The 142,641-nt window shown below is 45.6% G+C and overlaps 5 protein-coding genes and 2 long non-coding RNA genes across 10 annotated transcripts in view; 4 read left to right on the forward strand and 3 right to left on the reverse strand.

Moving 5' to 3' along the window:
• Nucleotides 1-635: 635 nt before the first annotated feature.
• On the reverse strand, nucleotides 636-24,244 carry sppl2 (signal peptide peptidase-like 2). 2 transcript variants are annotated; one of them, XM_052476151.1, is made up of 15 exons: nucleotides 24,088-24,244; nucleotides 23,445-23,561; nucleotides 23,093-23,275; nucleotides 21,877-21,966; nucleotides 21,271-21,410; nucleotides 17,300-17,442; nucleotides 15,923-16,019; nucleotides 15,531-15,647; nucleotides 8,361-8,442; nucleotides 6,247-6,321; nucleotides 5,163-5,225; nucleotides 4,932-5,031; nucleotides 4,327-4,404; nucleotides 3,189-3,349; nucleotides 636-2,186 (listed from the first exon to the last, which is right to left on the reverse strand). In XM_052476151.1, the coding sequence occupies exons 1-15, from the start codon at nucleotides 24,133-24,135 to the stop codon at nucleotides 2,034-2,036; spliced, it is 1,647 nt and encodes a 548-aa protein (XP_052332111.1). In that variant the 5' UTR covers nucleotides 24,136-24,244; the 3' UTR covers nucleotides 636-2,033. The 2 variants fall into 2 exon arrangements, 1 of the variants encoding a protein (XP_052332111.1); XR_008076860.1 differs by having other exon boundaries at nucleotides 2,037-2,186; nucleotides 3,099-3,349.
• Nucleotides 24,245-33,324: 9,080 nt separating this feature from the next.
• Nucleotides 33,325-40,341, forward strand: lsm7 (LSM7 homolog, U6 small nuclear RNA and mRNA degradation associated). Its single transcript, XM_035799340.2, has 4 exons — nucleotides 33,325-33,429; nucleotides 38,997-39,099; nucleotides 39,312-39,383; nucleotides 39,663-40,341. Exons 1-4 carry the CDS (start codon nucleotides 33,424-33,426, stop codon nucleotides 39,803-39,805), a joined length of 324 nt encoding a protein of 107 aa, XP_035655233.1. The 5' UTR covers nucleotides 33,325-33,423; the 3' UTR covers nucleotides 39,806-40,341.
• A 160-nt stretch (nucleotides 40,342-40,501) lies between these two features.
• On the forward strand, nucleotides 40,502-52,372 carry dapk3 (death-associated protein kinase 3). Its single transcript, XM_052476152.1, has 12 exons — nucleotides 40,502-40,659; nucleotides 41,617-41,723; nucleotides 44,371-44,500; nucleotides 44,639-44,730; nucleotides 44,947-45,085; nucleotides 45,365-45,494; nucleotides 46,244-46,292; nucleotides 46,418-46,444; nucleotides 46,723-46,875; nucleotides 47,141-47,186; nucleotides 50,056-50,267; nucleotides 50,405-52,372. Exons 2-12 carry the CDS (start codon nucleotides 41,662-41,664, stop codon nucleotides 50,718-50,720), a joined length of 1,356 nt encoding a protein of 451 aa, XP_052332112.1. The 5' UTR covers nucleotides 40,502-40,659; nucleotides 41,617-41,661; the 3' UTR covers nucleotides 50,721-52,372.
• Nucleotides 52,373-56,009: 3,637 nt separating this feature from the next.
• On the reverse strand, nucleotides 56,010-59,955 carry LOC118401653 (uncharacterized). The gene is made up of 5 exons (XR_004829311.2): nucleotides 59,152-59,955; nucleotides 58,452-58,549; nucleotides 57,965-58,243; nucleotides 57,752-57,821; nucleotides 56,010-57,624 (listed from the first exon to the last, which is right to left on the reverse strand). It is a non-coding gene; the product is annotated as an uncharacterized LOC118401653 (long non-coding RNA).
• A 4,617-nt stretch (nucleotides 59,956-64,572) lies between these two features.
• LOC118401760 (uncharacterized) lies at nucleotides 64,573-78,044 on the forward strand. The gene is made up of 12 exons (XM_052476153.1): nucleotides 64,573-64,831; nucleotides 65,473-68,163; nucleotides 68,340-69,549; nucleotides 71,108-71,178; nucleotides 71,268-71,353; nucleotides 71,461-71,521; nucleotides 71,657-71,732; nucleotides 71,851-71,898; nucleotides 76,150-76,406; nucleotides 76,785-76,994; nucleotides 77,142-77,230; nucleotides 77,358-78,044. Exons 2-12 carry the CDS (start codon nucleotides 65,536-65,538, stop codon nucleotides 77,434-77,436), a joined length of 4,815 nt encoding a protein of 1,604 aa, XP_052332113.1. The 5' UTR covers nucleotides 64,573-64,831; nucleotides 65,473-65,535; the 3' UTR covers nucleotides 77,437-78,044.
• A 1,723-nt stretch (nucleotides 78,045-79,767) lies between these two features.
• On the reverse strand, nucleotides 79,768-81,383 carry LOC118380101 (uncharacterized). Its single transcript, XR_004824773.2, has 3 exons — nucleotides 81,274-81,383; nucleotides 80,712-80,853; nucleotides 79,768-80,452 (listed from the first exon to the last, which is right to left on the reverse strand). It is a non-coding gene; the product is annotated as an uncharacterized LOC118380101 (long non-coding RNA).
• A 13,148-nt stretch (nucleotides 81,384-94,531) lies between these two features.
• The window catches only part of LOC118376406 (protein kinase C iota type-like), a 50,734-nt gene continuing 2,624 nt past the window's right edge, over nucleotides 94,532-142,641 (forward strand). The window contains exons 1-16 of one of the 3 annotated variants that reach the window (XM_052476155.1): nucleotides 94,532-94,606; nucleotides 94,746-94,905; nucleotides 116,124-116,245; nucleotides 117,569-117,658; nucleotides 127,261-127,311; nucleotides 127,423-127,508; nucleotides 128,990-129,124; nucleotides 130,256-130,319; nucleotides 132,010-132,065; nucleotides 134,095-134,271; nucleotides 135,127-135,311; nucleotides 135,924-136,059; nucleotides 136,557-136,770; nucleotides 138,420-138,499; nucleotides 138,765-138,854; nucleotides 141,740-141,855. In XM_052476155.1, coding sequence (XP_052332115.1) covers nucleotides 94,823-94,905; nucleotides 116,124-116,245; nucleotides 117,569-117,658; nucleotides 127,261-127,311; nucleotides 127,423-127,508; nucleotides 128,990-129,124; nucleotides 130,256-130,319; nucleotides 132,010-132,065; nucleotides 134,095-134,271; nucleotides 135,127-135,311; nucleotides 135,924-136,059; nucleotides 136,557-136,770; nucleotides 138,420-138,499; nucleotides 138,765-138,854; nucleotides 141,740-141,855 — 1,685 coding nt within the window. In that variant the 5' untranslated portion in view covers nucleotides 94,532-94,606; nucleotides 94,746-94,822. The other 2 variants (XM_052476154.1, XM_052476156.1) reach the window with 2 other exon arrangements.

Below are 142,641 nucleotides of genomic sequence, written 5' to 3' on the forward strand. Positions count from 1 at the left end.
ATCGCTTTGGAGGTGGAGGGTCCATTGTGGTCTGTGGCGGTGTGTCACAACATCATCGGACTGAGCTTGTTGTCATTGCAGGCAATCTCAACGCTGTGCGTTACAGGGAAGACATTCTCCTCCCTCATATGGTACCCTCCCTGCAGGTTCATCCTGACATGTCCCTCCAGCATGACAATACCACCAGCCATACTGCTCGTTCTATGCGTGATTTCCTGCAAGACAGGAATGTCAGTGTTCTGCCATGGCCAGCGAAGATCTCATTCCCATTGAGCACGTTTGGGAACTGTTGGATCGGAGGGTGAGTGCTAGGGCCATGCCCCCCAGAAATGTCCGGGAACTTGCAGGTGCCTTGGTGGAAAAGTGGGGTAACATTTCACAGCAAGAACTGGCAAATCTGGTGCAGTTCATGAGGAGATGCACCGCAGTACTTAATTCTGTTGGTGGCCACACCAGATACAGACTGTTACTTTTGATTTTGATCCCCCCCCACTTTGTTCAGGGACACATTATTCCATTTCTGTTAGTCACATGTCTGTGGAAGTTGTTCAGTTTGTCTCAGTTGTTGAATCTTGTTATGTTCATACAGATATTTACACTGAAAATAAACACAGTTGACAGTGAGAGGACTTTTTTTTTTTTGCTGAGTTTATTATCATGAGACAACCTCCCCCCCTCCCCCCAAACAACATAAAGTATCACTTATCAGTTTAAGAAACATAATAAACTAACACATGAATACAGAACTCTGTCTTCATAAAGCACTATGCACAGAGACATTCCAATTGTAACCATGGACACCAGTAAGGCCAAAACCCATTAAGACAATATGAATTATATAACCAAAATTGGTCGCTCTACATTAGGTCTCCTTATAACCCATGTGTTCACATGGTAGCTACATACCAGTAAGTAGTTAGTGTAATTAGTTACAACTTTAAAAACTGTTAAACATGTTTAAGTACTATTTGAACCTAGCTGCCTACAATGTAATTACACCTATATACTACTGTATGTATCTACCACATAAATACATGGGTTTTACACCTAATGGAAAATGGGACCACAAAATCTACTAGAGAAACGGTGTGGACAACATTAACTGTTGCACCCTTAGTATTATATAAACACAGTGTGTAAGCTACTATATAAACCACACACTATTGTTGACAGCCTGGTTTAAACCAAACCCATAGCATGCAAAAACAATAAAAAGGTCAAAAGGTCAGATTTAAACCAAATCAAAAAAACTATTGGAGAAGGTTTCCCGGGCACGGATTAAGCCTTATCCAGGATTTATAACAATTTACAAGGAGATTCTCCATTAAGCTTGTTTTTTTAGTTCACTAGGAAACCGCCCTTTGACCCCCTGCCCTTTGACCCCCTAAATCAATAATTATTCTATACCGTTTAGGTCGTTGAGAGTCCATGATAGCACCACATGATATAGGGTATGTAGTACGGTAGATACTACATCTGTCATAAACATAGAGACAAGCAGTAGTGTGCTTCTTCTTCAAGGTACTGAATAAAGGAGATTGGGAACAAGCTAACCGACAGAGCTTCTGATGGTAGGACTGCAAACACATTGACCTTCTAGGTTGTGGAGATTGTTGACTGCTATTTTGCATAGGACTGGTGGGATAAATGATGAACTGGAGGACAGGAGAGTTTGGAGACAAAACGTCTATTTTATGTGACAGGATGATAAAACTCATGAGAGGGGCGTTAAGTCAGCGTAGGTCGCAGTCGGGGCTGTGTATGTTGTGCTCTTTGACCTGGGTCTACAGAGCATCATCCAGGACTCTCAGCCAGTGCTGATCCCTGCTGACCCCAAGGTGTTTCACACCTTACAGAACTGCCACTGTAGGTTGAGTGCCCTCCCTCTCTCACGTCTGTCCTTTTCTTACCCTTTTTCACACCAAGTGCACTGAAATGTTTATCATTTGTTTAAGAACTTATAGTGTTCCATTGAGATCCTATGTGTCAAAAATACAATGAAATGAATAAGAAATTGGCATCCTAGAAGTCCTTTACTCTGATTTGCTGGCCTCTTTCTCTGGAAGGGGAGTGTCCTCACTCTGATTGGTTGCATCAGGACCTTGTGGCTCAGGATTGGTGAGGGGGTCATCTGTGGGTGGTCCTGGGGTTTGCATACAGTTGATTGGTTGCAGAACTATGGGAGGCTGAGAGGGATATACAGAGTGGAGACATCAGACCACTGTGGAGCAAGTCTGGGAGACAGACTATTGCCAACAATACGCACACAGATAAGATTGTTGGCATCCTGCATAAACAAAATATACAGCCATTCCTCTCAACAAGTGGATCAATCGGCTTGATGGCTTTTCTACCATGAGGTTGTTGTCCTTCACTAGAATCACCACTGACTGGAGGAGTGTGTTAGCCAGCCTGGTAGACCGTTAGCAGAGGTATGGCTATACATTGAGCTTGAAAACACCTCAGATAAAACTGGTACCCTGGGTTGGCCTTACAGCACAAACATATTTGGGGGCCAGGCTACCTCAGACACACAGAGGGGAAAAGCATTCTCAGGAAGGAAAGTTGCTTCAGAGCACCTCGTTTCACACCACATTCAAACCCAGTAGCTTATAGAAGCATCTTCACAATTTGCAGTTCAGAGAAAATGGGTGAGAGACAGTTCAGAACACTCCCCTTCTCATCGTCAGATACAATTCATGTTGTCAATGTGTGAATTCATCACGTCTCTACCTACCAATAGTGTTTAATGACCCTCGAAGTATCTATTCTAACACCACAGGACAATCTATTAAGACAATATGACACTTATCTAGGAGCAGAGGAATAAAATGGGAGAATCCAGGCGGGTGGCAGACACAGACCCTGGAGCCCTCAGCAGCAAAGCAGAGAACCCACAGTAAAATGACAGTAGAAGACAGGAAGGGGCGGAGCACAGACCCTGGAGCCCTCAGCAGCAAAGCAGAGAACCCACAGTAAAATGACAGTAGAAGACAGGAAGGGGCGGAGCACAGCAGGGGGAACAGCAAACAGAAACAGCATGTTGGAACGAAGAAGTGATTTATATCTAGTTTGTTTTCGGGGTTACGGTACTCAACTTTAAATTCTAGGTTTACTTTGTGGTACAAAACACTAGAAATGTTTCTTTCCGTAGAAGAAGAAGGCACTCAAATCAAACTGGTAATCACCACAAATCCACTTCCTGTCCAGAATAATGGCAGCTCTTTGCGCCACAGCGCCACCGCCAGGCTGGAGAGGAGGGTGCAAGGCACCAGGTATAACAGGGCCGGCTGACCCATCTGCATCAGGGCCAGAGCTACGAAGGTGATGAGCAGCCCGATACCATAACCTTCATGGGGGAGAGAGAGGAGGGAGAGGAGAGTGGGTGGAGGGGGAGAGAGAGGAGAGTGGGTGGAGGGGGAGAGAGAGGAGAATGGGTGGAGGGGGAGAGAGAGGAGGGAGAGGAGAGTGGGTGGAGTGGGTGGGGGGAGAGAGAGGATTGTGGGTGGAGGGGAAGAGAGGAGAGTGGGTGGAGGGGGAAGAGAGAGGAGTGTGGGTGGAGGGGAGTGGGTGGAGAGGGAGGGTGGAGGGGGAGAGGAGAGTGGGTGGAGGGGGAGAGAGAGGAGAGTGGGTGGAGGGGGAGAGAGAGAGAGTGGGTGGAGGGGGAGAGGAGAGGAGGGAGGAGGGAGAGTGGGTGGAGGGGGGGAGAGAGGAGTGAGAGGGGAGTGGGTGGAGGGGGGGGGAGAGGAGAGTGGGTGGAGGGGAAGAGAGGAGGGAGAGGAGAGTGGGTGGAGGGGGAGAGAGAGGAGGGAGAGGAGAGTGGGTGGAGGGGAAGAGAGGGAGGGAGAGTGGGTGGAGGGGAGAGGAGTGGAGAGGGAGAGTGGGTGGAGGGGGGGGAGAGTGGGTGGAGGGGGAGAGAGAGGAGTGGGTGGAGGGGGAGAGAGAGGAGTGAGAGGAGAGTGGGTGGAGGGGGAGAGAGAGGAGGGAGGAGAGTGGGTGGAGGGGGAGAGAGAGGAGTGAGAGGAGAGTGGGTGGAGGGGGAGAGAGAGGAGGGAGAGGAGAGTGGGTGGAGGGGGAGAGAGAGGAGGGAGAGGAGAGTGGGTGGAGGGGGAGAGAGAGGAGGGAGAGGAGAGTGGGTGGAGGGGGAGAGAGAGGAGAGTGGGTGGAGGGGGAGAGAGAGGAGGGAGAGGAGAGTGGGTGGAGGGGGAGGGAGGGAGAATGAAGCAGGTATGTTACTGCTTGTTTGGAACAAATACTAGTTGTTATAAAAGACTCTACACACAAATGACGTTTTTGACTATCAAAATGGAAATGTGTCGGTCTTACCGATAGTGCAGGCCAGGAAATAGAACCGTGAGGACTGCATTAGGATGTCAAACCTGTGACAGTAGGCTATCAGCAGACCTGAGAAAGAAAGAACATGGTCAGCTCAACAGGGACGAGTACAGATATCTCGCCACAGAAAGATACGATAACAAGAGTTAGATATTGTACAGATAACAGAGACTAGAGTACAGTACAGTAGGAGAGTAGTAGTAGAGTACAGTAGTAGACTATAGTACAGTAGTAGAGTACAGTAGTAGAGTATAGTACAGTAGTAGAGTACAGTAGTATACTACAGTAGTAGTAGTAGACTATAGTACAGTAGTAGAGTACAGTACAGTAGAGACTACAGTACAGTAGTAAAATACAGTACAGTAGTAGACTATAGTACAGTAGTATAGTAGAGTACAGTAGTAGACTATAGTACAGTAGTAGAGTACAGTAGTAGACTATAGTACAGTAGTAAAATACAGTACAGTAGTAGACTATAGTACAGTAGTAGACTATAGTACAGTAGTAGACTACAGTACAGTAGTAGAATACAGTACAGTAGTAGACTATAGTACAGTAGTAAAATACAGTACAGTAGTATAGTAGAGTAGTATTACCTGGGACTAAGATGTCTCCAAATCCCAGCAGAGAAAAGGGCCTGTCACACAGAGCCAGAGGGGAGGAGTTGAGGCGGGGCACTTTGAGCACCATAGGAAGCTGGAGGAAGGCCAGCAAGGACAGGGAGCATCCTTTATTAGTTACATTATCACAGCTTTCTACTGTTACATCACTTCAAGAGAACGAACAACTGTCATAATGAGACCAAATCAAATCAAAGCCTACTGTACCTTTTCATGTGTGGAGGAGTCAGAGGGCCCAGCCGCCACCTCCACCATAATACTATGGCCACTCTGAGGAGACAAACACAGGACAACAACATGGTAGTGGCTTAATGCAGGGTTTCCCAAACTTGGTCCCGGGGCCCCCACTAGGTGCACGTGTTGTTTTTTGCCCTAGCACTACACAGCCGATTCAAACAAACAAAAGCTTGATGATGAGTTGGTTATTTGAATCAGCTGTGTAGTACTAGGGCAACAAAAAAAAAACATGTTCACCCAAGGGGGGGCCCCGGGACTGAGTTTGGGAAACACTGATAATGTAGTCCATTTATTTAGCCAGTTAGTTACTGCTTCATGTATAGCACATACAGTGCGTTCAGAAGGTATTCTCACCCTTTTGTTATGGCAAACCTAAATAAATAAGTTCAGGAGTAAAATGTAAAATGTGCTTTACAAGTCACATAATAAGTTGCTTGGACTCACTCTGTGTCCAATAATAGTGTTTAACATGATTTTTGAATGACTATCTAATCTCTGTACTCCACACATACAATTATCTGTAAGGTCCCTCAGTCGAGCAGTGAATTTCAAAGACATATTCAAGCACAATGACCAGGGAGGTTTTCCAATACCTCGCAAAGAAGGGCACCTATTGGTAGATGGCTAAAAATAAATTGACATTGAATATCCCTTCGAGCATGGTGAAGTTATTAATCATCTATACAACCCAGTCACGACAAAGATAAAGGCATCCTTCCTAACTCAGTTGCCGAAGAGGAAGGAAACCACTCAGGGATTTCATCATAAGGCCAATGGTGACTTTAAAACCGTTTCAGAGTTTATTGGCTGTGATATGAGAAAACTGAGGATGGATCAACAACATTGTAGTTACTCCACAATACTGTATAGCACCGCCTGTATAGCACCGCCTGTATAGCACCGCCTAAGTCTTATCTTTTTTCACTAATTCAGATCAGCTTTTTGCCAATAATTGGTGAAAATATCAGAAATTTGTCCTGTAACAAAAAGCGCTTTAGGATTAAATAGGTATCAATATTTCCTATTCAAAAGGAGGGGCTCCACTGTGACGTACCTTGGTGAAGAGAGGAGTGATAAAAACAAAGAAAACATCGTAGACAAACAGGGTCACCAGCAGCATGGTGCAGGCCTGGAGCAGAACACATGCAAGAACAAGAAGACATTAATACGACTTCTCCAGCTTATGGATGTTGTTCAAAGAGGTTAGATACAGAGGTCACTGCATGTCATAGGGGGTCGGGGGAAAAACTCCTGGTCATTAAACACGCACATGCATGATCATCAGTATAACTCCTGGCCCTACGTAGTTAATGTGGTCGGTAACACTTTAAAATGACAGACAAATCCACTGACTTGAATGGGATATTCCAGTTCTAGTGATTCTACTTGTATTATATAATCATTTAGTTAGTGCTTGTATTTGTCCTATTTCACACATGTACAAGTGTGTACTAATACGCATGTGTGAAATGGAAATGTTTTTGTTGTGTTTGTAAATATCACAACTTGGAGAGTGGGGTCACAGCCAGGAACTGCCATTATCAATGGAGATCCGGGAGCAATTAGGGATAAGTGCCTTGCTCAAGGGCACATAAAGATTTTGTTCTACCTTGTCGGCTCTCTGGGATTCGAACAAGCGAGATTTTGGTTGCCGGCCCACCGCTCGGCTACCTTCCTGTTACGCTATGATCCATCTACGTGTATCCATTGAATTACAGTTGAAGTCGGAAGGAAGTTTACATACACTAAGTTGACTGTGCCTTTAAACAGCTTGGGAAATTCCAGAAAAGTATGTTATGGCATTAGAAGCTTCTGATAGGCTAATTGACATAATTTGAGTCAATTGGAGGTGTACCTGTGGATGTATTTCAAGGCCTACCTTCAAGGCCTAAACTTAGATCCTAGAGATGAACGTACTTTGGTGCGAAAAGTGAAAATCAATCCCAGAACAGCTGCAAAGGACCTTGTGAAAATGCTGGAGGAAACAGGTACAAAAGTATCTATATCCACAGCTAAACGAGTCCTATATTGACATAACCTGAAAGGACGCTCAGCAAGGAAGAAGCCACAGCTCCAAAACCGCCATAAAAAAGCCAGACTACGGTTTGCAACTGCACATGGGGACAAAGATCGTACTTTTTGGAGAAATGTCCTCTGGTCTGATGAAACAAAAATAGAACTGCTTGGCCATAATGACCATTGTTATGTTTGGAGGAAAAAGGGGAAGGCTTGCAAGCGGAAGAACACCATCCCAACTGTGAAGCACAGGGGTGGCAGCATCATGTTGTGGGGGTGCTTTTCTGCAGGAGGGACTGGTGCACTTCACAAAATAGATGGCATCATGAGGAGGGGAAATTATGTGGATATATTGAAGCAACATCTCAAGACATCAGTCAGGAAGTTAAAGCTTGGTCACAAATGAGTCTTCCAAATGGACAATGGCCCCAAGCATACTTCCAAAGTTGTGGCAAAATGGCTTAAGGACAACAAAGTCAAGGTATTGGAGTGGCCATCACAAAGCCCTGAACTCAATCCTATAGAACATGTGTGGGCAGAACTGAAAAGGCGTGTGCGAGCAAGGAGGCCTACAAACCTGACTCAGTTACACCAGCTCACCCAACTTATTTTGGGAAGCTTGTGGAAGGCTACCCGAAACGTTTGACCCAAGTTAAACAATAAAAAAAAATTAAAGGCAATGCTACCAAATACTAATTGAGTGTATGTAAACTTCTGACCCACTGAGAATGTGATAGAAGAAATCATTATCTCTACTATTATTCTGACATTTCACATTCTTAAAATAAAGTTGTGATCCTGACTGACCTAAGACAGTGAATTTTTACTAAGATTTGTGAAAAACTGAGTTTGCATATGTATTTGGCTAAAGTGTATGTAAACTTTAGACTTCAACTGTACATATAGAATCATACTGACTATACAATACTGACTACACTGCATCTCGGTGCTAGAGGCGTCATTACAGACAACCTGATTCGAATCCAGGCTCTATCACAACCGGCCGTGATTGGGAGTCCCATATAGAGGTACACAATTGGCCCAGCGTCGTCCGGGTTTGGCAGGTGTAGGCTGTCATTGTACATAAGAATTTGTTTTTAACTGACTTGCGAATAGGGGCGAATAGGGCTGGCATTAAAACGGTGTATGCACCTTAAACGTGGGCAGTCTGATAGTCTTGAGCATGTAGAGACAGAAGGCTATGCCCAGGGCGTCTTGTAACACCCACGCCCACCTAGGAGAGGACACAGCAGATGGCAGGAACAACAGTTAGCCAGCACAAACAAAACACCTCAAGTAGCAATGCAAATATCACAGTACAGCTATATGGACACTCAGTCACTATGGTACTTTTTAATGGTGAGTTTACAAAACATAGATTTGAAACTTGTATCTCATTATGGTGAAATAAGTATAGCCAGTTGTAACTGTAATGGCTTAGCAGATAATAAGAAAAGACGATCAGTATTTACCTAACTAAAAGAGAAGGAATATATCTATTGTTTACAGGAAACTCATTCAGCAATGTTAGATGAAGCTGTGTGGAAAAAGGCCTGGGAGTGAAATATACTTCTCCCAATGGGCAAAGAAATTTAAAAAGGGGTGATATTAATTAACAGTAATTTTGATCTGAATGTGCAAATTGTCCAAACAGATCCTCAAGGTAGATGGATGATTTTAAATAGGTTACCTATACAGTCCAAATAATGATGATCCACACTTCTTTGAAAATATATATATTCTGTTAAAGGTCCCCAAAGCCCACACATCCCTGGGTCGCTTGTCTTTTCAGTTCGCTGCAGCTAGCGACTGGAACGAGCTGCAGCAAACACATCTCTTCATTCAAAGACTCAATCATGGACACTCTTACTGACAGTTGTGGCTGTTTTCTGTGATGTATTGTTTTCTCTGCCTTCTTGCCCTTTGTGTTGTTGTCTGAGCCCAATAATGTTTGTACCCTGTTTTATGCTGCTACCATGTTGTGATGCTACCATGTTGTTGTCATGTGGTTTTGCTACCATGCTGTGTTGCCATGTGTTGCTGCTTTGCTATGTTGTTGTCTTAGGTCTGTCTTTATGTAGTGTTGTCTCTCTTGTCATGATGTGTGTTTTGTCCTATATTTATATTTTGTTACATTTGTTTTGTATTTTGAATCCCCCGTCCCCCTCAGGAGGCCTTTTGCCTTTTGGTAAGCCGTCGTTGTAAATAAGAATTGGTTCTTAACTGACTTGCCTAGTTAAATAAAAGGTTCAATAAAATTAAAATAAAAAATTTAATAAATGATTATGGTGGGAGATTATAATATAGTTTTAAATATCTCTATGGACCGTAAAGGAAATCACACTACATCCTATCAACCTCATGCACTTAAGGAAATCACACTACATCCTATCAACCTCATGCACTTAAGGAAATCACACTACATCCTATCAACCTCATGCTCTTAAGGAAATCACACTACATCCTATCAACCTCATGCACTTAAGGAAATCACACTACATCCTATCAACCTCATGCACTTAAGGAAATCACACTACATCCTATCAACCTCATGCACTTAAGGAAATCACACTACATCCTATCAACCTCATGCACTTAAGGAAATCACACTACATCCTATCAACCTCATGCTCTTAAGGAAATCACGAATGTCATGGATATATTAGAACTAGTGGATACATGGAGGTTAAATATCCTGACCTAGTGAGATATACATGGAGGAGGTTTAATATCCTGACCTAGTGAGATATACATGGAGGTTTAATATCCTGACCTAGTGAGATATACATGGAGGTTTAATATCCTGACCTAGTGAGATATACATGGAGGTTTAATATCCTGACCTAGTGAGATATACATGGAGGAGGTTTAATATCCTGACCTAGTGAGATATACATGGAGGTTTAATATCCTGACCTAGTGAGATATACATGGAGGAGGTTTAATATCCTGACCTAGTGAGATATACATGGAGGAGGTTTAATATCCTGACCTAGTGAGATATACATGGCGGAGGCTCAATCAAGCTAGTCGTCTTGACTACTTTCTTATTATTTCATTCTCTCTGGCACCAAAAGTTTAAAAAAATAAAAAAGGTGATCGGGGACAAAATGTGGTCGGACCATCAAATAATTGTCGTATACATTCTGAAGGTATTCAGACCCCTTGACTTTCCACCAAGTTACGTTGAAGCCTTATTCGAAAATTGATTTTTTAAATGTTTTTTTTTAATTGAACTGAAATATTACATTTGCATTAGTATTCAGAACCTTTAATCACTACTTTGTTGAAACACCTTTGGCAGCGATTACAGCCTTGATTCTTCTTGGGTATGACGGCACAAGCTTGGCACACCTGTATTTAGCGAGTTTCTCACATTCATTTCAGAAGATCCTCTCAAGCTCTGTCAGGTTGGAAGAGGGGAGTTGCAGCACAGCTATTTTCAGGTCTCTCCAGAGGTGTTAAATTGGGTTCAAGTCCAGCTGGGCCACTCAAGGATATTCAGAGACTTGTCCCGAAGCCACTCCTGCGTTGTCTTAGCTGTGTGATTAGGGTCGTTGTCCTGTTGGAAGGTGAACCTTCGCCCCAGTCTGAGGTTCTAAGCGCTCTGGAGCAGGTTTTCATCAAGGGTCTATGTACATTGCTTTGTTCATCTTTCCCTCGATCCTGACTAGTCTCCCAGTCCCTGCTGATGAAAAACATCCCCAAAGCATGATGCTGCCGCCACCATGCTTCACCGTAGGGATGGTGCCAGGTTTCCTCCAGGCGTGACGCTTGGCATTCAGGTCAAAGAGTTCAATCTTGGTTTCATCAGACCAGAGAATCTTGTTTCTCATGGTCTGAAAGTCCTTTAGGTGCCTTTTGGTAAACTCCAAGCAGGCTGTTATGTGCCTTTTGCTGAGGAGTGGCTTCCGTCTCGCCACTCTACCATAAAGGCCTGATTGGTGGAGTGCTGTAGAGATGGTTGTCCATCTGGAAGGTTCTCCCATCTCCACAGAGGAACTCAATTGCTCAGTTTGGCCGGGCGGACAGCTCTAGGAAGTCTTGGTGGTTCCAGACTTCTTCCATTTAAGAATGATGGAGGCCACTGTGTTCTTGGGGACCTTCAAATGATTCCTCTTCCCTAGATCTGTGCCTCAAAACAATCCTCTCTGAGCTCCAAGGACAATTATTTTGTCATCTTAAAATACAGAAATGCTACCAAAAATAATTTACTGAAACTTGTTACAAATGAGTCACCCATGATTCACCAAATTACATTTTGAAAGAGGAAGTGAAGGACTTTAAGCATATGTTTTTGTTTCAGTCTCCTCCATCTCCACTAACCAAAGCGAAGTATGTAGATTTGTTTTATATTAATATATTAAAAGAAAAAAAATTATCGGGCCTCTCGTGTGGCGCAGTAGTCTAAGGTACTGCATCGGAGTGCTAGCTGTGCCATCAGAGATTCTGGGTTCGAGCCCAGGCTCTGTTGCAGCCAGCCGCGACCGGGAGGTCCATGGGGAAAAGCACAATTGGCCCAACGCTGTCCGGGTTAGGGATGGTTTGGCTAGCAGGGATATCCTTGTCTGTTTCTCAAACTAGACACTCTAATGTACTTTCCTCTTGCTCAGATGTGCACCGGGGCCTCCCACTCCTCTTTCTATTCTGGTTGGAGCCAGTTTGAGCTGTTCTGTGAAGGGAGTAGTACACAGCGTTGTACAAGATCTTCAGTTTCTTGGCAATTTCTCACATGGAATAATAGCCTTCATTTCTCAGAACTAGAATAGACTGATGAGCTTTAGAAAAAAGTTATTTGCTTCTGGCCATTTTGAGCCTGTAATCGCACCCACAAATGCTGATGCTCCAGATACTCAACTAGTCTAAAGAAGGCCAGTTTTATTGCTTCTTTAATCAGGACAACAGTTTTCAGCTGTGCTAACATAATTGCAAAAGGGTTTTCTAATGATCAATTAGCCTTTTAAAATTATAAACCTGGATTAGCAAACACAACGTGCCATTGGAACACAGGAGTGATGGTTGCTGATAAATGGGCCTCTGTACACCTATGTAGATATTCCATTTAAAAAAAAACTGCCGTTTCCAGCTACAATAGTATTTCTGATCAATTTGATGTTATTTTAATGGACAAAAAAAAATGTGCCTTCCTTTCAAAAACAAGGACAATTCTAAGTGACCCCAAACTTTTGAACGGTAGTGTACATGTGATATGAGTAATGTAAGACATGTAAACATTATTAAAGTGCCGTTATTTAGAGTGGCTTTGTATAAAGTGACGAGTGAGCCATTTATTACAGTGGCCAGTGATTGGATCTCAATGTAGGCAGCAGCATCTCTGAGTTAGTGATTGCTGCTTAGCAGTCTGATGGCCTTGAATATAAGGTGATTTCAGTCTCTCGGTCCCAGCTTTAATGCACCTGTACTGACCTCGCCTTCTGGATTGTAGCGGTATGAACAGGCAGTGGCGCAGGTGGTTATTGTCCTTGATGATCTTTTTGGCCTTCCTGTGACATTGGGTGCTGTAGGTGTCATGGAAGGCAGGTAGTTTGCCCCAGGTGATGCTTTGTGCAGACCACATCACCCTCTGGAGAGCCTTGCGGTTGAGGGCGGAGCAGTTGCCGTACCAGGCTGTGATACAGCCCGACAGGATGCTCTCGATTGTGCATCTGTAAAAGTTTGTCAGGGTTTTGGGTGACAAGCCACATTTTTTCAGCCTCCTGCGGTTGAAGAGAAAACGTGTTGCGCCTTCTTCACCACACTGTCTGTGTGGGTGGACCATTTCAGTGTGTGATGTGTATGCCCAGGAACTTAAAACTTTCCACCTTCTACACTGCTATCCCTTCGATGTGGATAGGGGGGTGCTCCCTCTGCTGTTTCCTGAAGTCCACAATCACCTCCTTTGTTTTGTTGATGTTGAGTGAGAGGTTGTTTTCCTGACACCACACTCCGAGTGCCCTCACATCCTCCCTGTATCGTTGTCCTCCCTGTATCGTTGTCGTTATCGTTGTTGGTAATCAAGCCCACTACTGGTGTGTCGTCTGCAAACGTGATGATTGAGTTGGAGGCATGCATGGCCACGTAGTCGTGGGTGAACAGGGGGTACAGGAGGGGGCTGAGCATGAACCCTTGTGGGGCCCCAGTGTTGAGGGTCAGTGAAGTGGAGATGTTGTTTCCTACCTTCACCACCTGGGGGCGGCCAATCAGAAAGTCTAGGACCCAGTTGCACAGGGCAGGGTTAAGACCCAGGGCCTCCACCTCGATGATGAGCTTGGAGGGTACTATGGTGTTGAATGGTGAGCTGTAGTCAATGAACAGCATTCTTACATAGGTATTCCTTTTGTCCAGATGGGATAGGGCAGTGTGCAGTGGGATGGCGATTGCATCGTCTGTGGACCTGTTGGGGCGGTATGCAAGTGGGTCTAGGCCGAAGGTGGGTCTAGGCTGGCTCAAAGCACTTCATGATGAAGGTGAGGAGGTGTCATATTACCTTTGCCTTCTTACAGGAACAATGGTAGCCATCTAAAACCTCAATCCCGCAGCACTTCATGATGACAGAAAATTGCAAATGAAATGAAATAAATAGTGCTTATCCTTTTCTACAATCCTGGTCTCAGATTTTCTAAATATGCTTTAGAACCAGAGAAAATCATTTAGTAGCTCTTAGCATTTACCATTTGCCTTCTTGGGATCAAATAAAATAATTTACCTTTGAAGAACTTCAGATGTTTCAATGAGGAGAACAATGGTAGCCATCTTAAAGCATGTGGGGACAACCGACTGGGATAGGGAGCGATTGAATATGTCTGCAAACACACAAGCCGGCTGGTCTGTGCTCTGAGGACACGGCTAGGGATGGCATCTGGGCCAGCAGGGTTAACACGTTTAAATGTTTTATTCACGTCACCCACGGAGAAGGAGAGGCGCAGTCCTTGTTAGCGGGCCGCGACGGTGACACTGTGTTATCCTCAAAACGGGCAAAGAAGGTGTTTAGCTTGTCTGGAAGCTTGACGTTGGTGTCCGTGACGTGGCTGGTTTTCTTTTTGTATTCCGTGATTTCCTGTAGACCCTGCCACATACGTCTCGTGTCTGAGCCGTTTAATTTCAACTCCACCTTGTCCCTGTACTAGTATTTCACTTGTTTGATTGCCTTGCGGAGGGAATAACTATAACGACATTCAGAGGTGGAAGAAGGATCGGACCAAAGCGCAGCGTGGTAAGTGTTCATTATGTAATATTTAATTAAACGAACTGAACACTGAAATACAAAACAATAAAGTGAACGAACGAAAACCGAAAAAGTACTGTGTGGACCAAACACTCACACGGAAAAGAAACACCCACAACTCAAAAGTGAAACCCAGGCTACCTGTTTGAGGTTGTGGACAGGTGTCTTTTATACTGATAACAAGTTCAAGCAGGTGCCATTAATACAGGTAACAAGTGGAGGACAGAGGAGCCTCTTAAAGAAGACGTTACAGGTCTGTGAGAGCCAGAAATCTTGCTTGTTTGTAGGTGACCAAATACTTATTTTCCACCATAATTTGCAAATAAATACATTAAAAATCCTACAATGTGATTTTCTGGATTTTGTTTTCTGTCATAGTTGAAGTGTACCTACCTATGACGGAAATTACAGGCCTCTCATCTTTTTAAGTGGGAGAACTTACACATTTGGTGGCTGACTAAATACTTTTTTTGCCCCACTGTACATATTCTAAAAGAAATAAATGATCTCACTCCAATAAATTTGTATAGAAATTTAGCAAAAATAGATAAGATCTTGCTACCTTGGAAAGGAAAATACCGGTCTATTTTTTTAGAAATCACCCTGATTAACTCTTCAGTCATATCTCAGTTTAATGTTGTTGTTCATTAGTTTACTCGGGTGGTAGGGTTAGTTGAAAATGATAAAGGAAAATATATTTTAAAAATATAAAAATGTATATACATAAAAAAATGTATATGGGGGATTGAAAATTATGCAGACAATTACATTGATGGAGGCTACAATGTATCTGCAATATTAAATCTGATCTACCACCTAACAATAAAATAAACGCCTCAGGAAGACTATGTTGGCCACGGAGCTGAAACCTGATGCCTAAGCATTCATTAGATCTGGGAGCTAAAGGCTCAAGCCAGTCTTCAGGTCTCAGGCAACATTACTCATCCCTCCAGCGTAGACAACCAGTAAGACGGTTGGAAGATTCCAGGAATAAGCAGGAAATCCGGGAATCCTCTAACTGGGATTTATGGAAAACCTGGGAATTTTATAGAAGTTACTTTCCGAATATTCCGGAATTTTGCCACCCTAATACTCACTGGTCTTCGTTGCGGAACACACCCCAGGTGATGCTGACTCCGATGCAGAAGGCTGACAACAGCAGCATGCGGACCTGAGGCCTCTTGTGGCAGTAAGGCAAGTTGTTCTCTGGTATCCTGCACACACACACACACACATCAGGAAGAAGTTGGAAAAAGTAAATAAATGTAAAAAATACAACAATAGATGGAGAAGAGTCAACTATTTGCTTTGATTCAATTTCTGTTTTATTTTTTGGGGTTGATTGTGTAATCCTCTTGTGATTTGTGTTGTTGTTAGGTTGATTGTTGGCTACTTCCTGGTGATTATAAACAGATCTTTGTTAGCTTGATTGTGGACTACTTCCTGGTGATTATGAACAGATATTTGTTAGGTTGATGGTAAGTCTCACCTGCACTTCCCGAAGGGGAGTCTCCTAACAAAGGGCCAGAGACAGCTGTACAGGCCAACAGACGAGGCCAGGCAGAATATCCCAATGATCATATAAACTACACAGACAGAGAGGATAGAATACAACAATGATCATAGACACTACACAGACAGAGAGGATAGAATGTAACAATGATCATAGACACTACACAGACAGAGGATAGAATGTAACAATGATCATAGACACTACACAGACAGAGAGGATAGAATGTAACAATGATCATAGACACTACACAGACAGAGAGGATAGAATGTAACAATGATCATAGACACTACACAGACAGAGAGGATAGAATGTAACAATGATCATAGACACTACACAGACAGAGAGGATAGAATGTAACAATGATCATAGACACTACACAGACAGAGATAAGTGAATGTTGACCAGTGAGAAAGGCAGAGAGACAGGTAAAGGCAGAGAGACGGGTATAGACAGGTATAGATGGGTACACGTTTGTATACAGGTGGTCATAGACTAGATTAAGAGACAGGTAGAGACAGGTATAGACAGGTAGAGATGTATATACAGGTGGTCATAGACTAGATTAAGAGACAAGTATAGACAGGTAGAGACAGGTATAGAGAGGTAGAGATGGGTATAGACAGGTAGAGATGTATATACAGGTGGTCATAGACTAGATTAAGAGACAGGTATAGACAGGTATAGATGGGTACAGGTGTATATACAGGTAGTCAGACTAGATTAAGAGACAGGTATAGACAGGTATAGACAGGTAGAGGCAGAGAGACAGGTAAAGGCAGAGAGACAGGTAAAGGCAGAGAGACAGGTAAAGACAGAGAGACAAGTAAAGACAGAGAGACAGGTAAAGGCAGAGAGACAGGTAGAGACAGGTAGAGAGAGGTAGAGACAGGTAGAGATGTATATACAGGTGGTCATAGACTAGATTAAGAGACAAGTATAGACAGGTAGTGACAGGTATAGATGGGTACAGGTGTATATACAGGTGGTCATAGACTAGATTAAGAGACAAGTATAGACAGGTAGTGACAGGTATAGATGGGTACAGGTGTATATACAGGTGGTCATAGACTAGATTAAGAGACCGGTATAGACAAGTAGAGACAGGTAGAGACAGGTAGAGGCAGGTAGAGACCGGTATAGACAGGTAGAGGCAGGTAGAGACCGGTATAGACAAGTAGAGACAGGTAGAGGCAGGTAGAGACCGGTATAGACAAGTAGAGACAGGTAGAGGCAGGTAGAGACCGGTATAGACAAGTAGAGACAGGTAGAGACAGGTAGAGACAGGTAGAGACAGGTAGAGGCAGGTAGAGACCGGTATAGACAAGTAGAGACAGGTATAGATCCAGGTCGTACCCAGTTGGTCGTAGAAGAAGTAGAGCAGCACCAGCATGGAGCAGCACATGACAACGAACACAGAGATCATGATGGGCGTCACGTCCACCGTCTCCTCGTCCTGCTTCTCCACGCTGTCATCACGCTTGTGCTTCAGGTAACGCCTGCAGACAGAGGGACACGTGAGGGAGGCCCCTGGGGACTGTCGTCAGTAACAGACCCCTCTCCATCCTGAGGCAACTGGTCTTCACCCTTCATCCTAAAGCTAGAGCCTCCCCCTCCAGGTAGAAGATCTAAGATCAGCTGTAATACCCTCCCCAAATCGTGGAGAGGCTTTAACTGTAGGATGAAGGGGGGTCTGTTACTGACAGTGGGAGGGTAAAGGGGGGTTGATGCACGAACCGGTTTGTGTTGTTTTATTTACCTTGTATTTCAACGTTTGGTTTGTTAAAATGTGTTACACTTCTCCGCCATGTTTAGTAATGTCAGTTTTTATGGTTTACTCCACTCGCTATGTGTCGTCACTCTCCCTCTCTCTTCCACACACCCCAATCCCCACCCCCACATGTCTACTCTGGTCTGGACACGTGCTCTCTAGCCAAACGCTCTCTAGCTCTCTAGCCAAACGCTCAAAGATGCCAAACGCTCAACAATGCGGGTAGTCTAGTATATTATAATGAGACTTTTATGGATAAGATAAAAAATATTTGTATTTGTCAAACGGCAGTCAAGCATCGATCATCATATCACTCAGACCCTTTATACAGTGCCTTGCGAAAGTATTCGGCCCCCTTGAACTTTGCGACCTTTTGCCACATTTCAGGCTTCAAACATAAAGATATAAAACTGTAATTTTTTGTGAAGAATCTACAACAAGTGGGACACAATCATGAAGTGGAACGACATTTATTGGATATTTCAAACTTTTTTAACAAATCAAAAACTGAAAAATTGGGCGTGCAAAATTATTCAGCCCCCTTAAGTTAATACTTTGTAGCGCCACCTTTTGCTGCGATTACAGCTGTAAGTCGCTTGGGGTATGTCTCTATCAGTTTTGCACATCGAGAGACTGACATTTTTTCCCATTCCTCCTTGCAAAACAGCTCGAGCTCAGTGAGGTTGGATGGAGAGCATTTGTCGCAAAGTTCAAGGGGGCCGAATACTTTCGCAAGGCACTGTAAATGTACTTATTTCAGAGCAGCTAGCTAGCTAATACAGCCTGATACCAGTAGTGTTGTCGGCCTAGATCAGCATGTTGTTTGTGCAATGGTGCGGTATATTCTAAATCAGAGAGGAATAGGCGAAGCATGAATATTTTCGCTACATCAAAGCTACAGTAAGAGAACACTTTTAATGTAACATGATTTAGGGTCCACTGGAAAACTCTGACCAACACTTTGGTTCCTACAGTGCCACAAGAGCCCCTCCCTGGCTTTTTCAGTCGTTGTCATGTCAAACATTGTATTCAAAGTGCCCACTAAATTCCAACTTTTGGTTGAAGTTTCATTGAACCGTATAAAACAATCAGAATGGACAAAGCCCCATTGAAATCACTTATAATGTATGTGTTGCCACCCTTAAGGTCATGAGCTACTCATAAAGCATATTTAGAACTTTTTAAATTCAAAAACATTTAAAAAACATCAAACATATTGTGATATGATATTTTGCCCATATCGCCCAGCCCCTGCAGAACTGACCTCTGCTCAGTATCTAGACTAGAGGCAACTTCACTCTTCCCCTCTCTCTCTACCCTGCCCAAAGCACTCTCTTTTCCCCAGAGATAACCCTTGATAATTTAACCCACGGTCTAAATTAAGCCACTACTATGTGGCCTTGCAAGACTCTCCCTCCCACACTAGCTTTCATTGTAGTCTCAGACCACGCTGCGATCCACAAATGTCTGTTGGAGTGGCCTATGGTTGTCTAGCTGTCTAAGCCGTTGCCTCCGGATCACATATTCCACTGCAGCCTGAATTTGAATCTGGCCCCTCTGCCATTTCAGCAAACTCTCTCCTGTGTCTACCGCTGTCCTACCAAACAAATCAAAAAGTCAGGTGTCCTTTTGTGAGGGAATACTTTTTACTGTCTGTCAGACTTCTTGATGTCCTTACTACTACCACCACTACTAGTACTACTACTACCACCACTACCACAGCCACTACTACTACTACTACCACCACCACTACTACTACTACTACTACCACCACTACTAGTACTACTACCACTACCAGTACTACTATTACCACCACTACTAGTACCACCACTACTAGTACCACCACTACTAGTACTACTATTACCACCACTACTAGTACTACTATTACCACCACTACTAGTACCACTATTACCACCACTACTAGTACTACTATTACCACCACTACTAGTACTACTATTACCACCACTACTACTACCACCACTACTACTACCACTACCAGTAGTACTACTACTACTACCACCACTACTATTACTACTACTACCACCACCACCACTACTACTACCACCACTACTACTACTACTACTACCACCACTACTACTACTACCACCACTACTACTACTACTACTACTACTACCACCACCACTACTACTACCACCACTACTACTACTACCACTACTACTACTACCACCACTACTATTACTACTACTACCACCACTACTACTACTACCACCACCACGACTAGTACTATTTGTCATGACGTTGCCCTCTTTGGGTACAGCGAGCACCATCCCCCTCTCTCTGTCTCATACAACCAGGCTACTGTGGTCAGAGAGGTCGTAAATCCCTCGAGGAGATTATCTCCTCATGGCCACAGTATAGAGAGAGAGTGAGTTTTCGTAGAGAGCACAAAGGCATTTCTTCCACCTCACAGAACTTGAGGTCTGAACAATATTTATGTTCTGGAGAAGGTATAACAGATTGGTGAAGAATCCAGCTACGAACTGGTCCGTTTAGTACAATTCTGTGAAACTCATGGGAGACAATACATTACCATAACGCTGTTTATACAATAGCCTCAGATATGAGGCTTACAACTGATTGTTGTATAAGATGAATGAGTGAGGATGATACTGTTTGTGAAATTGTGTAATGTGATTTTGGACTGTTTAATGAACCCTTTGGAGTTGAACTAAATCAGAGGACCGCCCATGAGCACAGTTATGGTCTGGTGTCCTGGGACAGACCCTATTCTGCTCTTCCGAATAAAACCCCTACCCGGGTTTTCTATCACCAGACCGAGCTCACCTCAATTACGAGATGGCTAAAGGTTGCAGACCAGCTTACCTCGATAACGAGAGGACCAAGGTTTAAAATACTAGTAGTGGTGGTAGTCGTTTGATACTACTACCACCACTACTAGTACTACCACTAGTACTACGACTACTACTAGTACTACTACCATCACTACTACTACCACTACTAGTACTACTACTACCACTACTAGTACTACTACTACCACTACTAGTACTACTACTACCACTAGTACTACGACTACTACTACTACTACTACTATCACCACTACCATTACTAGTACTACTAATAGTACTATTACTACCATCACTACTAGTACTACTACCACTACTAGTACTACGATCACCACCATCACTACTACCACCACTAGTACTACCACCACCACTACTTCTACCACTAGTACTACTACTACCACCGCCACTACTACTACCACCACTACTACTACTACCACGACTAGTACTACTACTACCACTAGTACTACTACCACCACCACCACTACTACTACCACCACCACTAGTATTACCACTAATACTACTACCACCACCACTACTACCACCACCACTACTAGTATTACCACTACTACTACTACTACTACTAGTAGTGCTACTACTTCTAACACCACCACCAGTACTACTACCACCACCAGTACTGCTACTACTACTACTACTACTACTACTACCACCAGTACTGCTACTACTACTACTACTACCCCCACCACCACCACCACCACTACCACCAGACTTACTTCTTGATGTCCTTGCTACCGGCCCAGTAGCCTCCGACGGCCACCGTCCCGACAGCCATGAGGAAGATGATAACCATGTTGTAGTCCAGGACGGGCTCCTTGGGCGCGTACATGGCCACCTCTCTGCCCTGTCCAAACATCTGCAGGGAACAGGAAACACAGCATTTGGGTAAATTGACTAATTAACCGATTTGTTGATCTTTGTTAGTAATGTTACAAACATCAATTTTCTTTGAACAGGGTCTCGTTTCATCAGGGTGGCAGATATAAAATGTCACGAATAGAGATGCTGACATGATTCCTATAGCCTCAATACTTACACTACACGTCAGAGAGGCATCTCTGTTCTATATGATATAGTTCTGAATGTTCCACAGCGTATCCTGTGTCCTACTGAACAGTGTGGTTGTAAGGGTTGCAAAATCCCAGTAACGTTTCCCAAAAACTCCCAGGTAGTCCAGAAATCCTCTTGGAAGTTTCTGGAATTCCTGCTTATTCATTATTTTTTCCCCGGATAATCTTCTAGCCAGGGATTTCAGGAAAAGCTGGGAATTTGGGGAAAGTTACCAGAATTTTACAAGATGTTGGTCTCTCCTCTGCTCTCACCTTCCTAATGTCCAGCATGTCAGTGTAGCTGAGCAATGCCACAGGGATGTCAATCTCCTCATACTGACTCTTGTTTCCTGCCGGTGGGGTCTGTGATAGGAAAAACAGAAATGACAAAATTACAATTGGCAAACTCTGACTGTACAGAAATTATTTAGAAAATCTATATTCAATCTATTATTTATACACTACAGCTGTAGGATCTTAATTTGATCACCCTGTTGCAGGAGAACTATCCTACAATGCAGTAAATGTAAAACATTTGAGTTTTAAAAACGCTTCTGAAGTTTCAGACTTGATTTTCCTTTATTAAACATTTATTAATACCTTCAAAAATGTCCATAAATTATAATCCACATAATAATTCACATTTCCTGTTGCTGCAGGATAATTTTCCTGTTGTAGCAAACTGGCTCAAATTAAGATCCTACACACGATGACCTACACTGTGTATACCAAACATTAGGAACACCTTCCTAATATTGAGTTTGCCCTCAGAACTAGTGGAGGCTGCTGAGGGAACCATTGCTGAGGGAACCATTTCACTCATTCTGCTCCAGCCATCACCACGAGCCCATCCTCCCCAATTTTGGTGCCACCAACCTCCTGTGCCCAGAACAGACTCAATTCGTTGGGGCGTGGACTCTACAAGGTGTCGAAAGCGTTCCACAGGGATGCTGACCCATGTTGACTCCAATGCTTCCCAATGTTGTCACAAGTTGTCTGGATGTCCTTTGGGTGGTGGACCATTCATGCTACTACCATATGACGTTCAAAGACACTTAAATATTTTTCACCCTCTGAATGGCACACATACATAAACCATGTCTCAATTGTCTCAAAGCTTAACAATCCTTCTTTAACCCATCTCCTCCCCTTCTTCTAAGCTGGTTGAACTGGATTTAACAAGTAACATCAATAAGGGATCATAGCCTTCATCTGGATTCACCTGGTCAGTCTATGTCATGGAAAGAGCAGGTGTCCTTAATGTTTTCTACACTCAGTGTATATAACCTGTTTACGACAGGTGTGTTCCAATGCTCTTAGTCTGCGTCTTTCCCTCCGAGCCTTTTACAACAGCACTAGTTAAGATAAGAGGGAACAGGAGATGGCTAAAGTACATAGACAGGTGTGGGACCACCAGGCTAATATGATAGGACATAGGCTGGTAAGAGTCAAGTTGTCTTTGATATGAATTATATGGGTTGACTCTTACCAGTCTGTCTTTGCTGACGATGAGCAGGCCTTTAGCTCCATTGAGCTGAGCCAGGCGGACCTTCTCATAGAAGGTGCAGTTCCCCCGCATCACCATGGGGATACGATTGGGGAAGCCACCCTCGGGGACGTCTGATGGGAAACACAGGACTGACGGTGTCAGGTCATAGGTCTCCAGACGAGACTAGTGGAGGCATAAAGGACGATTGGTTAATAATGGGTTTCATCGTGCGCACACACCACACCACACACCAGCATTCTGATGAACTTGTCAGGGCAGAGAGCACACACACCACACACCTTTGTTAGACATCTCTCAAGAGGTGACAATGACAGCCGTTTACTCCACTTACTGCTTTGTTGAGGTCCCGAGGTAGACGAGCCCACTGGGAGTTGAAGAAGATGCAGTAATCCTTTCCTTTGCCTTGGCCCTTGTCACTGAAATGGGCCATCCCATATTCCCCAACAACCTGGCAAGAGAGAATTAACGTGTATAATAGATAAAAGCCTAAGTGCCTCGAAGAGGGGTGAGAGCAATAGACAGAGATGTAACAGTGGCCAGAATAACTTGAGATATTTAATAGACTGGTCAACTGACTTTATGAGAGTGTGCAGTACTACATCTTTCCACCAGCTAGTCAGCTTTACACTGATGCACAAGCTTTAACTAGACATTTCCAAAATGGACAATACCAGGGAGCACGATATTAATCTTAAACCGCATTGATACATCAAAAATGATCAAAGCCATGTTACAGAATGATGTACAGAGGATATTACTTGTAGATGGGCCCTAATAGCTACGACTATTCTCAGCGCCCTGATAGGTTGTGTTCTCCGCAAGCTAACATCAATGTAGCATGCAGGCTAACTGTTAATTATCTCGACAACAAAATACAACAAGTACTGTTAAACGTTGGATCGGACACATGCGACTTGTTTTACAGATGAATGCCACGTTATTTTTTTGGGTAAATAGACATGCGACCGTCTCACCTGTTTTAAGAGAAAATATGCCCAAACCAGGTTTAGCAAAGCCTTCATGATGCTTGCTTGCTTGTTGTCTTCCCATCAACCGCACTGCTCTGCTCTCACCGTGCGGTCACCAGCTGTTTTCCCAGCTCTCGCCCACATTCTATAGTGCATTTGCCATTGGTTTATTTTTTAACCAGCACTGAAGTACACGAATTATGATTGGTTTACATGATGCCAATCAAACATATCAATGAATTCCAGAGGTTTTCTGTCAGCTTCTATAATTTAGTGGTCAGCATACTAGATAACATAATTAGGCGGGTGCTTACATTTGTCCTATTTCACTCATGTACATGTGTGAATTGGAAATATATTTTTTTTGTATATCCCACTCCCCCTGAGACTCACTTGGATATTTGGGGTCAGAGCCAGGGATTAGCCATTATTGACCACGACCATGAAGCAATTAGTGCCTTGCTCATGGGCACATCAGACTAGGTGAAAAAAACCGCTTGGGGATTTGAACCAGCGACTTTTCGGTTACTGGACCAACGCTTAGGGTTGCCAACTGTCCCGTATTTGCCAGGATGTCCCTTATATCGGGCTAAATTGGTTTGTCCCATACGGGACCGCCCTTGTCCGGTATATTCATCCAATCACAGTGTAGCGTAAACGCGCCAAATTCCTACCAAATTAATGTCTGTTGTTGTTCGGTCGGTTTGGCATATCAAGTAAATATGGATAAACTTACCAACAAAAAAAGACTGTGCAGCTACAACAAACAATGAGAAGCAAAAAAATAGAAGTGGGTTAAGGCTATCAGTGGTGACTCGACGAAAGCTTTCTGTACTTTATGCGGTCGGGAATTCTCAATAGGCAATGGTGGGGAGAAGGACCTAACTCAGCATGCATCCACAGAAATGCACAAGGCCATGCAAGCTGAAGGTGCCAATAATATCGGTGCATTCTTCGTAACGTCGACTGCGGAAAATAACAACATCGCGGAAAGTGAAGCCTCGTATGTGTACCAGACGGTTAAACACGGACTCAGCTACAACAGCCCCGACTGTCTTGTTAAGCTCAAAGGTGCTTTGTTTCATGACTCAAATGTTGCGAAGAAGATGCACTTGGGAAGAAAAAAAGCGGAGATGATTACAATGAATGTTTTTGGACCAAATACTGTGCGGGATATTTTGGATGATCTGTCCCCGACCGAAGGTGCGACCGTGTATTTCTCAGTTGCCAGTGATGCCTCAAACAAGGGAAATATAAAAATGTTTCCATTGTGTGTGAGATATTTCTCTGCTGGAGTGCAAGTTACTTGACTTTTATGAAGACAATGATGAAACTGCAAACGGCATCCATCAAGCTCTGATGAACTGTCTGGAAAAGCATGACCTGGATATTAGACACATCACAGCCCTATGCAGCAGATAATGCAATGTCAACTTTGGAAAACACCTCTCCGTTTACCAGTTATTGAGCAGTGACCACAATCGCATTCTGAAAGCTAATTGCCCAGCTCACATAGCTCATAATGCCTGCGAGCCACTAAGTTGCCTTGCTAGCTAAACTTGTGATTTAATATTTTTATTTATTATTAACACAACAAATACAAAACAACTGAAATATACAAACAAGAGTACATAAACCTAACAGACAGGGGTGTTACATAATCCAGATTCATTTTCAATTTGTTATACTTTTATGGTGCTTATTGCTTTTTAGTTTTTACATTTACTGATCATTTCAAAATAATATTTAAATTCTATCTTAAATAATGTGAAAATTGGTTTGTTCTCTGCCCACTTCATTTTGTGGACAAAGAATCTTCCATGAAAGATAAACAAATAAACAATGAAAGTTAAATCAGGGTCCATATCATTTAGATCGCAATAAAACATAATATCAGAGTCTTTCAAATTAACATTAATACTTGTTTCTTTCAAAATATAATCTTCTAACTCACTCCAAAATCTTCTGACAAGAACAGTCCCAAAATAAATGGTCAAGAGTCTCTGGGTCACAACCACAAAATACACATTTGTTAACAATAGCTATTTTAAATCTGTGTATAATAAATGTCTTTACAGGGTGGATTCTATGAATGAGTTTGTATGATACTTTTCACCTTATTAGATATACAATATTTACCAGACAACAACTAAACTTTGTTCCAGTTCACTTGTCCTAGTTCTGCATTCCAGTACATTTTAGCAGAGGGAATAGTAACATATTGACATAGTGTCCCTATATACATGTTATTACATTTATAGTTTAAAATGTCAATTCCTTCTAGTTGCATTGAGGCTACAAAATCCTCAACAGTTGCACTTGGAGTATTGTTATAGCTCTAACAACAATTTGATACTCCTCAGGGGTGAATGTAACATTGTGTTGGTCTCATAAATTCTGGATAATCATATAGTTGTCCATCATTATTCAACAATTGTTTAACCCAAATAATGTTTTTGTCAAAGCAGTTCTGGAGAAAATAAAGACTTGTTTTTGTATTTTATGTCTTTATTATTCCAGATTGTATACCTATGAGGGGAAAAGTGTGTTTGTACATGAGGTTCCAAGTTAGAAGTACTTGTTTATGAAAGTTCGCAGCTTAATAGGGATTTTACCCAAATCAAAGTTACATTTGAGTAAGCATTCTAGACCACCAATCTGTTGGAAAATTAAATTAGGGATTATATTCCAAATGCAATCCTCATTTCTTAAATAGTATCCATTTAATATTAAATATTATATTAGAGGTTTTAATATCCAGAGCATTCAACCCTCCCTCACCTTGGGTGCTACATATGACCGCTTTTCTTAAATAATGAGCTTTATTCCGCCATATGAAGTTAAATGATTTAGTATCAACCATTTTAGTTACTGACAGAGGAACATCCAAGTCAAGGGAGGTATAAACTCATCTGGACATTCAGATTGTGATAAAAGTACACATCCAGATGAAGATCTCTTAATAACCAGGAGTTAAATCTCTTTCCAATCTTCTCTACAATAGGAGAGGTATTTAAGTTGGCCCTTTCTTTCTAATCTTCTCTACAATAGGAGATGTATTTAAGTTGGCCCTTTCTTTCCAATCTTCTCTACAATAGGAGAGGTATTTAAGTTGGCCCTTTCTTTCCAATCTTCTCTACAATAGGAGAGGTATTTAAGTTGGCCCTTTCTTTCCAATCTTCTCTACAATAGGAGAGGTATTTAAGTTGGCCCTTTCTTTCTGATCTGTGCTAACTTTAATAAGATATGTGATCACATCTTTTACAGGGATATTAGATACTGAGTTTAAGTCACATCTTTTCAACGCAAATAATTTAAATGTCCTAATATTCAGAGATAAACCTGATACACGTGAGAATGCATTAATACACTCAATAGCTTTCCTGACTTCATTATGATCTTAAAAAAAAGGTGTCGTCAGCCAATTCTGAACATTTGATCTCTTTGTCTTGTATCTGAATACCCCTAAAATTATTCTTATTTATATGAAGTGCCATAACTTGTGTGACCAATAAAAATAAGAAATGAGAAATTGGGCATCCTTGTTTAATTCAATGTCTTATGTAAAATCTTTGTGAAGTTCCGTGGGATAATTTAACAGAGCTGTTACTATTATTGTAAAGAATCTTAATTACACTTTGGAAATATTGACCAAAACCAACATTTCTCTCTAAAATAATGTTCAACTGTATCAAATTCCTTGTAAAAGTTTACAAATAAAATAAAGCTATCTTAGATACAGAATTAAAATGATCCACCTCAGATAATTTTGATATCCTGAAATACACCTATAACTCTATTAATCTCTTCTTCAAATTCTTCAAATTCTTGAAAGAATATCATGTTGTTTTGTTTGTTGTTGGATGCATAAATATTCCCTAATAAAAACATTTCACTTTTAAAATGAACCAACGTGGTGAGTCTTACGACTGATGACCTTATTAAATCTCTTAAAACTTCAAAGTGGTGAGTCTTCAATGACCTTCCCTTTAAATGCAAAAATACACCTGCAGAGTGGTGAGTCTTACTTTGTTTGTTGTTGGATGAGTCATAAATGAATCCCTTTAAAATAAAAAACATTTCTTACTACTGATGACCTTCCCTTTAAATGCACCTCTTAAAACTGCTACACCTGCAGAGTGGTGAGTCTTACTACTGATGACCTTCCCTTTAAATGCACCTCTTAAAACTGCTACACCTGCAGAGTGGTGAGTCTTACGACTGATGACCTTCCCTTTAAATGCACCTCTTAAAACTGCTACACCTGCAGAGTGGTGAGTCTTACTACTGATGACCTTCCCTTTAAATGCACCTCTTAAAACTGCTACACCTGCAGAGTGGTGAGTCTTACTACTGATGACCTTCCCTTTAAATGCACCTCTTAAAACTGCTACACCTGCAGAGTGGTGAGTCTTACTACTGATGACCTTCCCTTTAAATGCACCTCTTAAAACTGCTACACCTGCAGAGTGGTGAGTCTTACTACTGATGACCTTCCCTTTAAATGCACCTCTTAAAACTGCTACATCTGCAGAGTGGTTGTTGCCATATGATAACCAGATATCGTTACCCCATTGATTTTTCCAAAAAGATAGATTGGAAGAACAAGCATGGATCTCTTGTAAAAAGTAAAAGTCTGCATTAAACTGTTTGCAATACAGGAAAATAACCTTACACTTGAGTCAATTACGAATACCCCGAACATTAATTGAACAAAGAAAATAAAGACAAATTTCAACAACAACCTTGTTATGCTAATATAAGCTTTTCCTAAGGATATGTAACTCAAAAGGATTTCCATCCCATTATTAACCTCTAACAACAACAACAACAAAAAATATATATATATTGGTCATAAAGTTAAAGTATTCTTACTCCCACAAGGGGGAGACATTGTGTAGACTTTACAATAAGCAGTTATTCACCTATAGTTAGTGTTTAGTTTACCAGTTCTCAGGTCAGCCTTTTCTCATTCAAGTGTTTGTGTAAATATTTTATAATAAAAGGCTGCTTTTCACCTGGAAATTCGTTTTTTTGGCCTGACAGTTCTGTCTGAGTTAGACTCTGGCTCTCACTCAAATGTTCTGATTTGGCCGCATTTCGTTCCCAACTATGATCACTCTTTGCACCGATAAAAAAATGCAGTTTTCCCTGCCTTTCTAGCTGCAGCCACAGTTTCTCTCTTGTCACTTTGTCTGCTGAGGTCAGATCCTCCGTGAAACTCAATTTTTGCTTGATGAGGAATTCAAAATTCTTCGCTCGCCTCCAGAGAAGATCCCGTGTAGATCTGTTGGTGAACCGGATGATGGTTGTCCTCGGTCTCTTGTCTTGATCATTGACTCTTTCCAAACGATGGACGATGTCTACATTTTCCTGAAGTTTGGCTTTTGATTCGGGAATGACAGCTCCACAGATGTCAACAACTCTGCATTTGATGTCCTCATCCGCCTGCTCTGAAATTCCGTGGAGCCTCAGGTTCCACCTGAGCTGGTATCTCTCCGCCTCATTCACCTTTTGCTTGAGTTCAGCCACCTTCTTTTCATATTCCTGGCAGATAACTTCCACTTTATTCATGTCACTTTTGAGGGTTTTCACTTCTCTAATGATAAAGTCAACAGATTTTTTAATGGCCTCAACTTTCATTGTATTCTCCCTAACCATGACCTCCAAGCCATTTACCCTTTCATCCATCTTTGCTGTCAAAAGCATTACTATATTTTTTTGCATTTCAAGAAGTGACATACTCTCTTGGCCTCTCATCTTTTCACCCTGGGGCTTGACTGGAGTGCCGGGGTCGTAAGGTAACAGCCTGAACTGGGGACTGGAGGGGCTCAAGTTGTGAGGATTGTTGTCCATGCTCACCACATTGTCATCACCCATTGCAGTATTTCCCCCCACAGTTACATCCTGAAGAGGAGTACCCAAAATCACACCATCTTTTGTGGTTAATTGTCCATCTGACGATCTCTCCATTTCTTTCCTTTTGGTTCTGGTCGTAGAAGTTTCCATGTACGTTCGACAAGCTAGTTTTTGAGCTAGCTAGCTTATCTGGCTATCTAGTGTTGTCGAGCTAGCTGGCTTATCTGGCTATCTAGTGTTGTCGAGCTAGCTGGCTTATTATTTTGGGCTTTTCAGCAGTCAAAGGTTGTAGTTGAGGAGAAAAGGGCAAGTACCTCTGGAAAAGGTTCTATCAAGGCCATAAACTGTGCGTGTGTGTTAAATAATAGCACTGGTGTGGCCATGAGGTGAGGGTAAGATGGTGGACAGGAAAACAAGGAGAAAAGTGTTACATACAGTTGAGATCCGCCAATTTGAGCCCCACATTTTTAGCAAAAAAAATCAAATATATGTATTTTTTGGTGCTTGCCTGTTTTGCATGTTATTTTGGCATTAATACATGTCACATATCAGTTTGCAAACAATGTAAAAAATAATATATATCATTGAGTTAATAAAGCCGCATACAAACATGGTCTCTTTTTTTTGTTTTCTTGAATAAGGAAGCTCCAAAATGCAGGTGTTTCAGCCTAGCTCAGTGCTTTCTGTGGTGGTGGGGCAAGCCAGCAGAAAATACGGAGCATTAGCCGTGATTGGCTCAGTGTTCTGTCACTCATGGGGACACTACTTCACCACAAAGTCTAAGAGGAGACCTCAAAAATTTGAGCCCTTTGGGTGCTGCCATAGAGTTACATTAGAAGTGCTCATCCAATAAGGCTCAAGGTCATTGGCCACAGATAAAATGTACAGTAGCTTTGATTGGACTGATCATGTCAACTTCATACTTTCAAAATCTTAGCTAGCAGTCATCATCAAGAATCAAGTCGACAATCTACTGGCAAATCCTTTTTAATCCTTGTCATATGAAGATAAATTATGAAAATAAATTATGGCTGTGTGGTCCCAAATCTGGGATTAAGGGGATGAACTTTTCCAAGTTTAAAATGATAAACATTCAAAATTGGCCATTCTGTCAATGAAGCATGATTTGTGCAGAACTGCAAAAACTTGACATCAGTGAGTTCCAGAAAACTTGAAAGTTAGGAATAAATAAGCTCCGACTGGGAAAATAAGTTTTGAACATCCAACTCGGAATTGTAAATCTGACCTCCAGTTGTTTTGAAAGCACCATAAATCCATAGAATGCCAGACTTTGCCAACGAAGGACCTCCACGCCAGCTTCCTGTTCAAGTCAGCACAGCATAACAAGGTGAGTGCAAAAATGTATTTTTTGCTGCTGCATAAATTATGTAATATGCCAGGGAGATATGCATACTGTAGCTAAGAAAGTAATACTAAGTGTATGTTGTGCAGTAAGATGTTAGTAGCCCATGTGCCTCACTCTAATAATTTGGTCTATTTACCCCGCGTAATTTCACCTACTTTACTGACTTGGTGATGCACATGTAGCATATAACCTGTTTTGGAGAAATGTAATCGTTGAATATTGTAAGAGCTTTTTTGTCTGTTTATATGCCCCCTTTATTTATCATACGGTTCTGACTTGGTGTACAGGGAGAACACAGCAAGAACACCCATGTTCTGAATTCTGTCGCTGTACATTTAAAAAGTGTTAAACAAATAATTATACAGCTCGCTCATGAATGTCTTAATCGAAAGATTACAGATAACCTCTTGTCCTCCCCTTATTCCATAGTTTGTACATCTCAATTGTCATTAGAAACCACATTTGTTTAAGCAAGTCAGACATATCAGCTGTGTTTTTTAAAGGGCAGTAAATGAGGATGAATGAACTGTTTCGCTGCCAGACAAGGCTCCGCTGATAGCCAGGAGTAGCAGTGGTAAAATGTTGGGACAGCTTTATGTAGGCCGTAACAGTTTGTGGGCACCGTTTGTCACCATTATAGTGCAATTCATGTATTGTTTAGTGTTGTGGCTTTACTGGCATGCACCCCACTTCAAGATTTACAGGCTAAAATCGCCACTGGTTACATATAAGTCAATATGGAACGCACAAGCCTTCTGGAAGATCTGATGAAAGAGAAGATTGCAGACATGGGGGGAAAAAAGAGAAGTGGAACATGTTTTGAGTGAATATGGAGTGGTGGAGCACAGAGACATTTGGAAGAGCTACAGAAGGAAATTAAACATGACAAGAGTGAGGATTAATTAACTGCGGTGGCAAGTGCGGTGAAGACCGCCGTGTTTGAGCCTAGTCCTGATGATGACAAAGATGATTCGGGTCCAGTGGGAGTGAGATGGCAGGTTCATATGTGGTGTCAGGTTGTGTGGAGAAGAGGTTGGGGAATGTGGAATCGTTTTTTTTTTTTTTTGCGTTTCTGCTGTCCAGAGGGAGCATGAGCCCCACACCACGCGACTGGGGACAAGAACTGTGACTTGCTTTCCTCTCCAGAGCACGGAGTGATAACTGGAGTGGCATTAAGTGTACTTAATCCCGGTGTCTGTGATGCACATTGTTTGGTGCGGCAGACTCGGTGGAGAGTGTGATGAAACAGAAGACACCGTCTGTACTACAGAGTTTTAAAAATATATATAAAAATAAATGCAGAGTCAGATAAAGTCAAGTCAGGATGCGTTAGTTATCCCGAGAGAACTTCTGTCCTGAGTCCATTACAGTGTTTTAGGTATCAAGCTTATGGTCACGTGCAGCAGTGTGCAGGAGGGAGCTTCCTAGATGTGAGAAGTGTGCAAGAGGACATGAGACAAAGGAATGTGTAGTGTCTGTGGGAAAAGTTGTGTGTGTAAACTTTAAGGGTACCCATGATGCTGGAGATCAGAGGTGTACAGTGAGAGAAAGGCAGGTTGAGGTTGCCAGGATCAGTTAATAGTGCAGAAAGTGACGTATGCGGAGGCAGTGAAGAGAGGAGTAGAAGAAGATGGGTCCAGGGTGAGGGATCCCAAGAGGATCCCTGTGAGTAGGCTGAGGCCAATAAAGAGTGATAGATGTGCTTCGGGAAGGTTGGTATTCTGCCGTACATGTTCTGCAGGAATGGAATTTAAATCACAGAGGACAGATGTGGTGGCAACAGAGGAGAAGTACTTGGGTGTACAAGATTTTATAGCAGATGAGTTACAATAGGTTTTTAACAATAGTGTCCTGTCCTCCCAGGCTGCTGGCCTGGAGTAGGTTCAGATGGGGCCAAAGTAGTGGAATAGTGGTGAGGTTTTAATGGGTGCAGGGTTAGATGGTAGGGCAAATTTTTTAAAGTGTAATTAATTCATACTATATAATAGTAGGCTGATACACAGCTAATACACTAGGTGGCGGCATGCACGTATAAATGTGTTTGAGGACCGCCATAACACGAACAAAGTAGAAGAAAAAGGTTGGAGTTCGAGAGGCGTGGCTGGAACAGTTTCAAAATGGCGGTGAGTCGATCATATCTTCCATGAACGTATCTAAAACGTCGTTATTTATATTTTATATTAGCAATTGCGTGCCTCAACCTAGCTACAGTAGTGTTATCTAGCAAATGCAAGAGAGCAGAGTAGGGACATTTGCGAGCGTGCTTTTCAGACAGCATCATGTTAATGAAAAAGAAAAGTAATGTCAAACAAAGACAAAAATGACAGAATGTCGCTTGAGAAAAGAGCCAATACCCGATTGGGACGATCGTTGCGGATGACAATATTCTGCCAGACCTGCAACATTACGTTAGACTACATAGTGCATGGGCGCTAGATCAGCATTCCCGGTAATAAACTCGTGTCCGCCGTGGACCTGTTCGTACATAAAGCATCATCCATTCAGGCTGCAAAGTCATTTACCTCATTTTTAATTGCAAGAAGAAATGCGTACTTTAACAATTTCCACGACCGTTTGAAGTATTTTCAGCCAATTTAGGATGTTGCATACCGCGTTCATCCAAGGGTGTGCAACGTTCCTAATCTAATATTCATAAAATGGTGGTAAATGAACACGCAGTTCATTTTAGTGGCCAACTCAGGAGACTATAACAGGTAGCCGCAAAAAAATGGCGCCGAGTCGATATCTTATAATAATAATAATAATATATGCCATTTAGCAGACGCTTTTATCCAAAGCGACTTACAGTCATGTGTGCATACATTCTACGTATGGGTGGTCCCGGGGATCGAACCCACTACCCTGGCGTTACAAGCGCCATGCTCTACCAACTGAGCTACAGGACCACTTAACTTCATTTAAAACCTAATTTACTCACCATTTGTTTTCTAGCTCAAAAAAATTGAAGGGGTATTTCAATTGAACTACAGTATTCTGACCACTGTTAGCGAGATGGAGTGGGTTGAGAAATTTGCTCGCGTTAAGGGCAGACTCGACTGTATTAAGTTGTCAACATCAGCGTGCTAAATATCATGCCATGTTCGTACCCCAGTTTCCCTCCCCATAATCGTTAGACTACATTCTAGAAACTGGGTTCTATTAAATCACTTCAATCCTCGTTTTCCCTTAATCTGCTTCTTCTATTGGGTTTAACGGCCGTTGGCATCCAATGTTAACGGTGCATTACCGCCACCAGCTGGAGGAGGTATTTTAACGAGAAAATAAGAAGCAGCACATGAAAGGGAGAAAACGAAAACCAAACCCCATCTCACTTCAATCACAGTCCATTCCAAAATACATCCCTGCTCAGGGGCCTCAGAAGGTGGGAACATTCAGCGACAGGATTTCTTGCAAGGCATCCTGAAACATTTAGCTGCATTCAATGATGAATTTTCTCTGCTTGTGCTATACAGTTTATGACCATTGCAATAAATTATACAAAGTCCACCTTTAACATGTAACATTTCACAATCCCTCTGTTGATGTGAAACAGTCATGGGGGCTCTACTACCCATTGTTTCTTCCCTGCCACTCTGTCGACGTGCAGCAACCACTCCATCTGTCTTCAGTTATCATACTTCTTGTGCCACTTTTTCCACCCTAGAAATAACCCCCTTTGATTGGTTCAAAAATCTATACAGGAATCATTCCACTCCAATATCTTGAGTCTTAAAAACACAACAAATAAAACTAAGACTGCTTCTTGTGATGTTCAGACTCCACCCATTCCAAGACATTCCAGATTTTCAACAGTTTTGCAACAGTATTGGTTTAATAATACACTCTGGGTTTTATTTTCTATCTGATAATTGCACCCACCTGGTGTCCCAGGTCTAAATCAGTCCTTGATTAGAGGGGATTCACCCACCTGGTGTCCCAGGTCTAAATCAGTCCTTGATTAGAGGGGAATCACCCACCTGGTGTCCCAGGTCTAAATCAGTCCTTGATTAGAGGGGAATCACCCACCTGGTGTCCCAGGTCTAAATCAGTCCTTGATTAGAGGGGAACAATGACAATCAGCAGTGGAACTGGCTTCAAGGATCAGATTTGAATTTGCCTGGCCTATACTGTCGCTTTAAATTTGAACATGACCGATTTGGGCACTTATAAGCGCATAAATTGGAACACAGGGGTGTCAATCTCATTCCATGGAGGGCCCAGTATCTGCAGGTTTAGGGTTTTTCCTTTCAATTAAGCCCTAGACAACCAGGTGGGATGAGTTCCTTACTAATTAGTGACCTTAATTCATCAATCGCGTAAAAGGGAGGAGTGAAACCCCACAGACTCTCGGCCCTCCGTGGATTGAGTTTGACACCGTGCTTTACAGTAACATGCTACAAATCACATCAGAGTGGGTTTTTGCTGACAGCCGCTCTGAACATGAGCACGTCACACTACAAGAAGTTGCCCCCGTCACTCCGGCTAATTGGGCAACTTTTGCAAATGTTTTTGTCTGAGGGAGGTAAATGCTGTAAATTGAGAGGACTCGTATGTATTTTGAAAGATGACATGTTGAGGACTATAATAAATTCCACTTTGATGTCTTAGAAGTAAGCCAAACAACTGTGATTCCAAATGCAATTCACATTTCCATATCATAAAACTCATGTCACACACAGTGTTCCTCCTCCTCTGATGTACAGTTGGATGACATCATACCCTGGGTTGTTCTGAACAGAATGATGTCTATTGTGAAGAGAATTTGCGGCTGAACACACACCTGAATGCGCTCATGACTCCTTTCTATGAGCACCAAAATTCGCGTCAGTATCTGTAAGATCATATTTTATAACTTAGCTAGTCATGTTGGCAATAGAACAAGCTTTCAAATGATGCCCACCTGATCCAGATTGAGATATATAATGGGCCATGTTTTTGGATTGCGTAAACAACGGTAATTGTGTGATGGCGGGTATGCAGGGCTGTATTTTAGTTTTGTCAACGGCACAGCTAGGAGAGCATCTATTAAACGGTGCTTTTTTTGGGAAGGCTCTTCTTTGAGTCATAAAAATGCATTGCCATTACTTAAGAACTGTACACTTTGGAGAGATGGGTGACCACTTGGAAACATCAGTTTTTTTGTATTTATTTAACCTTTATTTAACTAGGCAAGTCATTTAAGAACAAATTCAGGGGCAGAATGACAGATTTTCAACCTTGTCAGCTCAGGGGTTTGAACTTGCAACCTTTTGGTTACTAGTCCAACACTAACCACTAGGCTACCCTGCCGCCCCTACACTCTAACCACTAGGCTACCCTGCCGCCTCTACACTCTAACCACTAGGCTACCCTGCCGCCTCTACACTCTAACCACTAGGCTACCCTGCCGCCTCTACACTCTAACCACTAGGCTACCCTGCCGCCCCTACACTCTAACCACTAGGCTACCCTGCCGCCCCTACACTCTAACCACTAGGCTACTACACTCTAACCACTAGGCTACCCTGCCGCCCTACACTCTAACCACTAGGCTACCCTGCCAACCTAACCACTAGGCTACCCTGCCGCCCCTACACTCTAACCACTAGGCTACCCTGCCGCCCCTACACTCTAACCACTAGGCTACCCTGCCGCCTCTACACTCTAACCACTAGGCTGCCACCCTACGCTCTAACCACTAGGCTACCCTGCCACCCCTACGCTCTAACCACTAGGCTACCCTGCCGCCTCTACACTCTAACCACTAGGCTACCCTGCCACCCCTACGCTCTAACCACTAGGCTACCCTGCCGCCCCTACACTCTAACCACTAGGCTACCCTGCCGCCCCTACACTCTAACCACTAGGCTACCCTGCCGCCCCTACACTCTAACCACTAGGCTACCCTGCCGCCTCTACACTCTAACCACTAGGCTACCCTGCCACCCCTACGCTCTAACCCACTACCCTGGCTACACTCTAACCACTAGGCTACCCGCCCCCTACACTCTAACCACTAGGCTACCCTGCCGCCCCTACACTCTAACCCTAGGCTACCCTGCCGCCCCTACACTCTAACCACTAGGCTACCCTGCCGCCTCTACACTCTAACCACTAGGCTACCCTGCCGCCTCTACACTCTAACCACTAGGCTACCCTGCCGCCTCTACACTCTAACCACTAGGCTACCCTGCCGCCCTACACTCTAACCACTAGGCTACCCTGCCGCCCCTACACTCTAACCACTAGGCTACCCTGCCGCCCCTACACTCTAACCACTAGGCTACCCTGCCGCCCCTACACTCTAACCACTAGGCTACCCTGCCGCCCCTACACTCTAACCACTAGGCTACCCTGCCGCCTCTACACTCTAACCACTAACCACTAACCACTAGGCTACCCTGCCGCCTCTACACTCTAACCACTAGGCTACCCTGCCGCCTCTACACTCTAACCACTAGGCTACCCTGCCGCCCCTACACTCTAACCACTAGGCTACCCTGCCGCCCCTACACTCTAACCACTAGGCTACCCTGCCGCCCTACACTCTAACCACTAGGCTACCCTGCCGCCCCTACACTCTAACCCTAGGCTACCCTGCCGCCCCTACACTCTAACCACTAGGCTACCCTGCCGCCCCCTACACTCTAACCACCACTGCCGCCCCTCCACTCTAACCACTAGGCCCTACTAACCACTAGGCTACCCTGCCGCCCTACACTCTAACCACTAGGCTACCCTGCCACCCCTACACTCTAACCACTAGGCTACCCTGCCACCCCTACACTCTAACCACTAGGCTACCCTAACCCAGGCCCCTGCCACACTCTAACCACTAGGCTACCCTGCCACCCCTACGCTCTAACCACTAGGCTACCCTGCCGCCCCTACACTCTAACCACTAGGCTACCCTGCCGCCCCTACACTCTAACCACTAGGCTACCCTGCCGCCTCTACACTCTAACCACTAGGCTACCCTGCCACCCCTACACTCTAACCACTAGGCTACCCTGCCACCCCTACACTCTAACCACTAGGCTACCCTGCCACCCCTACACTCTAACCACTAGGCTACCCTGCCACCCCTACGCTCTAACCACTAGGCTACCCTGCCGCCCCTACACTCTAAACACTAGGCTACCCTGCCGCCCTCTCACTCAACACTCACCAACATTTCCAGGAATATTCTTATGTTACTGAATGTATTTTCAGATTCTGTTATCAACAAATGTGGTTAAAAAGTACAGTAATTGTAAAATCTACATTAAAGTCAACAGTGTAATGTTTGGATTCAGTATTTTCAGGTCAACTGTTGTGTCCTTGCCTTGGTCAATTTTTTTTCTCTCCATAATCTCAACTGTTCCCTTTTAATTGCTACCATGCTTATGCATACGTTTTTCATATTATGTATATATAAACAAACAAAAAAACATTTTCAATTTAGTGCTATGCACATAGGCTAATTCTCAAGAGTAAAGGGTTAAACAAAAATATCATGATTTGGCTCAATTCAAATGGATCTGATCTCCAGCCCTGTCAGTTTTTCCCCTTTGTCAAGTACTCCTATTGAAATAATAATTATTTGTGTCAAATAAACACATCTACATTTTCAGTATACAAATTGTATAAAACTAAAAGGGGCTGCGGTCCTTGATGGTATGATTAGACTATGGGGTTCAATCCTAAATTCTACTGAATATTTTCCTTTCAGGACAGAAACAAGGAAGGAGAGAAGAAAAAGAAGGAGAGCATCTTTGACCTGTCCAAGTACATCGATAAACAAATCCGTGTCAAGTTCCAGGGAGGACGAGAGGGTAAATCAGTGAAGATAATACTTACTTAGTCCATTTCATTACTATGTCAAAACCTGAAGAACGAAAGAAAGAAAAAGAAGGCTTCCAAAAGAGAACAATGGCCACCTGCCTGTCTGGAAATGCTTTTCCATGACAGGCCACAGTCCCCATCTTCTTTACTGTTTTTCTCTTTGCCTCCATTCAAGATAATAATCCTTATTTATTTGTGTCAGCCAGTGGAGTCCTAAAGGGGTTTGACCCCCTGTTGAACCTGGTATTGGACAGCACCATCGAGTACTTGCGAGGTATGTAGCAGAAACTAAGACTTGCTTTTATGATCGCATATCACTTGTACAAAGTGAAAATGCACTCCTGGTCGGCGAGGAGACTGTTGCCCACACAATTCAATGGAAAACATATCTGTGATGTTGCCCTTTAGTTAAAAAATTGACAATAAAATCAAGGTCGTATAAAGAAGGTTGTGCTGGATCATTCATGGTGGAGTTTCACATACTATCAATTACCTCTGACCTGTTATGCTACTTCCTCCTCCAATACAATTTGGTTTGCTTTGTTATTTCCAGACCCTGACGACCAGTTCAAGCTGACCGAGGACACGCGACAGCTGGGCCTGGTGGTGTGTCGAGGGACCTCAGTGGTGCTCATCTGTCCTCAGGATGGCATGGAGGCCATCCCCAACCCCTTCATACAACAGCAGGATGGATAGTCCGCAAGCCTTATTCCTCTTGATTTCCTCACAGTAGCCCAATTCCTGGGGTGAATCTTAATTGTATTTCCTTGATTTCTCAAGTCCTCTCCTTGCTTCCTTCTTTGGACAAGAACATCCGAGGGGAGGAACCTCAGATCGTTTGCTCCGATATGCTTTGAAAAGGAATCAAGGAAATATTATTTAGATTCACTACTATTCTCCCCTGACCCTTCTACCCGAGGTGCACTTCATGTTCACTCCCATCAGCCCCACACATCTTTCTGAGTCCCTAAAATCAGGAAAATTATTTTGTTGTAGTTTAATTGTTGTCACCAACCTGAATGTTGATGTAGTGTGATGAGCATGTGTTCTGTTAATATTTTCTTTTTGGGGGGGTTCTCTGACTAGATAAGTGAAAACATATTTTTGCTGTGATGGTAAACATTATAAAAATACTTTTTACTATGGTTTTCCCAAAATCAGGCCAGGTTTGAACGATCTGGCATATTATGGTTTTACATTACAGATGTAATAAATGTACTATTTTCTTTTAATGATGTGTGTCTTCAGTGTTTTGTATCGTCTTTGAACGTCAATTACGGCCCAAATGGATTAAATAATTTGGATTCATTGAAGCTATTCGACAGATACATTTCAGCTTATTTGTTTGTTTGTTGAGAATCTAAATTCATTGCTCTTTCAGACAGTAATAATTTGCTTTTGCGGGTTCAAACTTGTGCAGGCACAACGATGAAGTCAGTGTGATGTCATTCCATATGGTCCATCCTCCTGTCTCAAAAGTGCTGTAATTTTCTTCTACCACCGGAAATTTGACTCGGGAGAGGAATGCAGGACCCGTAGCCAGTTATAATGTAAGTATCTGACTTGTAATTTGTATAGACGAGAGTAAGGAACGATAAACTACCATCTCCGGTGTCAACTGACGTTATAGGAAAATTGATGAGCGAATGACCAGCGAATCCTGTTCGCTAGTTAACGTTAGTGAATTAGTTAATGTAGCTAGCTAGCCCGTTAGCTATCTAATATAGCATTACCAGCAAGCTTTTGTCAAAAATGTAGCTATATTTTCTTTAGAATTTGGTTTTGCCACGACCCATTATCACGGAAAGAGTTTTGGGTTTTAATGTTTGTTGTTATTTCTAGGGAAAAAGTTAGCCGTATCCCACTAGCTCACTTCTCCAAACGGTAGCTAGCCAGTTAGCTACATATGGCTAAAGTTCAGTTTTTACTTGTCAACAAAAATAAAAACAATTTGCGGTGTAATGTTAATCCATAGTATTTTCGGATAACAACACGAAACCATTGTTTCTCAATCTGAGTGGCAAACGGTTATCTAATAATGTTAAAACCGCAGTGAGACCCTTTTAATCAGCGAGTTGATGGAAGAAGATGACGTAAGTAAGACCGGTATGCGGAGTTCTCAGTCCTACCAGCCAAGTTTTCCTTCTCCACTCCACTATGTTCATCACACGTGTGGGTGGAGTTGAAGAAACCCAGCAACTCTGCCGTGTTGACTTTGGCCAAATAAGGACGAGGGGGGGGTTGTTATGCACATCATTGGTTGGGGGTGAATTTGTTCAGGGTCAATACATCAGTTTACTGTATGTGTGTAAACTGATTGTATTGACCCCCCCCTTGTGGCTAAATTATGCAGCCCGTGGCATGCCTATTGTCACTCTATGACGTGTAGTATGTATTTGATCTAGTTTTGTTCAAGTCAGCATCACATAAGTCTATCGTTGCCATGTTTTGGGTCTCAATTTCCTTGGCAGGTACTAATAATCATGTTTCCCTGTTCTGTAATTCAGTGTGATTCAAGACACAACTTCTATTAGCAGCAACCCAGTCAGACCATGGCTGGCTTCAGACAAGAGGATGTGGAGGCGTTCTATGATATGGGAGAGGAGCTAGGGAGGTAAGATCTGACCTGTGTCTGTCTACAGTGTTGCTGGAGGAGGATACAAAGGAGACTTGTTTCAGCTCTCCCAATGTGTCAGTGGGCAGAATTTGTACTTTTAGGACGATTGAGGAAAACTTCTACCCAGCATGAGGCACACTGGGCCAATGCAATTAAGTGTACCTACCGTTCCAGCCAAACATTACAATGACCATGTCGCCACACGAGTCGCTAGTGCATGATGGGACAAAGACATCCCTGCCGGCTAAACCCTCCCCTAACCTGGACGACGCTGGGCCAATTGTGCACCGCCCCATGAGGGTAGACTCAGAATCTGTAGTGGCGCAGCTTGCACTGCGATGCAGTACCTTAGATCACTGCGCCACTCGGGAGGCCCCCACCTTTAGTAACTCTTGTATGTAAAGTGAAGCAATATTTCTACAAAGATCTTAAATATTGATTGTTGGGCTCTCCTAATGATACAATCCAAATACCACTTAGTTGACTTGAAATCACATAGCTGGATGAAAACATCCGTTGGCAAATTCCCAGTGTATTTGTGGGACTGTTTATTCAACAGTGTAGAGCTCTCTGTCCTGTTATGCAAACCTGCTCTGTGTTTTTAACAAGTCCTTAGAAACTAAACAGAGCCGGAGCACTAGAATGAGTCATGTGCTTCTACAGGATTAAACCTGAATTTGTTCCAAATGGCAACCTGTTGACGTAGCGCACTACTTTAGATTAGAGACCATAGGGCTAAAGTAGTGCACTATAAAAGGAATATAGGGTGCCATTTGGGACACAATAAACCTGACTTCCTACCTTTATATGGAAGTTTTGTTTTCTGCAGTGTTGCAGAAGAAGAATGACATCATTGCCTTTCTATGTGTTTATTTCCTCTTTATGCCTCTAGGTTTAGTCTAGCTGTTTATTAGCTGTTTTAGGTGTAGTCTAGCTGTTTTAGGTGTAGTCTAGCTGTTTTAGGTGTAGTCTAGCTGTTTATTAGCTGTTTTAGGTGTAGTCTAGCTGTTTATTAGCTGTTTATTAGCTGTTTTAGGTGTAGTCTAGCTGTTTATTAGCTGTTTTAGGTGTAGTCTAGCTGTTTATTAGGTCTAGTCTAGCTGTTTATTAGCTGTTTTAGGTGTAGTCTAGCTGTTTATTAGCTGTTTTAGGTGTAGTCTAGCTGTTTTAGGTTTAGTCTAGCTGTTTTAAATCAAATCTAATTTTATTTGTCACATACACATGGTTTTAGGTGTAGTCTAGCTGTTTATTGGCTGTTTTAGGTGTAGTCTAGCTGTTTTAGGTGTAGTCTAGCTGTTTTAGGTGTAGTCTAGCTGTTTTAGGTGTAGTCTAGCTGTTTTAGGTGTAGTCTAGCTGTTTTAGCTGTTTTAGGTGTAGTCTAGCTGTTTTAGGTGTAGTCTAGCTGTTTTAGGTGTAGTCTAGCTGTTTTAGGTGTAGTCTAGCTGTTTTAGGTGTAGTCTAGCTGTTTTAGGTGTAGTCTAGCTGTTTTAGGTGTAGTCTAGCTGTTTTAGGTGTAGTCTAGCTGTTTTAGGTGTAGTCTAGCTGTTAGCTGTTTTAGGTGTAGTCTAGCTGTTAGCTGTTTTAGGTGTAGTCTAGCTGTTAGCTGTTTTAGGTGTAGTCTAGCTGTTAGCTGTTTTAGGTGTAGTCTAGCTGTTAGCTGTTTTAGGTGTAGTCTAGCTGTTTATTAGCTGTTTTAGGTGTAGTCTAGCTGTTTATTAGGAGTAGTCTAGCTGTATATTAGGAGTAGTCTAGCTGTATTAGGTGTAGTCTAGCTGTGTATTAGGTGTAGTCTAGCTGTGTATTAGGTGTAGTCTAGCTGTTTATTTCCTCTCTGGCTCTAGGTATGGTCATGCTGTGTGAGAGGGGGGGGCTGAGTTTGCTCAGAATGGGTACATTAAATGGCAGAACAGAACATTCAGTTCTGTGCAGATAGAGAAGCGCTGTAGACTTAACTTTAGGAATGGCTAGACCCTCAGGAATGCAGAATTTATGAACTCTGCAAAAAAAGAAACGTCCTCTCACTGTCAACTGTGTTTGTTTTCAGCAAACTTAAAATGTGTAAATATTTGTATGAACATAAGATTCAACAACTGAGACATAAACTGAACAAGTTCCACAGAAAAGTGATTAACATAAATTGAATAATGTGTCCCTGAACAAGGGTGGGGGTGGGGGGGGGGGTCAAAATCAAAAGTAACTGGTGTAGCCACAAGTTTCATTAAGTACTGCAGTGCATCTCCTCATGAACTGCACCAGATTTGCCAGTTCTTGCTGTGAGATGTTACCCAACTCTTCCACCAAGGCACCTGCAAGTTCCTGGACATTTCTGGGGGGAATGGCCCTCACCCTCTGATGTTAGGTGTAAATGTTTATATATATATTTTTAAATAGCCACCCACTTTAAATGTTTGCATAGAGTCTTCATCTTATTACATAAAATGAAACTGCCAACCAGTGTGTTGCAATGCTTCCAGTGAACACTAGCCTATACAATTTGTAGTCAAAAATGTATAGCTTTTAAATCAAGATTTTCCCCAGGTTGGCTATTTGAATTTGGCCCAGTCACTGTTTCTTGTTTCCTATGTTTATGTACATATTATATTATACTATCGATCATCATCATCATCCTCATTAACTCTCCTAGTGGACAATTCGCCATCGTACGGAAGTGTAAAGACAAGAGTTCTGGCTCGGAGTACGCCGCCAAGTTAATCAAGAAGCGTCGCCTGTCGTCCAGCCGCCGGGGCGTAAGCCGCGAGGAGATCGAGAGGGAGGTGAGAGAACCACAATGGAAATAAGAATTCAGGCTTTGTGTTTTATCCTCAATCATTGTATGTACTGGCTGCACCAGCTTTATATGCCTCTTTTTAATTTTTTTTATTAATAATGAAATAAATCAAATAAAATTCTAGGTGAACATTCTGAGAGAGATCCAGCACAGCAACATCATCACGCTGCACGACATCTTCGAGAACAAGACAGACGTCATCCTCATCCTGGAGCTGTGAGTAGAGCTACACCAGTTGATATTTGGGGCTGATCTAGGATCAGCCACCTCCCCGTCCTTGTAATCGGATTCACTATGATCTAAAAGGCTAAACTGATCCTAAAGCAGCAATCGTCTGAGACTCTTTCTGAATACAGGCCCAGACCTGTACTCAAATAAGATATTGATAAAATAGAGTCATTTCTTTTAACCCTGTTCTGTGGTGTGGTCCAGAGTGTCTGGAGGGGAACTATTTGACTTCCTGGCAGAGAAGGAGTCTCTAACAGAGGAGGAGGCCACACAGTTCCTCAAACAGATCCTGGACGGGGTCTACTATCTACACTCCAAACGCATCGCTCATTTTGACCTGAAGGTGGGTAGGGTGGAGTCTGGGGAAGGAGAAGCCAGGCTGGCATTGTAAACTAAAGTTCTATCTTGACTTGACGTATTCCTTTAAACTCCTATTGGAGCACTCCGACTCCTCACTCAATGTATAACTTGATAGACTGTTTTGAGTCATTGGCACATCTGTGAAAACGTCCAAAAGGTTTCCAGCATTTGAGAAATATACAGTTTGGTGTCTTAAAAAATAAATAAAAAACATCTGTATTGTATTATTATCTGCATTCTGAAATGTTTGTTTGTGCCGTAGCCAGAGAACATCATGCTGCTTGATAAGAACGTCTCCAACCCCAGGATCAAACTCATCGACTTCGGCATCGCTCATCAGATCAAAGCTGGAAATGAGTTTAAGAATATCTTTGGAACGCCAGAGTTTGTTGGTGAGACCATAGAGATGTGTTTGTAATATGTATTAATAGTAATAGCAATTTAGTGTTCTGCATATATTCCGTTATGTGTGTGAGACGCTCCTACATATTAATTTTCCTTATTAAAACATACAGTATATTTATTTTTATTTTTGGACATTTGAACTCCCTTTTTCTCCCAAATTTCGTGATTTCGATCTTGTCTCATCGCTGCAACTCCTCAACGGCCTCAGGAGAGGTGACGGTTGAGTCATGCGTCCTCCGAAATATGACCCGCCAAACCGCGCTTCTTAACATCCACCGGCTTAACCCGGAAGCCAGCCGCACCAATGTGTCGGAGGAAACGCCGCTCAACTGAGGACCGAAGTCAGCTAGCAGGCGCCCGGCCCGACACGCCACAAGGAGTCGCTAGAGCACGATGAACCAAGTAAAGCCCCCCCCGACCAAACCTTCCCCTAACCCGGACAACACTGGGCCAATTGTCTACCGCCATATGGGACACGCGGTCACGGCCGGTTGTGACACAGCCGGGGGTTGAACCCCAGGTCTGTAGTGACGCCGCAACACTGCGATGCAGTGCCTCAGACAGCTGCGCCACTCGGGCGGCCCGTATAGCTTTAAAAATAAAAAAAATATTCCACAATGATCTTAATGTTATGAATGTGGAAAATATTCCTTCATATTGGTTTTAATAAGTGGAGGTCTGTGTGCTGATCTCCCTGAAGATCATCTGGGTTCTAATAATCCTGCTTGTTTTACAGCTCCAGAGATAGTCAACTATGAACCACTCGGACTGGAGGCTGACATGTGGTAAAATAAACTAAGATTATTTTAAATGTTTTTCTGATTTTGAGAACTTTTTGTTATTGCTGTTTTTCTTGTTTCTTTACCCTTCAGGTAAATCTCACTAATTTGTTGTCCTCTTGTTTCTCCAGGAGTATTGGAGTTATCACGTACATTCTGTAAGTACTGCCTCACATTATAATGGTGTCAGTTGAGCGACATAAAACCGCGTCAAACATTTTGTTTAGATTTATTTCTAAATCTACAGACATTTTTGATCGTATTCTGTACCTGTTTTACAAAAATGGAGAACGACACAAGTGAATGTTATTATTTCTGAGCAATCCAATCATTTACATGATGAAATAGCAAATAAGCGATTGTATTTAATATTTGTCCATACCACTTGTTTAACCTGGGGTTGAGTGTTCTCAACATGTTGTTTTGTCTTCCTCAGGTTGAGTGGTGCCTCTCCGTTCCTGGGGGAGACCAAGCAGGAGACTCTGACCAACATCTCTGCTGTCAACTATGACTTTGACGAGGAGTACTTCAGCAATACCAGTGAGCTGGCCAAGGACTTCATCAGACGCCTGCTGGTCAAGGATCCCAAGTAAGGCTGGTTTACTGTGGATAGAACAGGCCTGGGAATACTTAGAACACACGTAAGGGACATGACAGTAACTATTTGCTTTTGTTTGTCTTGTTAGTTAATATATCATTGTAGGGACTCTAGCAAAAGATGAACGTTTACTGAATCCGCACCATAGCCTTGGAGAACTTTGGTCTTAAGTGGAAATTATATAATTGCAATTACTAAGGCATGACAGTAAAGCAGAAAGTAATAATTGATTATTTTTCATCTCTTATTTCTCCAGGAAGAGGATGACCATCGATGACAGCCTTCAGCATCCCTGGATCAAGGTAGACATCTCTCGCCATTTCACATCTTACTGATCCCACATGTTGGACTATCCCTTTGCCCTCTTTCAGTTATAAAGCAACTGTTGGCTTTTAGCACCTGGTTTACTGCCGCTTTACTGATGGTTTACTGATGGTTTACTGCCGCTTTACTGATGGTTTACTGATGGTTTACTGCCGCTTTACTGATGGTTTACTGATGGTTTACTGCCGCTTTACTGATGGTTTACTGATGGTTTACTGCCGCTTTACTGATGGTTTACTGATGGTTTACTGCCGCTTTACTGATGGTTTACTGCCGCTTTACTGATGGTTTACTGCCGCTTTACTGATGGTTTACTGATGGTTTACTGCCGCTTTACTGATGGTTTACTGCCGCTTTACTGATGGTTTACTGGTGGTTTACTGCCGCTTTACTGATGGTTTCCAGAGGCTTTACTGATGGTTTACTGCCGCTTTACTGCTGGTTTGCTGATGGTTTACTGCCGCTTTACTGATGGTTTACTGATGGTTTACTGCCGCTTTACTGATGGTTTACTGCCGGTTTACTGATGGTTTACGGCCGCTTTACTGATGATTTACTGCCGCTTTACTGATGGTTTACGGCCGCTTTACTGATTTTTTTTACTGATAGTTTCCAGACGCTTTACTGATGGTTTACTGCCGGTTTACTGATGGTTTACGGCCGCTTTACTGATGGTTTACTGATGGTTTACTGCCGCTTTACTGATGGTTTACTGATGGTTTACTGATGGTTTCCAGCCGCTTTACTGATGGTTTACTGCCGCTTTACTGATTTTTTTTACTGATAGTTTCCAGACGCTTTACTGATGGTTTACTGCCGGTTTACTGATGGTTTACGGCCGCTTTACTGATGGTTTCCTGATGGTTTCCAGACGCTTTACTGATGGTTTCCAGACGCTTTACTGATGGTTTCCAGACGCTTTACTGATGGTTTCCAGACGCTTTACTGATGGTTTCCAGACGCTTTACTGATGGTTTCCAGACGCTTTACTGATGGTTTCCAGACGCTTTACTGCCGCTTTACTGATGGTTTACTGCCACTTTACTGATGGTTTACTGCCACTTTACTGATGGTTTACTGATGGTTTACTGATGGTTTACTGATGGTTTACTGATGGTTTACTGATGGTTTCCAGACGCTTTACTGCCGCTTTACTGATGGTTTACTGCCGCTTTACTGATTTTTTTTTTTTTTTTACTGATAGTTTCCAGACGCTTTACTGATGGTTTACTGATGGTCCTTCTGTAGCTCAGTTGGTAGAGCATGGCGCTTGTAACGCCAGGGTAGTGGGTTCGATTCCCGGGACCACCCATACGTAGAATGTATGCACACATGACTGTAAGTCGCTTTGGATAAAAGCGTCTGCTAAATGGCATATATTATTATTTATATTTACTGATGGTTTCCAGACGCTTTACTGATGGTTTACTGATGGTTTACGGCCGCTTTACTGATGGTTTACTGCCGCTTTACTGATGGTTTACTGATGGTTTCCAGACGCTTTACTGATGGTTTACTGATGGTTTACGGCCGCTTTACTGGTGGTTTACTGCCGCTTTACTCATGGTTTACTGATGGTTTACTGCCGCTTTACTGATGGTTTACTGTCACTTTACTGATGGTTTACTGTCACTTTACTGATGGTTTAATGCCACTTTACTGATGGTTTACTGCCACTTTACTGATGGTTTACTGCCGCTTTAATGATGGTTTCCAGACGCTTTACTGATGGTTTACTGCCGCTTTACTGATGGTTTCCAGACGCTTTACTGACGCTTTACTGATGGTTTACTGCCGCTTTACTGATGGTTTACTGCCGCTTTACTGATGGTTTACTGCCGCTTTACTGATGGTTTACTGCCGCTTTACTGATGGTTTACTGATGGTTTACTGACGCTTTACTGATGGTTTACTGACGCTTTACTGATGGATTACTGATGGTTTACTGCCGCTTTACTGATGGTTTACTGCCGCTTTACTGCCGCTTTACTGATGGTTTACTGATGGTTTACTGATGGTTTACTGATGGTTTACTGCCGCTTTACTGATGGTTTACTGCCGCTTTACTGATGGTTTACTGCCGCTTTACTGATGGTTTACTGATGGTTTACTGCCGCTTTACTGATGGTTTACTGCCGCTTTACTGATGGTTTACTGCCGCTTTACTGATGGTTTACTGCCACTTTACTGATGATTTACTGATGGTTTACGGCCGCTTTACTGATGGTTTACTGCCACTTTACTGATGGTTTCCAGACGCTTTACTGACGCTTTACTGATGGTTTACTGCCGCTTTACTGACGCTTTACTGATGGTTTACGGCCGCTTTACTGATGGTTTACTGCCACTTTACTGATGGTTTCCAGACGCTTTACTGATGGTTTCCAGACGCTTTACTGACGCTTTACTGATGGTTTACTGCCGCTTTACTGATGGTTTACTGCCGCTTTACTGATGGTTTACTGACGCTTTACTGATGGTTTACTGACGCTTTACTGATGGATTACTGATGGTTTACTGCCGCTTTACTGATGGTTTACTGCCGCTTTACTGATGGTTTACTGATGGTTTACTGATGGTTTACTGCCGCTTTACTGATGGTTTACTGCCGCTTTACTGATGGTTTACTGCCGCTTTACTGATGGTTTACTGCCGCTTTACTGATGGTTTACTGATGGTTTACTGATGGTTTACTGATGGTTTACTGCCGCTTTACTGATGGTTTACTGCCGCTTTACTGATGGTTTACTGCCGCTTTGCTGATGGTTTACTGATGGTTTACTGCCGCTTTACTGATGGTTTTCGACCCCCTTTATCTGCTATCCATTAACGCTCCTCTCCTCCCAGGTGATCAAGAGGCGGAACGTGCGCCAGGAGGAGAGCGGGAAGAAGCCGGAGCGCAGGCGCCTGAAGACCACGCGTCTAAAGGAGTACACTATCAAGTCCCACTCCTCCATGCCCCCAAACAACACCTACGTCAACTTCGAACGCTTCTCCCAGGTGCTGGAGGAGATCGCTGCTGCTGAGGAGGGGCTGAGAGACCTGGAACAAAACCAGAGGTGAGAGGGAGGGATGAATCGATAGATGGATGGATTTGTAATTTTAAGTTGATTATTAAAAAAATGCATGTACAGCTGCTCTAATTGGATACAACATACGTATTCCATACATTCTAACATCTCCCTGACTTCTCCAGGTCGTGCCGGGAGGACGTGGCTGCTCTCCTGTCTATCTACGAGGAGAAGGAGGGCTGGTACAAGGAGGAGAACCAGAGCATCGCCAGCGACCTGGGTCACATCCGCCAGGAGCTGCAGCGTACCCAGGCCCAGCGCAGGCAGAGTCAGGAGGATGCCCGCGCCACCATGCTGGCTGCTAACGCCCTCAAGAGGAAGTTTGGCCGTCTGGAGAACCGTTACGAGGTCCTGGCAGAACAGGTGGCGTCGGAGGTGCTCTGGGTGGAGGAGCTGGTCAGGGGGATAGAGAAGGAGAAGGACAGCCTCGTCATGCCCTGAGTTTGGCCTGGCTTCTAGTATCACTGACCTGGTCATGCCTGAGTTCAGCCTGGCTTCTAGTATCACTGACCTGGTCATGCCTGAGTTCAGCCTGGCTTCTAGTATCACTGACCTGGTCATGCCCTGAGGCCAGCCTGGTTTGGTACAGACACCGGTCTTATATACCAGCTGTCATTAGATTCAGAACAAGGGCCCAGAGTTTTTCTGGTGAGGGAAAACTCTGGCCCCTGGTCATAAGCCAGGCATTTGATTAGGAAAAATGATCCCCCTTCCCCATCTTCCCTTTCTAATGAGAGCACCAACAATGTATAGAGTCCCTCCCTACTATGAACACATTTAATCAACAAAATATGTGTTTAATGAATGTCCATTCCAGTATTTTCTAAATTAATTCATAATGTTGAAAATGGTAAAGATTGTGATTCATTTTTGCAGTATATTTGGTTAAGATGATGATACATACATACATACATACATACATACATACAGGAAGGTTTTCTGCACCTGCAATCATTTTCCTATAGTTTTTTAGCCCCATACTTAAAGGGATATTTATCATTAACAGCTGACTATGATTGACCAATAAGGCCCAAGGGGGTGTGGTATACGGCCAGTTCTTATGCATGATACAACACAGTGCCTGGACACAGTCCTTAGCCGTGGTATATTGGCCATATACCACAAACCCCCAAGGTGCCTTATTGCTATTATAAACTGGTTACCTACATAACTAGAGCAGTAAAAACAAATGTTTTGTCATACCCATGGCGTACAGTGTGATATACCACGGCTGTCAGCCAATCAGCATTCTGGGCTTGAACCACCCAGGTTAGAAGTAACAACAACATAGTAGAAACAATAGAACATGTGTTATAGGGAGATTCCATTTTGAAGATAATCTTTGCTGTACTGCGATGCGAAGCTACAGACAGATGCATATACTATACTATATATTTATACTATATAAATACTAATAGTTCTCTTACGTGTGAAGAGAGTCGTCTTAAAATGGATTGTACAAACCTGTTTTGCAACTTGCACACAGCCTGTACATTGAACACCTTATTGCCTATACATAAGCTAAATCAAGTGTGTAGTAATGTCTAAACCATTTCATGAATAATGGAAGTCTAGTGACTGTCCCTCCAAAACGTTTTAGGCCGGTTTCCCTGGACCCTGGACTATAAATAATGGTCACTGGAGAACCTCCATTTCGAAAATAGCATTTTAGTTCAGTATTTAGCTTAATCCGTGTCCGGGGAAAACCGTCCCTTTCAAATACAACTATTGCACAGTAGCCTCATACCAAATGATCTGCATGTCTTATCTGCTACTATATTTGAATGATTGTTTTAGTCAGCCTTCGGTCGCTATGACCATAGCCCCACACTACAGACATTCCATGAGTTGGTCTTAAATCTATGCATCACATTCCATGTTCCACATAGAACTCTATGTACTGTACATTTCCCTAGTTTAATATACTATTTTGCACTTAAATATAGCCGTGTTCCAAACTATTTCCCATTCAATCATTTTTTTTTTTTCTTTTTTAAATGTACCCAAAACTTATAATGGTATGTATTGTTAAGTTTGAATGATGACATATTTAGATGGGGTTTTGTTTCAAATAAACAAACTCATAACCTAAAGGAACCTTTCTGGTGTATATTTTCTCTGTCCATTGAGATTTTGCAGGTCCAGATTTCTCAGCTTTTCTTTTTACATAAAAAAAGGATCCTTCCACCTGGAGCTTATGGACCTTGTCTCTCTGTTTCCATAGTAACTCAGAACTAAGGAATATGATCTTTGTTATTCAATGCAACCCCTGTTCCCTTCGACAACATGGCTCGGTCTAACAGTTAAGTCGTCCGGGACGTGCTGTAACCTGTTGATGGCAATGCTGCTCACCCTGTGGTGTCCCTCACTGTGATGTGGGCCAGTGCAAGGTAGCCCAAAAGTTGTGTGGATCACAGTGCCTGCCTGCTTAGCAGTAAAGCTTCCCACTGGGCAAAAACAGGTTGAATCAGCATTGTTTCCATGTCATTTCAACCAAAACATTTAATGTGAACCTAAGGGACTTTACTATTTTCAGCCAACTTTAAACCTAAAGCCAATAAAGGGGGACATTTTTGGTTGATTTCACATTATTTGACAACTCAAATGTTGAACCGACATCCGTTCCCAGTGAGTTCCTCCCTCTGGGTACAAGCCTCCTGTCCTGGGGGTGTACTTGTAAATCACACTGGCTCCCACTACAGAAACAGGAGAGGGATTGGTGTCCTGTTCAGGGGGTCTGCTTGTAAATCACACTACAGAAACAGGAGATGGACTCCAGTCCATATGGACTGTTCTGGCTCGGAAAAGGCTTACTTCTCCAAGGTGTAACGTTCCCACAATACAAACTCAAAGTGACGCTCACAACAAAACTAATCACTGCTAACCAAATAAAACAGATCGTCGTTCTTAAAGACACCCACCATGACAAACTATAAGAAAAAAAAACACAATTTAGGACGGGGAGTAAAAAGAACTGAAGAAACACCAAAACACAGGCTTCTTTCTAACGTAAAAAGGTTGAACTCGCACCACAGCTGACAAAGTGTAGCTCTCCTTAACATCTCTCACGCTCAACTGGAGCACTGGGCCAGCCACTCCTAAATAGCACCTCGGCCAACACAGGTTTAACACACTGACTGACGAGGTGACACCAATCGGTGCGACCTACGTGCTAAATTCCAACCTCAAAACATGAATAAAAAAACTAAGCCTGTAACAAAGGCGTATTTGCTTTTATATAGGTACCTCCCAGGCTACAATAACTCAAACCAGAGCTTATCGTGTGTTTACCGGTACGATCTAAACTTCATTAAACGGGCCCTGACGGAGAAGATGGAGGGGGCAAAGGTCATGTGAGAGAACGACCGGCAGGCCTTGCTGGAGGTGATAAGGCTGAGCCAGGAGATGCTGTTGCTAAGAGACTGACAGAAACTATCATGTCGCTGTGTCTGTCTGCAGGAGAATGTGTGTTTACATTTAGCCTCCAATACCACTTTTACATGTTTGACATCCTCGTTCGTGTTCAGAATATATACTGTTGATAGATTTTATATGCTGTTTATGTTCAGAATATATACTGTTGATAGATTTTATATGCTGTTTATGTTCAGAATACACCTCTTTGGAGACAATAATATATAATATACTGAACAAAAATATAAACGCAGTTACAGTTCATATAAGGCAATCAGTCCATTTAAATAAATTCATTAGGCCCTAATCTATGGATTTCACATGACTGGGCAGGGGCACAGCCATGGGTGGGCCTGGGAGGGCATAGGACTCAATGAACAAGCATTTCGCTACACCCACAATAACATTTGCTAAACATGTGTATGTGACCAATAAAGATTTGATTTGACAAATAGTTAGTTAGATAGCTACCCGGACTATCTGCATCAACCCTGTTTGTACTAACTTTGACTCATCACATAAACTCCTGTTAGTTTATTACCTGTCACTTTATTCCTAGTTATACTGTATGTACATATCTACCTCAATTACCTCGTACACCTGCGGTTTGACACGGTACTGGTACCCAGTGTACAAAACATTAGGAACACCTGCTCTTTCCATGACAGACTGACTAGGTGAACCGGTACATCGCCTTGTATAGAGGTCCTGGATGGCAGGAAGCTCGGCCCACGTGATATACTGGGCTGTATGCATTTTGGTAAATTCGACCACAACTCTATCCTCCTGATTCCTTCTTACAAGCTAAAACTAAAGCAGGAAGCACCAGGGACTCAGTCTGTAAAAAAGTGGTCAGATGAAGCAGATGCTAAACTACAGGACTGTTTTGCTATCACAGACTGGAACATGTTCCGGGATTCCTCCGATGGCATTGAGCAGTACACCACATCAGTCACTGGCTTTATCAATAAGTGCATCGAGGACGTCGTCCCCGCAGTGACTGTACGTACGTACCCCAACCAGAAGCCATGGATTACAGGCAACATTTGCACTGAGCTAAAGGATAGAGCTGCCGCTTTCAACGTGTGGGACTCTAACCCAGAAGCTTATAAGAAATCCTGCTATGCCCTGGAACGAACGATCAAACAGGCAAAGTGTCAATACAGGGCTAAGATTGAATCATACTACACAGGCTCCGATGCAAACTATTACAGGGGACAAAGGGAAGCACAGCCGCGAGCTGCCCAGTGACACGAGACTACCAGACGAGCTAAATCACTTCTATGCTCGTTTCGAGGCAAGCAACAAATCAAATCAAATGTATTTATATAGCCCTTCTTACATCAGCTGATATCTCAAAGTGCTGTACAGAAACCCAGCCTAAAACCCCAAACAGCAAGCAATGCAGGTGTAGAAGCATGGTGGCTAGGAAAAACACCCTAGAAAGGCCAAAGCCTAGGAAGAAACCAGGCTATGAGGGGTGGCCAGTCCTCTTCTGGCTGTGCCGGGTGGAGATTATAACAGAACATGGCCAAGATGTTCAAATGTTCATAAATGACCAGCATGGTCAAACAATAACACTGAGGCATGCATGAGAGCATCAGCTGTTCCAGACGACTGTGTGATCACGCTCTCCGTAGCCAATGTAAGACCTTTAAACAGGTCAACATACACAAGGCTGCGGGGCCAGACGGATTACCAGGACGTGTGCTCTGGGGATGTGCTGAACAACTGGCAAGTGTCTTCACTGACATTTTCAACATGTCCCTAATTGAGTCTGTAATACCAACATGTTTCAAGCAGACCACCATAGTCCCTGTTCCCAAGAACACAAAGGCAACCTGCCTAAATGACTACAGACCCATAGCACTCAAGTCCAAAGTCATGAAGTGCTTAGAAAGGTTGGTAATGGCTCACATCAACACCATTATCCCAGAAACTCTAGACCCATTCCAATTTGCATACCGCCCAAACAGATCCACAGATGAAGCAATCTCTATTGCACTCCACACTGCCCTTTCCCACCTGGACCTTTCCCACCTGGACCTGGACACAAAACACTTATGTGAGAACGCTATTCATTAACTACAGCTCAGTGTTCAACACCATAGTAAATCTCATCACAAGCTAAGGATCCTGGGACTAAACACCTCCCTCTGCAACTGGATCCTGACGGGCCGCCCCCAGGTGGTGAGAGTACGTAGTGTCACGAACCGGCTCAAAGCCCCTAACAAAAGGGAGACAACTTGGAGATAAGGAGTAACAAAATATATATTTATTAAATAAAGTAAACTAAGTACAATATACAATGGTGTGTGTAATCAGTAATCAGTAGTGTAAGTGAGTGTTTTGCATGCATGAATGTGATAATGCAGGGTGTTGAAAGATGCCAAAGCAAACAACCAAAAAACCACCAAGAAACACAACAAAATCTGTAAAGGTGTCTGCATGGAGAGAGTCTCTTCCATGACTGGGGAAGTGGTGTATTTATCCTGGGACATACCAGGCCCAGGTGTTTCCCATGAAGCTGACGACCCTCCCAACTCCGCCCACCGGCATCCTAATAAGGAAACAAGAACAAAGAGAGAATACGGCAGACAGAGGGGGAGGGTCATCACAGTAGCAACACTGTGGCCAGGCACGACTCCAACACCATCATTACGTTTGCAGACGACACAATAGTGGTAGGCACAATCACCGACAACGACGAGACAGCCTAAAGGGAGGAGGTCAAAGACCTGGCCGGGTGGTGCCAGAATAACAACCTGTCGCTTAACGTAACCAAGACTAAGGAGATGATTGTGGACTACAGGAAAAGGAGGACCAAGCACGCTCCCATTCTCATCGATGGGGCTGTAGTGGAGCAGGTTGAGAGCTTCAAGTTCCTTGGTGTCCACATCACCAACAAACTAGAATGGTCCAAACATACCAAGACAGCTGTGAAGAGGGCACGACAAAGCCTATTCCCCCTAAGGAGACTGAAAAGACTTAGCATGGGTCCTCAGATCCTCAAAAGGTTCTACAGCTGCACCATCGAGAGCATCCTGCCTGACCGGTTGCATCACTACCTGCTACGGCAATTGCTCAGCCTCCGATCGCAAGGCACGACAGAGGGCAGTGCATACGGCCCAGTACATCACTGGGGCTAAGCTGCCTGCCATCCAGGACCTCTACACCAGGCGGTGTCAGAGGAAGGCCCTAAAAATTGTCAAAGACCCCAGCCACCCCAGTCATAGACTGTTCTCTCTACTACCGCATGACAAGCGGTACTGGAGTGCCAAGTCTAGTACAAAAAGGCTTCTCAACGGTTTTTACCCCCAAGCCATTAGACTCCTGAACAGGTAATCAAATGGCTACCCGGACTATCTGCATTGTGTGCAGATTTAACCATATCTACATGTACATACTACCTCAATCAGCCCGACTAACCGGTGTCTGTATGTAGCCTCGCTACTTTCATAGCCTTGCTACTGTATATAGCCTCTCTACTGTTATGTTTCACTGTTGTTTTATTTCTTTACCTACCTATTGGGGCGGCAGGGTAGTCTAGTGGTTAGAGCGGTGGCCTTGTAAGCAGAAGGTTGTAAGTTCAAATCCCAAGCTGACAAGGTACAAATCTGTCATTCTGCCCCTGAACAGGCAGTTAACCCACTGTTCCTAGGCCATCATTGAAAATAAGAATTTGTTCTTAACTGACTTGCCTGGTAAAATAAATATTGTTCAAAAATACATTTTTTGCACTATTGGTTAGAGCCTGTAAGTAAGCATTTCACTGTTGTATTTGGTGCACGTGATAAATAAACTTTGATTTGATTTACCCTCTGTAGCGTCTTGAGGTCGGATGCCAAGCAGTTGCCATACCAAGCGGTGATGCAGCCAGTCAAGATGCTCTCAATGGTGCAGCTGTAGAACTTTTTGAGTATCCGAGGGACTGTCATACCAAAAAATGTCCACCGGCCAAATAGTGTAAATGCAATTATTTTCCACATTACAAATAAATGTCTAACATATCTCTTGGAGGGCCAGAAAATAAATGAACAGTGGACAGTTGTTTTTACCTGGTCAAAAACCTCTACATCCTTCTCAGTCCGTGTATGAAGGTGGGTCTGGTTGGTCCGTTCACCAAACCTGGAGGAAGGGGTTGAAAAGCTATTGACAATGTAAGATATTGAAATATATCTGATTACGTACCATGGAAAAACAAAAATAAATTGTAAAAAAATAAATAAAACAAACCATTGGTGACAGAATATAACCGATAACATCCGTACCTTGTTCCAGTGTTCATGACGTCGGTCACTCAAGACGACCTCAGGAGAACCCTGGGTGGCCTCGCCAGTCTCGTCCAAGATGGGTATAATACAAAACAAAAATATGTGTTGTTGTTGTTCCAAGCACCCTTTTTATTGGGTTACAGAAGGGAATATAGAGTTAAGCACATACTCTTACTTTACTGGCCTGAATAGGCATTACCTCCACCCACTTGGTAATGTGATCGGTCGCCGTCAGACACCAGCTGTTGCCATTCCTGGATTTAGTGAAGTCCACCACTAACATTTAAAGTGTTAGAGAGAAGATTATTTTATATTCTTACCCGTATCCGAGTCATATTGTATGCAAACTTTCATACTTGTAAGGATATTGACACACACACACACACAAACACACACATTCTATAATATTGAACTCTGCTGTGGTCAAATAAAGCATCCATTACAAAACAACTTATCAGGGCTAAATTTGAAATGGGACCCTTACCGATCATATGCCATGACGAAACAACTTTGATGGGCTTCAACTTCGACACCACAGTCTTCACCCTCACACATTTCTGGCAGGCTAGACAGGGTAATGACCTATAAGCACAAAGTAACACATTGATACATTGTGTGCTCTCTGATATGACATTCATTGAAAACATAATACTTTCTGATATAATGGAATGTGATCGATAAACAAAAAGGTTATTTCCCCTGGCCAGCTGTCCACCTCCTTGACAATTCCCCGTCAGAAGAAGGAAGTGTAGGTTGATTTTGGCAATCATGTGCTTCTCTTCGAAATGGCCAGCATGCATCTCGGTCAGCACAACCTCTTTCTCCTCCTTAGTAAAAAATTACACTCCTGTGTGGCTCGCCATCCTTCCCCCGTAGGTACATACTGTATGATTAGTCCGCCCCATCCCGCATGCGGGATCTTGACTACAGCCTCAAGCTCATTACCATAACGCAACATTAGCGATTTCTAAAAAATGCAAATGAAATGAAATAAATATGCCTGCCCTCAAGCTTATCCTTTTCTTAACAATCCTGTCGTCTCAGATTTTCAAAATATGCTTTAGAACCAGAGAAAATCAATAATTTGTGTAAGAGTGGTGATAGCTAGCTTAGCATTTAGCGTTAGCATTTAGCACGCAACATATTCACAAAAACCAGCAAAGGGATCAAATAAAATAATTTACCTTTGAAGAACTTCAGATTTTTCAATGAGGAGACTCTCAGTTACATAGCAGATGTCCAGTTTTTCCTGAAAGATGCTTGTGTAGGACACAACGTTCCGTTTTGTTACTATGCATTTGGCTACCGAAACTAACCGAAAATTCAGTCACCTAAACGTCAAACTTTTTTCCGAATTAACTCCATAATATCGACTGAAACATGGAAAACGTTGTTTGAATCAATCCTCAAGGTGTTTTGTCATATATCTCTTCATTGAAATGCCGTCCCTGGAAGCGTGCATTCTTCTCTGATTCGGATGGAAAAATACTGGTAGCTGACTTTTGCGCACCAATTGCCACGCAGACACCGTGCGGGACACTTGGCAATTGTAGTCTCTTATGGTCAATCTTCCAATGATATGCCTACAAATACGTCACAATGCTGCAGACACCTGGGGGAAACGATAGGAAGTGTCCGTTCATTCCTGTCGCATTCACAGCCATATAAGGCGATCATGGAAAACGTGCCTTCAGAAATCCTGTTGATTTCCTGGTCGCTCAAACATCTTGGTTTTGCCTGTAGATTTTGTTCTATGGCACTCACAGTGAAAATCTTTGCAGTTCTGGAAACGTCAGAGTGTCTTCTTTCCAAAACTATCAATTCCAAGCATAGTCGAGCATCTTTTCGTGACAAAATATTGCGCTAAAAACGGGCACGTCTTTTTATCCAAAAATGAAATACTGCCCCTATAGGACTAACAAGTTGGAAGAGAAGAGTTGTTAAAATAATGAAGTCTAAGTACATTTCCACTGCTGTCTTTCTCTCTCTGTCCCTTTCTCACTTTCATATTTCTTTCTCACCCCACCCCCGCCCACTCTCAATTCAATTTACTGGCTTTATTGGCATGGGAAACATATGTTAACATTGCCAAAGCGAGTGAAGTAGATAATAAACAAAAGTCAAATAAACAATATAAAATGAACAGTAAACATGACACTCACAGAAGTTCCAAAATAATAAAGACATTTTAAATGTCATATTATGTCTATATACAGTGTTGTAACAATGTGCAAATAGTGAAAGTACAAAAGGGAAAATAAATAAACAAAAATATGGGTTGTATTTTGTTCTTGTTTGCTTGTTCTTGTTTGTTCTTCACTGGTTGCCCTTTTCTTGTGGCAACAAATTTCAGTCTCTCAATGTGCAAAACTGATAGAGACATACCCCAAGCGACTTACAGCTGTAATCGCAGCAAAAGGTGGCGCTACAAAGTATTAACTTAAGGGGGCTGAATAATTTTGCACGCCCAATTTTTCAGTTTTTGATTTGTTAAAAAAGTTTGAAATATCCAATAAATGTCGTTCCACTTCATGATTGTGTCCCACTTGTTGTTGATTCTTCACAAAAAAATACAGTTTTATATCTTTATGTTTGAAGCCTGAAATGTGGCAAAAGGTCGCAAAGTTCAAGGGGGCCGAATACTTTCGCAAGCCACTGTATCTCTCAAATACCAGAGCCTGTGAGTTCAAATAGACTTTTATTACAATATAATAAAAGCCGAGCCGGTTCATGAAAACAACTAACTTTCCAGTCTTGGCACACACTTCTTATACATTTTTCCTTCTTACGTCACACACTTAGTAACTCCTCTTAATGACTCATCCACTCTGGTATTTAGCCATTGGTTATCTTTTTGCCTTGCACTAATTTTTAGTTTGGTTTCATATTAGGGCATGGAAACTTTAGAGCCACACCAATAGTTAAAACATACAGACGTGTTCTCGACTAAGACAGATGCATGCATGTAGGTCATAGACGTAACCATAGCAACAGTAAATATGAGGCCATGTTACAGAAATAACCAGACATGTCCACTCCCCAGACAGGTGCATGTCTAATGGTGTCTCATGACCCAGAGCGCATATAGAAAGCACTAGTCTTACTGGCACCTCTGAAATAAATAATTGCCACACATGTTCTGGAAAATTCTCAATACGAGCAACGTCAATCTAAAAACAGCTCACATTATTTATTCATATTTAACAATAGTTTATTATATAAAGACACATACAGTTGAAGTCAGAAGTTTACATACACCTTAGCCAAATACATTTAAACTCAGTTTTTCACAATTCCTGACACTTAATCCTAGTAAAAATTCCCTGTTTTAGGTCAGTTAGGATCACCACTTTAAGAATGTGAAATGTCAGAATAACAGTAGAGAGAATGATTTCAGATTTTATTTCTTTCATCACATTCCCTGTGGGTCAGAAGTTTACATTCACTCAATTAGTATTTGGTAGCATTGCCTTTAAATTGTTTAACTTTGGTCAAATGTTTCAGGTAGCCTTCCACAAGCTTCACACAATAAGTTGGGGGAATTTTGGTCCATTCCTCCTGACAGAACTGGTATAACTGAATCAGGTTTGTAGGCCTCCTTGCTCTCACACGCTTTTTCAGTTCTGCCCACAAATGTTCTATAAGATTGAGGTCAGGGCTTTGTGATGGCCACTCCAATACCTTGACTTTGTTGTCCTTGAGCCATTTTGCCACAACTTTGGAAGTATGCTTGGGGTCATTTTCCATTTGGAGACCCATTTGCGACTAAGCTTTAACTTCCTGACTGATGTCTTGAGATGTTGCTTCAATATATCCACAGAATTTTCCATCGTCATGATACCATCTATTTTGTGAAGTGCACCAGTCCCTCCTGCAGCAAAGCACCCCCACAACATGATGCTGCCACCCCTGTGCTTCACGGTTGGGATGGTGTTCTTCGGCTTGCAAGCCTTCCTCTTTTTCCTCCAAACATAACAATGGTCATGATGGACAAAAGGTTATATTTTTGTTTCATCAGACCAGAGGACATTTCTCCAAAAAGTACTGTCTTTGTCCCCATGTGCAGTTGCAAACCATAGTCTTGCTTTTTTATGGCAGTTTTGGAGCAGTGGCTTCTTCCTTGCTGAGAGGCCTTTCAGGTTATGTCGATATAGGACTCGTTTTACTGTGGATATAGATACTTTGTACCTGTTTCCTCCAGCATCTTCACAAGGTCCGTTGCTGTTGTTCTGGGATTGATTTGCAGGGGAACAAATACTTTAAGGTCTCAGAGCGAGTGATGTCACCGATTGAAACGCTATTAGCGCGCACCACCGCTAACTAGCTAGCCATTTCAAACCGGTTACACATAGAAGGCAATTAGCTTTCTGGTAGGCTCAGCGTCACTGGGCAGCTTGCGGCTGGGTTTATCTTTGTAATTCATGATAGTTTGCAAGCCCTGCCACATCCGACAATCATCAGAGTCAGTTTAGTAGGTTTTGATCTTAGACCGGTATTGACGCTTTGCCTGTTTGATTGCATAGTGGGATTTCTTATAAGTGTCCGGATTAGTGTCCCGCTCCTTGAAAAGGGGCTGCTCTAGCCTTTAGCTCAGTGCGGATGTTGCCTGTAATAAATGGCTTCTGGTTGGGATATGTACATATGGTCGCTGTCGGGACAATTTCCACAATGCATTTATTAATGAAGCCGGTAACTGATGGTGGTAAACTCCTCAATCCCATTGGATGAATCCCGGTACCTATTTCAGTCTGCGCTAGCGAAACAGTCCTGTAGTGTAGCATCCACTTCATCAGACCACTTCCGTATTGAGTGCGTCAGTGGTATTTTATGTTAGAATTTCTGCTTGTAAGCAAGAATAACGAGTATGGAGTTGTGGTCAGATTTTCTAAATGGAAGGCGAGGGTTTGTATGCGTGTCTGTGTGTGGAGTAAAAGTGATCTAGTTACATGCTGGTTGAAACGAGGAAAAACGATTTTCAGTTTCACTGCATTGAAATCCCCGGCCACGAGTTGCGTCGCCTTTGGATGAGCATTTTCTTGCTTGCTTTTGGCCCTATACTGCTCGTTGAATGCGGTCTTAGTGCCAGTATCGGGTTTGTGGTTGCATATAGCTGTGAAAAATATGAAAACTCTCTTGGTAAATAGCATGGTCTACAGCGAGCAGAACGTAGAGAATTCCTTAATATTAGAGATAGCGCAGAACACACACCTCCCTTGAGTTTACCCGGTGCTGCTGTTCTGTCCTGCCAATGCATCGAAAAAACAGCTTTTTATGTATATTATCCATGTCCTTATTCAGCCACGACTCCGATATTGCAGTTCTTAAGGTTCCGTTGATAGGATAGTCTTGGAGCTCGTCCTGTTTGTTCTCCAGTGACTGTACGTTCGCCAATAGAACAGAGGGTAGATGCAGTTTATGTACTCGCCGATGTAGTTTTGTCAGGTTGCCCGCACGTCCTTACAGCGCTTTTTTATTTTCTGAGTCCGCGGTGAGCAGTATGTCCTGAGCCTCTGACTCTTTGTAGTGGTAATCTTCATCCTAATCGAGGTTCGTGATCGCTGTTTTGATGTCCAAAAAATATTTTTGGTGACAGGAAATTATGGCAGAAAGATAATGTACAAAAAAAACCACACAAAATGGAAGAATTGGTCAGGAGCCCGTAAAACACCTGCTATCCAATGCAGCGCCATTACTGCAGTCACTTTTTTCTGTACTTATTCACTTGATGACAGAACAGAACATGTTACAGTAAAGGCCTTTTTACTGTGTGTTGTGTTTTTGGTTTATGTTTGTGTATGATTTTTTGCCTATGTAATTTCGTCAACTTTTAAATGAGGGAAATTACATTGCTTCTGAGTTCAGTATAATGTACTACATATCCCATGAATCAAACAGCGCGAAACTCGGAAATTGAAATAGAGAAGAGATGAGAATCCCATTGGGCAATGAATAGAGCAACGTATAACGCCCAGACTGTTGACCAATCGGGTTGACGTTGACATGCGTCACGCGGTTGCTAAACTAATCATCATGCAATCCCTTCTCGAAGTTAAAGTATCTTTCCGCGTTTAAATCTCTGACTTCAGTGCGTTCATGACAACTGGGAACTCAGGAAAAAACGAGCTCCGACTGTAAAAAAAAACGTTTTGAACGGTTATCCAACTCGGAATTATAAGTCGTGAAGTCGGGCCTCTTTCTAAAGTTCAGACTTTCCGATTTGATATTCACCAACCTCATGATTTGACCTCGTTTTTTTCCGTGTTCCCAGTTGTCTTGAAAGCACCATATATCGAGAAACCTGCCTATTTTCCTCGAAAGTAGGTAAGGTCACGATTCCAAAGCTATACAACGTTACAGAGAAGCAATTAATTATCTCACACCTCGGAAAATATTTGTAAATGTTATACTTGTTCACGGAATTGATGCTAATGTTGTGTTTTTGAGCTTAGCGCCCAATTGACTCCCATTCACTCCTTGGAGGACAGCTCTCTTTATCCCAGAATGCACCGCGACAAATACACAAATCCAGTGGAGATTCCCATTTCCTCAAAAGTATCTCTGTTTTGGTTTGGGCGGGTCGTCACTAGTTACCACAGCCACAAAGTACAAACCCCGCCTATTTCTACAATTTATATTCTTAAAATCGTATATGAAACATAACCTTAACCAGACTGCTAACCTTAAGCCTAAACTTAAACTAAGAACATAAAGCACATTTTTGTTTTCATGAATTTTTACGATATAGCCCGTTGACGATAGCCAATTTTGACTTTGTGGATATGGTAACTAGTGCCAACCCAGAAGGAGTTGCAACATTTGAAGTATCAAGAAGAAAATATTAAATCTACCTTGCTGTTTCTATGTGTACGTATGAATATTTTTGAATATCAGTATTTGTAACCTAACTACTATACTACTTTAGAAACGTTAGCAAGTTAGCTACCTAACGGTTAGCCAGCACAGAGTAACCGATGCAATTCAAAACACGCTGTAGAATTATCGGTAGCTTTCTAGCTAGCTAGTTAGCGTTGTTATACCAGAAAGCACGCCGTACATCCATATGCGGATGTAAAGTGAACACGAAAATCTATTAAAGCTAGTCAACTGTGTAATCTCATATGATCACGTTTTATTTTTAAATATCTGATGAGACCGATCTCTAGTAGTGTTGTCAGCTAGCTAACGGCTAACGTAATTTATTTGAAATGTTGCATGATGAAATCTTTTGAGGTGCACCATCTCGTTTTCAAGATGCAAACGGAAGGTGTTAATCCTTTGACTGGCCACAGTTTGGTCTAGTAACGTAACTCTAGTAACGTCAAATTCACAAGCTGTCAGTGTTTAGCTATCTAGCTAGCTGGCCAGATGTTTGCTAAGATGTTTCTTGGGTTCTAATTACTAGCCTACACATTTAATGTTTACAACCCTCTCGGGAAATTGACATGGCTGTTATTTGATCAACACAAATAATAAAGCTGTTATGTTCATGCATGGTTCCATCACAGCTCAAGATGACAAGCGTTGCCCTCCTGAGGAGTTGAAGCGCTGGAGCTCGCCTGGCCTTAAACATGAATTCACCAGAGGACAGTTCTTCCTTTTCCACTCAGAAGAACTCAAATTGGACCAACCACCAAACATCCACTCCACAGCCAGGACTTAGCCCTGCTAGCCCAGTTCAAACACCTGTTTCAACCAACCCTGCTAGCCTGTCTCAATCACTAATTACACCCCAGAAACAGAAGACAGCAGAGAATGGAACCTCTGATGCATCACAGCCACACAGTGAACGGCGCAAGAGGGGGAGGCCACCCAAAGACAAGACACCTCATACTGTCCCAGAACATCAGATCCAGTCCCCTTCAGATTCAGACCCATGTTCACAGCCACACAGTGAACAGCGAAAGAGGGGGAGGCCACCCAAAGACAAGACACCTCATACTGTCCCAGAACATCAGATCCAGTCCCCTTCAGATTCAGACCCATGTTCACAGCCACACAGTGAACAGCGAAAGAGGGGGAGGCCACCCAAAGACAAGACACCTCATACTGTCCCAGAACATCAGATCCAGTCCCCTTCAGATTCAGACCCATGTTCACAGCGAGAGGAAGAAACTAATGCTGTCAGAGTGATACATCCCCTCTCATCCAACTCACCTGTGCCTGAGGACCGGTGTCAGTCACCTGATGCCCTAACAGAGGTTGAGACACAGCCCCTGTCACCCAGCCCACCAGTGGGCTCCTCTGAACTACCTTCCTCCACCAAGGATTTACAGAGGGTACATCGTAACGAAGGGTCCCATCTCTGTAGTCCATCTGTAGAACAAGGAGATACAACCAGCCATAATGTCCTAATTGCTAGAGATCACACATATTCACTGACCAGAGAGCTAGAGGCTGAACCATTTGTTTCACCCCAGAAACAGAGGACCACAGAGAAAGGAACCTCTGATCAGTCACAGCCACACGGTGAACGGCGCAAGAGGGGGAGGCCACCCAAATACAAGACACCTCATACTGTCCCAGGACATCAGATCCAGTCCCCTTCAGATTCAGACACATGTTCACAGCCACACAGTGAATGGCACAAGAGGGGGAGGCCACCCAAATACAAGACACCTCATACTGTCCCAGGACATCAGATCCAGTCCCCTTCAGATTCAGACCCATGTTCACAGCGAGAGGAACAAACGGATGCTGTCACAGTGACACATCCCCTCTCATCCAACTCACCTGTGCCTGAGGACCGGTGTCAGTCACCGGTGAGGAAGTATAGAAAAAAATCAGAGACCCCTAAGGTAGACCAGTCGCAGGAGACTGACCAGTCGCAGGAGACTGACCAGTCGCAGGAGACTGACCAGTCGCAGGAGATCCAGTCCCCTTCTGATTCAGACCCAAGTTCACAGCCACACAGTGAACGGCGCAAGAGGGGGAGGCCACCCAAAGACAAGACACCTCATACTGTCCCAGGACATCAGATCCAGTCCCCTTCAGATTCAGACCAAAGTTCACAGCCACACAGTGAACGGCGCAAGAGGGGGAGGCCACCCAAAGACAAGACACCTCATACTGTCCCAGGACATGAAATCCAGTCCCGTTCTGATTCAGACCCATGTTCACAGCCACACAGTGAACGGCGCAAGAGGGGGAGGCCACCCAAAGACAAGACACCTCATACTGTCCCAGGACATCAAATCCAGTCCCGTTCTGATTCAGACCCAAGTTCACAGCCACACAGTGAACAGCGCAAGAGGAGGAGGCCACCCAAAGACAAGACACCTCATACTGTCCCAGAACATCAGACCAATCAGGCCCTAACAGATACACACGCGTGTTCACAGCCAGAGGACCAAACAGAGGCTGAGACACAGTCCTTGACATCCAACTCACCTGCGCCTGTCCTTGAGGACAGGTGTCCGGCACCGGTGACAAAGAGGAAGTATACAAAAAAATCAGAGACCCCTAAGGTAGACCAGTCGCAGGAGACCGACCAGTCGCAGGACAGTGAGACTTTGAGCAAGAGGAAACATGCATCTAAAACGTCACAGACCTCCAAGGTAGCTCAATCACATGACCAGTCGCAGGAGACTGTGAGGAAGTGGAAACATACTAGAAAGTCACAGAGCCATAAAGTAGACCAGTCACAGGAAACTGAGGGGAATAGGGAAAAGACATCTGAAATATCGCTGAAGCGTAAGCTAGAGTCACAAGTGGAGACTGTAAAAAAGAGAAAATATATTAAGAAATCAAAGAGCCATAATGTAGTCTCTGCCAACCACATCTCACTCCCTGTGCTATCTGCAGACCTCTCCCACAGCGTTGTCTCTTCCACACACAACCCTCCTGGTGTCCCAAAGAGAAAACATAGGAAAAAAACACAGAGCCACAGGGTAGACTCTGAGATCGTCTCTTCATTCCCTGTTCTATCTGCAGAACTCTCTTCTGGCCTAAAGAGGAGCCTCTCTCCTACTCTCAGCCCTCCTGGTGTCTCTTCCTTGACAAGCACACCTAAGAGAGTCAGAGGCAGAACTAAGGGGGTCCAGCAACAGATCTGTCTTAGCTCCACCCCAGGCCCCAGATCCTCCATAGGAACAGCCAACTCCTTCTCTGTCGCTCCGTCTCCCCTGGCCCCCAGCTCTAAGCCAGACAGCCCTCAGAACGCCTCACCTATCACCTGGAAGCTGTTCCATCTAGACAAGGTACTGTATCATCTTTATCAACACTGAGTCGAAACAGACGTGATGTGACGCACCGAGAGACAATTTGCCTTGACAATGGAGAATCTCCATTGATAATGTGTTTTAGTCCAGGCTTATTCTCTGTAGAGTAGTACATGTTTAAAGTATTCAATATTCAGTAACTTTCTCTCTTTCAGATTCCAGAGCCAGACGGAGCTGTACCCAGCAGTAAACCTTGGGGTAAACCCAGAGGTCGACCAAGGAAGGACCCGGCTGGAGTGAAGAAGCCGGCTGTAGTGAAGGGAGTGAAGAAGCCGGCTGTAGTGAAGGGAGTGAAGAAGCCGGCTGTCGTGAAGGGAGTGAAGAAGCCGGCTGTAGTGAAGGGAGTGAAGAAGCCGGCTGTAGTGAAGGGAGTGAAGAAGCCGGCTGTAGTGAAGGGAGTGAAGAAGCCGGCTGTAGTGAAGGGAGTGAAGAAGCCGGCTGTAGTGAAGGGAGTGAAGAAGCCGGCTGTCGTGAAGGGAGTGAAGAAGCCGGCTGTCGTGAAGGGAGTGAAGAAGCCGGCTGTCGTGAAGGGAGTGAAGAAGCCGGCTGTCGTGAAGGGAGTGAAGAAGCCGGCTGTAGTGAAGGGAGTGAAGAAGCCGGCTGTAGTGAAGGGAGTGAAGAAGCCGGCTGTAGTGAAGGGAGTGAAGAAGCCGGCTGTAGTGAAGGGAGTGAAGAAGCCGGCTGTAGTGAAGGGAGTGAAGAAGCCGGCTGTCGTGAAGGGAGTGAAGAAGCCGGCTGTCGTGAAGGGAGTGAAGAAGCCGGCTGTCGTGAAGGGAGTGAAGAAGCCGGCTGTCGTGAAGGGAGTGAAGAAGCCGGCTGTCGTGAAGGGAGTGAAGAAGCCGGCTGTCGTGAAGGGAGTGAAGAAGCCGGCTGTCGAGGAGAGCGTGAAGAAGCCGGCTGTAGTGGAGAGCGTGAAGAAGCCGGCTGTAGTGGAGAGCGTGAAGGACCCGACTGTAGTGAAGAGAGTGAAGAACCCGGCAGTAGGGAAGAGAGTGAAGACTCAGTGTGGTAAGAAGGTGAAGACTGCAGCAGAGGGAGGTTCCCAGACCTGCAGCTCAGAGGAGGGGCCTCCAGCCAAGCACAGACGTAGAATCAGGAAGGGTCTTACAGCAGAGGGAGTGGAGAGAGTCGGTCTGCAGAGTGACGACAGCACCAGCTCTCAGCCAATCCAATGCTCCAGACCACGGTTTGAGCTACTGGAGTTGGACTCACCGGACGAAGACACAGGAGATGCCCCCCTGTCCTCAAACCTGTCCATCGAACTGAGCCTTCAGGAAGACCACCTGACATCACTTCCTCTTGAAGAGGAGGAGGAGGAAGAGCAGGAGGATGAGGAAGATCTGCCCAGTTTCTTAAATAACACAAGTGAGTTAGTGTGATTGTGTGGATGGTTGATAAACTCCCTCCCTGACATGACGCCTGTAAAAATTGTACATTGTTTTTAATTACACTGAACAAAAATATAAAAGCAACATGCAAGAATTTCAAAGATTTTACAGTTCATATAAGGAAATCAGTCAATTTAAATAAATTCATTAGGCCCTAATCTATGCATTTCACATGACTGGGAATACAGATGTGCATCTGTTGGTAACAGATAATTTAAAACAAAAGGTAGAGGCAAGGATCAGAAAGCCAGTCAGTATCTGGTGTGACCACCATTTGCCTCATGCAGCGCGACACAGCTCCTTCACATAATTGATCAGGCTGTTGATTGTGGCCTGTGGAATGTTGTCCCACTCCTCTTCAATGGCTGTGCAAAGTTGCTGGATATTGGCGGGAACTGGAACACGCTGTCATACACGCCGATCCAGAGCATCCCAAACCTGTCCAATGGGTGGCAGTCTGAGTATGCAGGCCATGGAAGAACTGGGACATTTTAAGCTTGCAGGAAATGTGAAAAGATGACATGGGGCCGTGCATTATCATGCTGAAACATGACGTGATGGCGGTGGATGAATGGCTCAACAATGGCCTCGGGATCTCTTCACGGTATCTCTGTGCATCAAATTGCCATCGATAAAATGTAATTGTGTTCACTGTCCGTAGCTTATGCCTGCCCATACCATAATCCCCCCTCCACCATAACCCGACTGGCACTTTGTTCACAACGTTGACATCAGCAAACTGCTCGCCCACATTTGAAACGGGGATTCATCCGTAAAGAGCACACTTCTCCAGTGTGCCAGTGGCCATCGAAGGTGAGCATTTGCCCACTGAAGTCGGTTACGACGCCGAACTGCAGTCAGGTCAATACCCTGGTGAGAACGAAAAGCATGTAGAGTTGCTTCCCTGAAATGGTTTCTGACAGTTTGTGCAGGAATTCGTTGGTTGCGCAAACCCACAGTTTCATCAGCTGTCCAAGTGGCTGGTCTCAGATGATCCAACAGGTGAAGAAGACAGATGTGGAGGACCTGGGCTGGCGTGGTTACACGTGAGGCCGGTTGGAAGTACTGCCAAATTCTCTAAAACAAATTTGGAGGTGGCTTATGGTAGAGAAATTGACATTGCATTCTCTAGCAACAGCTCTGGTGGACATTCCTGTAGCCAGTATGCCAATTGCATGCTCCTTCAAAACTTGAGACATCTGTGGCATTGTATTGTGACAATTGCACATTTTAGTGGCATTTTATTGTCCCCAGCACAAGGTGCACCTGTGTAATGATCATGCTATTTAATAATTTTATTGATATACCATACCAGTCAGGTGGATGGATTATCTTGGTAAAGGAGAAATGCTCATTAACAGGGATGTAAACAAATATGGGCACAAAATTAGAGAGAAATAAGCTTTTTGTCTTTTTGTGCATAAGGAACATTTCTGGGATCTTTTTATTTCAGCTCATGAAACATGGGACCAACACTTTACATGTTGCGTTTTATATTTGTGTTCAGTATATAAATCATTATTTGTCTCTTTCAGAGTCGCTGTCCATAACAGAGGGAATATGTGTTTGGTGCAAATTTAGAAACTATCCTTTCTGGCCGGCAATGGTGAGTTAGGATCTGTGCTCCCAACAACATGAAATGATGAGATGTGGTGGGGACATGTTAGAGCTGACAACAACTCCTCTTCTCCTCAGGTGAAAAGCGTGAACCGGAAGATGAAGAAAGCCAGCATTGTGTTTATTGACAACCTGCTGTTTGACAAGAAGAGGATACGAAAAGGGTAGGAACTCCAAAAACTCGCTGTTTAACCCTTTCCACCGTCATTCACTTGGTAATGAACCTTTGTTCCGATATTAACCATAATTTTTTCCCCCGTTTCTTTTCCAGCTTCTCTGTGGCCTTAAAAACATTGAAGCCTTTTGACTGTGAAGAGGCTGATCAGCTTGTGGTAAGAATGTCTGAAACAGACAAACTCTTTTATGAATACTGTTTCCATATAACTCATTTATATTATAGATACAGCTCTTTTTGTATATGTATTCCTGGTGACTGGTGGGTTGATGTTGTTTTCTGTTGTCTGTAGTGTAAAGCCAGAGAGAGTTATGATGCTGCCATCAAATGGTGCCTGGAGCTGATCGCCGACTATAGAATCCGTATCGGTAAACAATTGTACTACGCTTCTCTTAGAATGAGCACTATGCGCCTGTTTTCCGGACCCTGATGAAGTTCATTATATGCGTGTTGTGTTTTCCTTGATGTTTGTATTGTCTTTTGCAGGATGCGGCTTCACCGGTTCCTTCATTGAATACTTTTCAGATGACATAAGTAAGTTCATGTCTATTCGCTGCTATTAGATGTTGGTACTTTGCTATCCAATGTTTAACCTCATCCCAATGCTGCCTGTTCTTAATTTAAGATAGTCATTATAGTACAACAGAATGTGTTCTCTAACTGAACCTGACTAAATATAATATGTGTGAAATGCTTGATAATGTATGTGATATCAACAGAGAAGTATATTTTCTGGGTGATTTTATAATTGCCATATCTAGGAAAACCAAAGTTACAAAGGCTGGGCCTAATATACTGTATAAGAGGTCATACAATACGTTTTGTAGTGATTCATATGTCGATGTAAAGAATAGTTGCTGGTGTGTAATGAGGAGCAACCAGACGCTGCTGGTCTGTGGTGTGTAGTGAGGAGCAACCAGACGCTGCTGGTCTGTGGTGTGTAGTGAGGAGCAACCAGACGCTGCTGGTCTGTGGTGTGTAGTGAGGAGCAACCAGACGCTGCTGGTCTGTGGTGTGTAGTGAGGAGCAACCAGACGCTGCTGGTCTGTGGTGTGTAGTGAGGAGCAACCAGACGCTGCTGGTCTGTGGTGTGTAGTGAGGAGCAACCAGACGCTGCTGGTCTGTGGTGTGTAATGAGGAGCAACCAGACGCTGCTGGTCTGTGGTGTGTAGTGAGGAGCAACCAGACGCTGCTGGTCTGTGGTGTGTAGTGAGGAGCAACCAGACGCTGCTGGTCTGTGGTGTGTAGTGAGGAGCAACCAGACGCTGCTGGTCTGTGGTGTGTGTGTAATGAGGAGCAACGCTGCTGGTCAGACCGCTGCTGGTCTGTGGTGTGTAGTGAGGAGCAACCAGACGCTGCTGGTCTGCGGTGTGTAATGAGGAGCAACCAGACGCTGCTGGTCTGCGGTGTGTAATGAGGAGCAACCAGACGCTGCACTTGACACATTTATGAAACTACTTATTCCAGTTACTAATAAGCACACATCCATTAAGAACATGACTGCAAAAACTGTTAAATCCCCTTGGACTGATGAGGAATTGAAAAATTGTGTGGTTGAGAGGGATGAGGCAAAAGGTATGGAAGTTAAGTCTGACAGCCTAACCGATTGGCAAACGCACTACAAATTAAGGAATCATGTGACTAAACGAAATAAAAATAAACTACACGATGAAACAAAGATAAATTACATATAGAATGATAGTAAAAAGCTTTGGGGCACCTTTAAAATGAAATTGTGGGGGAAAAAGCCAACTCAGCTCCTTCATTCAGTGAATCAGATGGCTCATTCATCACATAGCCCACTGATATATTGCAAACTACTTTTAATGACTTTTTCATTGGAAAGATATGCAAACTTAGAGATGACATACCAGCAACAAACTCTGACACTACACATCCAAGTATATCAGACCAGATTATGAAAGACAAGTATTGTACTTTTGAATTTCGCAAAGTCATTGTGGTAGAGGTGAACAAATTATTGCTGTCTATCAACAATGACAAGCCAGCAGGGTCTGACAATCTAGATGGAAAATTACTGAGGATAATAGCAGACGATATTGCCACTCCTATTTGCCACATCTTCAATTTAAGCCTACTAGAGAGTGTGTGCCCTCAGGCCAGGAGGGAAGCTAAAGTCAGTCCGTTACCCAAGAATAGTAAAGCCCCCTTTACTGGCTCAAATAACCAACCAATCAGCCTGTTACCAACCCTTAGTTAACTTCTGGAGAAAATTGTGTTTGACCAGATACAATGCTATTTCACAGTAAACAAATTGACAACAGAATTTCAGCATGCTTATAGGGAAGGACACTCAACAAGCAAAAGCACTTACATAAATATTAATCCCGTTAGAATCAGGAATTCCCCAGGGTAACTGTTTAGGCCCCTTGCTTTTTCCATTTTTACTAACGACATACCACTGACTTTGAGTAAAGCCAGAGTGTCTATGTATGCAGATGACTCAATACACGTCAGCTACTACAGCGACTGAAATTACTGCAACACTTAACAAAGAGCTGCAGTTAGTTTCAGAGTGGGTGGCAAGGAATAAGCATTGTATTTGGAACAAAACCCTCACTAAACCCTAAACCTCAACTAAATCTTGTAATAAATCATGTGGAGTAACCCTGGATTGTAAACTGTCATGGTCAAAACATATTGATGCAGTAGTAGCTGAGATGGGGAGAAGTCTGTCTATAATAAAGCGATACTCTGCCTTCTTAACAACACTATCAACAAGGCAGGTCCTACAGGCCCTAGTTTTGTCGAAACCTGGACTACTGTTCAGTCGTGTGGTCAGGTGCCACAAAAAAGGACTGAGGAAAATTGCAATTGGCTCAGAATAGGGCAGCACGGCTAGATGTACACAGAGAGCTAATATTAATCATATGCATGTCAATCTCTCCTGGCTGAAAGTGGAGGAGAGGTTGACTTCATCACTACTTTTATTTATGAGAGGTATTGACATGTTGAATGCACCGAGCTGTCCGTCTAAACTACTGGCACACAGCTCGGACACCCATGCATGCCCCACAAGACATGCCACAAGAGGTCTCTTCACAGTCCCCAAGTCCAGAACAGACTATGGGATGCACACAGTACTACATAGAGCCATGACTACATGGAACTCTATTCCACATCAAGTAACTGACGCATTCACTAAAATTAGATTAAAGAAACAGGAAAAAAACACCTTATGGAACAACGGGGACTTTGAAGCAACACAAACATTGGCACAGGCGCATTCATTCATACACACACACACACACACACACACACACCACACACCACACACACACACACACACACACGACTGCACGATAACATGCGCACTATACATACAGTTGAAGTCTGAAATTTGGGTCAAACGTTTCGTGTAGCCTTCCACAAGCTTCCCACAATAAGTTGGGTGAATTTTGGCCCATTCATCCTGACAGAACTGGTGTAACTGAGTCAGGTTTGTAGGCCTCCTTGCTTGCACATGCTTTTTCAGTTCTGCCCACACATTTTCTATAGGATTGAGGTCAGGGCTTTGTGATGGCCACTCCAACACCTTGACTTTGTTGTCCTTAAGCCATTTTGCCACAACTTTGGAAGTATGCTTGGGGTCATTGTCCATTTGGAAGACCCATTTGCGGCCAAGCTTTAACCTCCTGATTGATGTCTTGAGATGTTGCTTCAAGATATCCAAATCATTTTCCTTCGTCATGATGCTATCTATTTTGTGAAGTGCACCAGTCCCTCCTGCAGGAAAGCACCTCCACAACATGATGCTGCCATCTGCGTGCTTCACGGTTGGGATGGTGTTCTTCAGCTTGCAAGCCTTCCCCTTTTTCCTCCAAACATAACGATGGTCATTATGGCCAAACAGTTCTATATTTATTTGTAAGTCGCTCTGGATAAGAGCGTCTGCTAAATGACTTAAATGTAAATGTAAATGTATTTCATCAGACCAGAGGACATTTCTCCAGAAAGTACTGTCTTTGTCCCCATGTGCAGTTGCAAACCGTAGTCTGGCTTTTTTATGGCGGTTTTGGAGCAGTAGCTTCTTCCTTGCTGAGCGGCCTTTCAGGTTATGTCGATATAGAACTCGTTTTACTGTGGATATAGATACTTTTGTACCTTTTTCCTCCAGCATCTTCACAAGGTCCTTTGCTGTTCTGGGATTGATTTGCACTTTTAGACTTTTTTTTTTTACTTTTGGAGGTCTACAATTTTTTAAAAGATTTGTCCATTTTCCCTTTTGCTTGACATCATGGGAATATCAAAGAGGCACTGAGTTTGAAGGTAGACCTTGAAATACATCCACAGGTACACCTCCAATTGACTCAAATGATGTCAATTAGCCTAAAGCCATGACATAATTTTCTGGAATTTTCCAAGTTGCTTAAAGGCACGGTCAACTTAGTGTATGTAAACTTCTGACCCACAGGAATTGTGATACAGTGAAATAATCTGTCTAAACAGTTGTTGGAAAAATTATTTGTGTCATGCACAAAGTAGATGTCCTAACCGACTTGCCAAAACAATAGTTTGTTAACAAGAAATTGGTGGACTGGTTGAAAAACGAGTTCTAATGACTCCAACCTAAGTGTATGTAAACTTCCGACTTCAACTGTACACATGGATTTAGTACTGTAGATATGTGGTAGCGGTGGAGTTGGGGCCTGAGGGCACACATTGTGTTGTGACTGTATTGTCATTTTTTGTAAAATTGGAGATCCATAATAAATACAAATGAAGGTGACATATGGATAAATAACCTGCCTGATCCACCCCCAGGCTGTCCTGTGAGGAGACGTTATCCTCAGAGTACCTCTGACCTCAACTTCCCCAGTAAGCTGATGTTGGAGGAGCAGTTTTTAACCTCTGACCTTGGGGAGGAAGAGGAGGAGGGCAGCGGCCGTCAGGAGGAGGAGAGGAGGAGGAGGAGAAGGAGGAAGCTGCTGCCTGACCGCTCCAAGGCAGCACGTAACCGTGCCAATGAGAAACTGGTGGACTTCATCGTTAAGCAACGCCGGGTGGAGACACGCCTTCTAGTGAGTAACCATGCCGATGCCTTCCTCACTCTCCCAGGCAGTCAATAGGTTCTCTTCTCTGTCTGTCTGTCTGTCTGTCTGTCTGTCTGTCTGTCTGTCTGTCTGTCTGTCTGTCTGTCTGTCTCAGATTTTCTCCCTTCATTCCCCTCTCTCCCTCATTCTTCTTTCTCGCTTGCTCGCTCTCTCCCTCCTTCCATCCTTTTCTCTCCCCCCAAGCCCCTCTCTCTAACCCCAGGGTGTGATCAGGTCTCTATATATGATGACCTTTCTTCCCCTCCCCAAGGGTGTGATCAGGTCTCTATATATGATGACCTTTCTTCCCCTCCCCAAGGGTGTGATCAGGTCTCTCTATATATGCTGACCTTTCTCTCCCCCAAGGGTGTGATCGGCGGGCAGCAACAATCTAAGTGGTTGCGATGGTTCCTGGCAGCCAGCCGTTCAGTAGTGGACACCTACCTGGAGGATGAGGATCAGCTGGACCAGGTGTATCAGTACCTGAGGGGGGTGTATGATACCGCCCCCCTCACCGCCCCCTGCCTGGCTGACGTTGACCGCATTCGCCTCGTCCTGGACGTCCTCTTACCTGAGGTCACAGTGCAATAGGAAACTACTTTATTGTCCATCGACACACACGTGTATTTTTGCTGTGTGTGTTTTAATATTCCCCTTCTTTACTGTTGAAGTGACGTTGAATTATTTTAAATGAAATTATTCTAAAGTTTTCTTCTCCTGCAGGCTATTATCTATGCCATAGCTGGAGTGGACAAGTTGTCACTGGTGAAGGCAGAGGACAAATACCTAAAAGGGCCCTGTCTGAGTAAAAGGTAAGAGAGGAGTAGTGTGTTAGCCCACTGAACTAAAGCCTAGGCATTAGCTTGGGGAGCTAACCCAAGTCAGGTTTAACACACCAGTTCCCACATCTGTTTTCCTGTCCCTCCTTCCTCTCCTCAGGGAAAGAGAGGAGTTTGATTGGATGATCGAGCAACAGATGAAGATGAAAGCATCGATCGGTCAGCGTCCTGCGCACTGAACAACACTGCCTACTTGGCTTCCAGCTGTCAGACTTCGGGCCGAGATGAAATCCGAGGGCTGTATAGTGCTTTACCTTCAAATGTCATTTCTGATTGAGACGACATCTGCAGCGTTTTACCGTGAATGCGATCTCCACAAATGCGGCAACGTTGCATTTAGTCCCAAAGTTTCCAAATCACAACAAAACTGTTGAGCATCCTGGGAAGAAAAAAAAGAGCCATTTAGAACGGTCTCTGAGGACATTCAACTGCTGTAGTTCATAGTTCATACTAGCAGTGGTGTGACTGTGAATGTGAAACTCCTGGGAGGAGTTACCCTGCGGTCTAGACCAACTACCACAGTATTTTATCCATCATGGTTGCCCATTAAGGCTGGATGACTGTAAATTCTGTAAATACTGGTCTATTTTTATATAGAAACGGAATGTCTTTTTTTTGTTGTGTTTTTTTGTAATATTTTAATTCCTCTTCCTGTTTGAATTCCTGTCTAATCATGTGGTCATGTAAGGCTAGCTTGTCGATACCTTCATCTATACCTATTCCTTGGTGACAGGCATGTGATATTCTGAATGTGAATCATGTCAGCTCAATAAAGCTTCCTCGGTCACCTGGTTTGCTTCTTATTGGTATACTGAGGTCCAAATGGCACCCTATTCTCTTCCTAGTGCACTTCTTTTGACCAAGGCCCAAGTAGTGCACTATATCGGGAACAGCGTGCCATTTAAGACACAACCCATGACTTGCAATGACAGTACAGGAATGAGGTTCTTCCACCCATGACAGGTCAATAATGAATGAATGCAAGTCTGGTAACGGATTTATATTATACACTGCTCAAAAAAATAAAGGGAACACTTAAACAACACAATGTAACTCCAAGTCAATCACACTTCTGTGAAATCAAACTGTCCACTTAGGAAGCAACACTGATGGACAATACATTTCACATGCTGTTGTGCAAATGGAATAGACAACAGGTGGAAATTATAGGCAATTAGCAAGACACCCCGAATAAAGGAGTGGTTCTGCAGGTGGGGACCACAGACCACTTCTCAGTTCCTATGCTTCCTGGCTGATGTTTTGGTCACTTTTGAATGCTGGCGGTGCTTTCACTCTAGTGGTAGCATGAGACGGAGTCTACAACCCACACAAGTGGCTCAGGTAGTGCAGCACATCAATGCGAGATGTGGCAAGAAGGTTTTCTGTGTCTGTGTCCAGAGCATGGAGGCGCTACCAGGAGACAGGCCAGTACATCAGGAGAAGTGGAGGAGGCCGTAGGAGGGCAACAACCCAGCAGCAGGACCGCTACCTCCGCCTTTGTGCAAGGAGGAGCACTGCCAGAGCCCTGCAAAATGACCTCCACCAGGCCACAAATGTGCATGTGTCTGCTCAAACGGTCAGAAACAGACTCCATGAGGGCCCGACATCCACAGGTGGGGGTTGTGCTTAGCCCAACACCGTGCAGGACGTTTTGGCATTTGCCAGAGAACACCAAGATTGGCAAATTCGCCACTGGCGCCCTGTGCTCTTCACAGATGAAGGCAGGTTCACACTGAGCACATGTGACAGACGTGACAGTCTGGAGACGCCGTGGAGAACGTTCTGCTGCCTGTAACATCCTCCAGCATGACCGGTTTGGCAGTGGGGGGCCGCACAGCCCTCCATGTGCTCGACAGAGGTAGCCTGACTGCCATTAGGTACCGAGATGAGATCCTCAGACCCCTTGTGAGACCATATGCTGGTGTGGTTGGCCCTGGGTTCCTCCTAATGCAAGACCTCATGTGGCTGGAGTGTGTCAGCAGTTCCTGCAAGAGGAAGGCATTGATGCTATGGACTGGCCCGCCCGTTCCCCAGACCTGAATTCAATTGAGCACATCTGGGACATCATGTCTCGCTCCATCCACCAACAGATGGTGGACAGTCTGTTGCACCACAGACTGTCCAGGAGTTGGCGGATGCTTTAGTCCAGGTCTGGGAGGAGATCCCTCAGGAGACCATCCGCCACCTCATCAGGAGCATGCCCAGGCGTTGTAGGGAGGTCATACAGGCACGTGGAGGCCACACACACTACTGAGCCTCATTTTGACTTGTTTTAAGGACATTACATCAAAGTTGGATCAGCCTGTAGTGTGGTTTTCTACTTTAATTTTGAGTGTGACTCCAAAACCAGACCTCCATGGGTTGATAAATTTGATTTCCCTTGATAATTTTTGTGTGATTTTGTTGTCAGCACCTTCAACTATGTAAAGAAAAAAGTTTTTCATAAGAATATTTCATTCATTCAGATCTAGGATGTGTTATTTTAGTGTTCCCTTTATTTTTTTGAGCAGTGTATTTATAAGTACAAAAAAATATGTTGCTTGTCTAATGTCTCATCAATCATGGAATTCACAAGGCACTTCCTGGTTGCTATGCCACGGGTGTTCTTGGTGCAACTTCAGTCAATCTTTGTCGTTGTAAAATACCAACTTGTCTCAGGCTTGGTAAACAGCCTTCAAAGACTATCAACATTTTGGCAAAACATTTCAATATAATTACGTTTTAAACATCATGTACAGTGCTTTCAATGTAATACACAGAAAATGCCGTATTGCTACAATCACTATGGTGATACACTGATGAAAAACAGTTTATTAGCTGCTTCTCACTGAGTTGAAAGGTGGAGAGCCAGTGTGTGTGTCTCAAATCCTCCTGGAATCCAATGTCTTTAAAGTCCAAAAAGGGTGTTCCTCTCATTCGCATACCAAATGGCACCCTATCTCCTATATAGTGCACTACTTTTGACCAGATAGAGCCCTGGTCAACAGTAGTGTACTATATAGGGAATAGGGTGCCATTTGAGATGCTCATTTCCTGTGCTCATGGTTCCCTCAGAGAGTTGATGTGGGCACAGATTCTGAGGGCGGGGCCTAGTTTTGATATTCATAACTGTCATCAAGTGGTTCTCTGTCAGCAATAGGAGGGCCTGGCCGTCAATCTCCTGGGAACGTAACTCGTTGGATATGTCCCTCCTACCTGGAGGAGGAGGAGCGAGAGGGGGGACAAATGAGGAAGGTGGAGAGAGAGAGACATGGGACATTTCCCCATATAATGCTTTAGAGGGACAACAGTTTGGGGTTTCGTAGGTAGATCAGATAATTGCACATTTGTTGATCTCATGCCTGTCTGTCTAACTGACCTAGCCTCGTTCCAGATTTTTTTGGTTCTGATTTGCCAGCTGTCTTGCCATGATTGGCATTATCAATTATCATAGGAGTTGGCTAAACATACAGACCTGTCTAAGGAGGAAGTGTTCTCTGGAGCCCCCGTTGATCCTTCCCAGGGGTCGTCCTCTCCTGCCCATCGGCCTGTGGCTCCAATGACTGGCCTTGTCCACCTTCAACTTGCTCAGATGCTTAGTACAGCTCACATTGAACCTGACAGAGTGGAGGGAGAGAGACAGTCAGAGGAACAGAAAGATGGAAAGTTGAGGTCTGTATGGTTTCTGGAGTTTAGCCATCCAGGGGAGATATTCCACTGAACACAAAAACATTCCAAGAATTGTAGTCTGGGTCTCTTGAATTCCCCTTCATCCTGGATGGGGAAAAGTACATATGGCTATTGGCTACAAGTCCACAAATCGATTCCAGGGGCTTCATCTGGGTTGGGGAACAGTATTTGGGTAACTTTCCCAGTATCTTTTCATTTTTTTCGGAAAAAAAAAATTGGAAGATTCCTTGAATCAGGAGGGAATAACCAGGAAGTTCAGGAATCTTCCGACTGGGATTTCTGGAAAACCTGGGAATTTTGTGAAAGTTACTGGTATTCTGCAGCCCTTTGAGGAAAACTAGACTGACCTGACAGGTCATGGAGCAGAATCGTTTGGATCGGAGGAAGGTGTGAACGTAGCCTCTCTTCCCACAGAACTCACACTGCAGCATGTCTACCAGGCTCTCAGCAGCAGGCTCTACAGTACAGCAGGAGAGGACACTGTTAGAAGGATGGACAGACACATGGACGGATGGACACACTCGCAGGTATTCACACACCACACACAGCATCCAAGGTGAGGATATCATCCTCATCATCACTCATGTCTGAGTCACTGGAGTTGTCTGGCTGCTCAGCATCCACCAGGCTCTCTAGCTCGCCATCCCTATTGGTTCTCATCTCAGATGCTAGACCCCCATTGGGTCTCATCTCAGGAGCAAGGTCCCCATTGGTTCTCACCTCCCAGGCTTCAGGAAGCGTGGTCTGCTGCTCTGCCCCTAAAGACGAACGGCCCACCTGAGGCAGGAAGGAACACACCACTGAATCTATGACTGGTTTACATAACAATATACTGCTATGGAGGGCTAAACAACATGTTAACTAACAACCAGTAGGAGAGGAGACTGCTTGGTCAAGAGGACGTTTGATATATGGGGGGGTTGTGGTTGGGGCTTCAAGGTGCAGTGCTCTACTACTGTCCAAGATTGACTCAGGGTTGAATGCACAATCCACCATTCAGTGAAGAAGGGCGAGGGAGAATGGTGGCTACTATCCATTCCTTTGGGGACCAGGACAAGGCCTGAAGTCTTTAATATAAGGAATTTGAAATTATTTATACTTTTACTTTTGATACTTAAGTATATTTAAAACAAAATACCTTTTAGACTTTTACCCACTGTTCCTAGGCCGTCATTGTAAATAAGAATTTGTTCTTAACTGACTCGCCTAGTTAAATAAAGGTAAAATAAAAAATAAAATAAAAGTAGTATTTTACTGGGTGACTTTTACTTGAGTAATTTTTTATGGAGGTATTTTTACTTTTACGTGCGGATCACAGTGCGGCTGGACGGAGGGACGCAAGGGAATCCCAACCTGCCTGAGGGAGGGAGGGAGGGAGGGAGATGTCGTTGCTCTATGGAAACTGCCAGTACGTTGTGTTTGAGTGTCTTGAAAAGTGCTATAAAGCAGTCCTCCTCACTGCTTACATGATTGTTACACAGTAATGTTGTGTACCTGTGCAGTTCTCTGTATAATTGGACTGTATGTCTTTACAGAGTCTGTCTGAACCATCCAATGGAGAGATTGTGGGTGGAGGGTTGGGGTCCTCTCCTCTCTCCTCAGAGGTTTGGATGTGTTGGGTGGCACCTTCATGTCCACAGCTACGGTCTGGGGAGGTTCTGGAACGTGGAAAGATTCTGGAATGTGGTGTGCTGGAAGATTCTGGAAGGGCTTCTGAATCAGTGCCTCTGCCATGGGGAGCTCCTCCTTTGACACCAGAACCCCAGTGGACTGGACCTCCTGAACCGAGTGTAGGGACAGCCTCTTGAGAGAGGCTGGAGCAGTCTGGGGAGAGAGGCCTGGGAGATGGGGGCCAAGACGCAGGGTGGAGGGCTGGAGCTGGGGCTGGCAGAGCAGCTGGGGCTGGAGCAGCTGGGACACAGGAAAGGAGGAGGAGTGGCTGATGACAACACTACCACTGTCTGCTGGGGAGGTGGGATGGGGACGGGCTGCTGACAGGAAGAGGAGGGGACTGAGATGCCAACCCCAGGCTGGGATTGGACGGTGGTGGTGGTTTGAGTGGGAGTGACCAGGGGCTGGAGGGTAAGAGGGGAGGGAGTGTGGGAGGTGGTGTGGGGTGTGAGGCGCAGGGCAATGTAGTGCAGCTGCCAGTGGGATCCTGCTGTGGTCTGCTGGATGATGTGCTGATGGGGCGCCCCCTTGTGACTAGGAGGACAGTGCAGCTGGTGCTTGACCAATGCATGGGATTGGACAGGAGTGTACGATGCTGGAGTGGCAATAAAACCATGTGAACAGACATGAGGGGTTGGATACGTGTAACAAACCCACACTAAACCCTGCTCTAGAACAAAACCCTGCACGACCCGTGGATCCTCAGGACCAGTACTGCCTAACACTGATTCAATCCAATAGAGTACAACAGTTATAACCATGGTGACTGACTTGCCAGGCGCGATAAGCTGGTTTGCTGATGTTAGCCGAGTGACGTCGGCCGGTTGGGTCTTGGCTCCAGGGATGTCTGCCGAGGGGTCAGACTGCTGGCTGGACCTCAGGGGACAGAGGGACATCTTGGGCAGTGAGTTGACCAGGACATGGGCCTGGGGCCGGGAGGACAGCTGTGACAGGACACTCTAGCCAGTGGCCAAAGCCCCGGGGAGGTGGGACCACACAGCCAGGCTCTAGACCTGAGAGAGGAGAGAAGACACACGCATTATAGGTAAATATTAGGTAAATATTACTTCCAATGTCTTTGAGCAGGTACTGGATATCATATATGTGGGTATGGTGTCCCTCAGGGCTCCACATTGGGGCCTCTACTGTTCCTGATATATTGACTACATGACCAAAGGTATGTGGACACCTGCTCGTTGAACATCTCATTCCAAAATCATGGGCATTAATATGGAGTTGGTCAAGATATTAAGATATTAGGGAGGTAAGGCCCTAGAGGCAAAATAATTACAATTTGGCTTCCCGGGTGGCGCAGTGGTTAAAGGCGCTGTACTGCAGCGCCAGCTGTGCCATCAGAGACTATGGGTTCGCGCCCAGGCTCTGTCGTAACCGGCCGCGACCGGGAGGTCCGTGGGGCGACGCACAATTGGCCTAGCGTCGTCCGGGTTAGGGAGGGCTTGGTCGGTAGGGATGTCCTTGTGTCATCGCGCACCAGCGACTCCTGTGGCGGGCCGGGCACAGTGCGCGCTATCCAAGGTTGCCAGGTGTACGGTGCTTCCTCCGACACATTGGTGCAGCTGGCTTCCGGGTTGGATGCGCGCTGTGTTAAGAAGCTGTGTGGCTTGGTTGGGTTGTGTATCGGAGGACGCATGACTTTCAACCTTTGTCTCTCCCGAGCCCGTACGGGAGTTGTAGCGATGAGACAAATAGTAGCTACTAAAACAATTGGATACCACGAAATTGGGGAGAAAAAGGGGTCAAATTTACAAAAATAATAATAATAATTACAATTTAGCAATAACACTGGAGTGATCGATGTGAAAGTAGAGATACTGGGTTACAAAAGAGCAACAAAAAAAAAAACAATATGGGGATGAGGTAGTTGGGTGTGCTATTTACAGATGGGCTGTGTACAGGTACAGTGAACGGTAAGCTGCTCTGACAACTAATGCTTAAAGTTAGTGAGGGAGATATAAGACTCCAGCTTCAGTGATTTTAGCAATTCGTTCCAGTCATTGGCAGCAGAGAACTGGAAAGAAAGGCAGCCAAAGGAGAAATTGGGGGTGATCATATACCTGCTGGAACGCGTGCTATGGGTGGGTGTTGCTATGGTGACCAGTGAGCGGAGAAAAGGTGGGGCTTTACCTAGCAAAGACTTATAGATGACCTTGGGTTTGGCGACGAATATGTAGCGAGGGCCAGCCAACGAGAGCATATAGGTCGCAGTGGTGGGTAGCTTTGGTGATAAAACGGATGACACTGTGATAGACTGTATCCAATTTGTTGAGTAGAGTGATGGAGGCTATTTTGTTAATGACATCGCCGAAGTCAAGGATTGGTAGGATAGTCAGTTTTACGAGGGTATGTTTAGCAGCATGAATGAAGGATGTTGCGAAATAGGAAGCCAATTCTAGATTTAATTTGGATTGGAGATGCTTAATGTGAATCTGGAAGGAGAGTTTATAGTCTAACCAGACACCTAGGTATTTGTAGTTGTCCACATATTCTAAGTCAGAACCGACCAGAGTAGTGATGCTAGGCGGGCGGGCGGGTGCGGGCAGCGATCGGTTGAAGAGCATGCATTTAGGTTTACTAGTATTTAAAAGCAGTTGGAGGCCACGGAAGGAGTGTTGTATGGAATTGAAGGTCGTTTGGAGGTTTGTTAACACCGTGTCTTAGGAAGGGCCAGAAGTATACAGAATGGTGTCGTCTGCGTAGAGGTGGATCAGAGAATCACCAGCAGCAAGAGTGACATCATTAATATACAGAGAAAAGAGTTGAGAATTGAACCCTGTGGCACCCCCATAGACTGCCAGAGGTCCGGACAACAAGCCATCCGATTTGACACACTGAACTCTGTCTGAGAAGTAGTTGGTGAACCAGGCGAGGCTGTCATTAGAGAAACCAAGGATATTGAGTCTGCCGATAAGAATGCGGTGATTGACAGAGTCGAAAGCCTTGGCCAGGTCGATGAAGACGGCTGCACAGTACTGTCTTTTATCGATGGTGGTTATGATATCATCTAGGACTCCGAGCGTGGCTGAGGTGCACCCATGACCAGCTCGGAAACCAGATTGCATAATTTCTTCCACACCGATCTCGACAAACCATTTATGTATGGACCTCGCTTTGTGCATGGGGGCACTGTCATGCTGAAACAGGAAAGGGCCTTCCCCAAACTGTTGCCACAATGTTGGAAGCACAGAATAGTCTAGAATGTCACTGTATGCTGTAGCATTAAGATTTCCCTTCACTAGAACTAAAGGGGCCTAGCCCGAACCATGAAAAACAGCCTCAGATAATTATTAATCCTCCCCTAAACTTGGGCAGGTAGCGTTCTACTGGCATCCGCCTCACCCAGATTTGTCCGTTGGACTGCCAGATGGTGAAGTGTGATTCATCACTCCAGAGAACGCGTTTCCACTGCTCCAGAGTCCAATGGTGGCGAGCTTTACACCACTCCAGCCAACACTTGCATTGCCCATGGTGATCTTAGGCTTGCGTGCGGCTGCTCGGCCATGGAAACCCATTTCATGAAGCTCTCGACTAACAGTTATTTTGTTGACGTTTCTTCCAGAGTCAGTTTGTAATTCGGTAGTGAGTGTTGCAACCAAGGACAGACGATTTTTACATTCTTCAGCACTCGGCTGTCCCGTTTTTTGAGCCTGTGTGGCCTACCACTTTGCGGCTGAGCCGTTTTTACTCCTAGATGTTTCCACTTCACAATAACAGCACTTACAGTTGACCAGGGCAGCTCTAGCAGGGCAGAAATGTGATGAACTGACTTGTTTGAAAAGTGGCATGCTATGAAGGGGCCATGTTGAAAGTTACTGAGCTCTATAGTAAAAGCCATAGTAAAAGCCATTCTACTGTCAATGTTTGTCTATGGAGATTGCATGGATGCCTGCTGAATTGTCTACATCTGTAAGCAAAGGGTGTGGCTTAACTAGCCGAATCCACTAATTTGAATGTCCACATACTTTTGTATATACAGTGTATTCAGATATACAGTATGCCACATGTCCGCATCTAACCATGAAATACCAAGTCAAATATATACCACCTGTCCACACGTCTAGCCATGAAATACCAAGTCAAATATATAACACCTGTTCACACGTCTAGCCATGAAATACCAAGTCAAATATATACCACCTGTCCACACGTCTAGCCATGAAATACCAAGTCAAATATATAACACCTGTCCACACGTCTAGCCATGAAATACCAAGTCAAATATATACCACCTGTCCACACGACTTGGTATTTCATGGCTAGACAAATATATACCACCTGTCCACACGTCTAGCCATGTCAGATACTGTATATAACACTTAGCAGATAACTTTATCCAAAGCGACTTACAGTGCAGTGATCAGATAGGCCTACATTTTTTAAATATAAAAATAGTATAAAATGTATTTGTTGTCCAGTTATATAAATGACATCTCGGCAGTAGTGAGATGTGAACTCCTGCTGTGCTTTCTGAGGACAGGCTAGATAGCCTGGCCATTCTTAACCTTTTCACCTTTAACCCTTGATCCTATTGGTGGTTGCTGACCTGGGAGGCGGAGAGTTGAGAGGAGCTGCAGAAGGCAGGTCAGAGTGGACTGCTGCCACAGTGGCCACAGGGGCCAGAATCAACTGACAGACAGAAGAGGCAGAAGAAAGGAAAAAAGGGAAACGACACCAAGAAGAAAGAGAAAAGCAGGAAAAAGTCTGTAGAAACTTCCAATGTGAAAGAAAAATTGTTGGAAAACATCAGTGGAAAAAGAGACAGAGAAATTGTCATGGTTACAATGAAGCTTTCTTCTTTTACTTCCTATGATCTTTGGGCAAGTAGATCGTTTATCATGCGCAACAAAACTGTTAAGAGTAAGAGGGAGATGGAAGGTACCATCTGGGCCTGGTTACAGGAGGCAGTCCCCAGGAGCATGACCTGCCAGGTAATCCTGCCTGTGGTGGAGCTGGAACTCAGAACAACCAATCAGCTGGCCTGTTCCGGGAGAGGCAGGGATGGTGATCAGAAGACAGACAGACAGAATTGCGGTGGTCTCACTAGGCATTGGTAGGCAGATAGGTGTTTGAGATTGTGATTCTGATACCTGGGTCACCATGCAGTTGGCTGCAGGGGGGTGAGGTGGGGGACTGTCTGTTACTGTGTGGCTGTGTCTGTTGCAGGGATGCTGTCTGCAGCAGGACGTGTTGCTTCTGAGCAGCGTACATCTGCTGCAGGTACTGAGCTGCCATGGTCTGGGGCCTGCTGTGGACGGCTTGCTCGATAGAGAGACACAGCAGAGAAACACTACTCCTATTGTGTAGTGGGGGTGCTTCAGTGACTACCACACAAGACAGACCTGAACTACTCTCACCAGATCTGATGACTCATTTTATCTCCCAGAACTAATGCCTCGTATTAAGCTCAGTCTGAAATGGGTTGGATTCCAGGCATGTGAAAGACCTGGGTTTGGTCACGATAACCTAGACTACTCTTATGCTTAGAAAACTAGACTTTGCTTGACATGCATATGTGGTTTAATTTAACACACTGACAGAAACGGTCCTCTCTGGCTTCCTCCCCTCGTACCTGAACAACCTGTCTTTCTGTGGGTGTGGTGCCCAGAGAGGTGGGAGGGGCATGGCTGCATGGGGGAGGGGGTGGTGCTGCTGGCTGTCTTTGTAATAGTAATGACCACCGATGTGGTGGCATTGGTGGTAACTGTGGTAACTCCTGTGGTGCAGTGACAGTAGTCCCATTGGTCTCTCCTCTTTCTCTTCCCTCCTCCTCTGTCTCCTCAGGGCTCTGTCAGTCCATCACTCTGGTAACACTATTGTCTATATCAATGGGCCAACTGGACAGAAGACACAGAAAAACCTCTGTAACTAAACATGATTTGATGGTATGTATTATTTTGAAACTAGAACATTCTTCTGTATCCCTGAAAAGAGGGACTGTAATTTAGCTCATAAATTTCCTCATCATATAATAAATCTAACCATAAGTGCATATCTAAATGACAACATTTTTGAGCCGGTTGTTTTTGAATAAAGTTCTAAAGTGAATGTTGGCCTACACTTGACGGATTGGGCATATATCGCTGTAACTAACAGATGAGATGAGGATTGGGCATATATCGCTGTAACTAACAGATGAGATGAGGATTGGGCATATATCGCTGTAACTAACAGATGAGATGAGGATTGGGCATATATCGCTGTAACTAACAGATGAGATGAGGATTGGGCATATATCGCTGTAACTAACAGATGAGATGAGGATTGGGCATATATCACTGTAACTAACAGATGAGATGAGGATTGGGCATATATCGCTGTAACTAACAGATGAGATGAGGATTGGGCATATATCACTGTAACTAACAGATGAGATGAGGATTGGCATATATTGCTGTAACTAACAGATGAGATGAGGATTGGGCATATATCGCTGTAACTAACTGAGACCAGATGAGATGAGGATTGGGCATATATCGCTGTAACTAACAGATGAGATGAGGATTGGGCATATATCACTGTAACTAACAGATGAGATGAGGATTGGGCATATATCGCTGTAACTAACAGATGAGATGAGGATTGGGCATATATCGCTGTAACTAACAGATGAGATGAGGATTGGGCATATATCGCTGTAACTAACAGATGAGATGAGGATTGGGCATATATCGCTGTAACTAACAGATGAGATGAGGATTGGGCATATATCGCTGTAACTAACAGATGAGATGAGGATTGGGCATATATCGCTGTAACTAACAGATGAGATGAGGATTGGGCATATATCGCTGTAACTAACAGATGAGATGAGGATTGGGCATATATCACTGTAACTAACAGATGAGATGAGGATTGGGCATATATCGGGCATTGTTAGTGGAATTTGTAAATTCCAATATGTTTTGTAGCCAAATCAAATTCACACTCGCTCTAGTTCATTAATGAGGTGTAAGCTCATTAATTATGCATGAAGTAGATTGAGACCAGTCTTAAAAGCCAGGTAAACAGTGTTTAATTCAAGTGAGTACTAACCACATACACATATTTCCACAGGTTATAAACTGAAAATGACATCATCAGTTTCCCACACTCTCTCCGATTCTCACAATAGCCCAGTGTTTTTCAGGTCCGTAGATGTCTTCTACTCCCCTTATAAACCAGAGATTCCAATCTGTCTAAAAGATATCTTCTCCTCCACAAATGGTACATCAAGGACCATTCTTATCTGTCAGAAAAGATACATAATCTCTCTCCCTTAAACGTCCCACAAGGTACAGACAATTAATTTGTTTTCCTTACATTTTCAGTAACAGCTTAACCAAGAGCCCATAGTATTAGAATAAATGGTTCTAATTAGAAATGTATACATAATTAATAATTTCAACTATAATTTCCTCCAGCAGGCATATATATCGCTGTAACTAACAGATGAGATGAGGATTGGGCATATATCGCTGTAACTAACAGATGAGATGAGGATTGGGCATATATCGCTGTAACTAACAGATGAGATGAGGATTGCTGGACTAGACCAAGACAGAGTTCTCCTCACGCTCCCCGTTGGCCTCGTAGCCTATGCGGCTATAAACCTACAGATTGATAAGCGAAGGGTTTCCTGTGCGCACATTCTGCCGAATCATTTCTTAAAACCTGAAGAAAAATATGAATTTACATTTCTATGTGCAAACCGAACACACGTACTCACACAAATAATAATGAGCTGTAGCTTATAAAATGCAATGAATTACTTAAAAATCATACAATGTGATTTTCTGGATTTTTGTTTTAGATTCTGTCTCTCACAGTTGCGGTGTACCTATGATAAACATTACAGACCTCTACATGCTTTGTAAGTAGGAAAACCTGCAAAATCGGCAGTATATCAAATACTTGTTCTCCCCACTGTATATGGATATGAAGGCTGTCTATGAGACAAATACTCTACCAGTGTCCAGGGGCAGTCACAAATAAATCTTAGCAAAAGTGAATATATTATTTGAATGAGCTGTAGCCTGTTGTTGTATGTGTTATGGCCTACTTGACATTTCAACTGTCCTATTTAATTAATTGATGTATAATGACCAGCCCAGATATAACAAATCAGAAACATTGGCTTATTAAAATGAGTAATGTTACTAACATGAGGTCGACCTTATCTCGGCCTATTCATATTAAAATGTGGTCTCGCTTATCTCGGCCTATTCATATTAGAATGAGGTTTAGCTTAGCTCGGCCTATTCATATTAGAATGAGGACTAGCTTATCTCGGCCTATTCATATTAGAATGAGGTTTAGCTTAGCTCGGCCTATTCATATTAGAATGAGGACTAGCTTAGCTCGGCCTATTCATATTAGAATGAGGTCTAGCTTAGCTCGGCCTATTCATATTAGAATGAGGTCTAGCTCAGCTCGGCCTATTCATATTAGAATGAGGTCTAGCTCAGCTCGGCCTATTCATATTAGAATGAGGTCTAGCTTATTAGAATGAGGTCTAGCTTATTAGAATGAGGTCTAGCTTATCTCGGCCTATTCATATTAGAATGAGGTCTAGCTCAGCTCGGCCTATTCAAATTAGAATGAGGTCTAGCTTAGCTCGGCCTATTCATATTAGAATGAGGTCTATCTTAGCTCGGCCTATTCATATTAGGATGAGGTCTAGCTTATTAGAATGAGGTCTATCTTAGCTCGGCCTATTCATATTAGAATGAGGTCTAGCTTACCTTGGTCTATTCATATTAGAATGAGGTCTAGCTTACCTTGGCCTATTCATATTAGAATGAGGTCTAGCTTACCTTGGTCTATTCATATTAGAATGAGGTCTAGCTTACCTTGGTCTATTCATATTAGAATGAGGTCTAGCTTACCTTGGTCTATTCATATTAGAATGAGGTCTAGCTTACCTTGGTCTATTCATATTAGGATGAGGTCTAGCTTACCTTGGTCTATTCATATTAGAATGAGGTCTAGCTTACCTTGGTCTATTCATATTAGAATGAGGTCTAGCTTACCTTGGCCTATTCATATGGTTGGTTTGCCTTTTCCCCTTTGATCTGCTGCATTTTCAAATAAGTGTAGTTAATTTTTTGGAATAATATATACAACTTTTGAGTATTTTCTAATATATTTTTTTTACCTTTAGTTAACTTGGCAAGTCAGTTAAGAACAAAATCTTGTTTTATAATGAAGGTCAACCCTGGGCCAAACCCTTCCCTGACCCGGACGACGCTGTGCCAATTGTGCGCCGCCCTATGGGACTCCCTATCACGGCCGGTTGTGATACAGTCGAACCAGGTTCTGTAGTGACGCTTCTAGCACTGAGATGCAGTTCCTTAGACTGCTGCGCCACTCGGGAGCCCCCACCCTGATTTTCCTCCACATAACCTTGACATTTTCCATTTCCAAATAATCTAAATTCAATAGCCTATAGCCTAAAATATATGCAATAAAGTGCAATCAGATCTGAAATGTATTTGATAAAGACTGCAATTTGATGTCATGTTGATTACTCACTATTCATCATGTTCATAGCCTACATGTAAAAAGACTGGAAGAATCTGAAAAATATAGCCTTATTAGCCAACCAATTGAATTTTTTTCAGCATTAATCACACAAACCCTCAAAATGAGGTGGCCTAGTTTGAAATAATATAATAATAATAATATAATAATATAATAATTATTATTATTATTATTAGTTTGAAATATTTTACATGTCATTTTGTGCTAGCAACCTTTCGGTTACTGGCCCAACGCTTTCACCACTAGGCTACCTGCCACACATATTAGGAATGTTCCAATTCCTGACGCGCAATGTTACATTTTCACACCTGTGTGTAGGATTTCTTGTGCTTGGACAGACAAATTATTCCAACCCATATAGCCATAGCCATGCACTGACGAAAAGCAAGTCTGCTTTGCAAGGTGAAAGTTAGACACATATTTCATGCAGCGATAGCAATGAATCAAATCCATTATGGAACTTAAAATCAATACGAACAATTGTTGTTAAATCATGTGAAGAATGTATTTCTAGACTTGGGTAATTAATGCATTGGGCTATAGTCACCCCTTTTATCGCTGCATGTGCAGGGCTGGCAACCATAGGCTGTAGAACGCCTCATTCTATCATAACGATTATTTATGTATTCATTATTTCAAAATAAAATCGGATAGCAATTCCTTTATGTAATCTATTAGTCTACATGAAATATATTCAGTTTGGGCATCATCTAATTCCTTTGCCAATTATATGGCTGCCTATAATAGCTCTCTATATGTCCATGCACAACCGTTCACCTATCACCGCCGTTACCTGGCTGGATTTGTTACTAGACCTGACTCCTGGCGAAGTGGCCGAACAAAACCCTGCGGGTTCAGACTGTCACAATCATGTTCTAAACGTGTCAAGCATTAGAACCTACGGAATGAAAACCTAGACACAGCACCACCTGCAGTGTGGGAGGACCATACACAACAGGGCAGAGGTCTTTACTGTAAAAATAAATGTTCATAAAAATAAAAAACATTTCTAATTTTGGAGACAACGTCGAGGCTTTTACACCCACCATCACCCCAAATAAATGCCTCTAATTTATATAGGCTACTGTAAATTGCTCAAATTGCATTTAAATATTTATGGATTGCCCACCTTTTGAAAAAAAAAATAGGCCTACATTAAAATATTTAACACAACATATCCGTTATTGCTGAATTAACTTTGTAGCCTAATACATTTGAAGGAAAAGGGAAACCGCACACTGCTGTTGATAGTATCACTGATATTTAATAAGCTTTACCTATCGGCCACACGGCCTTCGTCAGAGCTTTTTAGACTAATACATTAAACAGTCTCCTCTCAAGTCACCATTTAGTATTTTGCACCATCGGTGTGCATCATAGAAAAGACTAACATGTCCTCAAGAGGATATTGTCTTGTCCATGTGACCAGAGATGCTTTGAGAATTAAGCCCCTATAGCTGCCATGATATAAAACAAATCACACACAATTTATCTTCTGCAGACAATACATGTTACCATGGCAACAACTTAGATTAGGCCAGGAATAGCGCAGACAGTTTTTATAGACCTATGACGACGACCGAGAGTAGGAGACATACAGACTGTCCAATTTACAAGACATCGTCGTTTTTAATGACCATGTAGAAAATAGTAAGGGCTCCTGCTTTCACAAATAAATTGCACAATTGAGAACAACAAGGCGCATGCCATAGCCTAAGACTCCAATGTGTCTTATTTGTAAGCCTATATACAAATAGTTCTGTGTCTAGTCTTTTTGTTGGAGCGTTTGAGAATGAATGCAAGCAAAATCATTCAACACGCAACAAACAAAAAATGTCAAATTTTACTGGTAGTCTCTATTGCAATACTAGGCATTTGTATGTCCACTAGGTGACACTAGACTCGGGAAAAGAGGCCACAGGTTTTCCAAACTTCATAACTGATGTTGAACAGAGAACTGCTGGTATCTGTCATTCATGCATCATCGTGGATTCTGTATGACTGTAGGTCTAGTTTTGTATGGCAAAAATAATACCCATCTCTATTTCCAAAATATGATTTTCATATCAATAACTCCATTTCAACTTCCACATATTTTATTAGAATTGAAATTATATGTAGAAATGGCAATATACAATGTAATTCCCAAGGACCCCACAAAGGTCTTATAGCCCGCGATCAGGATGGTTCGTACGAGGCTGGTCTATCCCACCCAAGCATTTCAGTTGGTACAATCGGAATGCTGGCGAACACATTAATTTTAAAGTATTGCTGTTGAAATGAAAATGTACTCATTGTCTATCATTATAATATATGAAATTCACATGATTTGCATTGTATTGTATATGTTTTATATACACTGATCGCAGATAATATTTTGTATCTTTTTTTGTTTAGTTTGTTGATTGAAGTAAATTGTTGCCCCTCTTACATTCCGCTAATGGATTCGTCCGTCGTGAGGCCTTTACAGTCGTAAGTTAAGGAGTGTTGTTTGGCGGATTCCTTCAAGTTTTTACCTTATTTTATGTCTGAATTTTGTCAAATTAAGAAAGTGCCAATTGTTCGTTTCCATAACTAGTCAGCTAGCTAATTATTTTATCTATCGATATAGGTACAGAAGAGGCGTTGGGGTGTGGTACACAGTAGGAAGGCATCTTCGGCGAGCGGAGCGTCCGAATCAGAGAGTTTATGATGCCGACGTTGCGGGACAGTAGCATGTCTCACCCCGGCGAGAACCCTTACCAAGTCCGGGTAAAAGCTTACTTCAAAGGGTAAGTACGCAGTTAGGTTTTGAAATTTGTTTTGGGATTAAACAAATCGTTATTTGACTCGTTAGTAACTTGGGCTTTATTAGCCAGATATCGTTAGTCAGGTAACGTTAGAGAGAAACTTGACAGGCAGGGTGGAACTATCCAGACATGTAGCTAGTTTAGCATACAAGTTCTTTATCTCAAATCTATTTTAAGCAAGTGACCCCCCCTCCCCCCATCATTGTTTCATGGCTTAATGGCTACAGGTTTTGAGACATGACTCAACTAACGTTACATTGGACTTAGTTAGAGGCTAGCTAACGTTAGCTGGATGTTTTGATTCCTGTCAGGGTCCTCATAGCCAGCTATTGAACCTGGTGTGTTTATAGCTGGACTGAACCATTTTACAGCATCTTATGAATAACCTACATTGAATAACCTTTTATTTATTTGTAATAGATTAGAGAGCCTATTTTGAGATGTTACTGTTTGTGGTTATATTCTAGCTAGTGAATGGTGATCAGTAGTTGCATTCCAAGATGGACGGACATCACTTGTCAAACACAGATGTTGCCTAACACTCCTTGTGTGATGCCGAGTCTGTGATTGTGGTTTTTCCCAGAGTGAGACTTGCCAAACGTGTATTACCAGTACCTTCTGCCAGACCTGTTGTATTTCATGCTAAGTCTACATAGCAGCCCAGCCAGCACTATTGTCCCTAGGTAATTACACAAGTTGTTTCTGGAAGCAAAACATCCATACTATTCCTGAGATGACCACCTAGGAATGTCAAGTATTTGGGGAATCTGGTATGAAGCAGTTAATTGGTTTGTCAAGTGCAGGGACATGCCACTCATTATTAAGGCAACCAGGCTATATATAAACATGGGCTGTTCTATACATTTGTGACTGAACACTGGTAAAGGCAATAATATTTTAGTAGAGAAAAGCTTTTCTCTGTTAGCTTGGATCCAAGTGGCATAGTAATGTTTTACTCCATGTTGAAACAGAACAATTACGTTTGGATCCAGGCAAGGCCTACATCCCTGTTGGCTCTCATCCGAATCGCATTTCTGATTCTAACCATCAGTCCTATATACAGTTTTTACTGTACTTCCTTGTATCAGTCATATACGGTTTCTATGGCTCTGATCTTTATATATGCTTTCATACTGTCCAATAATAATGGCCAGTTTGAAATAAATACACAGGGCCACTTGGCCTCCAAACCAGAGGCAGGATTCCCGAGGAATGTAGGTTGAATGGTTGACAGAGAACTAGGGTCAATGAGAGAAAGAGATTATTTTTCTCTCTTGGTAAGTAGGCAGTGCCTGTCTATTATAGCAGCTCTCTGTCTGCATCAGTGCACAACACAAAGGCCTGATTTGTGTCCCAAACGTCACCCTTTCCCTATATAGTGAACTACTTTTGACCAGGGCTCTGGTCAAAAGTAGTACACTATATATGGACTAGGATGCCATAGGGGTTCAGCCCCAGCTTTGTAAAGAGTAAGTGTGTTGCCATATTCTTATATTCAATGAAAGCCCTCCAAGCACATCACATCAGGCACAAAGCTGTCAATTTTCTCTCTTCCTTCCCACCATCTTAGTTATCATAATAGCCTGATAGCCAATGGCTTTAAGTGCTCACAACAACCACTGTAACCTCTATGCCAGGGCTATTCCACAACAACCACTGTAACCTCTATGCCAGGGCTATTCAACAACAACCACTGTAACCTCTATGCCAGGGCTATTCCACAACAACCACTGTAACCTCTATGCCAGGGCTATTCAACAACAACCACTGTACTCTCTTGCCAGGGTTATTCAACAACAACCACTGTAACCTCTATGCCAGGGCTATTCAACAACAACCACTGTACCTCTATGCCAGGGCTATTCCACAACAACCACTGTAACTCTCTATGCCAGGGCTATTCCACAACTACCACTGTACTCTCTATGCCAGGGCTATTCAACAACAACCACTGTACCTATGCCAGGGTTATTCCACAACTACCACTGTACTCTATGCCAGGGCTATTCAACAACAACCACTGTACTCTATGCCAGGGTTATTCCACAACTACCACTGTACTCTCTATGCCAGGGCTATTCCACAACAACCACTGTACTCTCTATGCCAGGGCTATTCAACAACAACCACTGTATTCTCTATGCAGGGCTATTCAACAACAACCACTGTAACCTCTATGCCAGGGCTATTCAACAACAACCACTGTACTCTATGCCAGGGTTATTCAACAACAACCACTGCTCTATGCCAGGGTTATTCCACAACAACCACTGTACTCTCTATGCCAGGGTTATTCCACAACTACCACTGCTCTATGCCAGGGCTATTCAACAACAACCACTGTAACCTCTATGCCAGGGCTATTCCACAACAACCACTGTACTCTCTATGCCAGGGCTATTCAACAACTACCACTGTAACCTCTATGCCAGGGCTATTCCACAACAACCACTGTACTCCCTATGCCAGGGTTATTCCACAACTACAACTGTACTCTATGCCAGGGCTATTCCACAACAACCACTGTAACCTCTATGCCAGTGCTATTCCACAACAACCACTGTAACCTCATGCCAGTGCTATTCAACAACTACCACTGTAACCTCTATGCCAGGGCTATTCCACAACAACCACTGTACTCCCTATGCCAGGGTTATTCCACAACAACCACTGTAACCTCTATGCCAGGGCTATTCCACAACAACCACTGTAACCTCTATGCCAGGGCTATTCCACAACAACCACTGTAACCTCTATGCCAGGGCTATTCCACAACAACCACTGTAACCTCTATGCCAGGGCTATTCCACAACAACCACTGTAACCTCTATGCCAGGGCTATTCCACAACAACCACTGTAACCTCTATGCCAGGGCTATTCCACAATAACCACTGTAACCTCTATGCCAGGGCTATTCCACAACAACCACTGTACTCTCTATGCCAGGGCTATTCCACAATAACCACTCTACTCTCTATGCCAGGGCTATTCAACAACAACCACTGTAACCTCTATGCCAGGGCTATTCCACAATAACCACTGTAACCTCTATGCCAGGGCTATTCCACAACAACCACTGTACTCTCTATGCCAGGGCTATTCAACAACAACCACTGTAACCTGTATGCCAGGGCTATTCAACAACTACCACTGTAACCTCTATGCCAACTATATTTTTAAAGGGGCCAGATTTTAATATGGCCAGATATTTTCTTCATGGGATTACTCTTCCTTTAAAAAAAAAACAATACACAATTAGAATCTTAGAAAGCACTTTTATTTAAATGACATGTTGCTAAAAGTTTATTTGAAGTGCTTTATGAGTAATTCAGTGCATCAACTTTTTGAAATAATGGAACACATTTGTACTCATAACAGTGTATTGTACATACATCTTTTGTTTGGATGTATCTTTTTTTAATACAATCTTTTACACATAGGAAACATGGCATGTCTCCGTTGACCAGCATCGCATTCTGGTCTATATGTATTCAGGTCAATCTTTCCTGTCTTAATATAAGCCCCCCCACACACACACACGTGTTTCCCTTCTAATGGGAGAAATTGCACTGTTTAGATTAGGGAGAGATCAGAAAAGTTTGTCAGGAGTCAGGGCAACCCCGCAGGCAGTGATGAAGATTCACGTTTGACAAGGAGGAGCAAGTGTTCATTTTTTTGGAATGAATGTAAGAGAAGCTGGATCCACATGTGTATGTTGATCAAAACATTGTTAAAATAAAAAAAAACACGCCAATGCTCTTATGTTTGGTATTTGCTCTGCAATAATATGCTAAGTCCAAAACTTCACACAGACAGAAGCGCCTGCCTCAGATCAGCTGATTCCTACATGTCTACTAACTCCAGCTGTAGGGGACCCTCGTCGCGTGACGTCAGCAGGTTTTCTTGTCGTAGTTGCTTTTGTCCACGATTGCTATCTCCTCCCTAAACTCACATACTCTCTTGAGAGAATTACCCTTGCATAGCCACCTAACATCATGATGTAAAAGTAGATCATGATGCTTAACAGACATGTTTTTCAGCAGACTACGAAACAAGCCATGTTGCAAGCCAGATGTTAATCGGATAAAGTTTAGGATAGGCCAAACTGAGTCCATGGTGTTTTTTTTTTAACATACCTCTGAGTTAAGCTCGGTGTAGTGATCTCATCTTCGTTGAAAGAACTGATAGGCGCGGGAAGACGGGGCCCCTGTACTCTGCCCGCCGTAGACAGAGCGTCATCTGTGACAAGCATGTTAACTTACTACAAATCCGGTCCATTCTCATTGAAAAAAAGGAGACCATTTTCTAAAAAAGGATCTCACCAGTAGTGTGTCCCTCCAATGGCATGAAGCCGAGCATGTCCTCCCGAAAGCACTCTCCATAAAAAAAAATCTCACAAATAAGCACAACTGTTCAATGTCAGTAGGCTTGTCCACAGCAGGAGACATTTACCTCAGAGATTTGCAGTCTGCCCAAAAGAGTTTCAAAAACTTCCATAGCTAGAACTTCGATTCTCCTTGCTGTTGATGTGTTCGATGGGTTTATTTTTAATCGATGAGATCGTCTGATTTCTCAACTTATCGTCCATGGTTACCTCCTCACTGCAGCCAGCATGCATGCAGTCTTTTACCTCTGTTTTACCTCTGTAAAAGGCCTCTATTTTTCCCTATTTTTCCCTCCCCTATGTGTCCGAGCCACACGGAGAGAGGCTGGCATAGCCAGATCGCACTATTTTGACTAGAGGATTTAATTAGGGCCGATTTTCAAGTTTTCATAACAATCGGTAATCTGCATTTTTTGACACCTATCATGGACGATTACATTACATCATTCTCCATGAGGAGACTGCGTGGCAGGCTGACTACCTGTTATGCGAGTGCAGCAAGGAGCCACGGTACGGTGCTAAGCTAGCATTAAACCTATCTTATAAAAAAACGATGTATCTTAACGTAATCACTTGATTACACATGGTTGATGATATTGCTAGTTTATCTAGCTTGTCCTGCGTTGCATATAATCGATGCAGTGCCTGTTAATTTATCATTGAATCACAGCCTACTGTTCCAAATGGGTGATTTAACAAGCGCATTCGCGAAAAAAGCACTGTCGTTGCACCAATGTGTACCTAACCATAAACATCAATGCCTTTCTTAAAATCAATACACAAGTATATAATTTTAAACGTGCATATAGTTAATATAGTTTAGTTAATATTGCCTGCTAACATGAATTTCTTTTAACTTGGGAAATTGTGTTACTTCTCTTGCGTTCTGTGTAACAGAGTCAGGGTATATGCAGCAGTTTGGGCCGTTGCGAACTGTGAAGACTATTTCTTCCTAACAAAGACAGCCAACTTCGCCAAGCGGGGAATGATTTCACAAAAGCGCATTTGCGAAAAAAGCATAATCGTTGCACGAATGTACCTAACCATTAACATCAATGCCTTTCTTAAAATCAATACACAGAAGTATATATTTTTAAACCTGCATATTTAGTTTTAAAAAATACATGTTAGCAGGCCATATTAATTAGGCAAATTGTGTCACTTCAATTGTGTTCATTGCACGCAGAGTCAGGGTATATGAAACAGTGTGGGCCGTCTGGCTCGTTGCGAACTAATTTGCCAGAATTTTACGTAATTCTGACATAACATTGAAGGTTGTGCAATGTAACAGGAATGTTTAGAGTTATGGATGCCACCCGTTAGATAAAATACGGAACGGTTCCGTATTTCACTGAAAGAATTAACGTTTTATTTTCGAAATGATAGGTTCCGGATTTGACCATATTAATGACCTAAGGCTCATTTCTGTGTGTTATTATGTAGCACATATTGCACTTTTACTTTCTTCTCCAACACTTTGTTTTTGCATTATTCAAACAAAATTGAACATGTTTCATTATTTATTTGAGGCTAAATTGATTTGATTGATGTATTATATTAAGTTAAAATAAATGTTCGTTCAGTATTGTTGTAATTGTCATTATTACAAATAAATAAATAGATTTTAAAAAATCGTACGATTTGATTGGTATCAGCTATTTTTGGTCCTCCAATAATCGCTATTGGCGTTGAAAAGTCATAATCGTTCGACCTCTAATATTGACCTGGCTCTGCTTGTATGAGGCTGTTTTTTAATTTATTTTGCCCTACATCTGAACCAACTGGAGAGTTGGGTGTGGACTTGTGAACAGCAGGCACATAGGATTCCCTCCCGCAATTCCTACGAACAGGTACTTCTCAGTCCACTCACTTATGAATCAGTGATTATCATCATCCATTTTTATTTCCTTTTGAGTTGAGGGAACATTTTGTCAGCTTACATTCTCTGTGCTAAATGTTTGTCAAATTTGCTAGCCAGCTTGTAAAATAGCTCGGCTGAGGCGGTGGACTGGTACAGTCAACTCCGATTGGCTGATGTTAGCAGCACTGATAGGCTGTAACTGGTACATTAGGTGATATTGATTCACAGCGTTAACTACAGTAACAAAAACAAAAAAATTGTGTTCTATTGGCTCAAAAAAAACATGTTCAGAATGGATCAAAGGGCCAATTTTATAAATGGATCAATGTGCTGAATCTTGATTAGCCCTGCCCGATGCTATGATTGTTTTAGTTTGACAAGTAGCCTAATCTTGTTGCTAGATTTAATTACAGTTAGCGGTCAAACCATTCAATTTGTTTTGCTCGTAATGGGGCTGGCACTTAGCTAGGCTGAACTGTTTATGGAATAGTCAACCTCACCATGTTATGATTCAGTTGGCCTTATCATTGAGCGGTCTGTCCATATGACCGTGGTTATTTATGTATTGGAACAACCTTACCCTCCATTCTATTCACCCTGATCCCTGCCTCTCTGTGGGTGAAGGTTGTGTGTGTGTGTGTGTGTGTGAGAGAGTACCACAGCAGGTTCTGTAGCAGTTCAGTGGAGCAGGGTGGGTGGTGGTGGGATTCCATGCCTCCTAGCAGTAACACCGTGACAGAGAGATGATGGATGTTCCTAGGTGTGCTGCCTCCATGCTGGAGTGACCGATGATCTACCCGCCCAGCAGCAGATGGCCAGGATACATACAGGGGTCACTTTAGTTTTCAGAAATCAGCATTTTCAAAAAACAGACCATACATAAACAACATGTTTTTCAATAGAGTGAGATGGGGCATGAACTATAGTTCATAACACATTCAGCAGAAAATAGTTTTCATCACATGACAACAGAAGTAGAGGTCGACCGATTATGATTTTTCAACACCAATACCGATTATTGGAGGACCAAAAAAAAGCCGATACCGCCCGATTAAAAAAAAAAAGATATATATATATATATTTTAATGATGACAATTACAACAATACTCAATGAACACTTTTATTTTAACTTTTAACTTAATATAATACATCAATAAAATCAATTTAGTCTCAAATAAATAATGAAACATGTTCAATTGGTTTAAATAATGCAAAAACAAAGTGTTGGAGAAGAAAGTAAAAGTGCAAAATGTGCCATGTAAAAAAAGCTAACGTTTCAGTTTCTTGCTCAGAACATGAGAACATATGAAAGCTGATGGTTCCTTTTAACACGAGTCTTCAATATTCCCAGGTAAGAAGTTTTAGGTTGTAGTTATTATAGGACTATTTCTCTCTATACCATTTGTATTTCATATACCTTTGACTATTGGATGTTCTAATAGGTACTTTAGTATTGCTAGCCTAATCTCGGGAGTTGATTGGCTTGAAGTCATAAACAGCGCAATGCTTGAAGCACAGCGAAGAGCTGCAAAAGCAGGAAAGTGCTGTTTGAATGAATGCTTACGAGCCTGCTGCTGTCTACCACCGCTCAGTCAGACTGCTCTATCAAATCATAGACTTAATTATAATATAATAAACACAGAAATACGAGCCTGTGGTCATTAATATGGTCAAATCCTGAAACTATAATTTCAAAAACAAAATGTTTATTCTTTCAGTGAAATACGGAACCGTTCCGTATTTTATCTAACGGATGGCATCCATCAGTCTAAATACTCCTGTTACGTTGCACAACCTTCAATGTCATAATTATGTCAAATGATGTCAAATTAGTTTGCAACGAGCCAGGTGGCCCACACTGTTCCATATACCCTGACTCTGTTGCACAGAACGCAAGAAAAGTGACAATTTCCCTAGTTAAAAGAAATTCATGTCAGCAGGCAATATTAACAAAATATGCAGGTTTAAAAATATATACTTGTGTATTGATTTTAAGAAAGGCAATGATGTTTATGGTTAGGTACACATTGGTGCAACAATATCCCCACAGCAGAACACCAGGCCTGTCTCCATCCCCAAGGCAGGTGACAGTAGACAGTTACAAGCAGGCCTAGAGTTTCTCATGTTGTTTTTACCAACCATGGCAGTATCCAGTAGATTTCTGAGGCTATTCTAGGGTTGTGTTAACGCTAGTTCCTAGGAGCAGTGGGTTAACTGCCTTGTTCAGGGGCAGAGCTACAGATTTTTACCTTGTCAGCTCGGGGATTTGAACTTGCAACCTTTCGGTTATTAGTCCGGCACTCGGCTACCTGCTAGGCTACACTAGGCTACCTGCTGCCCCATGAATGAAGGCTAATGCTGAAAAGCATTAGGGGAACATCAGTGTCTTTGTTAGAGTGCTGCTGGTGGGATAAAACCTTAACCACCTTATTGAAGCACGGTGTTTAAATGAACCACTAGTACTCAGGACTACCGATACGTCTGGTGCGTTGGCATGTTTTACCAAGGTCCCTGACAAATAAATTAAGGTCCGATTTCCTGGCTGGACGTCACGTCATGAAGCCTTGATACTGACTCTGTGTCGTAACAGCACTGTGTGGCTTGAATGAATGGGGCTTCATTTGAGAAACAACGTGTGTGTGTGTGTGGCCACTAGCTGTGTGGCAATGGTGCTAAGGATTCAGTTGGCCCTATCATTGAGCAGTCTGTCTTTATAACCGTGGTTATTTGGGTATTGGAACAAACTTACCCTCCATTCTATTCACCCTGATCCCTGCCTCTGTGGGTGTGTAGCCACTAGCTATGTTGCTACTGTGTGTGGCTCTGGTGCTAAGGAGGCCTGTAGAAGTGTAGCTACCAACCAGAATGATGGTCAAATCAAATCAAAATCAAATTTATTTATATAGCCCTTCGTACATCAGCTGATATCTCAAAGTGCTGTACAGAAACCCAGCCTAAAACCCCAAACAGCAAGCAATGCAGGTGTAGAAGCACGGTGGCTAGGAAAAAATCCTAGAAAGGCCAAAACCTAGGAAGAAACCTAGAGAGGAACCAGGCTATGTGGGGTAGCCAGTCCTCTTCTGGCTGTGCCGGGTGGAGATTATAACAGAACATGGCCAAGATGTTCAAATGTTCATAAATGACCAGCATGGTCCAATAATAATAAGGCAGAACAGTTGAAACTGGAGCAGCAGCACAGTCAGGTGGACTGGAGACAGCAAGGAGTCATCATGTCAGGTCGTCCTGGGGCACGGTCCTTGGGCTCAGGTCCTCCGAGAGAGAGAAAGAAAGAGAGAATTAGAGAGAGCATATGTGGGGTGGCCAGTCCTCTTCTGGCTGTGCCGGGTGGAGATTATAACAGAACATGGCCAAGATGTTCAAATGTTCATAAATGACCAGCATGGTCAAATAATAGTAAGGCAGAACAGTTGAAACTGGAGCAGCAGCATGGCCAGGTGGACTGGGGACAGCAAGGAGTCATCATGTCAGGTAGTGCTGGGGCATGGTCCTAGGGCTCAGGTCCTCCGAGAGAGAGAGAGAAAGAAAGAAGGAGAGATTTAGAGAACGCACACTTAGTCACACAGGACACCGAATAGGACAGGAGAAGTACTCCAGATATAACAAACTGACCCTAGCCCCCCGACACAAACTACTGCAGCATAAATACTGGAGGCTGAGACAGGAGGGGTCAGGAGACACTGTGGCCCCATTCCGAGGACACCCCGGACAGGGCCAAACAGGAAGGATATAACCCCACCCACTTTGCCAAAGCACAGCCCCACACCACTAGAGGGATATTTGGGTATCACTCCTCCTCCTGTACTGTCACTAATTAACACAAACAGGATGGAGAGAGAAAGAGAGGGAGGGAGAGAATAAAGGAGAGAATGCAGAGAGGGAGGGAGAGAAAAAGAGAAGTATGGCTGGGTACGATACCAGTATAGTGTGATACTTGTTAGTATGGTGGTAAGGAAACAAAAACACGAAGCGGATTTAACTACTTAAAGACAACAGCCCCTAATGTTGGAAACAAACATGTATTTATCTTATCACACAATATTTGACATACTCCTGTTTTTTTTAAAGGACCAAATAGTTTGTTCTGCTTTTTGTTTTAAAAAATGCACACAAAAAAACAATAACAAAAAGCGTTACCACAACCCTAGAATGAAGAGAGAAGGAGAAGGACGCGAGGGAACATGAAGGAGGATCAAGAGAACACAAGAGAGGGGGAGGGAATGTAAGGAGACACCAACACATTCTCTGTCTGCCAAGAACCTCTGTCGAGGTTGACAGAGCTCACCTAAAGTAGGCTATGCACTTCAGTAGTAATATAGGCCTTCAGCTAGCACATCCAACCATTTCCCCAGGAGCAGGCTAAGACCCCGGAACATGGGAAAGTGGTAGAAATGGCTGCACACACGCTGTTGTACTCTGCAATGTTATTTATTGCCACGCATTACATAGCACAGTGTTGACGTATTTCAACTACCTCTACCTCCAGCTTCTACAGTGTTGACGTATTTCAACTACCTCTACCTCCAGCTTCTACAGTGTTGACGTATTTCAACTACCTCTACCTCCAGCTTCTAGTGTTGACGTATTTCAACTACCTCTACCTCCAGCTTCTAGTGTTGACGTATTTCAACTACCTCTACCTCCAGCTTCTAGTGTTGACGTATTTCAACTACCTCTACCTCCAGCTTCTACAGTGTTGACGTATTTCAACTACCTCTACCTCCAGCTTCTAGTGTTGACGTATTTCAACTACCTCTACCTCCAGCTTCTACAGTGTTGACGTATTTCAACTACCTCTACCTCCAGCTTCTACAGTGTTGACGTATTTCAACTACCTCTACCTCCAGCTTCTACAGTGTTGACGTATTTCAACTACCTCTACCTCCCAGCTTCTACAGTGTTGACGTATTTCAACTACCTCTACCTCCAGCTTCTACAGTGTTGACGTATTTCAACTACCTCTACCTCCAGCTTCTACAGTGTTGACGTATTTCAACTACCTCTACCTCCAGCTTCTACAGTGTTGACGTATTTCAACTACCTCTACCTCCAGCTTCTACAGTGTTGATGTATTTCAACTACCTCTACCTCCAGCTTCTACAGTGTTGACGTATTTCAACTACCTCTACCTCCAGCTTCTACAGTGTTGACGTATTTCAACTACCTCTACCTCCCAGCTTCTACAGTGTTGACGTATTTCAACTACCTCTACCTCCAGCTTCTACAGTGTTGACGTATTTCAACTACCTCTACCTCCAGCTTCTACAGTGTTGACGTATTTCAACTACCTCTACCTCCAGCTTCTAGTGTTGACGTATTTCAACTACCTCTACCTCCAGCTTCTAGTGTTGACGTATTTCAACTACCTCTACCTCCAGCTTCTACAGTGTTGACGTATTTCAACTACCTCTACCTCCAGCTTCTACAGTGTTGACGTATTTCAACTACCTCTACCTCCAGCTTCTGTATCACCTTACTCAGACTGTCATGATAATTTGAAGGGAAAGAGGCGCATCTTTTGCACTGAAAGTAGAAGAAAAAAAACACATTTTGTTTAGGTTGAAAGCAACACATTTTTTTTTTTACCTTTTTCCATATGGACTGACGTGATTATGTGGATCCTTGTCTGGTGTATAGGCCCTGTGGAAGGAGGATGGGTTCTAGGCTGGTGTATAGGCCCTGTGGAAGGAGGATGGGTTCTAGTCTGGTGGAAGGAGGATGGGTCCTAGTCTGGTGTATAGGCCCTGTGGAAGGAGGATGGGTTCTAGTCTGGTGGAAGGAGGATGGGTCCTAGTCTGGTGTATAGGCCCTGTGGAAGGAGGATGGGTTCTAGTCTGGTGTATAGGCCCTGTGGAAGGAGGATGGGTTCTAGTCTGGTGGAAGGAGGATGGGTCCTAGTCTGGTGTATAGGCCCTGTGGAAGGAGGATGGGTTCTTGTCTGGTGTATAGGCCCTGTGGAAGGAGGATGGGTTCTAGTCTGGTGTATAGGCCCTGTGGAAGGAGGATGGGTTCTAGTCTGGTGGAAGGAGGATGGGTTCTAGTCTGGTGTATTGGCCCTGTGGAAGGAGGATGGGTTCTAGTCTGGTGGAAGGAGGATGGGTTCTAGTCTGGTGTATAGGCCCTGTGGAAGGAGGATGGGTTCTAGTCTGGTGGAAGGAGGATGGGTCCTAGTCTGGTGTATAGGCCCTGTGGAAGGAGGATGGGTTCTAGTCTGGTGGAAGGAGGATGGGTTCTAGTCTGGTGTATAGGCCCTGTGGAAGGAGGATGGGTTCTAGTCTGGTGTATAGGCCCTGTGGAAGGAGGATGGGTTCTAGTCTGGTGGAAGGAGGATGGGTCCTAGTCTGGTGTATAGGCCCTGTGGAAGGAGGATGGCTTCTAGTCTGGTGTATAGGCCCTGTGGAAGGAGGATGGGTTCTAGTCTGGTGGAAGGAGGATGGGTCCTAGTCTGGTGTATAGGCCCTGTGGAAGGAGGATGGGTTCTAGTCTGCTGTATAGGCCCTGTGGAAGGAGGATGGGTTCTTGTCTGGTGTATAGGCCCTGTGGAAGGAGGATGGGTTCTAGTCTGGTGTATAGGCCCTGTGGAAGGAGGATGGGTTATTGTCTGGTGTATAGGCCCTGTGGAAGGAGGATGGGTTCTAGTCTGGTGTATAGGCCCTGTGGAATGAGGATGGGTTCTTGTCTGGTGTATAGGCCCTGTGGAAGGAGGATGGGTTCTAGTCTGGTGTATAGGCCCTGTGGAAGGAGGATGGGTTCTAGTCTGGTGTATAGGCCCTGTGGAAGGAGGATGGGTTCTAGTCTGTTGTATAGGCCCTGTGGAAGGAGGATGGGTTCTTGTCTGGTGTATAGGCCCTGTGGAAGGAGGATGGGTTCTTGTCTGGTGTATAGGCCCTGTGGAAGGAGGATGGGTTCTAGTCTGGTGTATAGGCCCTGTGGAAGGAGGATGGGTTCTAGTCTGGTGTATAGGCCCTGTGGAAGGAGGATGGGTTCTAGTCTGGTGGAAGGAGGATGGGTTCTAGTCTGGTGTATAGGCCCTGTGGAAGGAGGATGGGTTCTAGTCTGGTGTATAGGCCCTGTGGAAGGAGGATGGGTTCTAGTCTGGTGGAAGGAGGATGGGTTCTAGTCTGGTGTATAGGCCCTGTGGAAGGAGGATGGGTTCTTGTCTGGTGTATAGGCCCTGTGGAAGGAGGATGGGTTCTAGTCTGGTGTATAGGCCCTGTGGAAGGAGGATGGGTTCTAGTCTGGTGTATAGGCCCTGTGGAAGGAGGATGGGTTCTAGTCTGGTGTATAGGCCCTGTGGAAGGAGGATGGGTTCTTGTCTGGTGTATAGGCCCTGTGGAAGGAGGATGGGTCCTAGTCTGGTGTATAGGCCCTGTGGAAGGAGGATGGGTTCTTGTCTGGTGTATAGGCCCTGTGGAAGGAGGACGGGTTCTTGTCTGGTGTATAGGCCCTGTGGAAGGAGGATGGGTCCTAGTCTGGTGTATAGGCCCTGTGGAAGGAGGATAGGTTCTTGTCTGGTGTATAGGCCCTGTGGAAGGAGGATGGGTTCTAGTCTGGTGTATAGGCCCTGTGGAAGGAGGATGGGTTCTAGTCTGGTGGAAGGAGGATGGGTCCTAGTCTGGTGTATAGGCCCTGTGGAAGGAGGATGGGTTCTTGTCTGGTGTATAGGCCCTGTGGAAGGAGGATGGGTCCTAGTCTGGTGTATAGGCCCTGTGGAAGGAGGATGGGTTCTTGTCTGGTGTATAGGCCCTGTGGAAGGAGGACGGGTTCTTGTCTGGTGTATAGGCCCTGTGGAAGGAGGATGGGTCCTAGTCTGGTGTATAGGCCCTGTGGAAGGAGGATAGGTTCTTGTCTGGTGTATAGGCCCTGTGGAAGGAGGATGGGTTCTAGTCTGGTGTATAGGCCCTGTGGAAGGAGGATGGGTTCTAGTCTGGTGGAAGGAGGATGGGTCCTAGTCTGGTGTATAGGCCCTGTGGAAGGAGGATGGGTTCTAGTCTATAGGCCCTGTGGAAGGAGGATGGGTTCTCGACTGGTGTATAGGCCCTGTGGAAGGAGGATGGGTTCTAGTCTGGTGTATAGGCCCTGTGGAAGGAGGATGGGTTCTTGTCTGGTGTATAGGCCCTGTGGAAGGAGGATGGGTTCTAGTCTGGTGTATAGGCCCTGTGGAAGGAGGATGGGTTCTTGTCTGGTGTATAGGCCCTGTGGAAGGAGGATGGGTTCTAGTCTGGTGGAAGGAGGATGGGTCCTAGTCTGGTGTATAGGCCCTGTGGAAGGAGGATGGGTTCTAGTCTGGTGGAAGGAGGATGGGTTCTAGTCTGGTGTATAGGCCCTGTGGAAGGAGGATGGGTTCTAGTCTGGTGGAAGGAGGATGGGTCCTAGTCTGGTGTATAGGCCCTGTGGAAGGAGGATGGGTTCTAGTCTGGTGTATAGGCCCTGTGGAAGAAGGATGGGTTCTAGTCTGGTGGAAGGAGGATGGGTTCTAGTCTGGTGTATAGGCCCTGTGGAAGGAGGATGGGTTCTAGTCTGGTGGAAGGAGGATGGGTCCTAGTCTGGTGTATAGGCCCTGTGGAAGGAGGATGGGTTCTAGTCTATAGGCCCTGTGGAAGGAGGATGGGTTCTCGACTGGTGTATAGGCCCTGTGGAAGGAGGATGGGTTCTAGTCTGGTGTATAGGCCCTGTGGAAGGAGGATGGGTTCTTGTCTGGTGTATAGGCCCTGTGGAAGGAGGATGGGTTCTAGTCTGGTGTATAGGCCCTGTGGAAGGAGGATGGGTTCTTGTCTGGTGTATAGGCCCTGTGGAAGGAGGATGGGTTCTAGTCTGGTGGAAGGAGGATGGGTCCTAGTCTGGTGTATAGGCCCTGTGGAAGGAGGATGGGTTCTAGTCTGGTGGAAGGAGGATGGGTTCTAGTCTGGTGTATAGGCCCTGTGGAAGGAGGATGGGTTCTAGTCTGGTGGAAGGAGGATGGGTCCTAGTCTGGTGTATAGGCCCTGTGGAAGGAGGATGGGTTCTAGTCTGGTGGAAGGAGGATGGGTTCTAGTCTGGTGTATAGGCCCTGTGGAAGGAGGATGGGTTCTAGTCTGGTGTATAGGCCCTGTGGAAGGAGGATGGGTTCTAGTCTGGTGGAAGGAGGATGGGTCCTAGTCTGGTGTATAGGCCCTGTGGAAGGAGGATGGCTTCTAGTCTGGTGTATAGGCCCTGTGGAAGGAGGATGGGTTCTAGTCTGGTGTATAGGCCCTGTGGAAGGAGGATGGGTTCTAGTCTGGTGTATAGGTCCTGTGGAAGGAGGATGGGTTCTTGTCTGGTGTATAGGCCCTGTGGAAGGAGGATGGGTTCTAGTCTGGTGTATAGGCCCTGTGGAAGGAGGATGGGTTCTAGTCTGGTGTATAGGCCCTGTGGAAGGAGGATGGGTTCTAGTCTGGTGTATAGGCCCTGTGGAAGGAGGATGGGTTCTAGTCTGGTGTATAGGTCCTGTGGAAGGAGGATCGGTTCTTGTCTGGTGTATAGGCCCTGTGGAAGGAGGATGGGTTCTAGTCTGGTGTATAGGCCCTGTGGAAGGAGGATGGGTTCTAGTCTGGTGTATAGGCCCTGTGGAAGGAGGATGGGTTCTAGTCTGGTGGAAGGAGGATGGGTTCTAGTCTGGTGTATAGGCCCTGTGGAAGGAGGATGGGTTCTAGTCTGGTGTATAGGCCCTGTGGAAGGAGGATGGGTTCTAGTCTGGTGGAAGGAGGATGGGTTCTAGTCTGGTGTATAGGCCCTGTGGAAGGAGGATGGGTTCTTGTCTGGTGTATAGGCCCTGTGGAAGGAGGATGGGTTCTAGTCTGGTGGAAGGAGGATGGGTTCTAGTCTGGTGTATAGGCCCTGTGGAAGGAGGATGGGTTCTAGTCTGGTGTATAGGCCCTGTGGAAGGAGGATGGGTTCTAGTCTGGTGGAAGGAGGATGGGTTCTAGTCTGGTGTATAGGCCCTGTGGAAGGAGGATGGGTTCTTGTCTGGTGTATAGGCCCTGTGGAAGGAGGATGGGTTCTAGTCTGGTGTATAGGCCCTGTGGAAGGAGGATGGGTTCTTGTCTGGTGTATAGGCCCTGTGGAAGGAGGATGGGTTCTTGTCTGGTGTATAGGCCCTGTGGAAGGAGGATGGGTCCTAGTCTGGTGTATAGGCCCTGTGGAAGGAGGATAGGGTCTTGTCTGGTGTATAGGCCCTGTGGAAGGAGGATGGGTTCTAGTCTGGTGTATAGGCCCTGTGGAAGGAGGATGGGTTCTAGTCTGGTGGCCCTGTGGGAGGATGGGTCCTAGTCTGGTGTATAGGCCCTGTGGAAGGAGGATGGGTTCTAGTCTATAGGCCCTGTGGAAGGAGGATGGGTTCTCGTCTGGTGTATAGGCCCTGTGGAAGGAGGATGGGTTCTAGTCTGGTGTATAGGCCCTGTGGAAGGAGGATGGGTTCTTGTCTGGTGTATAGGCCCTGTGGAAGGAGGATGGGTTCTAGTCTGGTGTATAGGCCCTGTGGAAGGAGGATGGGTTCTGTCTGGTGTATAGGCCCTGTGGAAGGAGATGGGTTCTAGTCTGGTGGAAGGAGGATGGGTTCTAGTCTGGTGTATAGGCCCTGTGGAAGGAGGATGGGTTCTAGTCTATAGGCCCTGTGGAAGGAGGATGGGTTCTCGTCTGGTGTATAGGCCCTGTGGAAGGAGGATGGGTTCTTGTCTGGTGTATAGGCCCTGTGGAAGGAGGATGGGTTCTTGTCTGGTGTATAGGCCCTGTGGAAGGAGGATGGGTTCTAGTCTGGTGTATAGGCCCTGTGGAAGGAGGATGGGTTCTTGTCTGGTGTATAGGCCCTGTGGAAGGAGGATGGGTTCTAGTCTGGTGTATAGGCCCTGTGGAAGGAGGATGGGTTCTTGTCTGTTGTATAGGCCCTGTGGAAGGAGGATGGGTTCTAGTCTGGTGGAAGGAGGATGGGTTCTAGTCTGGTGTATAGGCCCTGTGGAAGGAGGATGGGTTCTAGTCTGGTGGAAGGAGGATGGGTTCTGTTTGGGTGGATGTCTGTCTGTCCTGATGACCTTGAATATGCCACTGTGGGTGGTGTCTCTCTGTGAGAGCTGCTGTTTTAATGTCCCCCTATAAAGAGACCCAGCGGGATGGGGACTGGGGCTGGAGAGGGGTTTTGTTTTGTTTTGGTCGTAAAGAGAGTGAGATGACAGGTGCTGCCCTCAGGGGTCAGACTGGCTGTGATGGCCTTTACTCCACTCTCAATTCAATGGGCTTTATTGGCATGGGGAAACATGTTTACATTGCTAAAGTAAGTGAAATAGATTATTCAAAATAAAAAGTGAAATAAACAAAACAAAATTAACAGTAAACGTCAGTCACTAAAGTTTGAAAAGAATATACATTTCAAATGTCATGTCTATGTACAATGTTGTAATGATGTGCAAATAGTTAATTTATTTCTTTCCCCTTTTTTGTATGTTAACATACTTATGTGTTGTTTTTACAATGGTGTTTGTTATCTCAGTGGTTGCCCTTTTCTTGTGGCAACAGTGCAGGTCTCTCTCTCTGCCACGCCTGCTGTCTGTGTGATGGTTGTAAAACCCAGCCTGCTGTCTGTGTGATGGTTGTAAAACCTAGCCTGATTTCTGTGTGATCGTTGTAAAACCCAGCCTGCTGTCTGTGTGGTGGTTGTCAAACCCAGCCTGCTGTCTGTGTGGTTGTAAAATCCAGTCTGCTGTCTGTGTGATGGTTGTGAAACCCAGCCTGCTGTCTGTGTGATGGTTGTAAAAGCCTGCTGTCTGTGTGAGTAAAACCTAGCCTGCTGTCTGTGTGATGGTTGTAAAACCCAGCCTGCTGTCTGTGTGATGGTTGTGAAACCCAGCCTGCTGTCTGTGTGATGGTTGTAAAACCCAACCTGCTGTCTGTGTGATGGTTGTGAAACCCAGCCTGCTGTCTGTGTGATGGTTGTGAAACCCAACCTGCTGTCTGTGTGGTGGTTGTAAAACCCAGCCTGCTGTCTGTGTGGTGGTTGTCAAACCCAGCCTGCTGTCTGTGTGGTGGTTGTCAAACCCAGCCTGCTGTCTGTGTGATGGTTGTGAAACCCAGCCTGCTGTCTGTGTGATGGTTGTGAAACCCAGCCTGCTGTCTGTGTGATGGTTGTAAAACCTAGCCTGCTGTCTGTGTGATGGTTGTGAAACCCAGCCTGCTGTCTGTGTGGTGGTTGTGAAACCCAGCCTGCTGTCTGTGTGATGGTTGTAAAACCCAGCCTACTGTCTGTGTGATCGTTGTAAAACCCAGCCTGCTGTCTGTGTGGTGGTTGTCAAACCCAGCCTGCTGTCTGTGTGGTTGTAAAATCCAGTCTGCTGTCTGTGTGATGGTTGTGAAACCCAGCCTGCTGTCTGTGTGATGGTTGTGAAACCCAGCCTGCTGTCTGTGTGATGGTTGTAAAACCTAGCCTGCTGTCTGTGTGATGGTTGTGAAACCCAGCCTGCTGTCTGTGTGGTGGTTGTGAAACCCAGCCTGCTGTCTGTGTGGTGGTTGTCAAACCCAGCCTGCTGTCTGTGTGGTGGTTGTCAAACCCAGCCTGCTGTCTGTGTGGTGGTTGTCAAACCCAGCCTGCTGTCTGTGTGGTTTTAAAATCCAGCCTGCTGTCTGTGTGGTTGTAAAACCCAGCCTGCTGTCTGTGTGATGGTTGTGAAACCCGGGAGTACTGCCTCCCCTGTGCCTCATTAACATACTGTCATTGGACAGAGGGAGGAGGGCTGCTAGCGCTGGCCACCAATCCTTCTGGTTGTGACAGATCATGCATCCCAAATAACACCCTATTCCCATAGGGCTCTGGTCAAAAGTAGTGTACTTTTGGATGTCATTTTGGATGCTGCCAGAGAGAGCTGCTGTCTGGCTCTGCTATCCGTCTGTCTCCTGTCCTGTAGGCTGCTAGCCTGGCTATCAGGGGGCCATGGAGGGATTGGTGATTGTGGATAGAGCTGGTAGATTATAGGCCAGAGGCTGTTCCAGACCAGGGATGGGCAACTTTGACGATACACACATCCATACTCACACATGCAGCCACAGTCGGCCCTAGCCTTTTGGAGGCCCTAAGTGAATGTTGTACTTTTTTTTTTTAAAGCAAGTTTACTGCAATTGTACACGTTTTGCCATGGGGCGGAGAGAGATGTTTATTTTATTTTATATATATATATATATATATATATATAGATATGATATCTGAGTGAGAGTGACTTAACAAAATCATGGTCGACTCAATCAGTTCGACCATGATTCCTACAAGTTTAGATAACTGGCTAGACTGACTTACCAATCAAATGTTGTTGTTTTCTCACATGGGCTAACTGAGTGACTGTCAGTTGTAGCTGGGTTTCCATCACATTGACAGATTTTCATACCAGTGTTGTAAAATCTGCATGAAGAGAATATGTTTATTTTCTCACCTGTGGTATTTCCACCAAACAGACTTGTTGCAGATAGAAAATCAGTGTGTGATGACAATGCACACAAAATATACTTTTTCGCTAAATATTTTCACGTACTGAATAAAAATCAAATGTACAATGTGTTTCTGTCATATTTTCAACACTACTGATAGTTTTGTCACAAAAACGGTTGTGTTAAAGAGTAAATGTATCTACTCTGGTCTGGACACGTGCTCTCTAGCCAACAGGTCGCAGATACAGTGCAGGTAGAGTAGTGTGTGTGTGTGTGTGTGTATATATATAATGGAATAATTATGAATAAGAGCAAGAATATTTTTGTTGTCAAGCATTGATCGTCATGTATCCATGAATAAGACCCTGAATATTTATTGGTTGGCAGCATCAAGCTCGTCACCGTGCACGTCCACCACCCTGTGAAGTTCATCAGAACTTTTTATTTGATTTGATTTATTTCACCTTTATTGAACCGGGTAGGAAAGTTGAGAACAAGTTCTCATTTACAATTGCGACCTGGCCAAGATAAAGCAAAGCAGTTCGACAGATACAACACAGAGTTACACATGTAGTAAAACAAAACATACAGTCAATAATACAGTATAAACAAGTCTATATATGATGTGAGCAAATGAGGTGAGATAAGGGAGGTAAAGGCAAAAAATAAAAAATAAATTTTAATCTGTGTCCTAATAAACTACATGGTTTCCAGAGTCGTAGTGGGAGGTCCAAATACCAGATCATCGCGTGACTCCTCAAGTTTACCTCCATATGATGCTTGTTATATCTATATTTGTGCATAAAGTCGTTTCCACCTCCATTTGTAGCCTAATTAATTTTACGGACCCAAACATGTCACCATCTTGAAAGAACACATGATCGGTCTGAATTTATAGTTGTTGTTTATTGTTCCGAAACTTCCTGTTTCCATCACAGCTGTCGTGAATTTTTTTTATATATTTTTTTTTATACTGTATTACTTTACTTGCATAAAAACTGTGGATGGAAACTTGGTTACAGACTGACACAACAAGATTAAACCTGATAATACACAACAACACCCTGTGTATTCTATTCAAACTCACAACAGTAAGTTGAGACCCGACTGAGTTCTCTCCCACCACCAACAATAGGGGAGTTGATCCACGGGCCAACAGTTGCCCATCCCTGATCTAGAGTCAGATGTTGGACATGCATAGCAATAACAGGCAACAACAGCTATAAAAATAAAAAAACAGGGATTCACCATTTCACATTCATTCTCTCTCTATGCATTTCTGTCGTTTTTCTCCTGGTCAGTTCATGTGGCCCTACACATAATTGTGTATACACTGGCCTGTATGCTGTGCTGTGGATCTTGGATCAGTATTGGTTTGCAGATCATAATTATATGGACAAGAGGGTACCTGGTCCTAGATCAGCACTTCTACTCTGAGACTTTTTGTATACGGGCCACTTTGAGAAAATAAGAGTGTGTATTTTAATGTATCCTGTCCCCTCTCTCTCTCTCAGGGACATCATGATCACCCACTTTGAGCCGTCCATCTCCTACGAGGAGCTGTACGGGGAGGTCAAAGACATGTGCTGCATGGACAACGACCAGCTCTTCACCATGAAGTGGATCGACGAAGAAGGTTTGTTTACCATATTTCTCCTTCTAAATATGTGTTTGTATTTATTATGGATCACCATTTAGTTCTGCCAAGGCAGCAGCTACTCTTCCTGGGGTTTATTAAGGATCACCATTTAGTTCTGCCAAGGCAGCAGCTACTCTTCCTGGGGTTTATTATGGATCACCATTTAGTTCTGCCATGGTAGCAGCTACTCTTCCTGGGGTTTATTATGGATCACCATTAGTTCCTGCCAAGGCAGCAGCTACTCTTCCTGGGGTTTATTAAGGATCACCATTAGTTCCTGCCAAGGCAGCAGCTACTCTTCCTGGGGTTTATTAAGGATCACCATTTAGTTCCTGCCAAGGCAGCAGCTACTCTTCCTGGGGTTTATTATGGATCCCCATTAGTTCCTGCCAAGGCAGCAGCTACTCTTCCTGGAGTCCAGCAACATTAAGGCAGTTTATACAATTTAAAAAAACATTACAATACAAAACAAACAATATATCCACGTCCATCCATCCGTCTTTCTCATTTATTAGAGATGTCTTCATGGGCAGATCTCAGATCACACTCATTGTGACTAGCCAGAAGAATCACTATGTAGAGATAAGGGTGTGGTTTGATATGCAGAGAGAAGGCAGTGGTGGGTGTACCTTTAGGGGAGATGGAGAATGAACTGCGCTTTGTATTGGACTTTATACGATGATTTAAGAGTAACCTTGTTTGGAGTAGTGATGAACAAACTGGGCTGGCTACTTAGAAAATAAGTGTTGCTGTTTGCAAACTTTATTTCCAAAGTGACACGACAAGATAAGTTGTATAACTGAAAGGTTTTAGTTTTGTGTTTCATACATTTGTGTGTGTGTGTGTGTGTGAGTGTGTGTGTGTGTGTGTGTGTGTGTGTGTGTGTGTGTGTGTGAGTGATCATTTTATTTGGATACAGCAAAGACGGTGTCTTGTGGGCTGGGTGTGATGAAGATGCATGACTCGATCTCTCTATCTTATACTCCACTAGGCTCTGAAAAACAAACTCAACATAATGAAGACCGAGACACTGCCTCCACACACACCTACATGCTCTCTGTCTTATTCTCAACATTGAATATCCGTGTCTATCTCAATAACCTCAGCTTAGAGACATTTTGAGAGTCTTCACTGTAAAAGTAACACACTGGCTTTGTGTTATCTTGTGGTGTTTGGGCAGATAAAATGATTCTGACTATCATATCAGCCTTTGTGACTCTGGTCAGAAGTATTTTTATTCATTTTATTTTATCATCAGACACTTGGATGTACATGGAGTACACAGTGACCCAGCCATGACCCGTCTCTCCGTCTTCCCAGGTGACCCGTGTACAGTATCGTCTCAGCTGGAGCTGGTGGAAGCCCTGAGGCTCTACGAAGTCAACAAAGACTCTGAACTCATCATCCACGGTAACGAGACCTTCTGCATCTGACAACATAGAAAATACATAAACCTTCCATTAATAAAAAAAACATGTAGTCATTTAGCAGACGCTCTTATTCAGAGCGACTTGCATGAACAATTACGGTGAAGTGCCTTGCTCAAGGGCACATCGTCAGATGTGTCACCTTGTCGGCTCGGGGGGATTCGAACCAGGTACCTTTCAGTTAGTGGCTTGTCGCGCCTAACCTCTAGGCTACCTGCCTTCCCAAATGTATAACCTGTTTTGATACCCAAGGGAAAGTCTTTGCTGGTCTGACAGTGCAGACAACATCACGACAACATCACACTGAGCTTCCATTACATTCAATTCAATGTGTTTATTGTATTGTTTGTATTTATATAAACAAATGTTTTTTTTTTTACAACAGCAGACACCATTATAAGTCACACTCTGTCTGTTCCACTGATACTCTCCTGCTAACTAGATTAACATCACACAGCCTCACAGACACCAGGAAATAGACCAGTGTCTATAGAGTTGTCTGTCTGTCTGTGGGTGCATGTGAGATTGGTTGTCTTTTATCAACACTGAGAGAAAGCAGGGCCACGGGTTAAGAGCAAGATGGAGGCAGTAGAGGAGAGGGGGGGGCAGAGGAGGGTGGAGGCAGTAGGGGAGGGGGACCGGTGGAGGCAGTAGAGGGGGGCAGAGGAGGGTGGAGGCAGTAGAGGAGAGGGGAGGGGGACCAGGATGGAGGCAGTAGAGGAGAGGGGGACCAGAGGAGGGTGGAGGCAGTAGAGGAGAGGGGGGGGACCAGAGGAGGGTGGAGGCAGTAGAGAGGGGGGACCAGAGGAGGGTGGAGGCAGTAGAGAGAGGGGGGGCAGAGGAGGGTGGAGGCAGTAGAGGAAAGGGGGGACCAGGATGGAGGCAGTAGAGGAGAGGGGGGACCAGGATGGAGGCAGTAGAGGAGAGGGGGGACCAGAGGAGGGTGGAGGCAGTAGAGGAGAGGAGGGGGACCAGAGGAGGGTGGAGGCAGTAGAGGAGAGGGGGGACCAGAGGAGGGTGGAGGCAGTAGAGGAGAGGGGGGACCAGAGGAGGGTGGAGGCAGTAGAGGAGAGGGGGACCAGAGGAGGGTGGAGGCAGTAGAGGAGAGGGGGGGACCAGAGGAGGGTGGAGGCAGTAGAGGAGAGGGGGGACCAGAGGAGGGTGGAGGCAGTAGAGGAGAGGGGGACCAGGATGGAGGCAGTAGAGGAGAGGGGGGACCAGAGGAGGGTGGAGGCAGTAGAGGAGAGGAGGGGGACCAGAAGAGGGTGGAGGCAGTAGAGAGGGGGACCAGGATGGAGGCAGTAGAGGAGAGGGGGGACCAGGATGGAGGCAGTAGAGGAGAGGGGGACCAGAGGAGGGTGGAGGCAGTAGAGGAGAGGAGGGGGACCAGAGGAGGGTGGAGGCAGTAGAGGAGAGGGGGGACCAGAGGAGGGTGGAGGCAGTAGAGGAGAGGGGGGACCAGAGGAGGGTGGAGGCAGTAGAGGAGAGGGGGGACCAGGATGGAGGCAGTAGAGGAGAGGGGGGACCAGAGGAGGGTGGAGGCAGTAGAGGAGAGGAGGGGGACCAGAGGAGGGTGGAGGCAGTAGAGGAGGGTGGAGGCAGTAGAGGAGAGGGGGGGCCAGAGGAGGGTGGAGGCAGTAGAGAGGGGGGGACCAGAGGAGGGTGGAGGCAGTAGAGGAGAGGGGGGACCAGGATGGAGGCAGTAGAGGAGAGGGGGGACCAGAGGAGGGTGGAGGCAGTAGAGGAGAGGAGGGGGACCAGAGGAGGGTGGAGGCAGTAGAGGAGAGGGGGACCAGGATGGAGGCAGTAGAGGAGAGGGGGGACCAGGATGGAGGCAGTAGAGGAGAGGGGGGACCAGGATGGAGGCAGTAGAGGAGAGGGGGGACCAGAGGAGGGTGGAGGCAGTAGAGGAGAGGAGGGGGACCAGAGGAGGGTGGAGGCAGTAGAGGAGAGGGGGGACCAGAGGAGGGTGGAGGCAGTAGAGGAGAGGGGGGACCAGAGGAGGGTGGAGGCAGTAGAGGAGAGGGGGGACCAGAGGGTGGAGGCAGTAGAGGAGAGGGGGGACCAGAGGAGGGTGGAGGCAGTAGAGGAGAGGGGGACCAGGATGGAGGCAGTAGAGGAGAGGGGGGACCAGAGGAGGGTGGAGGCAGTAGAGGAGAGGGGGGCAGAGGAGGGTGGAGGCAGTAGAGGAAAGGGGGGACCAGGATGGAGGCAGTAGAGGAGAGGGGGGCAGGATGGAGGCAGTAGAGGAGAGGGGGGGACCAGAGGAGGGTGGAGGCAGTAGAGGAGAGGGGGACCAGAGGAGGGTGGAGGCAGTAGAGGAGAGGGGGACCAGAGGGTGGAGGCAGTAGAGGAGAGGGGGGCAGAGGAGGGTGGAGGCAGTAGGGGAGGGGGACCGGTGGAGGCAGTAGGGGGGGGCAGAGGAGGGTGGAGGCAGTAGAGGAGAGGGGGGGACCAGAGGAGGGTGGAGGCAGTAGAGAGGGGGGACCAGAGGAGGGTGGAGGCAGTAGAGGAGAGGGGGGGGCAGAGGAGGGTGGAGGCAGTAGAGGAAAGGGGGGACCAGGATGGAGGCAGTAGAGGAGAGGGGGGGACCAGGATGGAGGCAGTAGAGGAGAGGGGGACCAGAGGAGGGTGGAGGCAGTAGAGGAGAGGAGGGGGACCAGAGGAGGGTGGAGGCAGTAGAGGAGAGGGGGGACCAGAGGAGGGTGGAGGCAGTAGAGGAGAGGGGGGACCAGAGGAGGGTGGAGGCAGTAGAGGAGGGGGGGACCAGAGGAGGGTGGAGGCAGTAGAGGAGAGGGGGGACCAGAGGAGGGTGGAGGCAGTAGAGGAGAGGGGGGACCAGAGGAGGGTGGAGGCAGTAGAGGAGAGGGGGGACCAGGATGGAGGCAGTAGAGGAGAGGGGGACCAGAGGAGGGTGGAGGCAGTAGAGGAGAGGAGGGGGACCAGAAGAGGGTGGAGGCAGTAGAGAGGGGGGACCAGAGGAGGGTGGAGGCAGTAGAGGAGAGGGGGGGGCAGAGGAGGGTGGAGGCAGTAGAGGAAAGGGGGGACCAGGATGGAGGCAGTAGAGGAGAGGGGGGGACCAGGATGGAGGCAGTAGAGGAGAGGGGGGACCAGAGGAGGGTGGAGGCAGTAGAGGAGAGGAGGGGGACCAGAGGAGGGTGGAGGCAGTAGAGGAGAGGGGGGACCAGAGGAGGGTGGAGGCAGTAGAGGAGAGGGGGGACCAGAGGAGGGTGGAGGCAGTAGAGGAGAGGGGGGACCAGGTTGGAGGCAGTAGAGGAGAGGGGGGGGACCAGAGGAGGGTGGAGGCAGTAGAGGAGAGGAGGGGGGACCAGAGGAGGGTGGAGGCAGTAGAGGAGGGTGGAGGCAGTAGAGGAGAGGGGGGCCAGAGGAGGGTGGAGGCAGTAGAGAGGGGGACCAGAGGAGGGTGGAGGCAGTAGAGGAGAGGGGGGACCAGGATGGAGGCAGTAGAGGAGAGGGGGACCAGAGGAGGGTGGAGGCAGTAGAGGAGAGGAGGGGGACCAGAGGAGGGTGGAGGCAGTAGAGGAGAGGGGGGACCAGGATGGAGGCAGTAGAGGAGAGGGGGGGACCAGGATGGAGGCAGTAGAGGAGAGGGGGGACCAGGATGGAGGCAGTAGAGGAGAGGGGGACCAGAGGAGGGTGGAGGCAGTAGAGGAGAGGAGGGGGACCAGAGGAGGGTGGAGGCAGTAGAGGAGAGGGGGGGACCAGAGGAGGGTGGACAGTAGAGGAGAGGGGGGACCAGAGGAGGGTGGAGGCAGTAGAGGAGAGGGGGGACCAGAGGGTGGAGGCAGTAGAGGAGAGGGGGACCAGAGGAGGGTGGAGGCAGTAGAGGAGAGGGGGACCAGGATGGAGGCAGTAGAGGAGAGGGGGGACCAGAGGAGGGTGGAGGCAGTAGAGGAGAGGGGGGCAGAGGAGGGTGGAGGCAGTAGAGGAAAGGGGGGACCAGGATGGAGGCAGTAGAGGAGAGAGGGGGGCCAGGATGGAGGCAGTAGAGGAGAGGGGGACCAGGATGGAGGCAGTAGAGGAGGGGGGACCAGAGGAGGGTGGAGGCAGTAGAGAGGGGGGACCAGAGGAGGGTGGAGGCAGTAGAGGGGGGACCAGAGGAGGGTGGAGGCAGTAGAGGAGAGGGGGGACCAGAGGAGAGGGGGGACCAGATGAGGGTGGAGGCAGTAGAGGAGAGGGGGGACCAGAGGAGGGTGGAGGCAGTAGAGGAGAGGGGGGACCAGATGAGGGTGGAGGCAGTAGAGGAGAGGGGGGGACCAGAGGAGGGTGGAGGCAGTAGAGGAGAGGGGGGGACCAGAGGAGGGTGGAGGCAGGAGAGGGGAGGGGGGGGGACCAGAGGAGGGTGGAGGCAGTAGAGGAGAGGGGGACCAGAGGAGGCTGGAGGAAGTAGAGGAGGGGGGGGACCAGAGGAGGGTGGAGGCAGTAGAGGAGAGGGGGGACCAGATGAGGGTGGAGGCAGTAGAGGAGAGGGGGGACCAGATGAGGGTGGAGGCAGTAGAGGAGAGGGGGGACCAGAGGAGGGTGGAGGCAGTAGAGAGAGGGGGGGACCAGAGGAGGGTGGAGGCAGTAGAGGAGAGGGGGGGACCAGGATGGAGGCAGTAGAGGAGAGGGGGGACCAGAGGAGGGTGGAGGCAGTAGAGGAGAGGAGGGGGACCAGAAGAGGGTGGAGGCAGTAGAGAGGGGGGACCAGAGGAGGGTGGAGGCAGTAGAGGAGAGGGGGGCAGAGGAGGGTGGAGGCAGTAGAGGAGAGGAGGGGGGACCAGAGGAGGGTGGAGGCAGTAGAGGAGAGGGGGGACCAGAGGAGGGTGGAGGCAGTAGAGGAGAGGGGGACCAGGATGGAGGCAGTAGAGGAGAGGGGGGGACCAGAGGAGGGTGGAGGCAGTAGAGGAGAGGAGGGGGACCAGAGGAGGGTGGAGGCAGTAGAGGAGAGGGGGGGACCAGAGGAGGGTGGAGGCAGTAGAGGAGAGGGGGGACCAGAGGAGGGTGGAGGCAGTAGAGGAGAGGGGGGACCAGAGGAGGGTGGAGGCAGTAGAGGAGGGGGGGGGGACCAGAGGAGGGTGGAGGCAGTAGAGGGAGAGGGGGGGACCAGAGGAGGGTGGAGGCAGTAGAGGAGAGGGGGACCAGGATGGAGGCAGTAGAGGAGAGGGGGGACCAGAGGAGGGTGGAGGCAGTAGAGGAGAGGAGGGGGACCAGAAGAGGGTGGAGGCAGTAGAGAGGGGGGACCAGAGGAGGGTGGAGGCAGTAGAGGAGAGGGGGGCAGAGGAGGGTGGAGGCAGTAGAGGAAAGGGGGGACCAGGATGGAGGCAGTAGAGGAGAGGGGGGACCAGGATGGAGGCAGTAGAGGAGAGGGGGGACCAGAGGAGGGTGGAGGCAGTAGAGGAGAGGAGGGGGACCAGAGGAGGGTGGAGGCAGTAGAGGAGAGGGGGACCAGAGGAGGGTGGAGGCAGTAGAGGAGAGGGGGGACCAGAGGAGGGTGGAGGCAGTAGAGGAGAGGGGGGACCAGGATGGAGGCAGTAGAGGAGAGGGGGGACCAGAGGAGGGTGGAGGCAGTAGAGGAGAGGAGGGGGACCAGAGGAGGGTGGAGGCAGTAGAGGAGGGTGGAGGCAGTAGAGGAGAGGGGGCCAGAGGAGGGTGGAGGCAGTAGAGAGGGGGGACCAGAGGAGGGTGGAGGCAGTAGAGGAGAGGGGGGACCAGGATGGAGGCAGTAGAGGAGAGGGGGGACCAGAGGAGGGTGGAGGCAGTAGAGGAGAGGAGGGGGACCAGAGGAGGGTGGAGGCAGTAGAGAGAGGGGGGACCAGGATGGAGGCAGTAGAGGAGGGGGGACCAGGATGGAGGCAGTAGAGGAGAGGGGGGACCAGGATGGAGGCAGTAGAGGAGAGGGGGACCAGAGGAGGGTGGAGGCAGTAGAGGAGAGGAGGGGGACCAGAGGAGGGTGGAGGCAGTAGAGGAGAGGGGGGACCAGAGGAGGGTGGAGGCAGTAGAGGAGGGGGGGACCAGAGGAGGGTGGAGGCAGTAGAGGAGAGGGGGGGACCAGAGGGTGGAGGCAGTAGAGGAGAGGGGGGACCAGAGGAGGGTGGAGGCAGTAGAGGAGAGGGGGGGACCAGGATGGAGGCAGTAGAGGAGAGGGGGGGACCAGAGGAGGGTGGAGGCAGTAGAGGAGAGGGGGGCAGAGGAGGGTGGAGGCAGTAGAGGAAAGGGGGACCAGGATGGAGGCAGGAGAGGAGAGGGGGGGCCAGGATGGAGGCAGTAGAGGAGAGGGGGGGACCAGGATGGAGGCAGTAGAGGAGGGGGGACCAGAGGAGGGTGGAGGCAGTAGAGAGGGGGGACCAGAGGAGGGTGGAGGCAGTAGAGGGGGGACCAGAGGAGGGTGGAGGCAGTAGAGGAGAGGGGGGACCAGAGGAGAGGGGGGACCAGATGAGGGTGGAGGCAGTAGAGGAGAGGGGGGACCAGAGGAGGGTGGAGGCAGTAGAGGGAGAGGGGGGGACCAGATGAGGGTGGAGGCAGTAGAGGAGAGGGGGGACCAGAGGAGGGTGGAGGCAGTAGAGGAGAGGGGGGGACCAGAGGAGGGTGGAGGCAGGAGAGGGGAGGGGGACCAGAGGAGGGTGGAGGCAGTAGAGGAGAGGGGGACCAGAGGAGGCTGGAGGAAGTAGAGGAGAGGGGGTGGACCAGAGGAGGGTGGAGGCAGTAGAGGAGAGGGGGGGGGACCAGATGAGGGTGGAGGCAGTAGAGGAGGGGGGGGGGGGACCAGATGAGGGTGGAGGCAGTAGAGGAGAGGGGGGACCAGATGAGGGTGGAGGCAGTAGAGGAGAGGGGGGACCAGAGGAGGGTGGAGGCAGTAGAGGAAAGGGGGGACCAGGATGGAGGCAGTAGAGGAGAGGGGGGACCAGGATAGAGGCAGTAGAGGAGAGGGTGGGGGGACCAGGATGGAGGCAGTAGAGGAGAGGGGGGGGACCAGAGGAGGGTGGAGGCAGTAGAGGAGAGGGGGGGGACCAGAGGAGGGTGGAGGCAGTAGAGGAGAGGGGGGACCAGAGGAGGGTGGAGGCAGTAGAGGAGAGGGGGGGACCAGAGGAGGGTGGAGGCAGTAGAGGAGAGGGGGGACCAGAGGAGGGTGGAGGCAGTAGAGGAGAGGGGGGACCAGAGGAGGGTGGAGGCAGTAGAGGAGAGGGGGGACCAGGATGGAGGCAGTAGAGGAGAGGGGGGACCAGAGGAGGGTGGAGGCAGTAGAGGAGAGGGGGGCAGAGGAGGGTGGAGGCAGTAGAGGAAAGGGGGGACCAGGATGGAGGCAGTAGAGGAGAGGGGGGCCAGGATGGAGGCAGTAGAGGAGAGGGGGGGCCAGGATGGAGGCAGTAGAGGAGAGGGGGACCAGAGGAGGGTGGAGGCAGTAGAGAGGGGGGACCAGAGGAGGGTGGAGGCAGTAGAGGGGGGACCAGAGGAGGGTGGAGGCAGTAGAGGAGAGGGGGGACCAGAGGAGGGTGGAGGCAGTAGAGGAGAGGGGGGGACCAGATGAGGGTGGAGGCAGTAGAGGAGAGGGGGGACCAGAGGAGGGTGGAGGCAGTAGAGGAGAGGGGGGGGGACCAGATGAGGGTGGAGGCAGTAGAGGAGAGGGGGGACCAGAGGAGGGTGGAGGCAGTAGAGGAGAGGGGGGACCAGAGGAGGGTGGAGGCAGGAGATGGGAGGGGGGACCAGAGGAGGGTGGAGGCAGTAGAGGAGAGGGGGACCAGAGGAGGCTGGAGGCAGTAGAGGAGAGGGGGGGGACCAGAGGAGGGTGGAGGCAGTAGAGGAGAGGGGGGGACCAGATGAGGGTGGAGGCAGTAGAGGAGAGGGGGGACCAGAGGAGGGTGGAGGCAGTAGAGGAGAGGGGGGGACCAGAGGAGGGTGGAGGCAGTAGAGGAGAGGGGGGACCAGAGGAGGGTGGAGGCAGTAGAGGAGAGGGGGGGACCAGATGAGGGTGGAGGCAGTAGAGGAGAGGGGGGACCAGAGGAGGGTGGAGGCAGTAGAGGAGAGGGGGGACCAGAGGAGGGTGGAGGCAGGAGAGGGGAGGGGGGACCAGAGGAGGGTGGAGGCAGTTCTCTGTTTCTGTACAGCACTTTGAGATATCAGCTGATGTACGAAGGGCTATATAAATAAATGTGATTTGATTTGATTTGGAGGCAGGAGAGGGGAGGGGGACCAGAGGAGGGTGGAGGCAGTAGAGGAGAGAGGGGGACCAGAGGAGGGTGGAGGCAGTAGAGGAGAGGGGGACCAGAGGAGGCTGGAGGCAGTAGAGAGAGGGGGACCAGAGGAGGTGGAGGCAGTAGAGGGGGGACCAGAGGAGGGTGGAGGCAGTAGAGGAGAGGGGGGACCAGAGGAGGGTGGAGGCAGTAGAGAGAGGGGGACCAGATGAGGGGGAGGCAGTAGAGGAGAGGGGGGACCAGAGGAGGGTGGAGGCAGTAGAGGAGAGGGGGACCAGAGGAGGGTGGAGGCAGGAGAGGGAGGGGGGACCAGAGGAGGGTGGAGGCAGTAGAGGAGAGGGGGACCAGAGGAGGCTGGAGGCAGTAGAGGAGAGGGGGGACCAGAGGAGGGTGGAGGCAGTAGAGGAGAGGGGGACCAGATGAGGGTGGAGGCAGTAGAGGAGAGGGGGACCAGAGGAGGGTGGAGGCAGTAGAGGAGAGGGGGACCAGAGGAGGGTGGAGGCAGTAGAGGAGAGAGGGGGACCAGAGGAGGGTGGAGGGTAGAGGGAGGGGGGACCAGATGAGGGTGGAGGCAGAGAGGAGAGGGGGACCAGAGGAGGGTGGAGGCAGTAGAGGAGAGGGGGGACCAGAGGAGGGTGGAGGCAGGAGAGGGGAGGGGGACCAGAGGAGGGTGGAGGCAGTTCTCTGTTTCTGTACAGCACTTTGAGATATCAGCAGAAGGGCTATATAAATAAATGTGATTTGATTTGATTTGGAGGCAGGAGAGGGAGGGGGACCAGAGGAGGGTGGAGGCAGTAGAGGAGAGAGGGGGACCAGAGGAGGGTGGAGGCAGTAGAGGAGAGGGGGACCAGAGGAGGCTGGAGGCAGTAGAGGAGAGGGGGGGACCAGAGGAGGGTGGAGGCAGTAGAGGGGGGGGACCAGAGGAGGGTGGAGGCAGTAGAGGAGAGGGGGGGACCAGAGGAGGGTGGAGGCAGTAGAGGAGAGGGGGGACCAGATGAGGGTGGAGGCAGTAGAGGAGAGGGGGCGACCAGAGGAGGGTGGAGGCAGTAGAGGAGAGGGGGACCAGAGGAGGGTGGAGGCAGGAGATGGGGGGACCAGAGGAGGGTGGAGGCAGTAGAGGAGAGGGGAGGGGGACCAGAGGAGGGTGGAGGCAGTAGAGGAGAGGGGGGGGGGACCAGAGGAGAGTGGAGGCAGTAGAGGAGAGGGGAGGGGCAGAGGAGGGTGGAGGCAGTAGAGGAGAGGGGAGGGGGCCAGAGGAGGGTGGAGGATAGGGGAAGGGCAGAGTCTGCTAGATAATGAGAGCATCCACTCTACCCCACCTCTGGCGCACACACAGGCACGTGTGAGGTAGGAATTGCAACCATGGTTTAATGGTGTCACTTTCTTCCTTCAGTGTTTCCATGTATCCCAGAGAAGCCTGGCATGCCCTGTCCAGGAGAAGACAGTAAGTCTACATCTCTTGTCCCTTCTATTGTTCTCTGAAGATTGGAGTATGTCTCTGAGACACACACACACACACTTATTCCAGTAATCCCTGTGTTCTTCTCTTCCTTAGAGTCTATATATCGTCGTGGTGCGCGGCGCTGGAGGAAACTCTACTATGCTAGTGGTCATGTCTTCCAGCCCAAACGGTTCAACAGGGTGACAATCCTCTCTGTCCCTGTGTCTCTTTCTCTCATCTCTCTGTCCCTGTGTCTCTCTCTCTCATCTCTCTGTCACTGTGTGTCTCTCTCTCATCTCTCTGTCACTGTGTGTCTCTCTCTCATCTCTCTGTCACTGTGTGTCTCTCTCTCATCTCTCTGTCCCTGTGTCTCTCTCTCTCATCTCTCTGTCCCTGTGTCTCTCTCTCTCATCTCTCTGTCCCTGTGTCTCTCTCTCTCATCTCTCTGTCCCTGTGTCTCTCTCTCTCTCATCTCTCTGTCCCTGTGTCTCTCATCTCTCTGTCCCTGTGTCTCTCATCTCTCTGTCCCTGTGTGTCTCTCTCTCTCATCTCTCTGTCCCTGTGTCTCTCTCTCATCTCTCTGTCTCTCTCTCTCATCTCTCTCTCATCTCTCTGTCCCTGTGTCTCTCTCTCTCTCATCTCTCTGTCCCTGTGTCTCTCTCTCTCTCATCTCTCTCTCTGTCCCTGTGTCTCTCTCTCTCTCATCTCTCTCTCTGTCCCTGTGTCTCTTTCTCTCTCATCTCTGTCCCTGTGTCTCTTTCTCTCATCTCTCTGTCCCTGTGTCTCTCTCTCTCATCTCTCTGTCCCTGTGTCTCTCACTCTCATCTCTCTGTCCCTGTGTCTCTCATCTCTCTGTCCCTGTGTCTCTCATCTCTCTGTCCCTGTGTCTCTCATCTCTCTGTCCCTGTGTCTCTCATCTCTCTGTCCCTGTGTCTCTCTCTCATGTCCCTGTGTCTCTCTGTCTCTCTCTCATGTCCCTGTGTCTCTCTCTCTCTGTCTCTCTCTCATGTCCCTGTGTCTCTCTCTCTCATCTCTCTGTCCCTGTGTCTCTCTCTCTCTCATCTCTCTGTCCCTGTGTCTCTCTCTCTCTCTCATCTCTCTGTCCCTGTGTCTCTCTCTCTCTCTCTCTCATCTCTCTGTCCCTGTGTCTCTCTCTCTCTCTCTCTCTCATCTCTCTGTCCCTGTGTCTCTCTCTCTCTCTCTCTCTCTCATCTCTCTGTCCCTGTGTCTCTCTCTCTCTCTCTCTCTCTCACCTCTCTGTCCCTGTGTCTCTCTCTCTCTCTCTCTCTCTCTCATCTCTCTGTCCCTGTGTCTCTCTCTCTCTCTCTCTCTCATCTCTCTGTCCCTGTGTCTCTCTCTCTCTCTCTCTCTCTCTCTCTCTCTCATCTCTCTGTCCCTGTGTCTCTCTCTCTCTCTCTCTCTCTCTCATCTCTCTGTCGCTGTCTCTCTCTCTCTCTCTCTCTCTCTCTCTCTCTCTCTCTCATCTCTCTGTCCCTGTGTCTCTCTCCCTCTCATCTCTCTGTCCCTGTGTGTCTCTCTCTCTCTCATCTCTCTCTTCCACTCCATCTCTCTATCTCTGCTGTCCCAATCAGTGACTTAGCTGTATTAATGATAAGTTGATATTTGAAGGTGGTTGTGGTTGTTTTAAATTTGTCTGTTCTCTCCTGTATGATCATGGTAGAGAGCTCACTGTGCCATCTGCACAGACCGTATCTGGGGTCTGGGGAGACAGGGCTACAAATGCATCAACTGCAAACTGCTGGTCCACAAGAAGTGTCACAAACTGGTCAGCGTGGAGTGTGGTAAACAGATCCAGGTGAGATGCAGAGAGCAGGCAGAGCCTGGGGGCCCTGAGTTTTACTTTTCTTCAGTCATGCGGTCAGAGAAACTGTGGGCCCTGAGTGTTCAGTTATCCGGCCAGAGAGACTGTGGGCCCTGAGTGTTCAGTTATCCGGTCAGAGAGACTGTGGGCCCTGAGTGTTCAGTTATGCGGTCAGAGAGACTGTGGGCCCTGAGTGTTCAGTTATCCGGTCAGAGAGACTGTGGGCCCTGAGTGTTCAGTTATCCGGTCAGAGAGACTGTGGGCCCTGAGTGTTCAGTTATCCGGTCAGAGAGACTGTGGGCCCTGAGTGTTAACTCAGTTCAGTTATCCGGTCAGAGAGACTGTGGGCCCTGAGTGTTAACTCAGTTCAGTTATCCGGTCAGAGAGACTGTGGGCCCTGAGTGTTAACTCAGTTCAGTTATCCGGTCAGAGAGACTGTGGGCCCTGAGTGTTCAGTTATCCGGTCAGAGAGACTGTGGGCCCTGAGTGTTCAGTTATCCGGTCAGAGAGACTGTGGGCCCTGAGTGTTAACTCAGTTCAGTTATCTGGTCAGAGAGACTGTGGGCCCTGAGTGTTAACTCAGTTCAGTTATCCGGTCAGAGAGACTGTGGGCCCTGAGTGTTAACTCAGTTCAGTTATCCGGTCAGAGAGACTGTGGGCCCTGAGTGTTAACTCAGTTCAGTTATCCGGTCAGAGAGACTGTGGGCCCTGAGTGTTAACTCAGTTCAGTTATCCGGTCAGAGAGACTGTGGGCCATGAGTGTTAACTCAGTTCAGTTATCCGGTCAGAGAGACTGTGGGCCCTGAGTGTTCAGTTATCCGGTCAGAGAGACTGTGGGCCCTGAGTGTTAACTCAGTTCAGTTATCTGGTCAGAGAGACTGTGGGCCCTGAGTGTTAACTCTGTTCAGTTATCCGGTCAGAGAGACTGTGGGCCCTGAGTGTTAACTCAGTTCAGTTATCCGGTCAGAGAGACTGTGGGCCCTGAGTGTTCAGTTATCCGGTCAGAGAGACTGTGGGCCCTGGACCTACTGTAGTATAAAGGACTGACTTGAAATACTTTTTGCCTCCTTATTTCTCAATGATTCCTTTTTGTCTGTGGTTCTCTCATATCTCTCCTCTGTCTAGGAGCCCATCATGGGGCCTGATAGGGGGGCCTCCATCACACCATTAGACCACTCTGGACAGCCAGGTAACACACGCACACCGCCTTGTTAAAGACTTAGATAACTAGCCTTGGTGAGCAAAACTAGGTAAACAATCAAAGACATTTTGGCTAAATGAATAGTTCCTTCAGACCTTAGTCACTAAGTTGCATCTAGCAGGAAGACCGCTTTAATAAGCCCAGTGGCTGGCTGAATGAGAAGGCTTAACATTCCCGCTAGGAAGCCTTTCTGTATCACACTCTAGTGTCTAGGAGGAAGCCTTCTGTATCACTCTCTAGTGTCTAGGAGGAAGCCTTTCTGTATCACACTCTAGTGTCTAGGAGAAAGCCTTCTGTATCACTCTCTAGTGTCTAGGAGGAAGCCTTTCTGTATCACTCTCTAGTGTCTAGGAGGAAGCCTTCTGTATCACTCTCTAGTGTCTAGGAGGAAGCCTTTCTGTATCACTCTCTAGTGTCTAGGAGGAAGCCTTCTGTATCACTCTCTAGTGTCTAGGAGGAAGCCTTTCTGTATCACTCTCTAGTGTCTAGGAGGAAGCCTTCTGTATCACTCTCTAGTGTCTAGGAGGAAGCCTTCTGTATCACTCTCTAGTGTCTAGGAGGAAGCCTTCTGTATCACTCTCTAGTGTCTAGGAGGAAGCCTTCTGTATCACTCTCTAGTGTCTAGGAGGAAGCCTTCTGTATCACTCTAGTGTCTAGGAGGAGCCTTCTGTATCACTCTCTAGTGTCTAGGAGGAAGCCTTCTGTATCACTCTCTAGTGTCTAGGAGGAAGCCTTCTGTATCACTCTCTAGTGTCTAGGAGGAAGCCTTCTGTATCACTCTAGTGTCTAGGAGGAAGCTTTCTGTATCACTCTCTAGTGTCTAGGAGGAAGCCTTCTGTATCACTCTCTAGTGTCTAGGAGGAAGCCTTCTGTATCACTCTCTAGTGTCTCGGAGGACGCCTTTATCACTCTAGTGTCTAGGAGGAAGCCTTCTTTATCACTCTCTAGTGTCTAGGAGGAAGCCTTCTGTATCACTCTCTAGTGTCTAGGAGGAAGCCTTCTTTATCACTCTCTAGTGTCTAGGAGGAAGCCTTCTTTATCACTCTCTAGTGTCTAGGAGGAAGCCTTCTTTATCACTCTCTAGTGTCTAGGAGGAAGCCTTCTTTATCACTCTCTAGTGTCTAGGAGGAAGCCTTCTTTATCACTCTCTAGTTTCTAGGAGGAAGCCTTCTTTATCACTCTCTAGTGTCTAGGAGGAAGCCTTTCTGTATCACTCTCTAGTGTCTAGGAGGAAGCCTTCTTTATCACTCTCTAGTTTCTAGGAGGAAGCCTTCTTTATCACTCTCTAGTGTCTAGGAGGAAGCCTTTCTGTATCACTCTCTAGTGTCTAGGAGGAAGCCTTCTGTATCACTCTCTAGTGTCTAGGAGGAAGCCTTCTGTATCACTCTCTAGTGTCTAGGAGGAAGCCTTCTTTATCACTCTCTAGTGTCTAGGAGGAAGCCTTTCTGTATCACTCTCTAGTGTCTAGGAGGAAGCCTTCTTTATCACTCTCTAGTTTCTAGGAGGAAGCCTTCTTTATCACTCTCTAGTGTCTAGGAGGAAGCCTTTCTGTATCACTCTCTAGTGTCTAGGAGGAAGCCTTCTGTATCACTCTCTAGTGTCTAGGAGGAAGCCTTCTTTATCACTCTCTAGTTTCTAGGAGGAAGCCTTCTTTATCACTCTCTCGTTCTCTTCTCAGGTCCTCAGAACAAAGACTCCAGTGAGAGTCTGAACTCCGATGGAGAAGAGAAAGAGGTGTGTTTGTTGCCAAATGTCTGTCTTTATCTGTCTCTACCTCGTGTCACTGTCTCACGTCTGTCTCTACCTCGTGTCTCTGTCTAACGTCTGTCTCTACCTCGTGTCTCTGTCTCTACCTCGTGTCTCTGTCTCACGTCTGTCTCTACCTCGTGTCTCTGGTCTCACGTCTGTCTCTACCTCGTGTCTCTGGTCTCACGTCTGTCTCTACCTCGTGTCTCTGTCTCACGTCTGTCTCTACCTCGTGTCTCTGTCTCACGTCTGTCTCTACCTCGTGTCTCTGGTCTCACGTCTGTCTCTACCTCGTGTCTCTGGTCTCACGTCTGTCTCTACCTCGTGTCTCTGTCTCACTCTGTCTCTACCTCGTGTCTCTGGTCTCACGTCTGTCTCTACCTCGTGTCTCTGGTCTCACGTCTGTCTCTACCTCGTGTCTCTGGTCTCACGTCTGTCTCTACCTCGTGTCTCTGTCTCACGTCTGTCTCTACCTCGTGTCTCTGTCTAACGTCTGTCTCTACCTCGTGTCTCTGTCTCTACCTCGTGTCTCTGTCTCACGTCTGTCTCTACCTCGTGTCTCTGGTCTCACGTCTGTCTCTACCTCGTGTCTCTGGTCTCACGTCTGTCTCTACCTCGTGTCTCTGTCTCTACCTCGTGTCTCTGTCTCACGTCTGTCTCTACCTCGTGTCTCTGTCTCACGTCTGTCTCTACCTCGTGTCTCTGTCTCTACCTCGTGTCTCTGTCTCACGTCTGTCTCTACCTCGTGTCTCTGTCTCACGTCTGTCTCTACCTCGTGTCTCTGTCTCTACCTCGTGTCTCTGTCTCACGTCTGTCTCTACCTCGTGTCTCTGGTCTCACGTCTGTCTCTACCTCGTGTCTCTGGTCTCACGTCTGCCTCTACCTCGTGTCTCTGGTCTCACGTCTGTCTCTACCTCGTGTCTCTGGTCTCACGTCTGCCTCTACCTCGTGTCACTGTCTCACGTCTGTCTCTACCTCGTGTCTCTGTCTCACGTCTGTCTCTACCTCGTGTCTCTGTCTCACGTCTGTCTCTACCTCGTGTCTCTGTCTCACGTCTGTCTCTACCTCGTGTCTCTGGTCTCACGTCTGTCTCTACCTCGTGTCTCTGGTCTCACGTCTGTCTCTACCTCGTGTCTCTGGTCTCACGTCTGTCTCTACCTCGTGTCTCTGTCTCACGTCTGTCTCTACCTCGTGTCTCTGTCTCACGTCTGTCTCTACCTCGTGTCTCTGTCTCACGTCTGTCTCTACCTCGTGTCTCTGGTCTCACGTCTGTCTCTACCTCGTGTCTCTGGTCTCACGTCTGTCTCTACCTCGTGTCTCTGGTCTCACGTCTGTCTCTACCTCGTGTCTCTGTCTCACGTCTGTCTCTACCTCGTGTCTCTGTCTCACGTCTGTCTCTACCTCGTGTCTCTGGTCTCACGTCTGTCTCTACCTCGTGTCTCTGTCTCACGTCTGTCTCTACCTCGTGTCTCTGTCTCACGTCTGTCTCTACCTCGTGTCTCTGTCTCACGTCTGTCTCTACCTCGTGTCTCTGTCTCACGTCTGTCTCTACCTCGTGTCTCTGTCTCACGTCTGTCTCTACCTCGTGTCTCTGTCTCACGTCTGTCTCTACCTCGTGTCTCTCTCACGTCTGTCTCTACCTCGTGTCTCTGTCTCACGTCTGTCTCTACCTCGTGTCACTGTCTCACGTCTGTCTCTACCTCGTGTCTCTGTCTCACGTCTGTCTCTACCTCGTGTCACTGTCTCACGTCTGTCTCTACCTCGTGTCTCTGTCTCACGTCTGTCTCTACCTCGTGTCACTGTCTCACGTCTGTCTCTACCTCGTGTCTCTGTCTCACGTCTGTCTCTACCTCGTGTCTCTGTCTCACGTCTGTCTCTACCTCGTGTCTCTGTCTCACGTCTGTCTCTACCTCGTGTCTCTGTCTCACGTCTGTCTCTACCTCGTGTCTCTGTCTCACGTCTGTCTCTACCTCGTGTCTGTCTCATGTTTAACTCTGTCTCTCTGTCTGTCCTGTAGGCGCGCTGCAGCAGAGACACAGGGAAGTCAGCTTCCAGTCTGGGTCTGGTGGACTTTGATCTGCTGAGCGTGATTGGCCGGGGCAGCTATGCCAAGGTTCTGCTTGTCCGACTCAAGAAGACAGAGAGGATCTACGCCATGAAGGTGGTTAAGAAGGAGCTGGTCAACGACGACGAGGTACTAAACACACACACACACACACACACACACACACACACACACACACACACACACACACACACACACACACACACACACTGATACATGTAAACACACACACACACCCACACACACTTGTACATGTAATCCCACACACAGTTACATTAACACATGATCGACACTTTGACAGGTGCTACCTGATCGATCATCTGTGCCATTTCTCCTCTGTCTGTCTAGTTCTTCTCTCTGTTCAAACCTATTATTATTATTATCTGTCCATCAATGGAGATCTGTATCTATTCACTGTGTTCACACATCGTCAGTCTCCTCACATCACTAGGGCATCCAGTCACTGTGCTTAGAATGCCAGAAACCACTTCTTCTGCAGCCCTCATCAGATGGGAGCAGTCAGTCAACACCATTCACTGTGTTCAGCCATTCTCACTCATAACATCTTCTGTCTCATTCTGTAGCCTGTCAGTCTGTTTGCCTGTCTTCCTGCCAGTCTGTTTGCCTGTCTTCCTGCCAGTTTGTTTGCCTGTCTGCCTGTTTGCCTGTCTGCCTGTTTGCCTGTCTTCCTGTCAGTCTGTCTTCCTGTCAGTCTGTTTGCCTGTCTTCCTGTCAGTCTGTTTGCCTGTCAGTCTGTTTGCCTGTCAGTCTGTTTGCCTGTCAGTCTGTTTGCCTGTCAGTCTGTTTGCCTGTCAGTCTGTTTGCCTGTCAGTCTGTTTGCCTGTCTTCCTGTCAGTCGGTCTGTCCATCTGTCCTCTCTATCAGATGGATGGCTGGTCATTTCTACTAAACTTTTTTAAATTGCGTTTTAAGACTTGAGTTCCAAATGGTGTGTGTGTGTGTGTGTGTGTGTGTGTGTTGTAGGACATTGACTGGGTCCAGACAGAGAAGCACGTGTTTGAGCAGGCGTCCAACCACCCCTTCCTAGTGGGGCTTCACTCCTGTTTCCAGACTGAGAGCAGACTGTTCTTTATCATAGAGTATGTGAACGGAGGAGATCTGATGTTCCACATGCAGAGACAGAGGAAAATCCCCGAGGAACACGCCAGGTGAGAACAGTGATGTCATGGCTACACCGGACTTGGAAATAATCCTGGGGGCGTTTCAATCTTACCCGACGAGGTCTGTAGTGCTGTTCTACCTGATAATGAAATGCACCCACCTGGTGTCCCAGGTATAAATCAGTCCCTGATTACGGGGGAAACAAATGATACCATTTAAAGCAGTGGAACTGGCTTCGAGGTCCAGATTTGAATTTGAAGGTTATGTCATGTCCGTTCCTCTGAAACGCCCAGGACTACACAGCTATTGTTCTCCCCCAGTAGGCTCACGTTGCCAGACGTAAAATTCCCACATCTCCGAACCTAGAACCTTTTGGGGCAGGCCACCAGCTCTAGCACACCTGGGGGTGTATTCATTATGCCGATTCTGTTGCAAAACGTTTCTTAAACGGACGCAAACGGGGCGAGACCTACTTGAATTTGTCCAATGCCAATAAATTTGCTTTTTTAGTTGCAAAATGTTCCGTTTTGGACTAATAATTACACCTCTGATTCTACGAACCAAGGGCTTGATGATTAGCTGCGTAGCTCTAAGACGGTGGTGGTGGTGTGTGTGTGTTGAGTCTGACTAGTCCTTCACCATCTCTCTGTGTGTGTCAGGTTTTACTCTGCAGAGATCAGCTTGGCGTTGAACTACCTCCACGAGAGAGGCATCATCTACAGAGACCTCAAACTGGACAACGTGCTGCTGGAGTCGGAGGGACACATTAAACTCACTGACTACGGCATGTGCAAGGTGTGTGTGTGTGTGTGTGTGTGTGTGTGTGTGTGTGTGTGTGTGTGTGTGTGTGTAGTTGTCCCTGTGCAGCTTAAGCTTGTGTGTGTGTGCGGTTGTAGTTGTCCCTGTGCAGCTTAAGCTTGTGTGTGTGCGGTTGTAGTTGTCCCTGTGCATCTTAAGCTTGTGTGTGTGTGTGTGCGGTTGTAGTTGTCCCTGTGCAGCTTAAGCTTGTGTGTGTGTGTGTGCGGTTGTAGTTGTCCCTGTGCAGCTTAAGCTTGTGTGTGTGCGGTTGTAGTTGTCCCTGTGCATCTTAAGCTTGCTTGTGTGTGTTACATTTGAGTCATTTAGCAGAAGCTCTTATCCAGAGTATATACATTTTCATTCCTCTTATGTACTGGTCCACCGTGGGAATGGGACCCACAACCCTGCCGTTGCAAGTGGCATGCTCCAACTGAGCCCAACGGGACCCTGAACATTGTGAGGTGTGTGTGTGTGTGCTTCCTGATGCTGTGTAGGAGGGCTTGAGGCCAGGGGACACCACCAGTACGTTCTGTGGGACCCCCAACTACATCGCCCCTGAGATACTGAGAGGGGAGGACTATGGTTTCAGCGTGGACTGGTGGGCTCTGGGGGTGCTGATGTTTGAAATGATGGCTGGGCGGTCGCCCTTCGACATTGTAGGAAGCACCGACAACCCAGACCAGAACACAGAAGACTACCTATTCCAAGGTAATGCTGTTAGGACAGGGTCAAAGTTCATGTTATGAAAAGTACTCGTGTTGTTACTCTGCATTGGCCGATCCTCAAGAGAAAGTACGTGGTACTCTCATCAGTCAGTAAAAAAGGATCTCTGCAGCTAGACTTGGGCGGTAAACGGTGTATACCGGGTTATTTGGAAATAGCCATGGGATGGTTTTTCAGTACCGTTGAAACAATTTCTTTTAAGTTTTTCAATACTTTTTAATATTTGTAGCTACTTTTACAGTAAATACTTGCAGTCAGCTAGTGCAACATGTTAGGAGATAAAGCATATTGCGTTCTGCATTTTACCAGTCACATTATTTTACATTATGAATCTTCTTTTTTTAATTTTACCTTTATTTAACCAGGCAAGTCAGTTAAGAACAAATTCTTATTTTCAATGACTGCCTAGCGACTCCACACACACGGTGTGTACACAGCAGGCCTGTTGCCCTAGCGACTCCACACACACGGTGTGTACACAGCAGGCCTGTTGCCCTAGCGACTCCACACACACGGTGTGTACACAGCAGGCCTGTTGTCCTAGCGACTCCACACACACGGTGTGTACACAGCAGGCCTGTTGCCCTAGCGACTCCACACACACGGTGTGTACACAGCAGGCCTGTTGCCCTAGCGACTCCACACACACTGTGTGTACACAGCAGGCCTGTTGTCCTAGCGACTCCACACACACTGTGTACACACAGCAGGCCTGTTGCCCTAGCGACTCCACACAGACACGGTGTGTACACAGCAGGCCTGTTGCCCTAGCGACTCCACACACACTGTGTGTACACAGCAGGCCTGTTGTCCTAGCGACTCCACACAGACACGGTGTGTACACAGCAGGCCTGTTGCCCTAGCGACTCCACACACACTGTGTGTACACAGCAGGCCTGTTGCCCTAGCGACTCCACACAGACACGGTGTGTACACAGCAGGCCTGTTGCCCTAGCGACTCCACACACACTGTGTGTACACAGCAGGCCTGTTGTCCTAGCGACTCCACACAGACACGGTGTGTACACAGCAGGCCTGTTGCCCTAGCGACTCCACACACACTGTGTGTACACAGCACTATTCCTCCTTCAGACAAACATGGGTCTCAACTGTGCTCATTTGCATAATGTCTCTCGTTCACATTCGCTTGTAAATCTAGCTCCTACCTAATATATGAACAGTTTTATGAGCGGACTTGCCTGTCTTTGTAATTAGTTTATTTTTTGTTTGGGCTCGTTAGCATATTTAGCTAGCAGCATCCATTAAAATGCTTAATTACTTGTGCTAATTTTGTTAGCATTCTGGTAATGGACACCCAATTGTCTTTTTTTTTGGTCTTTTTTTTTGTCTTTTTTTGGCGCCTTGTTGTGTACTAAGCCAGTAATATAGTACATCCCGGGGGACGGTAGGAATATCTGTATACTGCCAACCCTACTGTGCACCTCTAGTCAAAAGTTGATTGTTCTTGAGGGCTAGCTGGGATAGTGGTAATGCTGCAGTGCCTGACACATGTCCACAGTGTCAGCATATCAGTTTCAATAAGGTATTTTTCACAGCCTCTCTCTTTATATCCACTCTGTCACTATTGTAAAAGCCCTCTCAAAATCGAATCTAATCTCTCTCCTCCTCTGTAGTAATATTGGAAAAACAGATCAGGATTCCTCGATCGTTGTCAGTCAAAGCTGCCAGCGTCCTCAAGGGCTTTCTCAACAAGGTAACTACTGCACACTCCCGCCTCCTCTCCCTCCCGCCTCCTCTCCCTCCCGCCTCCTCTCCCTCCCGCCTCCTCTCTCCCTCCCGCCTCCTCTCTCCCTCCCGCCTCCTCTCTCCCTCCCGCCTCCTCTCTCCCTCCCGCCTCCTCTCTCACTCCTGGCTCATATCCCTCCCTCTCTCCCTCCCGCCTGTCTCATTATATATGTTGTAATTTTCTCTCACACCCTTTTCTTTGTTGCTCTCCCTCTCTTCTATCTCTCTCCAAGGAACCTAAGGAGAGGCTAGGTTGTCACCCCCAGACGGGCTTCGCTGACATCATGGGTCATCCCTTCTTCCGAAACGTAGACTGGGACCTTGTGAGTCATCGTGTCTTCTTTCTTTCTCTGTCTATCAGTGTTCTCTGGTGTTGAGGTGGGTTAGAACACCAGGATCCGACAGAGACGAGAGACGGTGAATCATTGTTTTCATTCGAACGAAGCAGCAGAATTCTCACCAATGATAATTAACTTCAACACTGTGAACGACGGACAGTGAGACAAATAAACTCCTATACTGTTTCCACTAGTCGACCAATTTATGATTTTTTAAACGCCGATACCGATTGAGGACCAAAAAAGCCTATAGCGATTAATCGGCTGATTTTTATTTATTTATTTGTAATAATGACAATTCCAACAATACTGAATGAACACTTATTTTAACTTAATATAATACATCAATAAAATATATTTAGCCTCAAATAAATAATGAAACATGTTTAATTTGGTTTAAATAATGCAAAAACAAAGTGTTGGAGAAGGAAGTAAAAGTGCAATATGTGCCATGTAAGAAAGGTAATGTTTAAGTTCCTTGCTCAGAACATGAGAACATATGAAAGCTGGTGGTTCCTTTTAAATATATAATAATATATGCCATTTAGCAGACGCTTTTATCCAAAGCGACTTACAGTCATGTGTGCATACATTCTACGTATGGGTGGTCCCGGGAATCGAACCCACTACCCTGGCGTTACAAGCGCCATGCTCTACCAACTGAGCTACCGAAGGACCTAACATGAGTCTTCAATATTCCCAGGGAAGAAGTTTTAGGTTGTAGTTATTATAGGAATTATAGGACTATTTCTCTCTATAACATTTGTATTTCATTAACCTTTGACTATTAGATGTTCTTATAGGCACTTTAGTATTGCCAGTGTAACAGTATAGCTTCCGTCCCTCTCCTCGCTCCTCCCTGGGCTCGAACCAGGAACACAACGACAACAGCCACCCTCGAAGCAGCGTTACCCATCGCTCCACAAAAGCCACGGCCCTTGCAGAGCAAGGGAAACAACCACTGCAAGGCTCAGAGCGAGTGACGTTAGAAACGCTATTAGCGCGCGCTAACTAGCTAGCAATTTCACTTCGGTTACACCAGCCTCATCTCGAGAGTTGATAGGCTTGAAGTCATAAACATCGCAATGCTTGACGCACAACGAAGAGCTGCTGGCAAAACGCTCAGTCAGATACTTAGATACTTGTATGCTCAGTCAGATTATATGCAACGCAGGACACGCTAGATAATATCTAGTAATATAATCAACCATGTGTAGTTAACTAGTGATTGTTTTTTATAAGATAAGTTAAATGCTAGCTAGCAACTTACCTTGACTTACTGCATTTGCGTAACAGGCAGTCTCCTTGTGGAGTGCAACGAGAGAGAGGCAGGTCGTTTTTGCGTTGGACTAGTTAACTGTAAGGTTGCAAGATTGGATCCCCCGAGCTTACAAGGTGAAAATCTGTCGTTCTGTCCCTGAACGAGGCAGTTAACCCACCGTTTCTAGGCCGTCATTGAAAATAAGAATGTGTTCTTAACTGACTTGCCTAGTTAAATAAAAGTAGAAAAAATAAATAATAATATTTAAATTTGCAAATCGGCACCCAAAAATACCGATTTCCGATTGTTATGAAAACTTGAAATCGGCCCTAATTAATCGGCCATTCCGATTTAATCAGTCGACCTCTAGTTTCCACATAGTTCATCACCTTAGACAAGCCCAGACGGTCTCCTTTCCCACCAGGGAACAAGACAGGCCAATGGGATGTTTTGGTTCTCTAAGGGCAGGTTTCTCAGACTCATATTAAACCTATTCCTGGACTAAGTGGTTCTGTTGTAGTTAGATGTTCACCACCAATAAGCAGTAACATGGTTAACCTCATGATGTTTCACCTGTTGCAGCAGACACCAGGGTTGGGGTCAATTCAGATTTTCAATATTCTGGAAAAATGGAATTGGAATTTCAGTTTACTTCCTGACTTGTAAAGGAATTGACTCCAACCCTGGTAATGGGCCAGACATACTCCCAAGGCAATCTCCCTAGTTCCAGCCACCCGCCCGCCCACCTGCCAGCTAAACAAACAGGCTGGCCTCTAGACATGCCTCCAGTCCCAGACCAGCTCAGGAGCAGCCTGACCTCTTTCCCCTGTTTGGTCTGGACTGCTGCTGTACTGGCTGGCTGGCTCTCTGTCTGGAAGGATCAGGTTACACTGCTGGGCTGCCTCCCCCTCCACTCAGTCTCACCTCATAAACAACAGGTGGCAGCCTGCCCATGCAGTATTCTAGTCTACCTGCAGGGGGGGGAGGCAGTACTGGGTCAACACACTGCAGGCTGTCTGTCTGGCCTGAGTTTACAGTGGAGTTTTCACTAAGCCACAGCACAGTCACTAATATTGTTTCAGAGAGAAACAGGGAGATTGGCTTTTGGTAAAATCATTTTTGTTAGACAGTTTCATACACTGAACCCCATTTCTTTACTTACACACACACACACACACACACACACACACACACACACACACACACACACACACACCTTTTTTCACACCATTGGTTAGAGCCTGTAAGTGAGCATTTCACTAAGGTTGTATACCTGTTGTATTCGGGACATGTGACAAATAAAGTTTGATTTGAAGTATTGTTTTGTAAGCAATGCTTGTTGGTTGAAACATGGTGCTTGCAGTATAAAGTTGGCTGTAAGTAGCTTTGGATAAAAGCATTTAGCTAAATAGCTTCATGTACATTATTTTAAAAGAGTATCAAGCTCAAGGTGTGTGTGTGTGTGTGTGTGTGTGTGTGTGTGTGTGTGTGTGTGTGTGTGTGTGTGTGTGTGTGTGTGTGTGTGTGTGTGTGTGTGTGTGTGTGCGCGCCTGCGCCTGCGCGCGTGCCTGTGCCTGTCCTCTGACCCCATTGCCTTGTGTTGTTTCAGATGGAACAAAAGCAGGTGGCTCCTCCATTCAAACCCAACATCTCAGGAGAGTTTGGACTGGACAGCTTCGACACCCAGTTTACCAACGAGCCTATCCAGCTCACGCCTGATGACGAGTGAGTGTCCTAATGGCTGGCTGGGCAGACTGTCTGTCTCTGTCTGGCGCTGTCTGTCTCTGTCTGGCGCTGTCTGTCTCATTCTGGCGCTGTCTGTCTCTGTCTGGCGCTGTCTGTCTCTGTCTGTCTCTGTCTGGCGCTGTCTGTCTCTGTCTGGCGCTGTCTGTCTCTGTCTGTCTCTGTCTGGCGCTGTCTGTCTCTGTCTGGCGCTGTCTGTCTCTCTCGCGCTGTCTGTCATTCTTCATGAATCAGTTTTATTTATTTGATTCATCTTCATTTAAACAGGGAGTCCTGAATACATTTACAAATAAAACCCACTACATAAATCAAACCCACTATTATTATAATAATAATAATAATACATATTAAACATATTTAAGAAAAGCAATCGCATTCATTTACATAAGTCTCCAGTCAATAATTTAAAATGTCTGATTTTGTGTATTGATTCACACATTAAGGGCAGGAATAACTCTAATTAGATTTTCCTAACTCTAAACGGGATCTCCAGAGATATCCATCCCTGAGAACGGGTTTGGTCATTTTGTTTGTCTAAAATGAATCAATGAAGTGATGTACAGTGGAAGTTTCTGCCAGACTGCTTTGTAAATAAATTAGAGACCAGTGCAGATATATTTACAGACATCCCTCATGTTTATAAAGAATACCATGAGTCTTAAAAACTTGTTGCTGAATGGAGTACTGAATGGTTTCAAAACAGAGGCTGCCTATGATGGAGGTTACTAAGACCTGTGAATGAGTTCCTGATCAGCACGGTCATAGGAC

The sequence above is a fragment of the Oncorhynchus keta genome, chromosome 23 (genome assembly GCF_023373465.1).
Source record: "Oncorhynchus keta strain PuntledgeMale-10-30-2019 chromosome 23, Oket_V2, whole genome shotgun sequence".
Taxonomy (NCBI): Eukaryota; Metazoa; Chordata; class Actinopteri; order Salmoniformes; family Salmonidae; genus Oncorhynchus; species Oncorhynchus keta.

Excerpts from the sequence above, each read along its gene's own strand:
- sppl2 (XM_052476151.1), bottom strand. The coding sequence starts at position 24,135 with ATGAAGGCTTTGCTAAACCTGGTTTGGGCATATTTTCTCTTAAAACAG. Across the intron at positions 16,020-17,299 it reads CTTCTTCTACGACCAACTGG|TTTATATGATCATTGGGATA; the intron begins GTACGACCTGGA and ends CTGTCTGTGTAG. Across the intron at positions 8,443-15,530 it reads GTGTTCCGCAACGAAGACCA|GTGGGCGTGGGTGTTACAAG; the intron begins GTGAGTATTAGG and ends GTCCTCTCCTAG.
- lsm7 (XM_035799340.2), top strand. Across the intron at positions 39,100-39,311 it reads GTTCCAGGGAGGACGAGAGG|CCAGTGGAGTCCTAAAGGGG; the intron begins GTAAATCAGTGA and ends TATTTGTGTCAG. Across the intron at positions 39,384-39,662 it reads CACCATCGAGTACTTGCGAG|ACCCTGACGACCAGTTCAAG; the intron begins GTATGTAGCAGA and ends TGTTATTTCCAG.
- dapk3 (XM_052476152.1), top strand. The coding sequence starts at position 41,662 with ATGGCTGGCTTCAGACAAGAGGATGTGGAGGCGTTCTATGATATGGGA. Across the intron at positions 41,724-44,370 it reads ATGGGAGAGGAGCTAGGGAG|TGGACAATTCGCCATCGTAC; the intron begins GTAAGATCTGAC and ends TAACTCTCCTAG. Across the intron at positions 44,501-44,638 it reads GCGAGGAGATCGAGAGGGAG|GTGAACATTCTGAGAGAGAT; the intron begins GTGAGAGAACCA and ends ATAAAATTCTAG.
- LOC118401760 (XM_052476153.1), top strand. The coding sequence starts at position 65,536 with ATGAATTCACCAGAGGACAGTTCTTCCTTTTCCACTCAGAAGAACTCA. Across the intron at positions 71,522-71,656 it reads AAGAGGCTGATCAGCTTGTG|TGTAAAGCCAGAGAGAGTTA; the intron begins GTAAGAATGTCT and ends TGTTGTCTGTAG. Across the intron at positions 77,231-77,357 it reads GGGCCCTGTCTGAGTAAAAG|GGAAAGAGAGGAGTTTGATT; the intron begins GTAAGAGAGGAG and ends TCCTCTCCTCAG.